Source organism: Salvelinus alpinus, chromosome 6, assembly GCF_045679555.1.
Source record: "Salvelinus alpinus chromosome 6, SLU_Salpinus.1, whole genome shotgun sequence".
Classification (NCBI taxonomy): domain Eukaryota; kingdom Metazoa; phylum Chordata; class Actinopteri; order Salmoniformes; family Salmonidae; genus Salvelinus; species Salvelinus alpinus.
This window is the reverse complement of record NC_092091.1, coordinates 55,370,762-55,514,940: the sequence shown is the minus strand read 5'-3', so window position 1 is coordinate 55,514,940 and position 144,179 is coordinate 55,370,762. Positions and strand designations below refer to the sequence as shown.

Below are 144,179 nucleotides of genomic sequence, written 5' to 3'. Positions count from 1 at the left end.
CTGAATGCCAACCGTCACGTCTGGAGGAAAACTTGCACCATCCCCACGGTGAAGCATGGTGGTGGCAGCATCATGCTGTGGGGATGTTTTTCAGTGGTAGGGACTGGGAGACTAGTCAGGATCAGGAGAAAAATGAACGTAGCAAAGTACAGAGAGATCCTTGATGAAGTCCTGATCACTCTGGAGCAGGTTCTCAGACTGGGGCGAAGTTTCACCTTCCAACAGGACAACAACCCTAAGCACACAGCCAAGACAATGCAGGGTTGGCTTCGTCATCAAGTTTCTTAATGTCCTTGAGTGGCCCAGCCAGAGCCGGGACTTGAACCCGATCGAACATCTCTGGAGAAACCTGAAAATAGCTTAGCAGTGACAGAGCTTGAGAGGATCTGCAGAGAAGAATGGAAGAAACATCCTAAATACAGGTGTGCCAAGCTTGTAGCGTCATACTCAAGAAGACTTGATGTTGTAATCGATGCTAAAGGTGCTTCAACAAAGTACTAAGTAAAGTATTTTTTTTAAATAAATTTGCACAAATTTCTAAATACCTGTTTTTGCTTTGTCATTATGGGGTATTGCATTTAGATTGATGAGGAAGTAAAACAAATTAATCAATTTTCAATTAAGGCTGTAATGTAACAAAATGTGGAAAAAGTCAAAGGGAATACTGAATACTTTCCAAATGCACTCTATGTGTGTGTATGTGTGGGTGTGGGTGTGTATGTGTATGTGTATATTAATATAATGGTGTGTGTAGACAGTATGGACAGTATATGAATAGAAAAGGTGTGTACAGCAGTATATTTATAGGATGATCCTTGACTAGAATACAGTATATACATATGAAGTGGGTAAAACAGTATGTAAACATTATTAAAGTGACCAGTGTTCAATGACTATGTACATAGGGCAGCAGTCTCTAAGGTGCAGTGTAGAGTACAGGGTGATAGCCAGCTAGTAACAGTGACCAAGTATGACTCCAAACACCCAGAAATGGCTACTCTCCTTGATGTTATCCTCACAAATAATCCTGATAGGTATCAGTCTGATGTTTTCTGTAATGACCTTAGTGATCACTGTTTTACAGCCTGTTTTCGTAATGGCTGCTCAGTGAACCGACCTCTCCTGATTTGTCATAGATGCTTGCTAAAAAACTTTAATGAGTAAACCTTCCTTCATGACCTGGCCTCTGTAAAATGGTATAGAATCAGCTTGATCCTCTCTGTCGAAGACGCTTGGACCTTCTTTTTTTGATATTTTCAGTGGTATTGTTAACAAACACGCCCCCATAAAGAAAATAAGAATTAAAAACAGGTTCTGCCCCCTGGTTCGACCGTGATCTTGCAGAGTTACCCCACCTCAAGAATTCCATTTGGCGAAAGGCTCGGCACACGCTCACTCAGGCCCTCGTTCAAGTAAATGAGAAATAAGTGCACTCAGGCTATCTCGAAGGCCAAAGTTAGTTACTTTAAGGAACAGTTCTCTCTCTGTGGATCTAACCCCAACAAGTTCTGGAAAATGGTTAAAGACCTGGAGAATAAACCCTTCTCCTCACAGCTGCCCATGTCCCTTAATGTTGATGATGTGGTTGTTACTGACAAGGAGCACATGGCTGAGCTCTTTGGTCACCACTTCCTTAAGTCAGGATTCCTATTTGACTCAGCCATGCCTCCTTGCCCGTCCAACATTTCCTCATCTCCCACACCTTCTAATGCGACTCCCTCTTTTTCCCCTGTCCCACTACAAAGTTTCTCCCTGCAGGCAGTCACTGAATCCGAGGTGCTAAAGGAGCTCCTTAAACTTGACCCACAAAAAACCATCTGTGTCAGATGGTTTAGACCCTTTCTTCTTTAAGCTTGCCGCCCCTATCATCGCCAAGCCTTTCTATGAGCTTTTTAACCTGTCTCTCCTCTCTGGGGAGGTTCCCATTGCTTGGAAGGCAGCCACGGTGCGTCCTTTATTTAAAGGGGGAGATCAAGCTGATCCTAATTGTTATAGGCCCATTTCTATTTTGCCCTGTTTGTCAAAAGTGTTGGAAAATAATCAATAATCAACTGACTGGCTTTCTTGATGTCTATAGTATTCTCTCGGGTATGCAATCTGGTTTCCGCTCAGGTTATGGATGTGTCACTGCAACCTTAAAGGTCCTCAATGATGTTACCATTGCCCTTGATTCTAAGCTGCTTTTTTTATTGACTTGGCCAACGTTTGATACGGTAGACCGGTTCTGCCCCCTAGTTCGACCGTGATCTTGCAGAGTTACGCCACCTCAAGAATTGCATTCTTGTCGGCCGGCTAAGGAGTATTGGTGTCTCTGAGGGGTCTTTGGCCTGGTTTGCTAACTACCTCTCTCAAAGAGTGCAGTGTATAAAGTCAGAACATCTGCTATCTCAGCCACTGCCTGTCACCAAGGGAGTACTCCAATGTTCAATCCTAGGCCCCACGCTCTTCTCAATTTACATCAACAACATAGCTCAGGCAGTAGGAAGCTCTCTCATCCATTTATATGCAGATGATACAGTCATCTGGCCCCTCCCCGGATTTTGTGCTAAACGCTCTGCAACAAAGCTTTCTTAGTGTCCAACAAGCTTTCTCCGCTCTTAACCTTGTTCCGAACACCTCCAAAACAAAGGTCATGTGGTTTGGTAAGAAGAATGCCCCTCTCTCCACAGGTGTGATTACTACCTCTGAGGGTTTAGAGCTTGAGGTAGTCACCTCATACAAGTACTTGGGAGTATGGCTAGATGGTACACTCTCCTTCTCAGCACATATCCAAGATGCAGTCTAAGGTTAAATCTAGACATGGTTTCCTCTATTGTAATCGCTCCTCTTTCACCCCAGCTGCCAAACTTAACCTGATTCAGGACCATCTTACCCATGCTAGATTACGGAGACGTAATTTATAGATCGGCAGGTAAGGGCGCTCTCAAGCAACTAGATGTTCTTTAACTTTCAGCCATCAGATTTGCCACCAATGCTCTTTATAGGACACGTCACTGCACTCTATACTCCTCTATTAACTGGTCATCTCTGTATACCCGTCACAAGACCCACTGGTTGATGCTTATTTATAAAAACCCTCTTTGGCCTCACTCCCCCCTATCTGAGATATCTACTGCAGCCCTCATCCTCCACATACAACACCCGTTCTGCCAGTCACATTCTGTTAAAGGTCCCCAAAGCACACACATCCCTGGGTCGCTCCTCTTTTCAGTTCACTGCAGCTAGCGACTGGAACGAGCTGCAACAAACACTCAAACTGGACAGATTTATCTCCATCGCTTCATTCAAAGACTCAATCATGGACACTCTTACTGACAGTTGTGGCTGCTTCGCGTGATGTATTGCTGTCTCTACCGTCTTGCCCGTTGTGCTGTTGTGTTGCTGCCATGCTGTGTTGTTGTCTTAGGTCTCTCTTTATGTAGTGTCTCTCATGTCGTGATGTGTGTTTTGTCCTATATTTTGATACAATTTTTAGTTTTAATCCCAGCCCACTGTCCTCGCAAGAGGCCTTTTGCCTTTTGGTAGGCCGTCATTGTAAATAAGAATTTGTTTTTAACTGACTTGCCTAGTTAAATAAAGTTTTTTTTTTTAAGAAAAGAAAAACGTCTACATTTCAAGGCAGGGTACAGGGTGGATGCACCTGTACAGTCTTCGCCTTCTAGATGGTAGCAGGGTGAACAGGCCGTGGCTCGGATGGCTGAGGTCCTTGAGGATCTTCTTGGGCTTCCTGTGACACCAGGTGATGTAGATGTCCTGGAGGGCAGGCAGTGTTCCCCTGGTGAGGTACTGCGCTGACGGCACCAGTACCACCCTCTGGAGAGCCCTGCGGCTGGTTGCGGACGGTGCAATTGCCGTACCAGACGGTGATACAGCCCGACAGGATGCTCTCAATTGTGAATTTGTAGAATTTCTTGAGGGTCTTATTTTTGTTGACCATCTTATCTCATCTCGTCTTACCTCATTGTTAAAGGGATGATGTCATTGAATTTCCCACTAGCTTCCGTAGTGAGGAATCTTCCCAGACTATAATAAGAGGATTTGAATGAGTTACCAACGGATACAGGAAGCAGCCATCACCACCCTATCACAAGCCTGTATCCCTCATTTCCCTTATCCTGTGAGAGGCGTCAAGGAGCGCGCCCGTTCCAGACGAACACCACGGCTTTTGCATGCCAACGAGGCGCCCGTGACAGGGGCACATTGTGAGACGGAGCACGGCAGGCTGGGAGTGGGCGTGCGATGTGACCACCCTGAATGGACAGCGGGGGTTGGTCAGGAGGGAAGGATGACAGTGTCCACAAAGGACCATTGAGTGTGGCACACTGGGTGCTAGACTGGCACCAGTACCCCAGCCACCCTGACATACCCGGGCATGAGTGGGGTGGGCGAGGAGGAAGCCTGCTGCCTGGTACAGGCTGAATAGAAGGATTCTTCCAGCTAGAATAGGAGAGTATTTTGAACTTCATCATTCCGGGCTAATGTTAGCTATTATGTCCCGTTTTGTACACAGAAGTGTATTATTGACATCGACTCAGAGCATTTTCCCCATATGGCCTTTATGTGAGAAGATTGCTCATACAAGGCCCAAACATGATAAAATGGCAATAAAACAATAAAACAGACTATATCAGTGTTTTACTCCCCAAAATGCAGAGAGGTGAAAAAGACATTTGGCTCATTTATGAGGCATGACACACGCATGCACACACGTACACACACACCCAGAGGAAGGACACGTACACACCCACACACACTTAGCTCAAAATAGGTTTGTTCTAGATAAACACGCATATCTGGTCATGTTCACATGATACTCATTCCTAGGACTACTTGACCATGAAGTACACACAAAGACGAGTATAGGATGAGTCAACAACATTATCTGGGTATGAGTCAACAGAACATTCACTTTTAAAAGTGAGATTTTCACTTTCCAGGTACTTTAAGAAAGAATGTGTGACAACGCTCACTGGGTTGATTGACGTGTACAAAGCAATGTGTACTAGATTCCAAGTAAGTAAGTCATTCTATACAGGTTTGTTTTGAGTAAGCACTGATCACCATAGGGTTGGAACAAATATGGCTTGTGTCCAAAGGATAAATTGGAGAAGAAAATAAAAAAAAACACTTCAAAAACCCCGCCTCAAAAATGCCTGCTATTTGCTCCTGAGAAGGGATGCTGGCTCATGTTGACTCCAATGCTTCCTACAGTTGTGTCAAGCTGGCTGGATGTCCTTTGGGTGGTGGACCATTCTTGACACACAGGAAACAGTTGAGCGTGAAAACCCAGAAGCGTTGCAATTCTTGACACAGACCGGTGCGCCTGGCACTTAATACCATACCCCGTTCAAAGGCACTTCAATCTTTTGTCTTGCCCATTCACTCTCTAAATGGCACACATACACAATCCATGTCTCACTTATGCCAATGCTTAAAAATCCTTCTTTAACCTGTCTCCTCCCCTTCATCTACACTGATTGAAGTGGATTTAACAGGTGACATCAATAATGGATCATACCTTTCACCTGGATTCACCTGGTCAGTCTGTGTCATGGAAAGAGTTCTTAATGTTTTGTATTCTCAGTGTAACTCCCTATTGGCTCGGACGATCAATTAGATAACAAAGTCCAGTCGACATTGCTCTGCATCACATTCACAGCCAGGCTACAGAACGCTACAGAACACGGTCTAGAGAACAGAACACACATAACTAATGGATTTCACAATGAACGTCAAATGACTTGTACCCTATGAGCAAAATACGTTGACAATCATTATTTTTAGTTGAAAAGATGCTGAAAATGAACATCGTGCTCCCTGAGTAGGCGACTTGGTATCTCCAAGACAGTCTTTGTTATTCCTCAAGGGTTCGTGTGCAATTTTCGGGGCAGTAATCCATAAGGTGATGGGTTAGGGTCAGGTCATAGGTTAGGCTTAAATTATATAAAGTCAATCTCAATGTGACTTGGATTTAAAGGAATGGCGCAGAGAAGGAAACTCTCTCTCACCCATGTTTACACCAGTCTAAAGCTTTTTAATATGTAAGAAAAATCAAGTTAGCTACTTAGCGTTTTTTCCCCCTTTTAGCTAGTGATAGCTTGGGGTTGTGATGCACAAGCTAATTATAATTAATTATTTTGTTTTAGTTTACTCAAATCGTTTTTTCATGATTAGTTTTAGTTTTAGTTTACTATAATAACCTCGTACATGTTTTGTTCCAGCTCAGCACAATCGCATCTGATCTAACTAAACATGCATACACATCAGCCCTCCAGAGAGTCAAAAGGTCACAGAAGACCCAACTTCTGCTATGGAGCTGATGACTGACAATGATTCATATAATTGATTTAGAAACCAACATACCTGTGAATTTCACAAGTGTATGTCCCTAAGCCATAAAATGTATTTCATATGAATTACATTTTTTTTTTATTAAGGTCAGTGGCGACTCAAATATCAGTCATTCTATGTCTATTTTTCTCTCCGTTTACTTACTTTGCTGTAACCTTGGTGCTCTTTTGGAATGTGTGCTCAGTTGTTCCCTTCTAGAGAAGCATTTCTTGTCTCGTATAGGGAGCTTACCGCCAACTTTTACAACGCATTCCATCAAATACATGTGTGGATATTTAGTGTTGAGTTATGTTTCGACAGTCTGTCCCTTGTCTTGAGAGGCAGCGGAAGAGTTGACTAGTGAGCTGTTTCCACAATATATGCATCTCTAATGCCCTCTACTGTTGAAAACCGTACCTCACAGGTCAGGTGGTAATGTAATGGTAATTCCGCTAATGTGGCATAAATTATACAGTAGTATACTCTAATCAGCATTTTCAAAAAATAATCGGGGAAAACAAAAACAAACCCACAACAGAAAGATGATATAGCAAAGCACATATTAGGAGAAATAGTATTCACAGCTATAGTATTATACAGCTCATTTATGTACGCACGATTCAAATATGAATGCATCTCCCGTTCTGCTTCCTGTAAATTGTAAAAGACGAAAGGGATGTATTTTCTAAGAGACAGTAGTCAGCCTGTCGGCCTGTCATGTGCATACCAACTCCTCATTGTCCTTCGCTCTGAAAGGGACAGGGCCTCAGTGTTACGTAACTTATGCCCCCCCACTGTGCAGCTTGCACACCAGTGCAATGTACAGACCTTTCAAGGGGCAGGTGCTCAAAATGTTTTTTTTATATATATATATTTCTTTACATAGAATAGGTCTATTTATTTCTGCAACAACACACTCACTCAGCATCACAAATTGTAAGCAAGCTAGTTACAGTGCCTCCTAAAGACAGGATTTGCATTGGGAAAATAGGGTGGGCTATCAGCTCATCATGGATGTTGATGATTTATGTAAATCTGCTAGTTAGCTAGCGCATATTTTTTTTGGACTGATTATGATTTATCTTCAATGCTCTTAAACAATAGCTTCATAATATACGTCTGGCTGGCTAATGGCTTATGTGGATATTTTAGTATATGGTGATTCGACAGGGCAGACCAGCATGCGCAACCAACCAACGGATGTGGGTAGTGGGGTGGCGAGTCACAACGACTTGGGTCCAGTGGGTTCAGAACAACAACGACGAAAACTGTATAAACTAAATATATACATACCAGAGGAGGCTGGTGTGATGAGCTATAGGAGGACTGACTCGTTGTAATGGCTGGAATGGAACAAATGGAACGGAGTCAAACGTTGTGTCCATATGTTTGATGTGTTTGATAACGTTCCATTTATTACCCCTATCTGTGCACGTGCCTGCTGCACACGCTCAGTGAACCAGGAGGAAAGCTGCAGTGCTCTCACCAGGGGCAAGAAAGGAGTGATCACTGGGGTAGCGGTAAATGTGAAAGCTGACCAACTAAAGGAAAAGATTCCCGGTGTTTGTGATGCTCGTCGTTTGGTATGACGCAGACAGGGTGGCGTGAGTGGAGAAACAGAAGAGTCATTGTCTGTTCTTTTGAGTATTGATGTTGAGCCTTTGCCCGACAAAGTGATGTACGAGCTTTTGTGCCGAATACATTCCATTGTTACAGGTGTCAAGCTTATGGGCATGTGGCAGCAGTGTGTAGGAGGGAGGTTTCTAGGTGTGAGAAGTGTGCAGAAGGTCATGAGACAAAGGAATGTGTAGCATTGGGGAAAGTAGTGGTATGTGGTAATTGTAAGGGTGCCCATGAGGCCGGGAATCAGAAATGTCCCGTGCGAGAGAGGCAGGTTAAGGTTTCCAGGGTTAGAGAAGTGCAGAAGTTGTCATATGCTGAGGCAGTGAAGAAAGTAGAGGAAGATGGGACCTGCTAAACATTTGACTAAATGTAATACAAATGGATGTATTACATTTACATTACAAGAACATGTTGTTCTAGAGTTTGGGACAATAAGGTTCTATCTTTCAGAAATGTTTATCTTCTATTCTTTTAACTTAACAACATGAATTGGGGAATTTAGAGTACTATATAGGTAGAGAACATTGAACAGAACAAGACTATGTCAATATAATTTGGACAAAAATGCAGATAGAACCTTATAGTTCCAAACTCTAGATTTGTCCAAATACTTATGGCACCTTCAAATGGGGACTATAGTAGATACATAAAGTGCCTTCATTTCTAAATGGTAAAACAGATATGAAAATACCCTATTGCTGGGGACAAATAAAGGACACTCTAAAATGTGCAGTTTTGTCACACAACACAATGCCACAGATGTCTCAAGTTTTGAGGGAGCGTGCCATTGGCATGCTGACTGCAGGAATGTCTACCAGAATTGAAGGTTCATTTCTCTACCAGAAGCCGCCTCCAACGTCATTTTAGAGAATTTGGCAGTACGTCCAATAGCCTCACAACTGCAGACCACGTGTAACCACGCCAGCCCAGGACCTCCACATCCGGCTTATTCACCTGCGGGATCGCCTGAGACCAGCCACCTGGACAGCTGAAGAAACTGTGGGTTTGCACAATCGAAGAATTTCTGCACAAAACTGCCAGAAACCGTCTCAGGGAAGCTCATCTGCGTGCTCGTTGTTCTCATCAGGGTCTTAACCTGACAGCAGTTTGAAGTCGGTGGGCAAATTTGTGTGCAAACACGTTCAACTTAATAAAAAACATGTTTTACCATCTCAAAAGATAAAGTAAAAAAATTACTATTGTAAGTGCCTATTAAGTGCCAAATAAAGTAACAGGGTTGACCGTAACAGGGGCATGCATGTTGGTATTTGTTGTCATGAACGCCCTGAAGGCATCTCTGCAGAGTTGTCACCCCGGTAGCTGGCACAGCAACAAAGTCATAAAATCTGTTTGTTTTTTTACTACTTTTTCTCCCCAATTGGTAGTTACAGTCTTGTCCCATCGCTGCAACTCCCGTACGGACTCAGGAGAGGCGATGGTCAAAAGCCGTGCATCCTCCGAAACACAACCCAACCAAGCTGCACTGCTTCTTGACACAATGCCCACTTAACCCAGAAGCACCAATGTGTCAGAGGAAACACCGTAAACCTGGCAACCGTGTCAGCATGCACTGCACCCGGCCCGCCACAGGAGTCGCTAGTGCACGATGGGACAAGGACATCCCTGCCGGCCAAACCCTCCCCTAACCCGGACGGCGCTGGGCCATTGGTCTCCCAGTCAAGACCAGATGCAACAGAGCCTGGACTCGAACCCAGAATCTCCGGTCGCACAGCTAGCACTGCGATGCAGTGTCGTAGACCACTGCGACACTCGGGAGGCGTGATTTTAAACCTAACCATAACCCATAACCTTTTGTTTTCATTAATTTGTACAATAATGATAACCAATTTTTACTTTGCAGCTGGCCTAGCTAGCAGAAATTGCTCAGTTCTGCCTCCAGGGGAAGATTCATGACAATAAACGTCAACCTGTGTAACAGGGTTGACGAATTCATCTTAAAACATCCATAAATCCACCTGTGACAAGCTTGTTGTGTGCAACATGGAGGGGCAATTTTAAACAAACTAAACAAAAACATGTCATTGTTAAAAACATTCTAGCCTGTCTATCCATGGGTAACAGGGTTGACGTGTTATGTTCGAACCGCTCAGTTTTCCACCACTAAATGGCCACAAAGAGTAGAACCAACTCGCCGATTATACACTATGATTTGACTACTAGATGTTAGATCTTTCTTTTGAAAAAAATATTTAAAAAGGAATAGTTTCACCATATTAAAACGAGAGTTCAGTTCACTTAACTGGGTTGACCTCAAAGTGAATCACTAATCACATTAAGTAAATAATAATGTTCAGAAATGACATTGTCAAAGCAACAAAATAACTAGGGCTTTACAATGATGTTGGGGTTAAGTGTGTTAAAATCTTCTTAGAAGTCACAGAGGATGCACAGAGGGATGGCTGGAATGGATGTCAAAATGTCTTTATTCATATAAAAATCAGATTGATTGAATTTTCCATGTGGTCTATATTAAAGGGCACTCAATTTATTATATCAGGCTTTGAAAATGTCATATTTGTGCACAATTTCTACAAAAAATATCAAAGGGACACAAAAAGCAATCATTTCGTGGAACGACCAAGGGAAGTTTAGTATTTTTTGGGGGGGGTATGATCTTTGTTCCTCTGTAATTTTCTCACTCATCATTATTCATGATTCAGTTATGATTATCTATAATCATAGTAGCATCCACATTAATGTAGATGTTTTCAGAAACTTTTTCTATTCTTATTTACAATAAAAGTGACTCCAAAAGGACATAATACATTATTACTCATTCAGTTCCTGTTGGGCAAAACATAATCCAAAATACAACCAAAACAAACTGCAAATGCATCCAACAAGTTTGTAGAGCAACAATCTTGATGTAATCATTGTGTGCTAGGACTATGAGACTAAATACTAAACTTTTGACTACTTTAATACACAAAGTGAATTTGTCCAAATACTTGTGGAAAAAAAACATTCAAATGGGAGGTCAAGATCCATAAAGTGCTTTCATTTCTAAAAGGTAAAACAGATATGCATGTAAATACCCTCAAATATAAGGTGACTCTGTACTGTCACTTCATATGAAACATTTGGTCTCAAATCCAAATAAATACGTAGGGAAGTGTATATACAATACTACACCCTATATAAAAGGAGAGGTTCACAAAATAACCAAGTTCCTTGACCTTTAAAAGGATGACTCTTCTCTCCCAGGAATGTAACTCCTCCATTAACCATTGTGTGCGCCTTGTTGTGTTACCTTGAAACAGAATCAATCTTCTATCCAGAATGAGATATACAGTAAAGGACTCAAAAGAACAGACAACAGCATACATATTCTCTCTGTTATCAACTTTGCCAAGCTGTGAACTGTAAGGTAAATACACTGCTCAAAAAAATAAAGGGAACACTAAAATAACACATCCTAGATCTGAATGAATGAAACATTCTTATTAAATACTTTTTTCTTTACATAGTTGAATGTGCTGACAACAAAATCACACAAAAATGATCAATGGAAATCAAATTTATCAACCCATGGAGGTCTGGATTTGGAGTCACACTCACAATTAAAGTGGAAAACCACACTACAGGCTGATCCAACTTTGATGTAATGTCCTTAAAACAAGTCAAAATGAGGCTCAGTAGTGTGTGTGGCCTCCACGTGCCTGTATGACCTCCCTACAACGCCTGGGCATGCTCCTGATGAGGTGGCGGATGGTCTCCTGAGGGATCTCCTCCCAGACCTGGACTAAAGCATCCGCCAACTCCTGGACAGTCTGTGGTGTAACGTGGCGTTGGTGGATGGAGCGAGACATGATGTCCCAGATGTGCTCAATTGGATTCAGGTCTGGGGAACGGGCGGGCCAGTCCATAGCATCAATGCCTTCCTCTTGCAGCACCTGCTGACACACTCCAGCCACATGAGGTCTAGCATTGTCTTGCATTAGGAGGAACCCAGGGCCAACCGCACCAGCATATGGTCTCACAAGGGGTCTGAGGATCTCATCTCGGTACCTAATGGCAGTCAGGCTACCTCTGGCGAGCACATGGAGGGCTGTGCGGCCCCCAAAGAAATGCCACCCCACACCATGACTGACCCACCGCCAAACCGGTCATGCTGGAGGATGTTGCAGGCAGCAGAACGTTCTCCACGGCGTCTCCAGACTCTGTCACGTCTGTCACATGTGCTCATGTGCTCAGTGTGAACCTTCTTTCATCTGTGAAGAGCACAGGGCGCCAGTGGCGAATTTGCCAATCTTGGTGTTCTCTGGCAAATGCCAAACGTCCTGCACGGTGTTGGGCTGTAAGCACAACCCCCACCTGTGGACGTCGGGCCCTCATACCACCCTCATGGAGTCTGTTTCTGACGTTTGAGCAGACACATGCACATTTGTGGCCTGCTGGAGGTCATTTTGCAGGGCTCTGGCAGTGCTCCTCCTGCTACTCATTGCACAAAGGCGGAGCTAGCGGTCCTGCTGCTGGGTTGTTGCCCTCCTACGGCCTCCTCCACGTCTCCTGATGTACTGGCCTGTCTCCTGGTAGTGCCTCCATGCTCTGGACACTACGCTGACAGACACAGCAAACCTTCTTTCCACAGCTCGCATTGATGTGCCATCCTGGATGAGCTGCACTACCTGAGCCACTTGTGTGGGTTGTAGACTCCGTCTCATGCTACCACTAGAGTGAAAGCACCGGCAGCATTCAAAAGTGACCAAAACATCAGCCAGGAAGCATAGGAACTGAGAAGTGGTCTGTGGTCACCACCTGCAGAACCACTCCTTTATTGGGGGTGTCTTGCTAATTGCCTATAATTTCCACCTTTTGTCTAATCCATTTGCACAACAGCATGTGAAATTTATTGTCAATCAGTGTTGCTTTGATTTCACAGAAGTGTGATTGACTTGGAGTTACATTGTGTTGTTTAAGTGTTCCCTTTATTTTTTTGAGCAGTGTATAACAACTGTAATGTCAGCATACAACCTCAAGATGGCAGCAAACACAACCATACATCAAAAATCCCCCCAACAAAGCTGCAAGTAAATACCAAGTCATCCCTTACAATTCAGTTGATAATTCATGATAAAGGATGCAATTTAAGGGAGAGAGTATGAGTTCTTGGAAACACTTTGAATCACAATCTGTACATAATATGTGATGTCGTTTTCCAGGAAGTAGCCTTGTCGTTTTTGAACTTTTGTAGTCTTTTTGAACCGGGTTCAATGGGCAAAAACGTAGTGCAATGGTCTTTAATGCAAAAACTTCATAAAAGGCATCTGGCAGAAGTAAATTCACCCACAATCACAAATATAATTATATATATATATATATATATATATATATATCTTCAATGACTGTGTTTTCACGAATTTGATGATATAATTGTCAAAGAAAGATTAGGGGACAAAGTAAAGTGAAAGCAGTTACTTTCACTGGGTATTGAACTCAGAAAGCTGCTGAGATTTCTCACGCACAGTTGCTTCTCTCTGTGATTTCCAAGTGAATTTTAAACAATGCACTTTCTGGATATCTTGATGCAGCTTGGCCTCAAAGACTATAGGTATCATAGTAAACGTAAATGTTCCATCCTTCCAATTAGTATGATATGTTACATTTGTTAGGGTTACAAAAGATAGCTGGTCAATTAACCCAAAAATAAAAGGAGGGAGATTGGTTGGGGAGGATGGGTGGGCATGTAACATGAACATCTAGCAACCTAAAGGTCCCCTGTTCAAATCACCTCATGGACAACTTTATTATTCTAGCTAATTAGCAACTACTTACTACCTTTTAGCGACTTTGCAACTACTTAAGAATGCCAGCTAACCCTTCCCATAATGCAAATCTTAACCCTAAACATACACTTTAACCTCACCCCTAGCTTAGCTAATGTTAGACACCTAACCAACGTTAGCCACAACAAATTGGAATTCATAACATAATGCATATTGCAAAAAAAATATTTAAAAAACCTAGAGCAGTAGCAGTACTTCTTCCTCAGTACATTTACATTTACATTTAAGTCATTTAGCAGACGCTCTTATCCAGAGCGACTTAGTACACTATGTCAAGATATACTGTTCAAAAACAATAAGGTGTACAGTATTTGACAGAAGCGGAAAGAGCGGTGTTTATATAACATATTGTACACATCGGAATTCATAACGAATCACACAAATTAGAATTCGTAATATATCGTACAAATTTGAGAATGTAACATATCATATAAAAATGGATGATGGACATACAGAAATTAATACATACCATACGAAACATAACATTTCTTACTAACTGGAGGTAGAAAAATGTCGGTCTATCTGCACCCTCGGACTATCTGCACTGCCTCTGTGCATATTCACATGACTTTCTCAAACACTCACACACATTTTACTATGTTACGTCGACCCCTGAGTCCAGGTTGATTGATTTCCACAGCATCGTTACACTTGTTGTGAGTGTACTAATTGTAGCAAGTGTATTATGTGTGTCATGTTGTATTGCTTTTGCACACATGCATCCTCAATCACATGTTCCTACACGAGTTGCCAGTGCCACCAGATGTGACTGGTGTACAATGCCTTTGGAAAGCATTTCAGACCTCTTGACATTTTTCACATTGTTTTACGTTACAGCCTTATTCTAAAAACAAATGCAATTTTTTCCCCCCTAATCAATCTACACACAATACCCCATAATAACAAAGCAAAAACATGTTTTAGAAATGTTTGCACATTTATTACAAATAAATCTAATCTAATTTACATAAGTATTCAGACCCTTTACTCAGTACTTTGTTGAAGCACTTTTGGCAGTGATTACAGCCTTGAATCTTCTTGCGTATGATGCTACAAGCTTGGCTCACCTGTATTTTGGGAGTTTCTCCCATTGTTCTTTGCAGATCCTTTCAAGCTCTGCCAGGTTGGATGGGGAGCGTCGCTGCACAGCTATTTTCAGGTCTCTCCAGAGATGTTCGATCGGGTTCAAGTCCGGGCTCTGGTAAACACCACCATGCTTCACCGTAGGGATGGTGCCAGGTTTCCTCCAGACGTGACGCTTGTCATTCAGGCCAAAGAATTCAATCTTGGTTTCATCAGCCCAGATAATCTTGTTTCCCATGGTCTGAGAATCTTTAGGTGCCTTTTGGTAAACTCCAAGCTGGCTGTCATGTGCCTTTTACTGAGGAGTGGCTTCCGTTTGGCCACTCTACCATAAAGGCCTGATTAGTGGAGTGCTGCAGAGACTGTTGTCCTTCTGGAAGGTTCTCCCATCTCCAAGAGGAACTCTGGAGCGCTGTCAGAGTGACCAACAGGTTCTTGGTCACTTTCCTGACCAACGCCCTTCTCCCCCTGATTGCTCAGTTTGGCCTCGACACAATCATGTCTTGGAGCTCTACGGACAATTCCTTCGACCTCATGGCTTCGTTTTTGCTCTGACATGCACTGTAAACTGTGGGACCTTATATAGACAGGTGTGTGCCTTTCCAAATCATGTCCAATCAATTGAATTTACCACAGGTGTACTCCAATCAAGTTGTAGAAACTTCTCAAGGATGATCAATGGGAACAGTATGCACCTGAGCTCAATTTCAAATCTCATAGAAAATGGTCTGAATACTTATGTTAATAAGGTATGTCTGTTTTTTTTGTTTTAATACATTTGCAAATATCTCCAAAAAACTGTTTTTGCTTTGTCATTATGGGGTATTGTGTGTAGATTGATGTGTAAAATAAATAAAAAATACATTTTAGGATAAGGCTGTAACGTAACAAAATGTGGACAAAGTCAAGGGGTCTGAATACTTTCCGAATGCACCGTACTTGAGCAGGGATTTTCCCTGCCCATCCAGTCCCGCTCACTCCCTACCTTCCTCCCTCTCTTCGCTACCTTTTCAGGTGACGTGAGACAGGGGCTGTGCTCCAAATGGCACCCTATTCACTGCGTAGAGCACTACATTTGACCTGAAAAAAAAAGTAGTGCGCTGCTTAAGGAACAGGGTACTATTCGGGACTCAAGACACACTAAGAAGAGGACGATCAGAAGCCCAGCTGGGGCACGAGGGGTTGGGGACAAACACACACAGAGTCAACGTATTTAAATATAAAGGGGTCATATGACATCAGAAGGAAATATTCTCATCCCCTGAGACACTGACACAGGAGTACATTGTGTCTTCGTTCTTTGCTTTGATATCAAGAAACTACGAACAAAACCATATCACCATTGAGTATGCGTCATTGCGTCTCACAGTGGCAGTGCCGTGGCAGATATCTTCTGCAAGCTCTCATTGCGTGCCATTGAAAATGAGGGTAAACAGAATGCTTTCTATGTAACCTATTAGATTGACCACATTACACCGCTTTATATCCACAGAAGACATTGACTTGTTTTACACGTTCATAGAACATTAACAGAGGAACTATAAAATACCAAAGTATGTGCTTTGATTATCGATGTGGAACCAGTAATGGTTTGACCAATATGCTACCCTTTTCCGTAGTATTACTTTAACCACTGCAGTGTTTCATAATCATAACGCATTAACTCAACGTGCAGCCGATCCCCTTATTTTAATAATAGATGTCTCTGACCTCAAACTGATGACATGAAGGCAAAAAAACATCATTTTCCATCTGTCCATTCAAAGCCCCCTCAAAAAGTAATCACTCCCCCCGCTCTATCCCCCCCCCTCTCTCTTTCACGCACAGATCTTGGCCACAGCCTTTCCCCCCCACGACAACATATTAAGCTCTGTTCCCCAATCCCCCGGCCTGGCTGTTGGGGACTTACATAAGCCGCTTACTGTGCCTGCTTCCGCCCTACAACTCCAGCTGCGGACCTTTGCTCATGTGTGTGCCTGTGTGTGTGTGTGTGTGTGCCTGTGCCTGTGTCTCTGTGTGGTCTGTGTGTGGATGTGGTGATGGCATTTCTGTATAAGTGTGTGTGTGTGTGTGTGTGTGGGGGGGGGGGGGGGATCTTCAGAACTATGCATTACTCCCATGTGATGACACTTTTACAGGGTTGATTACAGGGTTGACTGTAATCAAAACTTAAATTGAACAAAACATATTCTGTCACGTATATATACATCACACCTTTCTCTGATGGTTATGGTGGTAACCTTAGCTAAGAAGACAGAGACTCTGTCTACTGTAGATGCCATAAATACTGAACTGTGCCATCTACTGTAACAGAGCCATGTCATGTATGCACATGGCACCGATAATATTACGAACCCAGCGTAGGTGTCTAACCACTCGAAACATGCCTTTTGTAAGGGGTGCGTAACTGGTGGCAGGGAAGTCAGACGCAGGAGAGCAGAACTGGGTAATAACCGGAGCAGTTTAATTATCAAAACCAACGGCATCCAGAATAACAAAATATGGGTACAAAACCCGTCGCGCACCAGTCAAAATGTGCACTTACAAAAAACAACTTCACACACAGACATGGGGGGAACAGAGGGTTAAATACACGACAAGTAATGAGGGAAATGAAAACCAGGTGTGTGGGAAAACAAGACAAAACAAATGGAAAATGAAAGGTGGATCGGCGATGGCTAGTAGACCGCCGAACGCCGCCCGAACAAGGAGAGGAACCGACTTCGGCGGAAGTCGTGACACCTTTGTTAAGTGGTGGGTGAATTTTAATGTCAGTGTACCGGAAACGTAGTTTAAAGACACAAACACACGCCACGATGGTTGGTGGAAAATTCTCCTTCGATCCCACTTTAAGAACAAGATATGGTATGCATATCTTGTTCTAAAACTTAAGACCGCTAGTATATATATATATATATATATACAGTACCAGTCAAAAGTTTGGACACACCTACTCATTCAAGGTTTTTTCTTTATTTGTACTATTTTCTACATTGTAGAATAATAGTGAATATGAAATAACATGTATGGAATCATGTAATAACCAAAAAAGTGTTAAACAAATCAACATGTCTTTAATATTTTAGATTCTTCAAAGTAGCCACCCTTTGCCTTGATGACAGCTTTGCACACTCTTGGCATTCTCTCAACCAGCTTCATGAGGAATGCATTTCCAACAGTCTTGAAGGAGTTCCCACATTGCTGAGCACCTGTTGGCTGCTTTTCTTTCACTCTGCGGTCCAACTCATCCCAAACCATCTCAATTGGGTTGAGGTCGAGTGATTGTGGAGGCCAGGTAATCTGACGCAACACTCCATCACTCTCCTTGGTCAAATAGCCCTTACTCAGCCTGGAGGTGTGTTTTGGGTATTTGTCCTATTGAAAAAGAAATGATAGTACCACTAAGAACCAGATGGGATGGCGTATCGCTGCAAAATTCTATGGTAGTCATGTTGGTTAAGTGTGCCCTGAATTCTAAATAAATCACTGAAAGTGTCACCAGCAAAGCACCCCCACACCATCACACCTCCTCCTCCATGCTTCACGGTGGGAACCACACATGCGGAGATCATCCGTTCACCTACTTTGCGTCTCACAAAGACACGGAAGTTGCAACCAAAAATCTCAAATTTGGACTCACCAGACCAAAGTACAGATTTCTACTGGTCTATTGTCCATTACTTGTGTTTCTTTGCCCAAGCAAGTCTCTTCTTCTTATTGTTGTTCTTTAGTAGTGGTTTCTTTGCAGAAATTCAACCATGAAGGCCTGATTCACGCAGTCTCCTCTGAACCGTTGATGTTGAGATGTGTCTGTTACTTGAACTCTGTGAAGCATTTATTTGGGCTGCAATTTCTGAGGTTGGTAACTCTAATGAACTTATCCTCTGCAACAGAGGTAACTCTGGGTCTTCCTTTCCTGTGGTGGTCCTCATGAGAGCCAGTCATCATAGCGCTTGATGGTTTTTGCGACTGCACTTGAAGAAACTTTCAAAGTTCCTGAAATGTTCCGTATTGACCGACTCTCATGTCTTAAAGTAATGATGGACTGTCGTTTCTCTTTACTTATTTGAGCTGTTCTTGCCATAATATGGACTTAGTCTTTTACCAAATAGGGCTATCTTCTGTATACCACCCCTACCTTGTAGTAGTAAAAAAGAAAGAAAAACCCTGGAATGTTCTAAAACGTTTGACTGGCACTGAATATACACACACATACAGCCCCCCCACCCCCCTCCTTGGGTTGTTACCATTTGCTGCGCTGTAAGGAACACAAAAGAACACACTGAACCACGGAGGGGATTTAAACAGATTTATTTATAGTAAATCATGTGTTAACAATATTTTCTCTGGAAGGAATTTTCTTGTTGAGTCCACCGTGGATTATGCAAGCCCAGCAAGAGTGTGTGTGTGTGTGTTTGTGTGAGTGAGTGCCCATACTAGTGTACTACATACTTAAACTGCATACTACACTGAGTATGCAAAACATTAAGCAAGTGCAACTCAATATTAGGAAGGTGTTCCTAATGTTTTGTACACTCAGAGTCATTTAAATAGATTTGCCTGAAAAAATATATAATAAAATATATAAAAAAGCAGCTTTTTTGTTGTTGAAATGGTGTGGGTGTACCTCAACAGCAGAAGGGTGTGGGTATATACCTTCATCCTGGTTGAGGCTGTTCTAAGGGCAAAAAAAGGGGGCGGGGGGGGGGGGGGGGGTGCAACTCAATATTAGGAAGGTGTTCCTAATGTTTGGTGTACTCAGTGTATGTACTAATTGCCCGCATACTATTTAGCACGTACCGTTCATTAAAAAGTATGCAGTGTGCCACGGCAGCAACCTAGTAGCGACTTCTGACTAGCTGAGTAGGTGGGGCGGGGCCGATTGCAGGTGGATTTTTCCAAATTCAACAGACACGCAGTGCATTAACCAGCCTGATAATAAGCTCATTTCCAATTTGATTGATTTCTCTAAACTCTGAATAGAATAGGAATGCAGCCTACTCAGGCTGGTTATAGGCAGACGATTACATTCAACCTATACCGTAACCAATATCGCCCATCTATCCTAAAAAGGGTTGAAGACAGAAACATATAATTTGGTTCCATTTCAACATATTAGTGAAACCAAAGTGCTCTAACATAGGTCTATATAAATTAAATCAAATAGTTTATACACACACCAAAACGAATCAAATGTTCAAATCAAAAGGCTATTGGACAGAAAAACGTGGACAGTCAGGTACAGTACATCGCAAATTCAGAACCGCCCCACAGCAACATAATGAACTAAAGTGATAATTGGTATTGAGATCAGAATGACTGCTAAGGCTTGATCCATAAATGAAATAATTAAATAGGTAGCCTACAAAACTAAAACAATCCATCTGTTCAAATCAAAATGACCGATAAACATGACATAAAAAATGCAGCCGAGTCCCCGGAGCCAACACATTCAGAAATAAAAAGATGGTTTAGCATTTTGTCTGACTAAGGCCAAGAGAACAAGAAACACTTGTCAATGAGAAAACAGAAATCCACTTTGGGTAATAAAAAAAAGTACTTCGGTTTTCAAAGATGTAGCATAACGATGCAATACTTGTGATCATTTTAAGGAGAACAAGAACTACTCAGCCTACATTTGAACACCACCTCAGAAGCTTCTCTATGTGGCATCTTCCCAATTGAGTTGCCGAGTTTTGTTGTTTGGCTACTTGAAGAGAACTAGGGCCTATCACTCGCAGCCCACCTCGTCCGATGCATTGTGGGAAAGTATGCATCGAATTCTAGTAGATGGAGAGCCGAAATGAGCATAACATCCTGGCATTTAAACGATACTCGATTTTCGCATGTGTCATGCGCGATTGGGTTGTTTCCTGTTATTCATTGATTTCAGTAGCTCATTCCTATATCTAATTGTTCAGCTGTTGTCAAAGCCAAAAGGAGTATGACATTTAGGCATTTAAAGTATACTCGATTTTCGAAATGTCGCATACTATTTTATTTTTTCCCATACTCAAACCGCCTACTATTTAGGACGCACATATGGATATTCGGACACGACCAGTGAGTGCGAGTGAGTGACTGACAGACAGACATACTTTTTCTGTGCAAGAGAGAAAGAGAGCGAGAGACGAGTTAACCCCATTGGATTTATTCAGAGAGATAGTTACCCATTGGATTTATTCAGAGAGATAGTTACGTTACTTACATTACTCAGGTTAAGGTCAAGAAAAATACGAGGTGGCATTTTGACCTTTTTCAGTCTCACCTGGCTTGTGTTTTAGATTCATATCTAATGTTACTGGATGTGTGCGGTAGCATAATACCAAGCGTCCAGGCCAAACCTATTTTTCTATCCGACTTGGAATGTGTGGCCAATCCAAGAGTTTGATGTTATACTACAATCCTTCACACTCACAAAGTGTGTGTGTGCTTTGTGTGTTTTTATACTGAGTGTGTGAGCCCACATGTGTGATATGTGGCATGTGTGTACACATTTCTAATAAATGTATGTGAGTAAGATTGTGAGAGCATGTGTGTGTGTTTGTGTGTGCGTATGTGTGCGTATGTGTGTTTCCCAGTAACCTGATCAGTATTTTCATATTGTAATGGTGTTTGGCCGGCTGGGGGTCTGGCTGGCTATATACTCCACTCACTGACCTAGATGATCGGCTGTGTGTTTACTTTATGGTATCAGTTTCCAACCAGACCTGGGTTCAAATACCATTTGAAATGATTTCAAATACTTTATCTGTCGTTGATTGAGCCTCCCTGTTGCAATGGAACTAACAGGGAATGTCCAAAAATGTAAACCCTGTACACCTGGCACTCCAGGCAGGCTACAGCAAACATAAATATTTCAAATAGTAATTGAATCCAGGTATTTTTACAACATGCCTCTCTTTGATTGGTGTGAAGTTGAATACTGATTAGTGTTTTTAATATTTCCAGTCAACAGAAAAACTGTCATCATGTTGATTCATTATCGATAATATTGTTTTGTTCAGCATCCGTATTAGATTTAGTTCTGATCACAAGCTGATTGAGGAAAAGGAAGCCACAGCTACGGTGTCCATATTAGGAGCGCTTCTGTCTCAGCAGGACTTGCATCAGTCTTATCATGTGAGACTTAGACTGTTCTAATATGGACCACATTAGTGCATAATCTGGTTCTCCAGGTTATGATAAGTCAAAAATGATACAGTCATTATCATGCTAGGTTGAACTTGTCAAAGTGCAGTAATGGCATGATGTGGACTTCAACCCTCACCTATCAATAATCTGGTCAGGCCTTTACTCCATGGAGGGATTGTGATACTGACCTTTCCATTTAACACATTTACAACCTGGAGTGTGGGTGTGTGTGTGTGTGTTTGCGTGTGTGTGTTTGTGCGTGTGTGAACAGCCGCCCTCAAAGGTGACATTTGTTCTCAAATGTGAAGGCTTTGGGAAGGTCATATGGAAATCATTTGTACACCGAGTCGACTTCATATGAAGCAACAACAGAACACAGTGCACTGTGCCCTACTGAAACAGTACAGTGTGTGTGGATGCATCTATTTATGTGTTTACCAGGGAGCACGTGAAATTTCGCACCAGATTCTGCATTAGTTACAGAGAGTCCGTCCCTGATTACCTTTATCATGTTAGTCTGACATCATCAGGCTTGTTTTTGCATCAAACCAGCTCCTGAGGCAACAATTAATGAGATTGTGTCCTGTCTACCATAGTCCTGCGGGATGCTCTGTTGACTTGTGCATCATTACACACACGGAGACCCAGAGGTGAGGTCGCAGCAAGGGCCATTGCTCTATATGTTCAATTCTCAGTTATGCTGTAGCTAGTGACCTACCAACCACAACCAATCCGTCAAACACTGCCTCCAGGTCATACTATGCCTTTAGGTCAAAGGTTAGACATCAATGAGGTGGAAGGTCTCGCAAATCTCCCTTTAAGTCCTTTTCGGTGGCAGTGGCTGAGTCTGCACAGCTGAGTAACTTGGCGTACCCGCTTGTCCCTTCTGTGACATTTTGAATCAGCGGTGCTGCGCTAGTCTACACTTTGTTTTGTCACCCGATAGGTCCACAGCCACAAGACCCCCTAGTCCGACTGCATATAGCATTACGTGGCCCTGTGGCAAGGCTTAGTCTCAGATGACAAACACAGAAGCAGACACTGTACATGGAGCAGACCTGGGTTTGAATACTATTTGAAATCTTTCAAATACTGTGAGTGTTTGCTCTAGCCTGCCTAGAGTGCCAGTAGGCAGGGTTTACAGTTCTGGTATGATCATCACTGTTTGACGAAAACCCCTTACAGGTATCTCCAAAACAGAAACGTTTTAGGAAATTGAAAAAATGAAAATATTTTCCCATGAATGAACATACAATTACGAAATTTCAGAAGCTATTTTGAATACATGTTCTTGATCCTAGAGTCATGAAATGTACTGAGTACATTGAGGGGAGTTACTGCTTTCAATAAATGTAAAAACTATTTTTTTTTGCTTCAAGATTTTTATCAAACAGCAACGCTATTCTATTGGTGTATTAAGCCAGGCAAGCTTAATCAAGCACAGATAAAGTAAATGATTTCAAATAGTATTTGAACCCTGGTCTGGTGATAAGGGTGGGTCTCAGATGACAAACAAACAGATGCTGGTACTGTAGGCTATGTGGAGCCAGACAGCCAGACAGGAGAGAGCCTAGGCTATACACAAACCAGATGGAGCCTTGGATGTACTGTACATGCAATGTAAAGTGGAATGGTTGTTTTTCTCCAACTGCTCTCAGTTGAAATTCAAAACCATCATGATTTTGGATGCCATTAAGAATTCCCTCTTTTATGATTCGCAATCCCAGAATCCCGTCTAGGCTTCTGCAAACTCCTTCCTCTCTTCTTATGGAATATTGGCTTGCTTGCTTTGTTGTTCGTGTACAAACAGTTCCAAGCCGACTTTCATGTTCTCAGTGATGAAGTATTCTGACTGATGATCAGGTCTGTTCATTTGCAGTGGAATGGCGTTTCCCCATCTTTCCATTTGAAAATCGAATTTACGACAACAGCTTCGAAAACCCTCCGGATCAAAGCTGTGCAGTAGGTTATTATTTCACTCACCTTGGAGACCTCAATAGCAGCTTTGATTTAATATAGAGCTCTATAAAAAAGTGACTTGAAAATGAATGTGGAAAGCCAACCCACCGAGAGCATGTTCAGTAGGCAGACGTTGTGAAACGTTGCTTATAGACATGCACGAATAGAGGCTGACATGATTCCTTGAATCTACATGTCAGACAGAGATGTTTGGTCTGCATAATATGTCTATCTGCTAAACACTAATCCCCAGAAACCCCCAATAGATCCCTGTTGGTTGATGTAATGGAATGATGGGGTAATAAAGTGGGGTGTGTATGTGTGTGAACGTGCTCAGGGACAGGGAAGCAGGGAAACAGGGAAGCAGGGAAGCAGGGATCCTGGACAGCTGGGAGTGGACCACCATGCCGTCAGGGCGTCACTCGCGCATCCACTTCCTGGATGACAAACAAAAATGAACCTCAGTGGGTCATCCCCCCTTCACCCTCAGTCACCTCTTCACCATGGGATCACCGGACGAACGACAGGAGGGAATGTTTGGAATGGGAAGGTCCTCCTGATGTTTTGGTCGTTTGAGGTTTTTCTTCCCCTTCCCAGGCCACTGACAGGACATGAACCCGGGTTTGTTATTACCAGTCCCTCCCTCCCTTTCACCCTGCCTCTCTCCCCCCTCCCCAACTCCCTCACATTGGGGTCCAGCGGGGCAGAAGCCTTTCGTTTCATTTTTCATTGGACAGAGGGCAGGGGTAAGGGGACAGGGAGAGGGGCGGTGGGCTGCATAACTCCCAGACCAGGGCGGGGACAGAGAGACACACCCAGTGTAGCAGCCAGACGCAGACTATAGACGCCCCCAGAGACACAACAGGGACTGCTGTAATTTAAAGGGCTCTGACAGCGGCAGATAACCTTTACCCCTGTGGAAAATCTAGATCAGGAACTACAAGAGCTCACTTTTATTTTTTTAATTTTACTAGGCAAGTCAGTTCAGAATAAATTCTTATTTTCAATGACAGCCTAGGAACAGTGGGTTAACTGCCTTGTTCAGGGGCAGAACAACAGATTTTTACCATGTCAGCTCGGGGTTTCAATCTTGCAACCTTTTGGTTACTAGTCCAACGCTCTAACCACTAGGCTACCTGCCTGAGAACAAAATGAGAATGGGGAGAATCACACTAGATCCAGTGTCTTTATTTTTACATTACTGATATGGCCTAAATTACCACTGTACCATTTTTGTGCCTTAGTGACATTATGCCGGTTTTGTCCAATTTCCTGTCCAAACTAATGGACGGGCTAACCTTTCTAATGGAGATGAAAAGCTTCCTCGCTTTTCTGTAGAAGGTAATGTTCTCTATTTGTCCAGTCTCAATGTATTAATCCCACCATTATCAATTAGTGTGTTCTCTCTGTTGAAATGACCAAAACAAAACAAAACATTGACATAATGACATTACGCATACAGAATCACGGAATTCAGGCAATTACATTTACGTCATTTAGCAGACGCTCTTATCCAGAGCGACTTACAAATTGGTGCATTCACCTTATGATATCCAGTGGAACAACCACTTTACAATAGTGCATCTAACTCTTTTAAGGGGGGGGGGGTTAGAAGGATTACTTTATCCTATCCTAGGTATTCCTTAAAGAGGTGGGGTTTCAGGTGTCTCCGGAAGGTGGTGATTGACTCCGCTGACCTGGCGTCGTGAGGGAGTTTGTTCCACCATTGGGGTGCCAGAGCAGCGAACAGTTTTGACTGGGCTAAGCGGGAACTGTACTTCCTCAGAGGTAGGGAGGCGAGCAGGCCAGAGGTGGATGAACGCAGTGCCCTTGTTTGGGTGTAGGGCCTGAGCAATGAAACGGAATTGAACAACATCAGGAATGTATTGAACTGAGTAGGGAATCAACTAAATGTATTGAAAGTTTATCATAAGACGTGGACAGAATGCACAAGCCGTTAGCCATGATGCTAATGAAAAATCTTCTGGTAGGTGGAAAAGCTTTCCCAAAAACCTTCTCAATGAAATGTTAACAAAGTAGCCTATGCTTACTTGGCAGAATGACATCATGATTATATTCATCAATCCAGTGGGTATTTGTTTTGCCAATTCCACCATCACACGTGCGCTATACAAACCTTGCTAAACAACAGCCTTTTGCTTTGTGCACACTGGAATTAAAGGGTCACTACACCCCAAAATTGAAATTTCTCTGATTTTTCCCAGACCTCAAAAGTGGTCTCCTGATGTGGTTTAAGCAATGTTGTGGAATTAGAACATCCACTTGAGTTGTTTTTCTATTAAAAACGTGTGATTTAGAGAGCAGGGGAAAACGGAAACCTAGAAGAACTAAATATATGAAAATATATGAAATTAGGCAAGAAATACAGTTGATTTCATTCGAGGATATCGAAAGGAGAAGTGTAGTCTAGTAGGGCAAAGCAGGCTGAAAGTGCTGAGTGGACAAAGAGACAAAGACAGCGAGACATACATGTGATTTTACAGGCAGATCAAGTTGGATTTTGTATATACCTCAGGGTGAGAAAGTTTCATTGCTTCATGGAGTGCTGTAACGTCAGCTGGATACTGAGCAAACAAAACACATTCTCCTCACACTTGTGTTGCATAAGATCACGTGTCTCAGAGGCCGAGAGTCCCAGAGGTAGCTAAAAAGCCTTTTGGTCTCAATGTAATCAGTACGTTTTTAAATATTCCTTTTCAGTATGCCTGCTACACATCATTGAAGTCTTATGGAACTTAAGGAACGTCCAAATCTAACAAGTTAAAGCACTAAAGATGAAACACTCTTTTATGACCGCATTCATAGCCTGCCACTAGATATTTATCTAATGATAAGCGCCTCCCACGGAAATGTATCCCAAATTGCACCCTATTCCCTATATAGTGCACTGCTTTTGACCGGAGCCTTTGGGCCCTGGTCAAAAGTAGTACACAATATAGGGAATAGGGTGCCATTTGGGGACACACACAAAGCCTCCCACAGCTATCTTTCCCCTGATCTTCTGTACAATCCAATCAGAATTAGTTTTTCCACACAAAAGGGCTTTATTACAGACATAAATACCCCTCACCCCCCCTCTGACGATCCAGGTGAAGAAGCCAGATGTGGTGGTCCTGGGCTGGCGAGGTTACACATGGTCTGCGGTTGTGAAGCCGGTTGGACGTACTGCCAAATTCTCTAAAATGACGTTGGAGGCAGTTTATGGTAGAGAAATGAACATTCAATTCTCTGGCAACAGCTCCGTTGGACATTCTTGCACGCCAATTGCATGCTCATTCAAAACTTGAGACATCTGTGGCATTGTGTTGTGACAAAAGTGCACATTTTAAATGGACCTTTTATTGTCCCCAGCACAAAGTGCACCTGTGTAATGACCATGCTGTTTAATCAGCTTCTTGATATGCCACACCTGATGGATTATTTTGGCAAAGGAGAAATTCTCACTAATAGGGATGTAAACAAATTTGAGACAAATAAGCTTTTTGTTCAGTGTGTTTAAGGAGATTGAGATTGTACTTTAGGACTAGAGTTTGGGAAACATCATCTGTGTGTAGATGGAGAGAAAGGTTAAGTTCCAAATGGCACCATATTCCACAGGGCTCTGGTCAAAAGTAGTGTATTATATAAGGAAAAGGGAAGCATACAAAGTCTGGTAATTGGCCCTTTTGATGTGATGGAGGAAGACAGCGATCTTTCATTGAGGAAAGCACTGCTATTACAATTCAACCCTATTACTGGGATATCTTGTTCAAGTGTTCCTCTCTCTCTCTCTCTCTCTCTTTCTCTCTCTCTCTCTCTCTCGTTCTCTCTCTTTTTCTCTTTCTGTCTTTCTCTCTGTTATTATTTCTGTCTTGATATGAATATATGGATGTCTTTATCACACTTGAAGCTATGCACACACGCACAACCTAATTCTCTCTCTCTCTCTCTCTCTCTCTCTCTCTCTCTCTCTCTCTCTCTCTCTCACGCTTTCTCATTTGACCCCTCAAGATTCACACAGTCGACTTCCTGTGAGACAAGTTGTTTGTAAAAATGTTAGAATTTTTAAAAATTCAACCTTTATTTAACTAGGCAAGTCAGTTAAGAACAAATTCTTATTTACAATGACGGCCTACCCCGGGATGCTGGGCCAATTGTGCGCCGCCCTTTGGGACTTCCAGTCACGGCCAGATGTGATGCAGCTCATTAGAACATACTAAAAACCAGTAGAACTTAGCAGAACGCAGCAGGAACACCTTAATGACCTCATACTTTGATATTAATCCGTAGTAATCCAGATCCAAATGAATTCCCCTAGACATGGTGAAAACATTGCGGTGTAATACAGTGTTGTGGGATTTTTGTGTACTGGCATTACCATAATACAGGGATCATCAACTAGATTCAGCCACAGGCCATTTTTTTGGGAGCGGATGGTTGGGGGGCCGGGACATAATTACAAATAATATAAAAATAGACCGCCAGAAGATATAATATTTGACTAAAACATAATCATTTCAAACCTTGCTTACATTTGTATACGATCACATATATTATTTGTGGGAATACTTTGGAACAGATTTCCAAAATTGGGGAACCCTACCATAATACATTCAGCCATTATAGGACGCGTTCCAAATGGCACCCTATTCCTTATATAGTGCACAAATTTCAACCAGGGCCCATAGGGCTCTGATCACAAGTAGTGCACTTGACCTCGATGCACTCTTAAGCAATAACAACATTATTCAAATGTATGCGCACGAGGCCTATACAGAGGCGATTTTAGCATGTCAATCTTGGTGGGGCAAACTCCCCCACAATATTTTTTAGATGCATGGCAGAAAAGCCACAACACAACACTAAACAATACATTAATTGCACTATAACAGTGACAAGTGGTGCCCACAAACTGTTAGGGCCTACGTAAAGCTGTTTCAACAGCAGAGCTTTCTTTTCAGCACCATGGAATGAATCCTTACCACTGCTACACCTGGCTATCAGCGGAGCCTTGTCTGGCAGCGAAACAGTTTATTCAGCCTCATTTACTGCCTATGTAAAAAACATAGCTGCTATGGCTGACAATATCTTCCTCGCAGGTTACATAATTTATGCAGACTCAAATAAAACATTTTTGGACTCACCTTGCTGTGCGCACGGTCCTTCGGGATTTCCAACTTGTTGTGTAATGTTTATGTCCAATGGCCGATACGTTTTATCTATAATTTCTCTTTATTATTTATCTTCATATGACAAGGATTAAAATGGATTTGCCAGTAGATTGTCGACTTGATTCATGATGATGACTGCTAGCTAAGATTTTGAAAGTAAGATGTTGACATGATCAGTCCAATCAAAGCTTCTATAGATATAACGTGATTTGACTAATTTTATCAGTGGCCGATGACCTTGAGCCTTCTTAGAAGGGCACATCTAATCTAAGTCTACAGCAGGACCCAAAGGGCTCACATTCTTGATGTCTACCCTCACTAAAGGCGGGTGACGTAGTGTCCCCATGAGTAACAGAACACCGAGCCAATCAGGGTGCAATGCTGAGCCAATCACGGTGCAATGCTCCTATTTTCTGCTGGCCTGCTCCACCACCAGAGAAAGCACTGAGCTAGGCTGAAACACCTGCATTTTGGAGCTGCCTGTTTGTACGTGGCTTTATTAACTGAATAATATATATATATTTTACATTGTCTGCACATGTGATATGTGACACGTATTAATGGCAAATAGCATGCAAAACAGGCAAGCCTCCCCGCCTAATTTAAATAAATAAATACAATTTGTTGTTTTCTTTGCAAAAAATGTGGGGCTCAAAACAGGTGGGGCTCTGTTTGCGCTCCAAATGGCACTCTCTTCCCTACATAGAGCACTACTTTTGACCTGAGCCATGTGGGCCCTATTCCCTATAGTTCAACATTAGTACACTTAGAGTTGCAAAATTCCCGTAACATGAAAAGAATCCTGGTTGGAAGAATCGTGGAATCAGGAGGGAATCAATAGGATATCTAGGATACCGCTAACCTTTCTGAAAAACGTGGAAAATTTGGGAAAATTACTGGAATTTTGCAACCCTAAGTGCGCTATAGGGAATAGAGTGTGATTTGGGGCGCAATCTGTATTGTGGGGAGAGGATTACGCATTATACGGGTGTCATGGCATTCTGTGTACCCCACCACAACAACAGAGAGAGAGTGACTTCTGGCCAAGAGAATTGCGCAATTGGTGGTGTGACTGAGTGTAGACAAAGAGTGAGGGAGAGCATGGAAACAATAGTCTAGGGTTAGGTTGCCGATTGTACTTCAGACAACATGATAGCTATGACTAATCTGTGCCCGTTTGTATGGGCTGAAGTGTCCTCACATCTAACCTGTAATAAGAGTCTATGGCAGCCATTTAAAGGCAATCTGGTTGGCACCAATTCAGGAGCGGTCGAAATGTACACAATTGTTACCCTGGGGAAAATGGAGGAGTGTCATGCTTTTTCACTTCAGTTAGGTGGTGGGTTTAGTATTTTTCAATTTCGTCCAGGTGAGTGTCGTGTAATTTGTATGAAATGTCATATTGCTCTGGGTTTCAGAATTAGTTGCTTAATATAGTATCTTGATGTGTGCCCGATGATGCCTGTCATATCTGATTCTCTGCAGGGCGCACAATATCAAGTGCGCCTAGTGTGGTTTCAATAAAACAATTAACAGCCAATACTATAGGACTAAGCCATATGAAGAGCATGCTCAGAGAAGCACAGGGCAAATTTCTAAGAAAATGTACTTCCTTCCCAGGTTTTTGCCCTGCTGGGATGGTGTATATAAAACGAAACTACGCTGGGGCCAAGCTACACACAATGGATAGCCATTAAATGGACCTGATTTTATAAAGTGATCTATAACGACGCTTTGGTCTGCAATGCTTTACGCTAGAAACGAGCTGTAAAATTCCGGAGAAAGACGTGACTCCGATGCACATGGGATATATTTGATTTGTCTCTATGACATTCAGAGGCTGCGCTACAACCTTCTATAGCCGAGGAGCCATTTTTTAAAAACAACTTTGGTTGGGAAGTAATGTGTGATTCCGTCACTATCAATTGATGTTCGACATATCGACAGGCTATTAAACAACATACTAACTCTAAATCAGTCAGCAGAAAGCCAGGTGGCCTAGGAAGGAACGAAAATGAATTATTTAAGAAATCAATTGTGATGCATTTGTGACACGCTACGGGCTGGCAGGAGCGCTCGGCATTTCAACAACACATCAACAACGGCACTTCAACAACATGCCTATAAATTTTGCATTTAAGCTGTATAAAATCATGACTTTGAGTTAAATAATAATGAAATGAAAAATGCCTTATTATACTATACCGTGCCTTTGAAATCACTTTTAGAAAACATGATTTTGGCCAGTCTTTGGTTTGAGGATCATGCGGTGAGCTATGCTTGCCTAGTTTGTTAATTTAGCCTAGCAGATGCCCTGATCACAGTCACAACAAATTAGAAAATGATAGTTTTCCCAAATGAAAATAAGTTACAAGTGCTTATAGGCATACCTAATGATATGCGGCTGATCAGATACTTCAGTTGTAACTGGTTCTGTTGTGCTTCATTTTTACAGTTGATAGACAACTTTAGCACTGTTACAAACTTAGACTCACCCCTTTTTTTTAAACATTTAGCCTTTATAGAAATCAAAATGTCTCCGGTGCAGTATGTGCTCATTCGTTGTCATGCTCTGTTGTGGTATTTAAAAAGATTCTGCTTCCAGTCATGTAGAATTGCATGAAATGCATGTTGCTAATTTGTTAGCTTCTCTCTTTTCAAGAATAACTTTCAACAGGAAGTTACGTTTCAAATTATCATCCTCCGGTGAGTGGAACTGGGTTTTTTATTGCAGAGTACTTGACTTGCTGTTGTTAGTCATCTCTTTGAAAATAACTTACAGTTGAAGTCGGAAGTTTACATACACCTTAGCCAAATACATTTAAACTCAGTTTTTCACAATTCCTGACATTTAATCCTAGTAAAAATTCCCTGTCTTAGGTCAGTTAGGATCACCACTTTATTTTAAGAATGTGAAATGTCAGAATAATAGTAGAGAGAATGATTTATTTCAGCTTTTATTTCTTTCATCACATTCCCAGTGGGTCAGAAGTTTACATACACTCAATTAGTATTTGGTAGCATTGCCTTTAAATAGTTGAACTTGGGTCAAATGTGTTTTGACAGTGATGGTGTAACTGAGTCAGGTTTGTAGGTCTCCTTGCTCGCACACGCTTTTCAGTTCTGCACACACATTTTCTATGGGATTGAGGTCAGGGCTTTATGATGGCCACTCCAATACCTTGACTTTGTTGTCCTTAAGCCGTTTTGCCACAACTTTGGAAGTATGCTTGGGGTCATTGTCCATTTGGAAGACCCATTTGCGACCAAGCTTTAACTTCCTGACTGATGCCTTGAGATGTTGCTTCAATATATCCACATAATTTTCCATCCAAACGATGCCATCTATTTTGTGAAGTGCACCAGTCCCTCCTGCAGCAAAGCACCCCCACAACATGATGCTGCCACCCCCGTGCTTCACGGTTGGGATGGTGTTCTTCGGCATGCAAGCCTCCCCCTTTTTCCTCCAAACATAACAATGGTCATTATGGCCAAACAGTTCTATTTTTGTTTCATCAGACCAGAGGACATTTCTCCAAAAGTACGATCTTTGTACCAATGTGGAGTTGCAAACTGTAGTCTGGCTTTTTTATGGCGGTTTTGGAGCAGTGGCTTCTTCCTTGCTGAGCGGCCTTTCAGGTTATGTTGATACAGGACTCGTTTTACTCCAGCATCTTCACAAGGTCCGTTGCTGTTGTTCAAGGATTGATGTGCACTTTTCGCACCAAAGTACGTTCATCTCTAGGAGACAGAACGCGTCACCTTCCTGAGCGGAATGATCGCTGCGTGGTCCCATGGTGTTTATACTTGCATACTATTGTTTGTACAGATGAACGTGGTACCTCCAGGCATTTGGAAATTGCTCCCAAGAATGAACCAGACTTGTGGAGGTCTAAACATTTTTTCTGAGGTCTTGGTTGATTTCATTTGATTTTCCCATGATGTCAAGCAAAGAGGCACTGTTTGAAGGGAGACCTTGAAATACTTCCACAGGTACACCTCCAATTGACTCAAATTATGTCAATTAGCCTATCAGAAGCTTCTAAAGCCATGACATCATTTTCTGTAATTTTTCAAGCTGTTTAAAGGCACAGTCAACTTAGTGTATGTAAACTTCTGACCCACTGGAATTGTGATACAGTGAATTATAAGTGAAATAATCTGTTTGTAAACAATTGTTGGAAAAATGACTTATGTCATGCACAAAGTAGATGTTCTAACCGACTTGCCAAAACTATAGTTTGTTATCAAGACATTTGTGGAGTGGTTGAAAAACGGGTTTAAATGACTTCCACTTAGATGTATGTAAACTTCCGACTTCAACTGTATGTGTATGAAACATTGTTGCATTTAAAGTGGAACTGACAGCATTTTAGCAGCATGAAATCTTGTTAAAATCTGTTAATATACACCCCGAAGAGGAATATGACACTTTAAAAAATAATTCTGTCAAGCGACCACTTAGATATGGTAATTTTAATGTTTTCGTAAATTCTTAGAATGTTTGGGAATTACCTATACTAAGGCATTTGTGAAAATTTTATAGCAATATAGAGTGGGAAAGTGGCCATGCGTTTCGACAATTTATAGACACTGCAGTAAATAAAACCAAATAATAACATCTATCTTTTTTCAGGACCGGAGTCAACACAGACTGGTGCTCTATAGCCAATCTGTAACGCTCGTCTTCCTCCTCGTCTGAGGATGAGCAAGGATTGGACCAAAATGCAGCGTGGTTTGAATACATGCTTTTAATAATATCAACGAAGACGGAAAAAACACTTGATAAACTACAAAACAATGTGAACAGACCTGAACCTGAGAACATAAAACATGAACGCACGAACAGGAACAAACGAACGAATGAAACGAAACAGTACCGTGTGGTGAACAAACACAGACACAGCAACAATCACCCACAAACAAACAGTGAGAAACAGTCTACCTTAATATGGTTCTCAATCAGAGGAAACGTAAAACACCTGCCCCTGATTGAGAACCATATCAGGCTAGTTGAATGAACCTAACATAGAAACACATAACATAGAATGCCCACCCAGCTCACGTCCTGACCAACTAAACAAGACTAAACAAAGGAAATAAGGTCAGGAACGTGACACAATCAGAGCTACAGTAGACCTTTATACCTTTATACAAACATGCTATTTGCCACACGGGCCTGCCATCATTCACCCCTACCATTGTCTGCGGTGGTCTGCGAATCCGCAGCCTTCTGGCTACCTTGCTTACAAAACGAAGAACAGTTTCTAAAACTGCATATCTAAAGCTCTGGTCTGTCCTAGGAGTGAAGGTAAATGTAGGCATGTTCTCTGCTATCCATTTTTATGTTTTAATTATTATTTTGGGTATAGGAGAGGTTCAATTGTTTTTTTTCAAGTGTTCAGGGAGGGTCGGGTAAAAATATATTTTGTTGCCTCCTGAGTGGCGCAGCGGTCTAAGGCCCTTCATGGTGGTGTTATGGCGTCACTACAGCCTGGGGTTTGATCCCGCCATAGGGTGGCGGACAATTGGCTGGCTCAGTGTTGTCCAGGCTGGCTTCCGGGTTAAGCAAGTGAGGGATAAGAGTGCGGTTTGGCGGGTCATGTTTTGGAGGACGCATGACTTGACCTTCGCCTCTCCTGAGCCCGTTGTGGAGTTGCCGCGATGAGACAAGATCGTAATAAGGAAATTGGGTAGAAAAAGGGGGTTAAAATATATATATATATATATACACAGTACCAGTCAAAGTTTGGACACACCTACTCATTCATCGTTTTTTTTGTTTTGTTTTTACTATTTTCTACATTGTAGAATAGTAGTGAAGACATCATAACTATGAAATAACACATATTGAATCATGTAGTAACCAAAAAAGTGTTAAACAAATCAAAATATATTTTAGATTTTAGATTCTTCAAAGTAGCCACCCTTTGCCTTGATGACAGCCTTGCACACTCTTGGTATTCTCTCACCCAGCTTCATGAGGAATGCATTTTCACATGTCTTGAAGTAGTTCCCACATATGCTGAGCACTTCTTGGCTGCTTTTCCTTCACTCTGCGGTCCAACTCATCCCAAACCATCTCAATTGGGTTGAGGTCGAGTGATTGTGGAGACCAGGTAATCTGACGCAACACTCCATCACTTCCTTGGTCAAATAGATCTTACACAGCCTGGAGGTGTGTTTTGGGTCATTGTCCTATTGAAAAACAAATGATAGTACCACTAAGCGCAACCAGATGGGATGGCGTATAGCTGCAGAATGCTGTGGTAGCCATGCTGGTTAAGTGTGCCTTGAATTCTAAATACATCACTAAAAGTGTCACCATAAAGCACCCCCACACCATCACACCTCCTCCTCCATGCTTCACGGTGGGAACCACACATGTGGAGATCATCCGTTCACCTACTCTGCGTCTCACAAAGCCATGGCGGTTGGAACCAAAAATCTCAAGTTTGGACTCATCAGACCAAAGGACAGACTTCCACTGGTCTATTGTCCATTGCTCGTGTTTTTTTTAGCCCAAGCGAGTCTCTTCTTCTTATTGGTGTCCTTTAGTAGTGGTTTCTTTGCAGCAATTCGACCGTTAAGGCCTAATTCATGCAGTCTCCTCTGAACAGTTGATGTTGTGATGTGTCTGTTACATGAACTTTGTGAAGCATTTATTTGGGCTTATCCTCTGCAGCAGAGGTCATCATAGCGCTTGATGGTTTTTGCGACTGCACTTGAAGAAACTTTAGAAGTTCTTGACATTTGCTGTAAAGTAATGTTACTGATGGACTGTCATTTCTCTTTGCTCATTTGAGCTGTTCTTGCCATAATATGGACTTGGTCTTTTACCAAATAAGGCTATCTTCTGTATACCACCCCTACCCTGTCACAACACAACTGATTGGCTCAAACGCATTAAGAAGGAAATAAAATACATAAATTAACTTTTATCAAGGCACACCTGTTAATTGAAATGCAGTCCAGGTGACTACCTCATGAAGCTGGATGAGAGAATGCTACTTTGAAGAATCTCAAATATAAAATGTATTTTGATTTGTTTAACACTTTTTTGGTTACTACATGATTTAATATGTGTTATTTCATAGTTTTGATGTCTTCACCATTATTCTACAATGTAGATGTGTCCAAGCTTTTGACTGGTACTGTATATTTTACTGAAGCGAGGTCCCGCCATTTTCATTTCAGAGGGGTCAGATTTTCTCCAGTTATCCCTCATTATAAATAATGTATAGTACCTTACTGCTGAACTACTGTAGGTCTATTGGAAGTGATTGTCTCTTGCCTCACCAATCTGTAGCAGCTTGGCACAGCTGTGTGTGTGTTACAGCTGTGCCTGAATTGTCTGGGCTTCCTTTATTTGTTCTCGTTTTAATCCAAGTTAAAGCCAACTCCACACGCACACACACACACACACACACACACACACACACACACACACACACACACACACACAGTGGATGGTTTTGAATTTGTATTTGTATTTATTATGGATCCCCATTAGCTGTTGCCAAGGCAGCAGCTTCTCTTCCTGGGGTCCAGCGAAATTAAGGCTGTTTATATAATTTCAAAAACATTACAATACATTCACAGATTTCACAACATATTGTGTGCCCTCAGGCCCCTACTCCACCACTACAACATATCTACAATACTAAATCCATGTGTGTGTGTGTGTGTGTGTCTGTGTCTGTGCCTATGTTTGTTTTGCTTCACAGTCCCTGCTGTTCCATAAGATGTTTTTTTAAATCTATTTTTTAAATAGAATTTTACTGCTTGCATCAGTTACTTGATGTGGAATAGAGTTCCATGTAGTCATGGCTCAATGTAGTACTGTGCACCTCCCATAGTCTGTTCTGGACTTGGGGACTGTGAAGAGACTTCTTGTGGCATGTCATGTTGTAATGAACAGGGGAGACAGAGAGCTGGTTTCAAGCGCAGGGTGCAACAGGTGTTTACAGCAAAGGACCACAGGAGGAGGCAGGTAGCTGGGTCCAGGGGCAGGCAGGTCATACACAGGGGGTCCAAAAGGGCAACAGTACAGGCAGGGAAAAGGCTAGTAACGTAGTCCGGAAGATCAGGCAGATAACAGGAAATCCGATAGGCTAAAGTACAGACAGGGAATAGGCAAAAAGGTGTCGTTAGTGAGGCAGGCACAACTATCATACACAGAAGGAGTAAATCACGGGAAAACCAGCGCTCTGAAAGGCGTGTGTCACAAACCAAACAATACCTCACAGTGATGGGATGCAAAGAACTGAACTAAATAGTGTGTGATAATGACATACAGGTGTGTAAACAGGTGATTAGAATTCAGGTGATTGGGATCTGGAGAGTGAGCTGCGTTCAGGGGATCTTGGTGTTTGAGGGTGTGAGTTGGAAGCAGACGTTACACTTGTGGGGTATGCATGGGTGTCCGAGCTGTGTGCCAGTAGTTAAGACAGACAGCTCGTGCATTCAACATGCCAATACCTCTCATAAATACGAGTAGTGATGAAGTCAATCTCTCCTCCACTTTGAGCCAGGAGAGATTGACATGCAAATTATTAATATTTGCTCTCTGTGTACATCCAAGGGCCAGCTGTGCTGCCCTGTTCTGAGCCAATTGTAATTTTTCTAAGTCCCTCTTTGTGGCACCTGACCACACAACTGAACAGTAGTCCAAGTGAGACAAAACTAAGGCCTGTAAGACCTGCCTTGTTGATAGTGTTGTTAGGAAGGCAGAGCATCGCTTTATTATGGACAGACTTCTCCCCGTATTAGCTACTACTGTAACAATATGTTTTGAACATGACAGTTTACAATCTAGGGTTAATCCAAGCAGTTTAGTCATCTCAACTCAATTTCCACATAATTTATTACAAGATTGAGTTGAGGTTTAGGGTTAAGTGAATGTTTTGTCCCAAATACAATGCTTTTAGTTTTAGAAATATTTAGGGCTAACTTATTCCTTGCCACCACTCTGAAACTAACTGCAGCTCTTTGTTAAGTGTTGCAGTCATTTCAGTCGCTGTAGTAGCTGATGTGTATAGTGTCGAGTCATCCGCATACATAGACACACTGGCCTTACTCAAAGCCAGTTGCATGTCGTTAGTAAAAATTGAAAAAAGCAAGGGGCTTTAACAGCTACTCGGGGGAATTCCTGATTCTACCTGGATTATGTTTGAGAGGCTTCCATTAAATAACACCCTCTGCGTTCTGTTAGACAAGTAACTCTGTATCCACATTATAGCAGGGGGTGTAAAGCCATAACACATATGTTTTTCCAGCAGCAGACTATGATCGATAATGTCAAAAGCTGCACTGAAGTCTAACAAGACAGCACCCACAATCATTTGATCATCAATTTCTCTCAGCCAATCATCAGTTGTTTGGTAAGTGCTGTGCTTGTTAAGTGTCCTTCCTTATAAGCGTGCTGAAAGTCTGTTGTCAGTTTGTTTACTGTGAAATAGCATTGTATCTGGTCAAACACCATTTTTTCCAGAAGATTACAAAGGGTTGGTAACAGCCGTCAAGGTCCTTGTTTCTTAGGCTACGTATGTTCATATGGGCTATTTTTAGCACTTTTCTGGGATGCTTGATTGTTTTTAATCCTTTACTGGGAAGCTTATCGGAAGTAGACTTACTCATGTTATTTACATTGGAGCTGATAATGCAGGGTGAGCTGCACAAAGTGGTCTTCCTACTAGGGCTCTGGAACTCTGGTTCATAGGCTCATGATTACTGCATACAATAGCTGTAGGATTAACATAAGTATTCGGTGCAATTAGGAGTACATACATTAAATGACTTACAAAAATGTATTGTTAGAACTCTACAGTGGATGGTTAGCGATGTTGTGGATGGTTTGAGAAGTGAGAATTTACCACATCTTACCACAATAGAAATGTAAAGTTGGCTGGGTTTTCTCTGTTTTGTCCTCTTCTTTGATGACATTTTAGTAATTCATTTAACATCTGAAAAATTACTAATAATAAAACAATGATTATTACAAAAAACGTATTTTTAATTTTTAAAAACAATCTTTGTTAAAAGCTGACATTTTATTGTGAGGAACACTTGTTTATCAGACATTTTTTCGGTTTGGTCCTTCTGTTATGTGACACACACACACACGCACGCACAAGCACACACGCACACGCACACGCGCACACGCACACGCACACGCACACGCACACACACACACACACACACACACACACACACACACACACACACACACACACACACACACACACACACACACACACACACACAGACACACAATTTGTTTACATGGAAGTGAACTTTACCTTCGGTCTGTCTTATGTTGGCAATGACCTGACCGTCGACATCACAGGGTTTTGTGTCCCAAATGGCACTATTCCCTATGTAGTGTAATACGTTTGACCAGGGTCAATAGGGTCCTGGTCAAAAGAAGTGCACTACTGGGAAATAGTGTGCCATTTGGGATGCAGACAGTGTCAATTTGTGGCCGTTGCATTTCTGTCTCCTAGAGATGAACGTACTTTGGTGCGAAAACTCAGCCAACTTCAGCAAATGATGGCTTGGAATTCAGTGGAATGAAATCTTATATCCAAGTTGTTGTAATAGAGAATGGAGAATATTAACTGTATCCTCTTCCTCATGACATAATGTAACACAAACTCAATTATTCTCCATAAAATACTAGAATGTTTAAACCTCCTCATGTTTGTTAGAATAATTCCAGTGGGCAGAACAGTTGAAATTACATTATTATAACCATATTACAACTGGTTATACAACTGGTTGTAATGTCATTTCAACCAGCTTTGCTCACTGCATTTAAGAGACAATTGAATTTGAGACTGAACTAGAATAGCTTTGGTTTGCACTTTTCTACTCGAGTTGGAATTTTGAGATACGTCAGCCTGCTTGTTCGTCGTCAATGGGAGATTTGCGCAACAAATTGTATTACGCAAGCAGATCCAAAGTAAGTCTTTGTTCCTCTGTTATTATCTGTCATTCATGTTGACCTACTTTTGGTGTTCTTACTGTATTCTACTGCCTTTTGATTGCTTTCCATCAAGGCCTATAGAATAGTCAATGATGACTGCCCTCACCAGTGTCTGGATCATTTTTGAATTGCGGTGACTTTTGTGTGCTTCACCTTTGCGACCATGAAAAACACTTTATAATGACAAATAGTTACACATCATACATATTTTTTTTGTTTATATTGAATTGTTCATCAACGATAAACCATAATAAAAACGTTATTTTGCAGTATAAAGGACCCGTATGGTCAAAAGTAGTGCACTATGGAGTGAATAGAGTGCCATTTGGGACATACATTGAGACTCCCTGGCACTCTAAAAAGGTCCTCCCTGCATGTAAACCAATGTTGATTACACAATAGCAAACAGCCATCAAACACTGGCCCGTCGTCCGGTCCATTTCCATCCTTCCATGCGCCCTGATGGAGCTGGTAAAATGCCCAGGATTCACATCGGTTGGTGCTGGAGAATCGCTCGATGGGGCGTGCAAAAGCCAGTTGCAGCCGGCTGACTAACTCGTCTTCCACCAAGTTCCTGTGCATGTTCCCACCACCCCCCCCTCCCTCCACCCATCCATGAAAAGGCACTTTCTTTCACTCTTTTGTGTGTTGCATGAGCATTTGAAAAGGGGAGAGGGAGGGATGGAGAGAATACAGTGTGTGTATCCAAACCGGGCCAGACTCACAATGTGTCATCTATATACCCCACTGGAGACACAAACAGAGAGGCCATTATACTGAATCAACGGCTCGACCAATCCCAAGCTAACAATCCACTCTCTCTGTTCCTATTTATTCAGTGAACGCATGCAAATTCAAGTGCCAATCACGTAACACCGGCTAGCCCCGCTTCCATGGACCGGACCTGCATCCTGTGTACAATAATGAAGATAACAAGGAAGCATTTGGTGCAAGAGGATGGAAATAGGAAAGAGAAAAGACGAAGGAGATGTGTCGCCAGTTAATTGCATAACTGCTTCAATAAAATAATAGGCACAGGTTGTTTCTAATGGTGTGAATATTGCTGTGGGAATACTACAAAGCTCTATACGAAGTCCCTCACTATTTTAGCTGGGAATCCCCCAAGGCTCTGCACTGGGTCCCTTCCTATTTTAGCTGATCTTAAATGAGACTAGGATACCCAGGCTTCATCTCATGTCAAACAGCTGATTACATTAATAGTGCTTCTCTACTTATGTATTACTGTGTATTACATCCTGCCCTAAGGCCCCTTTGATTAACTCAAAGGCTGTGTCAGTCATGCAAATGGTTGTACAAGCAGTTAGAAGACAGGCTTCAAGCTGACATGTTTGACAAAATAAGACCATCCACACACCATGGCATTATATGATGGATCAAGTGTAGGACAGTCAGTCCCCCTCAGCAATCAAATAGTTGTAACACTCATGACTGGACATTACGACAGTGTACTACAGAGCTTGGGTATTATAGCGTGATAGAGCCTTCATTAAAACCTTATCTTTCAATCATACTACAGTATAATGTTGTTGGCATTATGTTTCCCAATAAATATCTCCTTGGAATTCCAATGCAATTTCAGACATTTGCCATGAGGTAAAATGATGTCGATTTCAAATCAAATCAAATCAAATGTTATTTGTCACATACACATGGTTAGCAGATGCTAATGCAAGTGTAGCGAAATGCTTGTGCTTCTAGTTCCGACAATGCAGTAATTAATATCCAACGAGTAATCTAACCTAACAATTCCACAACAATTTCCTTAAACACACACGTGTAAAGGAATGAATAAGAATATGTACATAAAAAAATATATGAATGAGTGATGGTATAGAACGGCATAGGCAAGATGCAGTGGATGGTATAGAGTACAGTATATACATATGAGATGAGTAATCTAGGGTATGTAAACATTATATGAAGTGGCATTGTTTAAAGTGGCAAGTGATACATTTATTACATCAATTTCCAGTGGCTGGAGTCGAGTCAGTATGTTGGCAGCAGCCACTCAATGTTAGTGATGGCTGTTTAACAGTCTGATGGCCTTGAGATAGAAGCTGTTTTTCAGTCTCTCGGTCCCTGCTTTGATGCACCTGTACTGACCTTGCCTTCTGGATGATAGTGGGGTGAACAGGCAGTGGCTCGGGTGGTTGTTGTCCTTGATGATCTTTTTGGCCTTCCTGTGACGTAGGGTGGTGTAGGTGTCCTGGAGTGCAGGTAGTTTGCCCCCGGTGATGTGTTGTGCAGACCTCACTACCCTCTGGAGAACCTTACAGTTATGGGCGGAGCAGTTGCCGTACCAGGCGGTGATACAGCCCGACAGGATGCTCTCGATTGTGCATCTGTAAAAGTTGTTTTTGGTGTTTTTGGTGACAAGCCGAATTTCTTCAGCCTCCTGAGGTTGAAGAGGCGCTGTTGCGCCTTCTTCACCACGCTGTCTGTGTGGTTGGACCATTTCAGTTTGTCCGTGATGTGTAAGCCGAGGAACTTAAAACGTTCTACCCTCTCCACTACTGTCCCGTCGATGTGGATAAGGGGGTGCTCCCTCTGCTGTTTCCTGAAGTACACGATCATCTCCTTTGTTTTGTTGACGTTGAGTGTGAGGTTATTTTCCTGACACCACACTCCGAGGGCCCTCACCTCCTCCCTGTAGGCCGTCTCGTCGTTGTTGGTAATCAAGCTCGTTACCAAGCTTGGGACCCTGGGACTGAACACCTCCCTCTGTAATTGGATTCTGGACTTCCTGACTGCCCCAGGTGGTAAGAGTATGCAACAACACATCCGCCAACACGGGAGCCCCCCAGGGGTGTGTACTCTGCCCCTCCCTGTACTCCCTGTACTTCCACGACTGTGTGGCCACGCACGACGCCAACTCCATCATCAATTTTGCTGACGACACAACAGTGGTAGGCCTGATCACCAACGGCGATGAGCCTACAGGGAGGAGGTCAGAGACCTGGCAGTGTGGTGCCAAGACAACAACCTCTCCCTCAACATCAGCAATACCAAGGAGTTGATCATGGTCTACAGGAAACAGGGGTGAGTGCAAACCCCTATCCACATAGACAGGGCTGCAGTGGAGAGGGTCAAGATCTTCAAGTTCCTCAGTGTCCACACGGTCCTCTCAACCAGCACAGTAGTGAAGAAGGCACGGCAGTGCATCTTCTCCCTCAGGAGGCTGAAACGAATTGGCATGGCCCCTCATCCTTCAGAACTTTTACAGCTGCACCATCGAGAGCATCCTGACTGGTTGCATCACTGTCTGTTATGGCAACTGCACCACTTTCGACTGGAAGACCCTACAGAGGGTGGTGCGGACGGCGCAGCACATCACTGGGTGTGAGCTCCCAGCCATCCAGGATGAACACGCCAGGCAGTGTCTGAGAAAAGCCCCAAAAATTGGACTCCAGCCACCGAGACATGGACTGTTCTCTATGCCGGCAGGTGGTACCGGTGCATCAAGGCTCAGATCAACAGACTCCTAAACAGCTTCCATCCCCTGGCCATAAGACTGTTGAATGGCGAACAACTACTGCTCCCCCTCACACCTACTCTGCTGCTAAAATTATTATTGATTAGATTTATTTCTACCACTATGCTGCTGTTCATTGACACTGAGACTATTGCACACACGCACACACACACACACACACGCACACGCACACGCACACACACACACACACACACACACACACACACACACACACACACACACACACACACACACACACACACACACACACACACACACACACACACACACACACACACACACACACACACACACACTAGCTTCTATCTCAAGGCCATCAGACTGTTAAATAGACATCACTAGCACATTAGAGGCTACTGCCCTATATACGTAGACTTGAAATCACTGGCCATTTTAATAATGGAACACTAGTCACTTTAATAATGTTTACATATTTTGCATTACTCATCTCATATGTATATACTGTATTCTATAACATTCTACTGTATCTTAGTCTATGCCTCTCCGACATTGCTTGTCCAAATATTTATATATTCTTAATCCCATTCCTTTACTTTAGATTTGTGTGTATTGCGTGTATTGTTGTGAAATTGTTAGATATTACTTGTTAGATATTACTGCACTGTTGGAGCTAGAAACACAAGCATTTCGCTACACCTGCAATAACATCTGCTAAACACGTGTATGTGGTAAATAACATTTGATTTTATTTAACACACACACACCCACTCACCACCATGCACACACCCACCCACCACTTATGCTGCTGCCATACTATTTACTAGTATTATTATTGTTATTACTATTATTATTTATCCTGCTACTTTCTCCTAATCTATGCCTACATATCTACCTCAATACTCCAGTATCCCTGCACATTGTACATTTGGTGCTGGTACTGACCCTGTATATACTGTAGCTTCCTTTCTTATTTCTTATTACTCGTGTTTTCTTATTTATTTTTTCTTATTAGTTATACTTTTTAGATATTGAATACTGAATTGTTGGGTAGGACTTGCAATTTAAACATTTCACTGTACTTGTGCAGTGACAAATAAAACGTGAACTATAGACTGTATATAAATAGGAAGCCACTGGTTTGGTGCTGGAGGTAATGAGGTTAAAAAGTGATGAAGTGTCCCTTTAAACAGACCAAGGAAAAATGTAGATATGACAATGTGCTCTCCTGCTGATGTGGCGTGATGGAACAGCAACGTTTTCCTTCGCTGTCCTTCACTATTTGAAAGCAGGAACATGATGTCCTGGTTACTCACATGCCGTTATCCTCATATCTTCCTATTCTGCCATAATCTACAAGAACTGTATCTACAAGAGATAAGCAACAGCTCCATATGTTTTTTTCCTAGACTTGGAACTCCAGTTCCAAATGTGAACCAGAGTCACATTAGAGTCAAAAGACTATCTGGCGTTTCACTTAAAGTGGCCTTCTGTAGTTCAAACAATAACAAAGCGGCCACCCCACCACTGATTTGGTGAACATATGAGTGGAAATGTAACCTCTCTCAAATTCATGGAGCTATGGATGCAAGGACTGACCATCCATGAGATGAAATGTATAGTTTTAACCATGTTTTGAGGCTACACAGGGTTTGTTTACAATTGCTTATAAACATTGGAGTAAAAAAGCTTATATTTTAGGTTCTGATGGGGTATGACAGTTGGACTAAGCTCATGAAGCATTCGTAAGTTATATTCTTCAAGAGTCCCTGTTATATACTGTAACATTAATATTAAAAAAAATATGGACTTGCAATCGCAGATTGACTCCTTAACAGAAAGTTTTACCACAGAAAAGGGAAGAGTTTCAATGGTTCTTTGTAGCTCAGTTGATAGAGCATGGTGCTTGTAACACCAGGGTAGTATGTTCGACCCACCCATACGTAAAATGTATGGTTGCTTTTGGATAAAAGCGTCTGCTAAGTGGCATATATTATATTTTTACTTAGATGCTGTGAGGATTTCAATAATTTCAGTGGAATGAAACACTTATTTCAGGATATCTTTGGCTCCTAAAATGGCATTTAAGTCAATTATACTGGTTAAAGGAATGGCAACTTAAGTGTGGTTAAGTTCCTAACTACTAATTTTAGCAACATTATAGCACAAGGGTGGGTAATATAGAAATCGGTCTAGTTTTGCTGATGTGAAACAAGAATATTTTAAAACTGGCATGGTTTATGGCTATAAATATGACACTATGTTTGGGGCAGAAGTACAGGCATGAAAATGAAAGCTGTGTGAATGTCCTCGATGTCTGGAATATCCAAGTAAATCCTCTTGTCTTTCCTCCTAAAGCCTGACCAGAGAGTCTGCTTTCATCACATGACCTTGAATAAACCAAATCATTTAGATTTCCCCTTTATCTTTGTGTGTGTGTGTGTGTGTGTGTGTGTGTGTGTGTGTGTGTGTGTGTGTGTGTGTGTGTGTGTGTGTGTGTGTGTGTGTGTGTGTGTGTGTGTGTGTGTGTGTGTGTGTGTGTGTGTGTGTGTGTGTGTGTGTGTGTGTGCGTGTGCGTGTGCGTGTTAAAAACCGCAGCTTTTGCACTCTCCTCTGTCAGCCTTGTTTGACAATCTGGGCCCCCTGTTACCACTGCCCACTTCCTCTTTCTTCCTCCAGATCTACAGGAGACTTGTCATGTGGTCGTCATGTTGTTACCTTTCCTCCTATACTACCCCATGAAACACACTTGACCTTTACAAAACCCAGTGCATGTACACACTCTTTTAAGGAAACTCAGTGGTGGACCACTCAAGTGGAGCCATATATGGGGCTAAGTGTTCCGACACAGGGCTTGAGACAGAGTGAACCTACAATACCTGTGCAGACTTTGTTCAAGAAACAGCATCTGTCATTTCTGACCACATTGTGTGAATGTGATTTCTCGTTAATTTCTTTTGGTCTATTGGTACACAGACAAGGGGATAGTACAGTCCACCTTCAGCCCCTTAGACACACCAATAGAAATAAAATGGCATCCGCCAACCAACATTGTGCCAATTTTCAATAATATAATTTATTATTGAAGCCTTTGTTAAAGAAAATGTCATCAATCCAATTGCTTTCTTTCTTCAGAAACGAATCGGTTCGTTTGATAATAGCACACTTGGCTGTCACATTACATTTGAAGAAGTATTAAATTGTCACAGATTGTACCCTTTTGAAATTGAATTGTCCCTCTGAATGCATCCAGCGTTCTGACGAATGTCATCTGAGAAGAACAGAACAGGTTCAAATCATTAATTTTCATCCCAGACATTTCAATGTTCTTGTCTAATAGTGATCCCTGTTTGTTACAAGCTGTACAAATTGACTTCAACAAACACAATTGCATATTGTGGATCTTCTAGATCTGCTTATTTGGCTCATAAGAGCTATTTCTGTGGGTGATGGTTGACTGTTTCAACGCCAACGTTCGGATCTCTGCTGTTTGCGCAGGCAGACAAACAGATGAACACAGAATGACAATAGATCACAAGTAACAAGACAAAAAGCTGTAGGAGATGAGTAGTTAGCTTCTGCTCTGAGGCTGAAACATCTTCATAATCAGAGGCATGATGAGAGAGAAGTCAACAGTGGGAAAAATATTGAAGAAGAGGAAGAAAGAGGAAAAGAAAGGAAGAAAGAGGAAAAGACAGCAAGAAAGAGGAAAAGAGAGTGATATGGCACGTGAACGACTGTGACACTTTCCAAGTCACGTTATAGTTTTCAATGTTCAAAATCTTTTTTCCAGAACGAAAAACTTTTTTTTTTTTTTAAACCTCTGGCATGTGCTTCTTTTCAATATGAACACAAAGGAGCTCAACTGTCATACCTGTGATGAATACTACCCCTTTAAATAAAAATGGCTCCATTCTATGATAAAAAAGAAAAACAATCGGTTTACTATTGATGTGGGGACTTCTGGTTCACACACACACACACACACACACACACACACACACACACACACACACACACACACACACACACACACACACACACACACACACACACACACACACACACACACACACACACACACACACACACACACACACAGTACACACACACACACACACAGTACACACGTACACACACACACACACGCACGCACGCACACACACACGCACGCACACACACATACACACACACACACACACACACACACACACACACACACACACACACACACACACACACACACACACACACACACACACACACACACACACACACACACACACACACACACACACACACACACACAGTACACACACACACAGTACACACACACACAGTACACACAGTACACTATGCTGCAATAGTTGTCGTTTTAGGAAATCTTCAAAAGCATTGGGTTATTATTATCAGGGATTAGCGTTGTGGACAATTCCTTTTTAATTGAGTAAATTCAAGAAGTAATCAGAAAATCAAATTCCACATTTTATACAATGCTTCTCTATAACAAAACAGTGGAATAGGAATGTCAGGTTTAATCCCGAATTGACTATATTGAAATCAAAATATGTAATTCATTGGTTTAATATGTTGGTAATCCGTTTTATAAAAGCAACACGGCACCTTGAGGGTTTGTGGTATGTGGCCAATATACCACAGCTAAGGGCTGTTTCCAGGAACCTACAGAGAAAACAACTGGTCTTTAGAGATGTTAAAGGGTCAGTATGCACAGGGCACACCAAAACAAACATCTCCCCCTACTGCCTGAGGGGTTTCCGTGGAAAGTTGTGTACACAAAATGACTGGTTTCCAGTGATGCTCATGTAGAAGACCCTGTAACACATAGGCCGCTCATTTTAAACAGGTGTTGGACCACTAAAAAAGCAGGCAGATATGTACACTCCCCCTATGTACTGAATTTATTTGGACAATGAGGCGAGAACGTTTTGGATTTGAGAGAAAATGCTTTATATGAGGCGACAGTACAGAATGTCACCTTTATTCAAGGGTATTTGAGGATACCCTTTATTTTAGAGTATTTTCATACATATCTGTTTTACCGTTTAGAAATGAAAGCACTTTGTCCTCCCAATTGAATGTGTCATAAGTATTTTGGAGTCATTTTTATTGTAAATATGAATAGAATATGTTTCGGAACACTTTTACCTGAATGTGAAGGCTAACATAATTACATGTAGTGTAATCATGAATGAATCGTGAATAATGATGAGTGAGAAAGTTACAGAGGAACAAAGACCATACCCCCAAAACATGGGGGAGGTAAGCATTTTTTTGGGGGGTATGATCTTTGTTCCTCTGTAACTTTCTCACTCTTATTCAGGATTAATTCATGATTATCCATAATTAATGTAGAAGTGTTCAGAAAAATAATCTACTCTTATTTACAATAAAAGTGACTCCAAAATGACACAGTACATTATTCACCATTCAGTTACTACTGGGCAAAACATAATTTGAAACACAACCAAAACAAACTACAAATGCATCATATAGTCCATACGCTTGATGTAATCATTGCGTACTAGGAGTATGGGACCCATACTACTTCATGAATTTGTCCAAATAGTTATGGAAAAAATGAGTCCTTCAAATGGGAGGACTAGATACATAAAGTTTCTTTAAATGGTAAAACAGATATGTGTGAAAAAACCCTCAAATAAAAGGTGACATTGAAACATTCATATGAAACATTCAATCTAAAATCCAAAATGCTGGATTTTAGAGCCAAATCTACACATTTTTGCTTCACCAAATAGATACGTAGGGGAGTGAAGCTGTCCTCACACCCCCTCTATCTTTTAGTCTAGTACTCTCTGATGGGAGGGTTGAAGATACTCTTTAATCAACTAATACTAAAAGGTTTAACTGATTGCAGGACTGTCCATGGGCTATTATTGTCCCTCTGGAAACAAAAGGCAGATTAGTTCCCGGCCCCCTGGAACACACAATGATGGATAGGCACTGAAAGGGCTTTGCTTTTGCCAACTGCACACTCTTATCCTCAGACAAACTCTGACAAAGACCTCTTTGTAGGGACAGACTGTTTATAGTTTGGCCATGATGAATGCTGAACACACTGAGAACACATATTTCAACAGAACACCGTGTTACAATGGTTGTCGTTTTTGGATATCTACAAAGGCATTTGGTTATTATCAATTCCTTTTCAATGCAGTTCAAAAATCCAATTCCAATATTTCACAATGTTTCTCTATAAGAAAAACATGGAATAGGAATTTCAGTTTTCCTCCTGAATTGACTGAATTGAAAATGAATTACAACTAGGGTTGAAAAATTCCAGTAACTTTCCCCAAATTCCCAGGTTTCCTGAAATCCTGGTTGGATTCTGGATTTCCTGTTTACACACACAGGATGGCGTCGGCAGACATGGCCACCCTGTTTCTAGCTCCTAGCCAACTTTGCATTATTTATTATGAAATTGTTTATTTTTTGTGTTATTTCTTACATTATTTGCTCAGAATGTTTCTTGCATTATTACCTACAGCCGAAAAAAAACTTTTGGATATTAGATCGGCGGTCACTCACCAGCATTTCGACCAGAAATTTGTTTGAACTCCAAGGCAGTTCCATTCCATTCCTGAACCAAAAAGCAGATGCTCGGGGCGAAGATCTCCTTCCAGCGAGACATCAGGGACTGTGACACACTTTGTTTTATGGAATCATGGCTCTCTCCGGATATATTGTCCCCTTCAATTCAGCCAGCGGTGTACTCCGTCCATCGCACGGACAGGAAGAAAGAACTCTCTAGGAAAAGAAAGTTGGAGGTGTCTGTTTCATGATTAACTACACACGGTGTGATTTTGGTAACACACAGAAACTCAAGTCCTTTTGTTCTACCAATCTGGAATACCTCACCATCAAATGCTGACTGCATTACCTCCCGAGAGGATTTTCTTCGGTCACTGCTGTGTATATTCCCTCCTAAGCTGACACCGTGCCAGCTCTCAAGGAACCACACTGGACTTTGTGCAAACTGGAAATTGCATATCCTGAGACAACATTTATTGTAGCTCAGGACGTTAATAAAGGAAATCTGAGGAAAACGCTTCTGAAATTCTATCAACACATCTCATCTGTGCTACTCGCGCATCGAACACTCATTGGATCATTGCTACTCCCCCTTCCGGGATGACTACAAGGCCCTCCCCCGCCAACCCCTCGGCAAATCAGATCACGCTTCCATTTTGCTCCTCCACTCTTAAACAGGAAGTGGTAAGGACTGTTCAACCTTGGTCTGACCAATTGGAATCTATGCTTCAAGATTGTTTTGATCACACAGACTGCGAAATGTTCTGGGTTGCCTCTGAGAAAAACATTGACGTATACACTGACATGGTGACTGAGTTCATCAAGAAGTGCATAGAGGATGTTGTTCCCACTGTGGCGATTATAACTTACTCAAACCAAAAACTATGAATAGAGAGCAGCATTCCTGCCAACCACTGTATTTACCCACAGCAAGGTGACTGGCAACATGGAAGTGTACAAACAGTCCAGCTATGAGCTCCGTAAGGCAATACAAGAGGCAAAACTACAGTACAGGGACAAAGTGGAGTCACAATTCAACGGCTCAGACAGAAGATGTATGTGGCAGGGATTCCAGACGATCACAGATTATAAAGGGAAACCCAGCCACGTTGCGGACACAAATGCCTCGTTCCTGGACAAGCTAAACACCCTCTTCACCCGCTTTGAGAAAAACACAGAGCCGCTGACGTGGGCCACCAACGCTCACAAGGACTGTGAGCTCTCATTCTCCGTGGTCGTTCAAGCATGTTAACTCTCACAAGGCTGCTTGCCCAGACGGTTTCCCAATCCATGTCTTCAGAGCATGTGCATTCCGGGGGATCTAAAAAAGAAGTGGGAGGGCCAGAGGTGGCAGAATGTAGTGGGAGGGTTATGGTGTAGGGTTTGAGCATAGCCTGAAAGTAAGGAGGGGCAGTTCCTCTTGTTGCTCCGTAGGCAATTACCATGGTCTTGTAGGGAATGCAAGCTTCAACTGGAAGCCAGTGGAGTGTGTGGAGGAGTGGGATGACATGGGAGAAATTGAACAACAGGTGGCCTGTTTGATGGTCAAGTGGGTAGCCCAAGTGGGTAGCCCAGCCAACAGCGAGTTGCAGTAGTCCAGACGGGAGATGACAAGGGCCTAGATTAGGACCTGAGGCGCTTCCTGTGTGAGATAGGGTCATACTCTACGGATGTTGTAGAGCATGAACCTGCAGGAGTGAGTCACTGCTTTGATGTTTGTAGAAAATGACCGGGTGTTGTCCAGGGTCACACCAAGGTTCATTACACTCTGGGAGGGGACACTTTGGAGTTGTCAACCGTGATGGAGAGGTCTTGGAGTGGGCAGGCCTTTCCCAGGAGGATGAGCTTGAGGTAGTGGGCCGACATCCAAGCTGAGATATCTGCCAGGCACGTAGAGATGTGTGTCGCCACCTGGGTGTCAGAAGGGGGATGGAGAAAAGGTATCATCCACATAGAAATGATAGGAGAGACCATGTGAAGTAATGACGGAGTCGGGTGATTGGTCTATAGAGAGAAGAGGAGAGGGCCTAGAACCGAGCCCAGGGGGACACCAGTAGTAAGATTACGTGGTGCAGACACATTCCTCTCCACATCACCTGGTAGGAGCGGCCTGCCAGGTAGGATGCAATCGAAGAGAATGCCCAGCCCTGAGAGGGTGGAGAGGAGGATCTGATGGTTCACGGTGTCGAAGGCAGCGGATATATCTAGAAGAATGAGAACAGTGGAAAGAGAGTCAGCTTTGGCAGTCAGAGTGCCTCTGTGACACAGAGAAAGCAGTCTCGGTTGAGTGACCCGTCTTGACCCTGTTTAGGGTCAAGAAGATTGTTTTGAGAGAGATAGCGAGAGCGTTGGTCAGAGACAGCATGCTCAAGAAAAAAAAGAAGGGATACCGTTCTATAATTTGGACGTCAGAGGAGTCGAGCAGAGAAACGCCAACTGTCATCCTCCTCTCTTTCATGTTGACGGAATGGTATATGACTATCATACAGTAGACACTTTTATTTTTTGTTGTCCTAGGCTACCTGGCTAACATTCTTGCTCGCTAGCCTAACTTCCTTTCATGGGCAGCGTTAGCTAGTTAACATTAACCTTCTACACCCTTCCTTGAAACTTAGTCACTGTTACTAGCTGGGTACCATCCAGTACTCGACACTTCACCTTAGAGACTGCTGCCATATGCACATAGTCATTGAACACTGGTCACATTAATAATGTTTACATACTGTTTTACCCACTTCATATGTATATACTGTATTCTAGTCATGGCTCATCCTATATAATTATTTTAAAAAGTAAAAAAATATTGAACCTTTATTTAACTAGGCAAGTCAGCTAAGAACAAATTCTTATTTTACAATGACGGCCTACACCGGCCAAACCCGGACGACGCTGGGCCAATTGAGCGCCCCCCTATGGGACTCCCAGTCACGACCAGTTGTGATACAGCTTGGATCGTGACTTAACTTGAACTGACTTGACTGTAACTACTGCTATACAAAATGGTTCTATTCATATACTGTCCATACTGACTATACACACCATTACATATATATACAGTTGAAGTCGGAAGTTTACATACACCTTAGCCAAATACATTTAAACCCAGTTTTTCACAATTCCTGACATTTAATCCTAGTTAAAATTCCCTGTCTTAGGTCAAATAGGATCACCACTTTATTTTAAGAATGTGAAATGTCAGAAGAATAGTAGAGCGAATTATTTATTTCAGCTTTTATTTATTTGATCACATTCCCAGTGGGTCATGTGATCACTCAATTAGTATTTGGTAGCATTGCCTTTAAATTTCTTAACTTGGGTCAAACGTTTCGGGTAGCCTTCCACAAGCTTCCCACAATAAGTTGGGTGAATTTTGGCCCATTCCTCCTGACAGAGCTGGTGTAACTGAGTCAGGTTTGTAGGCCTCCTTGCTCGCACACACTTTTTCAGTTCTGCCCACAAATTCTCTGTAGGATTGAGGTCAGGGCTTTGTGATGGCCACTCCAATACCTTGACTTTGTTGTCCTTAAGCCATTTTGCCACAACTTTGGAAGTATGCTTGGGGTCATTGTCCATTTGGAAGACTCAGTTGCGACCAAACTTTAACTTCCTGACTGATGTCTGGAGATGTTTCTTCAATATATCCACATAATTTTCCTTCCTCATGATGCCATCTATTTTGTGAAGTACACCAGTCATTCCTGCAGCAAAGCACCCCCACAACATGATGCTGCCACCCCCGTGCTTCACGGTTGGGATGGTGTTCTTCGGCTTGCAAACATCACCCTTTTTCCTCCAAACATAACGATGGTTGTTATGGCCAAACAGTTCTATTTTTGTTTCATCAGACCAGAGGACATTTCTCCAAAAAGTGTGATCTTTGTCCCCATGTGCAGTTGCAAACCGTAGTCTGGCTTTTTTATGGCGGTTTTGGAGCAGTGGCTTCTTCCTTGCTGAGCGGCCTTTCAGGTTATGTCGATATAGGACTCGTTTTACTGTGGCTATAGATACTTTTGTTCCTGTTTCCTCCAGTATCTTCACAAGGTCCTTTGCTGTTTTTCTGGGATTGATTTGCACTTTTCGCACCAAAGTACATTAATCTTTAGGAGACAGAATGCCTCTCCTTCCTGAGCGGTATGCGTGGTCCCATGGTGTTTATACTTACTTTCTATTGTTTGTACAGATGAATGTGGTACCTTCAGGCGTTTCGAAATTGCTCCCAAGGATGAACCAGACAATTTTGAGACCTGAGGTCTTGGTTGATTTCTTTTGGTTTTACCATGATGTCAAGCAGAGAGGCACTCAGTTTGAAGGTAGGCCTTGAAATACATCCACAGGTACACCTCCAATTGACTCAACTATTGTCAATTCGCCTATCAGAAGCTTCTAAAGCCATGACATAATCTTCTGGAATTTTCCAAGCTGTTTAAGGCACAATCAACTTAGTGTATGTAAACTTCTGACCCACTGAAATTGTGATACAGTGAATGATAAGTGAAATAATCTGTCTGTAAACAATTGTTGGAAAAATTACTTGTGTCATGCACAAGGTAGATGTCCTAACCGACTTGCCAAAACTATAGTTTGTTATCAAGAAATTTGTGGAGTGGTTGAAAAATGAGTTTTAATGACTCCAACCTAAGTGCATGTAAACTTCTGACTTCAACTGTATATAAACTCGACATGGCCAAAAGTATGTGGACCCGCCTTCAAATTAGTGGATTTGTCTATTTCAGCTACACACGTTGCTGACAGGTGTATAAAATCGAGCAGACAGCCATGCAATCTCCATAGACAAACAGTGGCAGTAGAATGGCCCGTACTAAAGAGCTCAGTGACTTTCAACCAGGCACCGTCATAGGATATTACTTTTCCAACAAGTCAGTTCGTCAAATTTCTGCCTTGCTAGAGCTTCCCTGGTCAACTGTAAGTGCTGTTTTTGTGAAGTGGAAACATCTATGAGCAACAACATTAGCGCATTGGGCCAGCGCATTACTGGTGCATTGGGCCAGTAACCGAAAGGTTGCTAGATCAAATCCATGAGCTGACAAGGTAAAAATCTGTCGTTCTGCCCCTGAACAAGCAGTTAACTCCTAGGCCGTCATTGTAAATAGGAATCTTTTCTTAACTGACTTGCCTAGTTAAATACATTTTGGTGGAGGAGGAATAATGGTCTGGGGCTGTTTTTCATGGTTCGGGCTAGGCCCCTTAGTTCCAGTGAAGGGAAATCTTAACATTACAATATACAATGACTTTCTAGACGATTCTGTGCTTCCAACTTTGTGGTAACAGTTTGGGGAATGTCCTTTCCATTTTCAGCATGACAATGACCCCATGCACAAAGCGAGGTTCATACAGAAATTATTTGTCGAATTCAGGCTTTTCTGGAGACAAAGGGGGGTCCGACCCAGTTCCTAATAAACTGGCAGGTATATATACACTGAGTATACCAAACATTAGGAACACCTTCCTAATATTGTGTTGCACCCCCCAAGGCATAACAATCTTTCTTTAACCTATCTCATTCCCTTCGTCTACACTGATTGAAGTGGATTTAACATTAATAAGGAATCCTAGCTTTCACCTAGATTCACCTGGTCAGTCTATGTCAAGAAAAGAGGTGTCCTTAAAAAAAAAAATGGGGGGGGATTTTTGTGTTGTTTCGTAATGCTAGGTATAACTGCACTGTTGGAGCTAGAAACACAAGCATTTCGCTGCGCCAACATCTGCAAATATCTGTATGCGACTAATAAAATGTGATTTGATTTTGATTTGATTCCTTCCTTATTCCAGGATTCTTCCAACCGGGATTTAAAAACGGGTAATTTTAGGGACGTTTAGAATCTTGGAACTCCAGCCCTTGCTGTTTGAGTGACACACTTCAGTTGAGCATCTTCACATCGTAAAACCATCACCTGCACGGTTAATTTACTGTCGTCCTTCTATAAAACTATAATTTCTCCTGTCTTTTTTGTCATTTTCTCTCGAACACTTTTTCCTAGAGTCTGACACATGAATAGCTCCGCTGTTGGCCAATATACATTTACAGTTTGTGGTGTCTACAAATGATCCTTTCTCGGTTAGCCATTATGGGCAATCACCTCAGGCAGTGCTGGTTGGGCTGGTCTTCTATGGACAAGTCAGGGTTGCTCATATTAATTAAGCCCCAATGCAGTCTTTTTTTATTCGATTTTTTAAATCATCACTGTATGTCTAATAAATCACTGTGTGTGTTTATTTGAATGAAAAATAACTCCAAATATATTTCAATTGCTGTTGAAATGCTCAGTCTGATCGTGTGGTTGTTTTGGGGTGAGCCAGTAACCCGAAAGGTTGCTAGATTGCATCCCCGAGCTGACCAGGTAAAAGTCTGTCGTTCTGCCCCTGAACAAGGCAGATAACCCACTGTTCCTAGGCCGTCATTGTAAATAAGAATTTGTTCTTAACTGACTCGCCTAGTTAAAGAAATGTTAAACAAACAAAAATGTAAAATACAGTTGCAAATATATTAACATACACAGCCCTGATTGGTGGACAGGATTGTCTAGACTGTCTAGACTAGAGCATACCCGCATACAACTTCAAAGTAAGAGGATACATATTATGCAAATAACAGATGACTGGCGATTGGTCAGAATAATCAGATTGTGATGTCATGGTGTAGGCAAAAAAAAAACATGATCAGTGCTATTCTGAATCCTTGGGACATCCGTACCCTAACCTTAACCTTAACCCATACCTTAACCATAACCCTTACCCAACCCTAATCTTATCCCTTACAGTAACCATTGGGGAAGCGAAGTCCCAAGGATCCCGAATAGTAAGAACCAAAACTCCATCCCACATGAACAGACTGAAATTCTAGGCGTTTTTTTCTCTCCAAAAGCTCTTAAACTAAAAGTGCATTTTCATAATTTCCCCAATTTCAGAATGTTATTTCGATCTCATATCGTGGAAATATTGGGTATATCACGTTTTTGATTGTACTGCTCCTTTAAGCGGGGAGGCGGCGGCAACAGGGAACTGGCTGCTTCTGGTTTCAAGGCACATATAAATACAAAGCGGAGCCGGGTACGAGGAAAAACACAAAGGAGAAGAGGAGAATTCTCACGTTTAAAACTGAAGACTAACGGAGTCAGGTAATGAGCGCCTCCTGAAATCAAGCTTGTTTCCTAGAAGGTAAAACATGTAAAACGCCATTCGTCGCAGTCCAGTCTTGGTTATAATATTCATCAACATTGTGGATAGCAAAGAAGTAAACAGCTGAGCTGCAGCTGTCACAGTAGGGTACGGTGTGTACTTGTTGTAGGCAAGTGTATTTATGCCTAGTGTTGAATTATGTGCCGTATTAGGCTACAAAAAATAGGTAAGCAATAAAATATAAAGCAAATGATCCTCATTCGATTGTTTACCTCGCTTTGTAAAATTATGCTGTTGGATGTTCAAAACATTATTGTAATAGCCTAAGTTTAATTCTGTGTAAAATGTGTATTCTGTTGTATTTTCTATTCCGTTTTGACTAGATATTTCTCCCCATTGAATGGTTTCAGTGAATCAGGATATCTCACAGAAGAAGAACTAGTCGTTCTTTGTTTCAAACTGTGGTCTGGTGGTCTGTGTTGCTACTTTGACTATTACGTGGCAGAGGATGAGATACACACAGCCGTGCGTAGCCTGTCTGGAACTCAACGCTACTTTCTCTGTGGTCAGCAAAATAAACTTGAGAACCTCAATTACATTTTCTCCCTCTTTCCGTCTCTATCTTGCCTGTATTCATTCATCCCTCTCTTAATTTCATATTATATGAATAGGATATGAATGGGATGGAATATAATTTTATTCAATTAACTTGTTTTGCGATGTTATTGTAATTGATTCAGTCCCTTATCTGTAACCCAATGAATAAGAAAATTGATGGAAAAAAATCATTACAGCTGTTCTTGCGAAATTCCACTAGTTTATGCATGAATAATTACAAGCATATGCACATTGCCTGAAGGTGTAATACCCTTGTTCTACAAAATAAGTCAAGGTTTATCGTTACGTAAAGTAAAGAATATGATCTGTCTGGACTCAATGCTGTCAGGGGGTATCCACATATCTTCACCATTCATAATCATCGCTCTTTGTTTTCAACCTTTTCAAAAGGCACTACTGTTCATTGTGCACCACCTGACCGCATTCCAACCTGTTCCCCTTGCTGGCAGTACCATTTTAACTGCGGCTTACCTTTGGCATTACCACTCTAGTCCTAGGGGCCCCGGACTCATGTTTATACAGCTCCAGGATGGATGACACCCAAGCATCAGTTCTAGCACTGCCAGCCAGAGGCCCTCCCCTAGCCCTAGCATCCCAGCTCTGGAACACCGGAGCTTGGAGAGAGGTGTGGAATTTCTGGGGCCTGTCTGGCACAGGGCCCGGGCCCCCAAGGCTAGAGCGCTCCTGTCCTTTTTGATGTTTGCGGTCTTGAGGAAGCGAGACGTCATGTTGCCACACTAGCAAGCACTGCAGTGCGCACTAGGGGTTTGATCCAGACCAGAGATGTTCCAGGGTTGTCGGATATGGCATGAAAGCAGCTGTGGAGTGGATGGAAGTGCAGACGGTGAGGAGTTGGATGGAGGAAGGGTGTGTGTGTGTTTTAGGAAGGCCGGTATTTGGAAGGAAATGAGAGGGGGTGGCCTTACAACTCAATAAATAACAGGCAGACTTCTTTTTAACCTTACAGTCCTTTTTTATGCCCTGGCCTGCCCCTGGAAAGAGCAACCTCAAGCAATGTCAGTCAAATGTAGGCTAGGTTGCTCGTTTCTAGGTCACACGCTGTAGAGTTCCCCATCCCGGGTCCAGCCCCCGTTAATCTGCATGCTGTGGCATGACTGGGGAGAGAGGAGTGGTGACATGTGGCGAGTGCGTTAACCAGCCAGGGATAATGGAATCACAGTGGCTCTATGTCTTGGTCCAGGGAGAGAGAGGTGTGTGTGTGTGTGTACATGCACACGTGTGTGTGACAGAGAGTGTATGTGACCTGGGAAACAGCAGCCCAATTCTGTGATCCTTTCTCTGCAAATCTTATTGCTGTTTTGTAGTAAAACCATAGTATTACTGTAATAGTACTAGGCAGCTTTACTGTATATGCAATACACTAAATACACCATCCTGGGACATTCAATACCTTTTTACTCCTGTGATTCAGAAAGTAAGGCTGAATGTGCGTATTATGTCATTTTACCCAGTGATTTATAGTAGTGCTTGCATACAAATCCCATATTGCTTCACAAGTAAATGTGGATGCAGGATTAAAGCTTTGGAGAAGCATGTATCACGAGCAGGCTTTTCTGTTATTACAATCAGAAAGGAAGGCCGTCTTCCTTCAGAATCCCTGAAGGAATCCAGGGCCCACTAACAGTTTGTCCCAAATGGCACCCAATTTCCAATACACTGCACAACTTTTGACCAGGGCCCTAAGTAGTGCACTATTTGGAACCCTCTGTGCCACATGTATTACATAGTTACAGGCCCTTCTAGCCTCTGGGAAAGGGGATACCTAGCCAGTTGCACACTGAATGCGTTCAACCGAAATGTGTCTTCCATATTTAACCCAACCTCTGACTCAGAGAGGTGCGGGGTGCTGGCCCAACACTCTTAACCGGTAGGCTAGATGCCTCCATAGAGTGACTGTGGTCTTACGGATGAGAAGGGGTATTTTTCCAGTTTAGATGTGTCACCTTGTGTTGTGGGGATGGGGAAGGAACAAAGGGAAACGTGTTTGCTTTATCTTTTTCCCTGGATTTCCACTTGATGAGAAGCATCCCTAACACAGATTGAGGACTCTGCCTTGGAACACTAATAACAAAAAAGATACAAACTCTTCCGAACTGTTTCGGCTGGGACGCCTTTACTTTATCGGCCTGTAACTGTGGTGCTGCTCTGCTGTGGGCCCCATGGGCTCCTTGAGCGAGCTCCACTGTGGGTCCTTCAACAGGAAATGTCTCGGTGACCTACAAAAAGGATGTGCTGACATCACACCCCGCTGTGTATCCTCACGGATGCTCAGTGTGCTCGTGGCTTATCTTACATGTGTCTGCCTGAACTTAGCAAGAGGTCCAATTCATCCCCCATTACCTCTCAATTCAATTACATTAAAACAACTTTCGTTTTTTTCCCTTTTGGTCCATGAAACAAGCTGCACCACAAATGAGAAAAGCATAAGTGTGTGTGTTGGTGTGTGTTAACATTTCACCTCTAAAGCTCTGTATAAAACCCATAAATTATTATTAATATAACACACAATTAATAGGTTAATATGTGACAGAAGGAAGGATTGAAAAATACCAAATCATGAGCAGTAAAAATACATTTGAATTGTTCCTCAGCCCGCAGGCACTTAGTCAGCCGACTCTTAACTCCACCATCGTTTCAGTTGTGAGGTGACCCGGGGATGCCTATTAGCCCCCAAAAATGTATGAATGTTGTCATAATTAGGATCGTCATTATCGGGAGTATTATTGCTGTGTGTGTGTGTGTGTGTGTGTGTGTGTGTGTGTGTGTGTGTGTGTGTGTGTGTGTGTGTGTGTGTGTGTGTGTGTGTGTGTGTGTGTGTGTGAGAGATTGATTGTGTGTATGCACCAGTGGAGGCTTCTCAGAGGAGGAAGGGAGGACCATCCTCCTCAGTGAATTCATAAAATAAAAATAGTGAAACATTTAAAACGTTATCCTTTTTAGATAAAACTAAACTAAACATATACACGTCACCAAGTAATTTATTAAAAAACTGTTTTGCAATGAAGGTCTATAGTAGGCTCAACAGCACTCTGTAGGGTAGCACCATGGTGTAGCCGGAGGACAGCTAGCTTCTGTCCTCCTCTGGGTACATTACCTTCAATACAAAACCTAGGAGGCTCATGGTTTTCACCCTCTCCAATAGACTTAAACAGTATTTATGACAACTTCCGGGGAGGACGTCCTCCAACCTATCAGAGCTCTTGCAGCATGTTCTGACATGTCCACCCAATCAAAGGATCAAATAATGAATCTACTACTGAAAGCATAAGCTACATCTAGCTAGCACTGCAGTGCATACAATGTGGTGAGTAGTTGACTCAAAGAGAGAGAAAGACAATTAATTTATTCCAAAATGGAAAGGGAGGGTAGGGGGGAGGGAGGGTAGAGAGAGGTAAGGAGAGAGGGGGAGAGAGAGATTCACTTACTTAGCTAGCTAGTTTTGCCTGCTCAAACAGAGGGATGTTACAGTATGTGTGTGTAGCCACTCTATTCTTGCTGATGAGGGTTTTCTCCCCTTGCTGCTCAGTTCTATGCCTCAAGGCCACAAGGCTATTCTTCTGTTCCTAGAATCTTATTAATTTGGAGACTGTGTAGTGGCCTTGTTAGTGTACCACTGTGTATGACTAGGTCCCTGGCCTCGGTATTCTGTCCACAACGCTGGTCCTGTTCGCTGGATAAAATCAGGCAATAAACATGGTCTATATACGTACAAACCGTCATTGCTATTTCAAATGGGAATCCATTCTGAAATAATAAGTCATTTCACAGGATTATGTTTTTTTAAATATTAGACGTTCGGCATCTGTGACGAATACCACAACTCTGTTGATAGTTTATTGAGGTATGATTAGCACTTTTCAGGATCGTGTGAACATTCCAGTCAAGGCATCACCGACAAATGAATGTGAAGAAATAGATGCAGACAGAGATTTGTACTACTTTTGACCATTGAGGGCTATGAAACGGATGCAGAAAGAGGAAACATCCCAAATGAAACCCTATTCAGACTCATTGAACGGTCTAGCCAGCTAGGACTTGTCCAGACATGTTTTGCTTCCTTCTCAGCCCGCTACTATTATAATTTCCCACTACTCAACACTCTTAGTCTTGTGATGCAGACAGCTGTGAGGTCAAAGGTGAACACAGCTGGGAAGAAGGTTCTGAACTTCAAGTGTTGCAATCACTGCTGTTTGTGCTTGAAATGTATCTAACCTTTCTGCAATATACTGTGAACTATATTAGTTCCCATAGTCTGTACAGCATTTTCAGTTGGTGCCTGAAATGTTGGTGTCTAACTTTCCTGAGCTATCTAGGCTGCGTTTACACAGGCAGCCCGATTCTGATCTTTTTTCCACTAATTGGTCTTTTCACCAATCCCATCAGATCTTTTTCAGCAGATCATTTTCAGAGCTGATCTGATTAGTCAAAGACCAATTAGTGAAAAACAGATCAGAACTGGGCTGCCTGTGTAAACACAGCCACTGTGTACTGTATTCGAGCCTTATGAAACACAACTAGTTTAAAACCAGTTTCGAAGAGACATCTTTCCCACGGTACATAGTGTGAAGAGAGTTAGTTCCCATAGTCTCTAAACAGCATGTGATATAATTAAGTGATATAATTAAGCAATAAGGACCGAGGGGGTGTGGTATATGGCCATTATACCATGGCAACGCGGAGTGCCTGGATAAAGCCATTAGCCGTGGTATATTGGCAATATACCACAAACACCCGACGTGCCTTATTGCTATTATAAACTGGTTACCAACGTAATTAGAGCAGTACATTTTTTTGTTTGTTGTCATACCCGTTGTATACGGTCTGACATACTACGTCTTTCAGCCAATCAGCATTCAGGGCTGAAACCACCCAGTTTATAATCCACATTTTGGTCTGGGTGGTAGTAAGTGTACTCAAATTGGTTTGTTTTGGCTCCGTCCTCTTGCACTTTGTGTACCAATTTGGTGTCGTCTGAAACAGTAAACAGCAAACCTTCGGGAAGCTCAGATGAGCAGCATACCCCAGACGCAGCTGCAGTTCTAAATAGACGGTAATGGATTCACTGAACCGGTTTGACCGCGTGACCCTGGTTCGGGAGAAACCGCCTTTTTCTTGTGTGCGCGAGACGGTTTCTCAGTATGGTACCGCAGCATTGCCATGTGCAGCAGCGTTGCCGTGGTGACAGAGCGGGGAGGTTTTGTGGGGGAGAGGGGAGTGGAGTGCGTCACATGTAGGAACTGGAGGTAGCATATGGTCTCACCTCTCAGAGGAAGAGGAGGGGTGGGGGGGGTGCGCTCAGGGATGAAAAAAATTGAAAAATGAGGATAATGGAACACGTTACTGCTCTGTTTAGTCTGCTTCCTAATGCATTTTCCTCCTTGATCCTTCCATCCCCTCTTCATCTTTCACACACAGACGTACTTTTTTCTCTTTTGTCTCTCTTGCTTTTCCTGTTTTTTTCTTACCGTCTCCCCCTCTTTCTTTCTCTCTCTTCTCCTGTGTCCTTTCTTCCACTGCCTGCTTTCTGTCAAATGGGCCTATTTTCCATTTGGCAAGGCCCCCGTGGTACAGCACTTCAGCTCACTTGCGTACACACACGCTACTCCAGTGAGAGTGGTGGAAGGAAGTCCGTGAGAAAAGAATAAAATAAAGCGTCTTTCACCTCAACAATTGACGATGCCGTCGCCCCACAACAGCCAATTAAGGACCCGCATGAGTCTCGTTCATTTGGTGTTGCTTGGTGTTTTGTTTTGAGACTACATTAGATTAGTATAATGGGATCAGGGAGATGCGCTTTAAATACGCTCCCTTTTGCATTTGTTTCCTCAGACACAGTTGTCTACATGTTATTATAAACTGAGTGGTCGAGCCCTGGATGCTGATTGGCTGACAGCCGTCATTGTAAATAAGAATTTGTTCTTAACTGACTTGCCTAGTTAAAGGTAAAAAAATGGGTATGACAAAACATTTATTTTTACTGCTATAATTACGTAACCAGTTTATTATAAAGGCAATAAGGCACCTCGGGGGCTTGTGGTATGGCCATTATACCAAGGCTAAGGGCTCTGTCCAGGCACTCCGCGTTACGTTGTTGTCACGGTTGTCGTAAGAACGGGACCAAGGCGCAGCGGATGTTGAGTTCCACATATTTATTTCCAAGTGAAACTTCAGCAAAACAAAAATATACCAATAAACGAACAACTAAACGTGACTACGTGGTGCACATGCACAAACACAAAACAATATCCCACAAACACAGGTGGAGAAAATAGCTACTTAAATATGATCCCCAATTAGAGACAACGATTACCAGCTGCCTCTAATTGGGAATCATACACAACACCAACATAGAAAATATAAACTAGACCACAACATAGAAATTATACACTAGAATATCCCCTAGTCACGCCCTGACCTACTACACCATAGAGAAACAAGGGCTCTCTATGGTCAGGGCGTGACAGTACCCCCCCCAAAGGTGCGGACTCTGGCCGCAAAACCTGAAACCAAATGGGGAGGGTAGGGGGGGTGAGTAGTGTCGGTGTCGGCTCCGGTGTAGGTCGTAGCCCCCGCCCAGACCCCGGATCCTGCCATCACGCCGGGCTGAACGCCGTGCCTGGACTGGGCATCGTCACAAGGGAGGACTCCGGCCATGGAGCTGGGTTGGACGCCGTGCCTGGACTGGGCACCGGCGCAAAGGAGGACTTCGGCCATGGAGCTGAGTTGGACGCCGTGCCTGGACTGGGCACCGGCGCAGTAGAAGGCTCCGGCCATGGAGCAGGACTGGCCGCCGTGCCTGAACTGGGTACTGGCACAGAGGAAGGCTCCGGCCTTGGAGCGGGACTGAACGCCATGCTTGGACTGGGCACCGGCGCAGAGGAAGGCTCCGGCCTTGGAGCGGGACTGGACACCGTGCCTGGACCGGGCCCCGGCGCAGAGGAAGGCTCCTGGAGCGGGACTGGACGCCGTGCCTGGACTCTCAGGACCGTTGACCCTCGCTGGAGGTTCCGGACCGTGGACCGTCGCTGGAGGTTCCGGACCGTTGCTGGAGGTTCCGCACTGTGGAACGTCGCAGGAGGTTCCGGACTGTGGACAGTCGCAGGAGGTTCCGGACTGTGGACAGTCGCAGGAGGTTCCGGACTGTGGACCGTCGCCGGAAGTTCTGGACTGTGAACCGTCGCCGGAAGCTCTGGACTGTGAATGCGCACTGGAGGCCTAGTGCGTGGAGCCGGTACAGGTGGCACCAGACTGGTGACACACACTTCAGGGCGAGTGCGGGGAGCAGGCACAGGACGCACCGGACTGGGGAGGCGCACCGGAGGCCTGGTGCGTGGTGCCGGCACAGGTGGCACCGGACTGGTGACACGCACTTCAGGGCGGGTGCGGGGAGCCGGCACCGGACGTACCGGGCTGGGGAGGCGCACTGGAGGCCTGGTGCGTGGATCCGGCACAGGTGGCACCGGACTGGTGACACGCACTTCAGGGCGAGTGCGAGGAGGAGGCACAGGACGTACCGGACTGGGAAGGGTCTCCTGTCCTTCCATGATTTCTTCCCAGGTCCAACTTATTTTTCCCATCGTTGCACGCTGCTTGGTTCTTGTTTGGTGGGATATTCTGTCACGGTTGTCGTAAGAACGCAGGCGCAGCGGATGTTGAGTTCCACATATTTATTTCCAAGTGAAACTTCAGCAAAACAAAAATATACCAATAAACGAACAACTAAAAGTGACTACATGGTGCACATGCACAAACACAAAACAATATCCCACAAACACAGGTGGGGAAAATAGCTACTTAAATATGATCCCCAATTAGAGACAACGATTACCAGCTGCCTCTAATTGGGAATCATACACAACACCAACATAGAAAATATAAACTAGAACACAACATAGAAATTATAAACTAGAATACCCCCAAGTCACGCCCTGACCTACTACACCATAGAGAAACAAGGGCTCTCTGTGGTCAGGGCGTGACAGTTGTGCATAAGAACAGCCCTTAGCCGTGGTATATTGGCCATGTACCACACCTCCTCGGGCATTATTGCTTAAATATAATAAGCCCCCACTACACAGCACAGCTACTTCTTAGCCATGCAACGGTAAGGTGTTTTAACAAGGATAGGTATGTTATCCAGAGACAGTGGCTTAGACAGCTAGACCACACTAGGCCACAAAATAGCAAGACCTCTTTGAAATAGTGACTGTTTTAATAACACGATGAACCCGTTCCCCTTTCACACTCAAAGTATGCATACTTAGGAAAGCGCGATGAAATTCTATTTCCAGAATAGATTTGATGTCATAACGGGTATTTGATCTGAAAGAGGGTTTGTGTACAGTACTGTGTACAGAGGACTTTACTTTGAACTGAGTACTCAATGGAGTACCTGATGCTGATGCAATCTCCCCCTGTGTGTAAAGATACTTTCTGTCCTCATCTTGCCTGAGGGAAATTGACTTGCTTTGTTTTTTGTGTGTAGTTCCATTCATGTTTATTAGACAGGATAGTGAGGAAGAATGAGAGAGCAAGGAGTCGGATTTGAACCCGTGCTGGCGGCGGTATGGGTTCCAAAGTCAGCGCTTTAGACCGCTGGACCACACAAGGCTCGCCTTGTTGTTAACTAATGGCTTGTTTCTCTGTTTCTGTTTCTGTTTCACCCTCAGACCCCCTAGAAGAGGAGCTTGGACGGCATGCAAAGTTGTGAAATATCTTCAGACAGCACTGATGACCCCCTTAGTAGAGACCTACGCACTCGTCGACAGCCTCGAATAGTAGTGATCGGCGCGGGCTTGGCCGGTCTCGCAGCTACCAAGAGCCTCCTGGAAAGCGGCTTCACGGATGTCACAGTCCTAGAGGCGTCAGACCGCGTCGGAGGGAGAGTTCAAAGCATTCAGCACGGTAAGAAATGATGCTATGAACTTCATGCAGTACAAACACACGAAGCGCGAGTAAGAAACAATACATGGAGGAAATGACGCTAAACCAGACCCTGGAATTTCATGGGTTATGACTCTGTGGGTGTTTTGTTTCTTAAATAGTTCACATTTTCGGTAAGCTGAAAGGTCCGAACCTCACTCACTGAGACATTCGACATGTCTGTGTGAGTGTGTAATCATCAGGTTGTTTCCCCCGCACTCACATCTAGCTGTCAAAAGGTGCCCCCGTCTATTCTCCATGGGGCTACGCTATCAGTGCTAATGCTAAAAGCCTTCCCGAAATAACACTGGATCAGAATGTGTGCTTTGCAAAGCCCAATTAAGCTTTCTCAATTCAAAATGTGAAATGCGATTGGGGAATTTGTCTCTCGGATGGATGTGCGGTTAGTCCTGCGGAATCCCCTTTGAGCTGAACAAGTTCGATTACTCCCGTTGCCACACATGGCTTCAATTCAAGATAAAAAAAACCCCACATATTTATCCCTATTCCTAATTCTCTATGAAGCCCTTTCAATAACAAGTATCTCTCGAGTAGGCGGTTGTGGCCTCCTCAAAATGTCCAGTAGGCTGCAGTCACATTCATTGAGTTGACACCCTCTAACTGTAGTTCCTTTCACGCCCATTCACTTAAAACAACTTCCTGTTCTCATTTCTCTGCTTATTTAATTGAATTCAAGTTCCATTCCATTCCACTTATTCCCAAATAAACGGACACAAACAATCAAGTTCTTGGGGTGGGTAAACAACGTTTGTAAGTGTGACCCCAGAGGTGCATCTGATATGACACATTATTCCCTATATATTGCACTACTTTTGACCGGAGCCTAAACCTGTCCCAATATCCTCACTACTTGCATGGCCAAAACATTACTTCATATTGGGACAGAGACTGAGTGTATTACGTATTTATATGCCATTTAGGAGATGCTTTTATCCAAAACTTACATTTTGTATATATGGTCCCGGGAATCGAACCCACTATCCTAGCATTGCAAGCGCCAACTGAGCTACAGTGAGGACTACATTCTTCTTCATCTTCTCCTCCTCCATCTATTCCAGGACAAACGACTTTGGAGCTCGGAGCCACCTGGATCCATGGCGCTAACGGGAACCCGGTGTACCACCTGGCGGAGGACAACGGGCTGCTGGAGCACACCACGGACGGCGAGCGCAGCGTGGGCCGCATCAGCCTGTACACCAAGAACGGCGTGGCCCACTACCAGACCAACAGTGGTACCAGGATCCCCAAGGACCTGGTCGAGGAGTTCAGTGACCTCTACAATGAGGTGAGGGGTGTGTGGGAGGTGTGTGTTTGTGTGTGTCCAGATTACCACTGATGTGTGCACAGGGAGCCACCCATGACTGAATGTAGATATTGTACATACACAGGGGCACGTATGCACAGTTGTGTATAGTACAGGTGTGTATAGTACAGGTGTGCCGGGAAACTCATGCGCACACACACACAATCTGTTTACAGTGGTCCAGTGAAGCGTGTCATGCCCTGTTCAGCTACTTCAGAGCGTTGTTATTCACACAACATTGGCTTGCCCCCACTACCCTTCAGATCCGAGTAAATAGACACTGTGCAGAGGAAAGGGGGACGCTTTCTACACACTTCCCTTTCTCTATGTCCCTGAGTAATTCTCACAATAGTTATGTTCCATAAGTGTTGCAAGCAGCAAAGTTACCAATAAAGAACACACATACCAGAGTCAATTTTTATAGGATTCACATAGGGTGGGCCAGAAAGCGGTGTATCAAGCTTGTGGTGGATTGTTCGCAACGCTTACGGAACTGGAACTATTTCAAGGCACTTGAATACAGAAGAACTTTCTCTATTATCCACCTTAATAACACAGCATTCTCCACAGCAGCACCCATTCCTTTAAGAACACACTGTACGAACAGGAATAACTACACAGTAATAACAGAGTTTCTAAACCCAGAGGCGCAACATTGCGAGACGTCCGAGAACGCTTGCGAAGCACTCGGCAGACCAGGGTTTGGGGTTTGAGAAGTTACTGAGAAATTGTGAAAATTGTTTAAAAAAAAGTAAAATATTCTTCCGTAGTTGTTAATTTTCTTGTAATCTGAAGGAACAACTTAGATTCGAGCCAATAAGTAACTGAACATGTTATTACTCCAACATGGTGAAAGTGACAAACTGTCACAATTTGATTTTCGTCAACAACGACTTCATGTCTAAGGGGTGCCTTTGATTTGACGGCCTGCACATGCAGAGTTCGGCGCGAGACGACCGTTAGACCCGATAACGTGTTTCTGCGCATGAGCTTAGCTAGCCAAAGTCTCCATGACATTTCTATTGGAGAAGCAGTTTCTACATACACTACCGGTCAAAAGTTTTAGAACACCTACTCATTCAAGGATTTTTCTTTCTTTTTTACAATTTTCAACATTGTAGAATAATAGTGAAGACATCAAAACTATGACATAACACATATGGAATCAAGTAGTATATTTGAGATTCTTCAAATAGCCACCCTTTGCCTTGATGACCGCTTTGCACACTCTTGGTTTTCTCTCAATCAGCTTCATGAGGTAGTCACCTGGAATGCATTTCAATTAACAGGTGTGCCTTCTTTAAAGTACATTTCTGTAATTTCTTTCCTTCTTAATGCGTTTGAGCCAATCATTTGTGTTGTGACACAGTAAAGGGGTATACAGAAGATAGCCCTATTTGGTAAAAGACCAAGTCTATATTATGGCAAGAACCGCTCAAATAAGCAAAGAGAGACGACAGTCCATCATTACTTTAAGACATGAAGGTCAGTCAATCCTGAAAATGTCAAGAACTTTGAAGATTTCTTCAAGTGCAGTCGCAAAAACCATCAAGCGCTATGATGAAACTGGCTCTCACGAGGACCTCCACAGGAATGGAAGACCCAGAGTTACCTCTGTTACAGAGGATAAGTTCATTAGAGTTACCAGCCTCAGAAATTGCAGCCCAAATAAATACTTCACAGAGTTCAAGTAACAGACACATCTCAACATCAACGGTTCAGAGGAGACTGTGTGAATCAGGCCTTCAAGATCTAATTGTTGCAAAGAAACCACTACTAAAGGACACCAATAAGATGAAGAGATTTGCTTGGGCCAAGAAACATTAGCAATGGACAATAGACCAGTGGAATTTTGTCCTTTGGTCTGGAGTCCAAATTTGAGATTTTTGGTGCCAACCGGCATGTCTTTGTGAGACGGGGTGTGGGTAAACGGATGATCTCCGCATGTGTATTTCCCACCATAAAGCATGGAGGAGGAGGTGTTATGGTGTCGGGGTGCTTTGCTGGTGACACTGTCTGTGATTTATTTAGGATTCAAGGCACACTTAACCAGCATGGCTACCACATCCCATCTGGTCTGGGCTTAGTGGGACTCATTTGTTTTTCAACAGGACAATGACCCAACACACCTCCAGGCTCTTTAAGGGCTATTTTACCAAGAAGGTGAGTGATGGAGTGCTGCATCAGATGACCTGGCCTCCACAATCCCCCAACCTGAACCAAATTGAGATGGTTTGGGATGAGTTGGACCGCGGATTGAAGGAAAAGGAGCCAACAACTGCTCAGCATATGTGGGAACTCTTTCAAGACTGTTGGAAAAGCATTCCTGGTGAAGCTGGTTGAGAGAATGCCAAGAGTGTGCAAAGCTGTCATCAATGCAAAGGGTGGCTACTTTGAAGAATCTCAAATATAAAATATAATTTGATTTGTTTAACACTTTTTTTTGGTTACTACATGATTCCATATGTGTTATTTCGTAGTTTAGATGTCTTCACTATTATTCTACAATGTAGAAAATAGTAAAAAATAAAGAAAAACCCTTGAATGAGTAGGTGTTCTAAAACTTTTGACCGGTAGTGTATCTTCATACTAAACCATCTTTGGTAATAATTAGGGAGCTGCAACATACAGTGTGAACAACGCTTTTATCCTGATTTCATGTGTGTCAGTCTGCATACCTCTATGTCGTAAACTCTTGTATAATCAATTTCCAAGATGCCAATCACTTTGCAGTGTAGCAGCAGCATCAACACAGCAGAGGTACGCTATGCATTAGGCTAACCCCCACCGTGCATCATTACAGCAGCACGAAACGCTTATCCCTTCCCATGTATCATTACATCTGCGCTAAGCACTAATCGCCACCGTGCCTCTGCCTGGAAAGCAGCATAATTAACTAAGCAGTAGGATTAGCATTCCGAAGCTGACTTGGTTGTTTTGTTTCACATCAGGATTTGAGGTACATAGAAATCCTCTCTGTTTAGATCTAATGTTTCATGGACAAGAAATCGCTTTACAATTATGTGTCTTTGAAAATGTGTTTCTTGAGGATCCCATTTCAACCGGAGGCTATTTTATATTGTCAACAAAGGTGTGGTGCATCCTGGGTCGCTTTCATTAGGGCACGCAACGGAAATGTCTTTTAAAGTTTTGCGAAGGAATTTTAAAATGTAGTTTTCAGATTGGCCCTCCCTGTTTCAGTGTTTTCTTCGGTTTGCTGCCTAATGAACACACGCCTGGTCTTTGTATGCAACAACGTTCCACCAGGGAGGTAAGACGAGATGATAAGGTTATGTAATTGAATATCATGTCATATTATCACATGACCTTTGTGGTTACAATGTAACTTAGTGCAGCAATGGTAAACATAAACATTCTGATTCCATGGAAAAAGAATGTGAGCATCACTCTGGGACAGCTAAAACAGTCATTTGAACTGCTCATTAATAAATATATATTTTTTTAAAGTCATGCCCCCCTCCTTCCTTGACTTTTCCTAAATAAGTCTATATAACACACTAACATACAGTGGTTTGCAAAAGTATTCACCCCCTTGACATTTTTACTATTTTGTTGCCTTACAACCTGGAATTAAAATAGATTTTTTGGGGGGTTTGTATCATTTGATTTACACAACATGCCTACCACTTTGAAGATGCAAAATATTTTTTCTTGTGAAACAAACAACAACTAATACAAAAAAATATCCATCGTTCCTTCAATGCTGCCACCACTATGCTTCACTGTGGGATGGTGTTCTCGGGGTGATGAGAGGTGTTGGGTTTGCGCCAGACATAGCATTTTCCTTGATGGCCAAAAAGCTCAATTTTAGTCTCATCTGACCAGAGTACCTTCTTCCATATATCTCCCACATGCCTTTTGGCGAACTCCAAACGTGTTTGCTTATTTTGTTCTATAAGCAATGGCTTTTTTCTTGCCACTCTTCCGTAAAGCCAAGCTCTGTGCAGTGTACGGCTTAAAGTGGTCCTATGGACAGATTCTCCAATCTCCGCTGTGGAGCTTTGCAGCTCCTTCAGGGTTATCTTTGGTCTCTTTGTTGCCTCTCTGATTAATGCCCTCCTTGCCTGGTCCATGAGTTTTGGTGGGTGGCCCTCTCTTGGCAGGTTTGTTGGGGTGCCATATTCTTTCCATTTTTAATAATGGATTTATTGGTGCTCCTTGATGTTCAAAATTTCTGATAGTTTTTATAACCCAACCCTGATCTTTACTTTTCCACAACTTTGTCCCTGACCTGTTTGGAGAGCTCCTGGGTCTTCATGGTGCCGTTTGCTTGGTGGTGCTCATTGCTTAATTTTGTTGCAGACTCTGGGGCCTTTCAGAACAGGTGTGTACAGTCGTGGCCAAAAGTTTTGAGAATGACACAAATATTAATTTTCACAAAGTCTGCTGCCTCAGTTTGTATGATGGCAATTTGCATATACTCTAGAATGTTATGAAGAGTGATCAGATGAATTGCAATTAATTGCAAAGTCCCTCTTTGCCATGCAAATGAACTGAATCCCCCCAAAACATTTCCACTGCATTTCAGCCCTGCCACAAAAGGACCAGCTGACATCATGTCAGTGACTCTCTCATTAACACAGGTGTGAGTGTTGACGAGGACAAGGCTGGATATCACTCTGTCATGTTGATTGAGTTCGAATAACAGACTGGAAGCTTCAAAAGGAGGGTGGTGCTTGGAATCATTGTTCTTCCTTGGCTATGTCACGTTCTGACCTTAGTTCTTTTGTTATTTCTTTGTTTTAGTATGGTCAGGGCGTGAGTTGGGTGGGTTATCTATGTTTGTTTTTCTATGTTGGGTTTTTGATTTGGCCTGATATGGTTCTCAATCAGAGGCAGGTGTTAGTCGTTGTCTCTGATTGGGAACCATGTTTAGGGAGCCTGTTTTCTATTGTGTTTTGTGGGTGGTTATTTTCTGTGTCTGTGTGTTCCACACTTAACTGTTTCGGTTTTCGTTCGTTCACTTTATTGTTTTGTATTTCAGTGTTCAGTTTGATCCATTAAATATTCATCATGAACACTTACCACGGTGCGCATTGGTCCTCCTCTCTTTCTCCCAACGAAGATTGTTACAGGTTACCTGCAAGGAAACACGTGCCATCATCATTGCTTTGCACAAAAAGGGCTTCACAGGCAAGGATATTGCTGCCAGTAAGATTGCACCTAAATCAACCATTTATCGGATCATCAAGAACTTCAAGGAGAGCGGTTCAATTGTTGTGAAGAAGGCTTCAGGGTGCCCAAGAAAGTCCAGCAAGCGCCAGGACTGTCTCCTAAAGTTGATTCAGCTGTGGGGTCGGGGCACCACCAGTACAGAGCTTGCTCAGGAATGGCAGCAGGCAGGTGTGAGTGCATCTCACGCACAGTGAGGCGAAGACTTTTGGAGGATGGCCTGGTGTCAAGAAGAGCAGCAAAGAAGCCACTTCTCTCCAGGAAAAACATCAGGGACAGACTGATATTCTGCAAAAGGTATAGGGATTGGACTGCTGAGGACTAGGGTAAAGTCATTTTCTCTGATGAATCCCCTTTCCTATTGTTTGGGGCATCCGGAAAAAAGCTTGTCCTGAGAAGACAAGGTGAGCACTACCATCAGTCCTGTGTCATGCCAACAGTAAAGCATTCTGAGACCATTCATGTGTGGGGTTGCTTCTCAGCCAAGGGAGTGGGCTCACTCACAATTTTGCCTAAGAACACAGCCATGAATAAAGAATGGTACCAACACATCCTCCGAGAGCAACTTCTCCCAACCATCCAGGAACAGTTTGGTGACGAACAATGCCTTTTCCAGCATGATGGAGCACCTTGCCATAAGGCAAAAATGATAACTAAGTGGCTCGGGGAACAAAACATAGATAATTTGGGTCCATGGCCAGGAAACTCCCCAGACCTTTTTTAAATTTAAATGTAACTTTTATTTATACAGTTTATTTCTCATTGAGATAATATCTCTTTTCCAAGAGAGACCTGGTCAAACACACCTTAATCCCATTGAGAACTTGTGGTCAACCTCAAGAGGCGGGTGGACAAAACAAAACCCCACAAATTCTGACAAACTCCAAGTATTGATTATGCAAGAATGGTCTGCCATCAGTCAGGATGTGGCCCAGAAGTTAATTGACAGTATGCCAGGGCGGATTGCAGAGGTCTTGAAAAAGAAGGATCAACACTGCAAATATTGACTCTTTGCATCAACTTCATGTAATTGTCAATAAAAGCCTTTGGCACGTATGAAATGCTTGTAATTATACTTCAGTATTCCATAGTAACATCTGACAAAAATATCTAAAGACACTGAAGCAGCAAACATTGTGGAAATTAATATTTGTGTCATTCTCAAAACTTTTGGACACGACTGTGTATGTATATATATATATTTAAACATTCACCCCCCTACATGACACATATGTATTTATACTGTATCAACCGTGACTTTGCGTCCTTGAAAAGCGACCTCGAAAAACACTATCATTATTATTATTATTGCACACAGTTTTGTGGTTACAACACTCTCATACCTTGGTAGAATCTCATCGCCCACACAGACTACGGAATAGGTGGATGGCTTTGGCTTCAAGACATGGCATGACTCATGTCACATATGTTTGGTCCTGTATCAACCAAAGATATTCTGTGGTAGCCTACCCCCCGTCACCCTCATACATGGGCAGAAAACCCCCAGGCTATTGAATGAATAGGCGGACTCCTTTCGGCTACTTTACTGGTTGCCTACCATAGATCTTATTTCCCAGTGCCAGTGGTGTTTACCTGTTGTAACCCGGCACTCCCTTGGAATGGTCCCCGGGCAATCACCAGTCTCGTGACTAACGGCTCAGCTCCAGTTCCCTCCACCCTCTTTGTTCAGCTCACCGTCTCACTTCATTAGATAAGACACCTTCACGGTTGCATCGTTTTTGACGGCACAGACATGCCAAATGGAACCATATTGCCTATACTGTAGGGCTTTTGACCAGAGCCCTATGGGTCAAAAGCAGTGCACTAAATAGGGAATAGGGTGCCATTTGGCGTCATCCCAGGTATTTACTGAGAAATGATATGTGAAATGGTGCGCAGTAATAATCGATGAATTACTTGTTTGTTTTTAAAACAGGCCCCATTTGGTACCAGGCCATTACCAATTGTGTTAAATTGTTGTAACTAAGTACCAGAAATTCTGAATTAAAACAACATAGTTTCCTAGTAAATTCCATGTAAATACCAATGGAAATAGTGCTACCAACCTTCACTGTGTGACCTGTACAATGAGTGGGCAGTTCCTTCTAAAAGAGGTGTGTGCTTTGGATAAAGAGTTCTGTCATTGCTATATATCCTGTATTGTAGAAGTCACAGGCCTCAGAAGAAAGTGTGGAAAAATGTAAAACAATCCGTTGTTGAATAATGTACTAAGTTCCACCCTCTCATGCAGCCATGCCACGGTGTTAAAGGATGTCATACATTCTCACCTGGCTGCACCCTTTAGAGGGCAAATTTGGCATTCAAACAACAACAAAGTGACCACCTTACAGATTACCCCTTTAAAGTTTTAGAAGCACCCCAGTAGATTCTGAATGTTCAGACTCTGTTATAGCCACAGTAGCAGGAACACTCTATGCTATTTTGGATTGCTTGGCTGTTGGATAAGGTAGTAGCAAAATACTGCCTATCTATACCAATGAAACTCTGGGTTGTCCAGTGTAGAACCAGAATGAAAACAGACTGGTACCCAGTCAAACCCTGGCTACGTCCCAAATGGCACCCTATTCCCTATATAGTGCACTACTTTTGACCAGTGCCCTAATTGCCATGGTCAAAAGTAGTGCACTATAAAGGGAAAATGGTGCCATTTGGGATGCAGACCCTCTGCACATTTCATTACTGCTTATACCATGGCCGTCAAACTCACATTTCTCTCCCCTCTTGTCATCTGCTCTACCCCTCTCCTCTCCTCCCCAGGTATACGAGCTGACTCAGGAGTTTTTCCAGAATGGGAAGCCTGTGTGTGCTGAAAGCCAGAACAGCGTTGGGGTGTTCACGAGGGACGTGGTGCGCAAGAAGATCACGCTGGACCCCGACGACTCGGAAAGCACCAAGAGACTCAAGCTGTCCATGCTCCAGCAGTACCTCAAGGTGTGTGTGTGTGTGTGTGTGTGTGTGTGTGTGTGTGTGTGTGTGTGTGGAAGGTGGGTAGAGATGGGTGTGTGTGTGTGAATGTGTAAGGGGGAGGGGGTCCTTCTGAGAGACTATAAAAGATGCTAGAGCTCTAGTTAATGATTGGAATACATTAACTACGCAAACATTATGCAAATCAAATAACGTTTCCTTCTAGGTATGTAAGATTGCTCTATGTGTTCCAAGAAAACCAGTTTTAAAAGTCGTTGCGGAAGGCATTACTTTCTATTTTTCCATATTAAGTCGACAGTGCTGTGTTCTGAATCACTCATCTCTGGAGAGGATTGGTGCACCTCTATGGCCTCGCGCACAGTTCTGGTTCAAGCCAGTTCTTTATACGCAGATAAATGACTGAAGTAGCGCATGTGATGCTCCTGCTAGGTTTAGACTTGCACTCTCACGCAAGTCTCACACAATACAAGAGTTTATGGCATGCTTTATGACTCAACTGAACCAGCAGGTCAGGAAATCAAGTGTAAATATTGGCGGCAGGTGGCCTAGTGGTTACAGCTTTGGGCCAGTAATCGAAAGGTTGCTGGATCGAATCCCCGACCTGACAAGGTACAAATCTGTCATTCTGCCCCTGAACAAGGCAGTTTTTTAAAATATATTTTTTTATTTCACCTTTATTTAACCAGGTAAGCTAGTTGAGAACAAGTTCTCATTTACAACTGCGACCTGGCCAAGATAAAGCAAAGCAGTGCGACACAACCACAACACAGAGTTACACATAGAATAAACAAGCTTACAGTCAATAACACGATGGAGAAAAAAAAGAAAGTCTATATACAGTGTCTGCAAATGGCGTGAGTTAACCCCCGGGCACTGTCGATTATGGCAGTCCCCCGCACCTTAAATGCGGAAGAGACATTTCAGTTGAATGCATTCAGTTGTACAACTACATTATCTTGTTTATGTTAGCAATAGCTTAATTTAGCGTGGTAATGTTATTGCTCCATCGGTGATCCTTGCTCCTTGTAATTATACCCAATAACTCATTGGATTCAAATGAGTGTTGATCACTTGAAACAAAGTAGATACATTTGACCAGAATTGAACAGACTTATTTGTCTGTGTTTCTATACGATACAGCCATCGTCTGGTTCCTCTTTAGGTTTCTTCCATCCACTGTTCCGTTACTTACTTGCTCTCTGGGCTTCTAGGCTGGGTTATTAAAAAGAGCTTAAATACATTTGACTGATTGATTGATGAGTTGATTGATTGATTGGAAAGAGGTGGAGAGTTGTGAGATCAGCTGATAAAGGAGCTCAATTTGATCTGAGTCAAACTGACTTTGTTTGTTTGTATGTGTGTTGTCCTTCAGGTGGAGAGTTGTGAGAGCTCGTCCCCCAGCATGGACGAGGTCTCGCTGAGTGAGTTCGGCGAGTGGACGGAGATCCCAGGGGCCCACCACGTCATCCCGGGAGGCTTCATGAAGATCGTGGACCTCTTGGCGCAGGACATTCCGTCCCGCATGATGCGCCTGGGGAAACCCGTCCGCCGCGTCCACTGGAACTACTCCGCCCAGCAACAGGAGGAGATCGCCCACGGCGACAACAACAATCGGCACGACGACGGCGACCATAACGACGACCAACGTTGCCATGGTGAGCCCAACCCCAATCCTGGTCACGCGTACCCCATCAGCGTAGAGTGCGAGGACCTCGAGTCGCTCCCCGCCGACCACGTGATCGTAACCGCCTCGCTCGGCGTCCTCAAGAACCGCCATGAGGCGCTCTTCTCACCCTCGCTGCCCGAGGACAAAGTCCTCGCCATCGAGAAGCTCGGCATCAGCACCACTGACAAGATTTTCCTGGAGTTCTCCGATCCCTTCTGGAGCGCCGAGTGCAACAGCATCCAGTTTGTGTGGGAGGACGAGGCGCAGCTGGAGCAGCCGGTCTACCCCGAGGAGCTGTGGTACCGTAAGATCTGCTCATTTGACGTGCTGTACCCGCCCGAGCGCTACGGCCACATGCTGAGCGGCTGGATCTGTGGCCAGGAGGCGCTGCTCATGGAGCGCTGCGACGACGAGACAGTGGCCGAGACCTGCACCAAGCTGCTGCGACGCTTCACAGGTCAGTGTGCATGTCTGTGTTTGTCATTGTGACGTTGACATGCGTCCGTTGACAGTGTGTCTGTGAGTGAGTGATATACAGTAACAATGGGAGTTTTCTGAACCGACCCGCAGCTTTTATACATTCTAGCGCAAACACTAGATTTCAGCTACTCAAGGTCTCCGTTGATGAATCAAATCATGTGTTCTTGATGGAGGGAGGACCACTGACCTAAATAACTCACTGAGATAGGCCATCATCAGCATTCCCATCATCAGAACTGTACCATTTACAAGGAATTTATTCCGTCACACAGTAATTTGGGGGAAAAGGGGCTGGACGGAACCAAGGTAAATATCAAAGCCCCCTCTCCTACCTTACCTGCCTACCCACTACTTACCTAACTTAGCATCACCTGGTGCGCTAACCAAAATACAGGGGGTGGTCTGCCCAGGTCTTTCCTAGTGGGCCTAGACAGTGAATATACTACGGGTATATGTATGCCCGCGGGCCTCTTGCCTAAGCACTCCCTAGGTGCCTTCCCCTTCCCGCCCTGGGAACAAATGAAACAGAAATATCCAAATGTAATTAAACAATTTCAAGAATCAAAAACACAGTTCTATTAGCACACACATACCTCAAATCAGCGGCTACAAAAATACTTAACAAAACCTGTCTCTGAGCCACAACCAAGACAGGACATCAAATCAGCTCTCTCTCAGCAACAACCACAGACCATAACCATCGCTGTTAGCAACAACCAACATAATGACCCTCAGCCATCAACCTTCTCTCTCAGCAATGATCTCTCTTCTGAACAATAGAACACTGGTTTTTATATAGCTTCAGAAGGCATTGGTAATTGGAGACAGCTGCATCCTGACGAGGGGGCGGGGTCAGCTCTCCAATTATCCATGGAGTCGACCAATCAGCTGCTTGGGGGGAATTTCAGGAAGCCATCCCGAAACACACACCTAACAAACCACAACACAGAAACTGGGGAACGTAACACTCATCAGTATAGGGCAGGAATACTTTTACACACACACCACACACACTGTTATTAGCACACTGTAACCTTGAGGGCTGAATGAGTGCAACAATACTGTGCTCCCAGTGAGTCACGGTGACTCATTGAAGAGTCATTCCACTTATTCAGCCCTAGTGGGCCTCTAGGTATACATTAGATACAGGAAATGACATCATCATGTGACATCATCATTCCGAGCCTTGAGGTGTATGGCCTTTCCCAGAAGGGGGTTTGGGGGGCTGATGCTGAATGACTCACATAGATGTCTGGCAGAGTGGTGGTGTTGAATACATGTGCATCCCATAACAACTGGCCCAGGGTCAGTTTTAGTCACTGTGCTCTTAATAGGTGGAGTAAGGATTGGATGAAGAAATGCTGATCCCACAAAGTTGTTAAAGGAGTTGCCTGTGTGTCTGCATCCCAGACATACAGGCAATATTCTCACAGAAGAGATGAGTGAGTCACTGCCATAGCTGCTCGACTGTATCAAGTTGTCTTTCACCCATGAACAGCCCCCTATTAAGAGTAATGGTGACGAAAAGAAACACAGCAAATTGAAAATGGCTGCAACTGTGGTCGAGACTCAGGGGTCTTTTTTAAGAGAGAACCTGACAGAAAATCAATTGTTTGATTCGACATGAGACGGGAAAAATTGCTCTCTTACTTTAAGGCCATATTAAGGTTCCCGCTCCCTGGAAAACACTGTAAATGATAGTGTAGACAAGACACACACAGTTGTCTTTGGGCTGCCCTACACCGTGAAGCAAATAATTACTATTGATAGAGATTAGAGGTCGACCGATTTATGATTTTTCAACGCCGATACCGATTATTGGAGGACCAAAAAAAGCCGATACTGATTAATCAGCCGATTTAAAAAATAAAATATAAAAAATTAATAAATATATATTTTAAAAAATATATATATTTATTCATTTATTTGTAATAATGACAATTACAACAATACTGAATGAACACTTTTATTTATACTTGTAACGGCGGTCCTCCTCCTCTTCATCCGAAGAGGAGGAGCAGGGATTGAACCAAGGTGCAGCGCGTTGAAATGACATGAATGATTTATTAAATAAACAAAACGAACAAACACGAAAACGAACTATACTTGAAAATGATACAAAATAACAAAACGAAAGTAGACAGACCTGAACAACGAACTTACATACAACGTGAAGAACGAAATGAACAGGAACAGACTACATGAAATGAACAAACCGTAAACAGTCCCGTATGGTGCAAACATCGACACAGACACAGGAGACAACCACCCACAAACAAACACTGTGAACAGCCTACCTAAATATGACTCTCAATTAGAGGAACGCCAAACACCTGCCTCCAATTGAGAGCCATACCAGGCAACCCTAAACCAACATAGAAACAGAAAACATAGAATGCCCACCCAAACTCACGTCCTGACCAACTAACACACAAAACTAAACAGAAAACAGGTCAGGAACGTGACAATACTTAATATAATACATCAATCAAATCAATTTAGCCTCAAATAAATAATGAAACATGTTCAATTTGGTTTAAATAAGGCAAAAACAAAGTGTTGGAGAAGAGAGTAAAAGTGCAATATGTGCCATGTACAAAAGCTAATGTTTAAGTTCCTTGCTCAGAACATGAGAACATATGAAAGCTGGTGGTTCCTTTTAACATGAGTCTTCAATATTCCAAGGTAAGATGTTTTAGGTTGTAGTTAATATAGGATTTATAGGACTATTTGTCTCTACACAATTTGTATTTCATATACCTTTGACTATTGGATGTTCTTATAGGCACTTTAGTATTGCCAGTGTAACAGTATAGCTTCCGTCCCTCTCCTCTCCCCTACCTTGGCCCTCGAAGCATCGTTACCCATCGCTCCACAAAAGCAGAGCAAGGGGAACAACTACTCCAAGTCTCAGAGCGAGTGACGTTTGAAACGTTATTAGCGCGCACCCCGCTAACTAGCTAGCCATTTCACATCGGTTACACCAGCCTAATCTCGGGAGTTGATAGGCTTGAAGTCATAAACAGCGCAATGCTTGAAGCATTGCGTAGAGCTGCTGGCAAACGCACTAAAGTGCTGTTTGAACCACCGCTCAGTCAAACTGCTCTATCAAATATCAAATCATAGACTTAATTATAACATAATAACACACAGAAATATGAGCCTTAGGTCATTAATATGGTCAAATTCGGAAACTATCATTTCGACAATAAAATATTTATTCTTTCAGTGAAATACGGAACCGTTCCGTATTTTATCTAACGGGTGGCATCCATAAGTCTAAATATTCCTGTTACATTTCACAACCTTCAATGTTATGTCATAATTACGTAAAATTCTGGCAAATTAGTTCGCAACAAGCCAGGCATATACCCTGACTCTACGTGCAATGAACGCAAGAGAAGTGACACAATTTCCCTAGTTTAATATTGCCTGCTAACATGAATTTCTTTTAACTAAATATGCAGGTTTAAAAATATATACTTCTGTGTATTGATTTTAAGAAAGGCGTTGATGTTTTTGTTTCGGTACACATTGGTGCATAGACAGTGCTTTTTTCGCGAATGCTCTTGTTAAATCACCCGTTTGACGAAGTAGCCTATGATTCAATGATAAATTAACAGGCACCGCATCAATTATATGCAACGCAGGACAAGCTAGATAAACTAGTAATATCATCAACCATGTGTAGTTAACTAGTGATTATGTTAAGATTGATTGTTTTTTATAAGATACGTTTAATGCTAGCTAGCAACTTACCTTGGCTCCTTGCTGCACTCGCATAACAGGTGGTCAGCCTGCCACGCAGTCTCCTCGTGGAGTGCAATGTAATCGGCCATGATCGGTGTCTAAAAATGCCGATTACCGATTATGGAAACTTGTTAATCGGCCATTCCGATTTAATCGGTCGACCTCTAATCGAGATTAGCCTTGTGGCTCTGTATAGCTTCAGTCTTTTTCATATTGACAGAGAAAATAGGTTAAGGGATATAAGAACTCTGTCCTGGTTTAGATAAAGGTGTGTGTGGAATTTGGTGTATTGCATGTGTGATTTCATGAAAGTTTAATATTTATAGTATTTAATTTGAATTTGGCGCTCTGCCATTTCACCGGATGTTGTCGAGAGGTTCCGCTAGCCATAACAGTTTTTAAGGGATATAAGAACGCTGTCCTGGTTTAGATAAAGGTGTGTGTGGAATGAACATGAAAGACTTTTGACAGGGTCACCATCACGCTATAGACGGGTTGGTTGTTTAGCAGCAAAACCGACTCGCGTGCAACTATGGAGCAAAACGGACAGGGTTGGCTTTGAATGTTGACAACATGTCATCTATATTTTGTCTCCAATGTTTATTGAAAACATAAATACATTTTCACAATGAGCACTTGTTGTCTCTTAAATACATTGTTACAGTTGCTGGTTAGCCAGCAAGCGAATTTGAGCCACATTAGCGTTGACATGTAATCAGTCTCAAAACAAGACAAGGTATCAAGAACAAGATAAAACTAGCTGAAATTAGCCACTTTCTATTCCCCACATGGGAGTTTCTTGTCATTGTTGCCATCTAGAATCACAACAACTCCAATTAAAGCATGCACATTGCTTTCGTGACGCTGTCAGCTAACTCATCTATGGCTGCGTCCCAAATGGCACCCTAGTCCCTACAGAGTACACTTTTTTGGGGGATCAGAGTCCTATGGGCCTTGTTCAAAAGTAGTGCACTATATAGGGAATAGGTTGCCATTTGGGATGCAACCCGTCTCATGGGTGGACAAAGCTCAGTATTGTGGCTGACAGTAAGTGACTGTTGTCCTCCTTCAAGGACCAAGTTATCCTCTGGTCAAGCCAGTTAGCTGACAAACAGGTCATAGGAGAGTCAAGTCTAAGCTTAGCATATGTCACCGACCCGGGTTGCCATCACTTGATGATGACGTCATAGGCTTTCCTGGACACACACACGCACACCTCACTAGGGCTTTACAGTTACTCCTCCCTATACAGCCAAGCCAACGGACACAATAAACCCTGTCTTCCGCTCTGAGCAATATTCGCTGCCTGCCCTCACATTGTTTACTTCGATAGGGAGTACCCCCTGACGGAAACTCATTAACCCGCACACTGACACACTCCCCTGATGTAGGTCACTTCGATTTAATCCCCTACGAAGCAGATTCATTACAGAAGGACTAGAGTGTGTATGGCCTCTAAGAGGGACCTTAGCTGATTAGAACCGATACAGAAGATTGGATTGGATGTGTTGGAGGATCACTTTTGGGAGATGGGTAGAGGATCACTCACCATGCATCGCCATTACCTTAGGAAACTTTCAATGGCTTATTTCCACCTGCGGAAGAGTTGTGTGTGTGTATTTGCGCACGCGTGTCTGTGTGTGTGAGAGAGAGAGTGTGCTGGTGTGTGTTGATGTTTCAGTGTCCATCCAAAGGGTTTATATTGGACTGACCGTCATCACCATCCACCTCACTGGTCCTCCCTCTTCCTCCTTCTCTCCCTCGTTCAGGAAACCCCAACATTCCTAAGCCGAGGCGGATCCTGCGCTCGTCGTGGGGCAGTAACCCTTACATCCGGGGCTCCTACTCCTTCACCCGGGTGGGCTCCAGTGGGGGTGACGTGGAGAAGCTAGCCATGCCCCTGCCTTACACCAAGAGCACCAAGGCACCGGTAAGAACTGCATCTGGATGCAGTCTTGGGTTCAAATACTATTTAGGGTATTTCAATTACTTTGAAAGAAATGTCAAAGTAATTATTTTGACATTTTTTCTTTCGAAATGCAAGAAGTTGAATATTGGAATGCATTTGGAAATACACTTGGGAAGTATTGGCTTGTATTTGAAAATACTCTTTAAGTATACAAATATTTAAATACTCCATGCTGTCAATGGCGTGCGTACTGGGAGCGGAGTCAGGTGCAGGAGAGCAGAGAGTTGTGAACAGGCGCACACTTTATTTAGGCAGGGGAAACCAACAGACGGATGCCACTGCATCGAAACCTCCATCCAATACGCCAAAGTGCAAAAACGCACAAACAGTCACAAAAATAAAGTACAAACAAATAAACATACCGCGTGAATATACAACACGGAATAATAGCTAGAAACACTAGAAATAGCGCGTCAAAAATGACACAATCACACACAAGGACATGAGGGGAATAGAGGAATAAATACATGTAGTGTGATTGGGTAATGAAAACCAGGTGTGCAGGGAACAAGACAAAACAAATGGATAAATTAAAAATGATAGCTAGAAAGCCGGTGACGTCGACCGCCGAACGCCGCCCGAACAAGGAGAGGAGCCGACTTCGGCGGAAGTCGTGACACATGGATTTTAACCCAGGCCTGTTTGGTCCTAGGGCTATTTGAAAAATAGTTGTGTATATTTATAGGAAGTTATTTGCAAATACTTGGCCACAAAATTTGGCCACATTATTTGAAAACACTCCAACAGAAAATAAGTATTTAAATAACACGTACTTAAATATGCATGTATTTCAACCCAGACTGAATGTAGTGTATCAGCTGGGCCGTGAAAAGCCTTCCCCAATGACTAAGTGGTGTTTGTGGTATAGTATGTTAATGACAGCGTAATGAGAATGTATTTACTTTCAATGGTCTCTGTAGGCGTGATGCTTGTTTCCAGCCACGAGAGGAACTAGTAGCATGTTGTCAATGTGCCTGTGTCATCACTATGCCACCTAATAAGGCAGTAAGGAATGTGACAGTCACAGTGTTGGATCGATTATGAATCTTGGGTCTTGGCCAGCACCTGACGCACCTCCTTATCTTAGTGTGTGTGTGTGTGTGGTTCTGTCTATATGTGTGCGTGTGCGTGTCTACTGTGTGTGTGTGTGGCCACTTAAAGACTGCTAAAGGAGCAGCGTGACCTTCGAGAAATCCCCCTCTCGTCAAAAGAGTGACAGATCGTCACAAGCAGCCTTCTTACATATAGACAGAGCCTAGAATAGCTCCCCATGGCTGCATCTAAATGGCTCACTATTCCCTATATAGTGCACTACTTTTGCCCAGGGACCATAGTGCACTTCCTTTGACTAGAGCCCCATGTAGAGTATAGGGGGCCATTTGGGATGCAGCCCCATGGCTCGGAGGCAGTAATAGAGTTTGCATAACACACGTTGGGTCATGCCGACATTCACTGGTTTGTTAAGGTCTTGTCTTTTTTTCTCTCGCCCCTCTTCTCTATCTCTGCCCCCTCCTCTATCCACCGATCTCCTTCTCTATTGTATTCTTCTGTATGTCTCTTTTATCCTCTCCTTTTTCCAACCTCTCTCCTCGCCCTTCCCCTCCTCTCCTCTTTACCCTCTCAGCCTCTACAGGTGTTATTCGCCGGGGAAGCCACCCACCGGAAATACTATTCCACTACCCATGGTGCATTGCTGTCGGGACAGCGAGAGGCCACTCGTCTTACAGAGCTGTACCAGGACTTGCACAAAGAAACCACAAAGCCTAACATGTAAAACTGACTAATGAACCACTGACTAGTGACAAAAAATAAACAACTTGTGTTTTATGCTTTCTATATTTCAAGTTTTTTTAGATTAAGTCATGCATGTAAAAGCATAGTAGGGGCATTAACAATTATAATGATGATAATGATGAATTCAGTTTTTACTGTATTGTAGATATATATAGAGGGAGAGCGTGGTAGATTTGACCACTTATATGAGATGTACTGTAAAAAGGCTGCAAAGGGTGCCGTCATCTCTTGTTCATCAATCTGTTGTTTAAAAAAATAAAATATGGATAAGTTAATGTTTATATAATAACACGTCTATAATTTAACTGTTTGTTTTTTTGTAAGTGCCTTCTTTATTTAATGTCATGTTATTGAAAACAAACAAAAAATGATGGCAAGAATTAATAAACTTGTATATTAATGTGAGAAACGGTCATGTTTTAATTGTAATACCATTTGAATGTGTCCCAGACGGTTCCAGTCGAGGACAGACATTGGCAGACGCTGACACTGTGTTCCTTAACTCGACCAATCATAGACGAAGACACTGACGCACACTGTGTAACTGTGCCAAGGTAGCAGATGGCAGTGGAGCCTCAGTCAAGTCTTCACACCTCTCAGATGTGTTAATATGTGTGTTTGTTCTTTCCTTGTGTGCGAAATTCTTTCCTTGTGCGGGCTACATCAGGTTTTTACCGTTGCAAAGAAATATTGGCTCAGTTAGCAGAACTAGATCTGAGGGATGCAATGCAACAAAACTGCTTCAGTTCCAATAGCATATTTACAATGTGCCGGGATACTGGAGTGATGGAGGTAGATATGTATAGGCAACAGGATATTAGATCAACCAGAGTAGCAGCATCTTACATGTGAGTGGGTGTGTAGAGTCAGTATAAATGTATGTGCATATTATGTGTGAGTGAGCAAATGATGGAGTGAGTGTTTGTGTGTGTGTGTTGGGGTGACAGTGTGAGTGTGTAGGGCCCTGCATAGAGACAGTGAAAATACTGAAATAAAAGGTCTGTGTAGCTATTTTGTTAGCTATTTATCAGTCGTATTGTTTGGGGATAGAAGCTGTTCAAGAGCCTGTTGGTGTTAGACATAATGCACCGGTACCTCTTGCTATGCGGCAACAGAGAAAATAGTCTATGGCTTGGGTGGTTGTGGTCTTTGATGATTTTCTGGGCCTTCTTTTCACACCGCCTGATATAGAGGACCTGGATGGCAGGCAGCTCGGCCCCAGTGATGTACTGGGCTGTCCGCAGCACCCTCTGTAACGCCATGTGATCGAGGGCGGTGCTGTTGCCATACCAAGCAGTGATGCAGCCAGTCAATATGCTCTCACTGGTACAGCTGTAGAACCTTTTCAGGATTTGAGTGCCCATGACACATTTTTTCAACCTCCTGAGGGGGAAGAGGCGCTGCCGGGACTTCACGACTGTGCGTGTGTGTTTGGACAATTTTAAGTGATTTGGACTTGAAGCTGGCTACCTGCTTCACTGCCGCCCCGTCGATGTGGATGGGAGGGTGCTCGCGTCCCTGTTTCCTGTAGTGCACGATCAGCACCTTGGCCTTGCTGACGTTGAGGGAGAGGTTGTTGCTCCGGTACCACACTGCCAGGTCACTGACCTCCTCTCTGTAGGCTGATTCATCGTCGCCGGTGATCAGGCCTACCACCGTTATGTCGTCAGCGAACTTGGTAATGGTGTTGGAGCCGTGCGTGGCCACACAGTCGTGGGGTGAACAGGGAATACATGAGGGGACTAAGCACACACCTTTGTGGTGCCCCTGTGTTAAGGGTCAGTGTGTTGGAGGGGATGTTGCCTACCCTCACCACCTGGGGTCGGCCTGTCAGGAAGTCCAGGTTCCAGTTGCAGAGGGAGATGTTCAGACCCAGAGTCCTAAGCTTGGTGACGAGGATAGGGCTGCTGATTTAGGATCAGTTTTGCCTTTAAGATCACAAACAATATTACACGGACAGAGCGACCTGATGATCCTAGATCAGCACTCCTACTGTGAGACACTTTATGAATACAGGCCCAGTGTTTGATTGTATTTGTCTATAGAGTTTACAAAGGATATGACTGCCATCTACAGGATAATATGATGTACTGTATATGGGACTCTAGTGTATGGTGGTCCCAGCAGTTTTTCCATCTGTTGTCTCTAGTTACTTGATATACTCCATGTAACAGTTAATCACCAGCGTAGACTATGACCAGTGGTAGAAATGGGAAAGGGAACCCCCAAATGTAAAATCCTTGAATTCAATGTAAAAATGCACATTTTCCATGTCAAAACGATTACAATCCAGGAACCAGGTTCCCCCTGGAATGCCGAATATGAACCTAACAAGTCAGGACATGTTATGTCATGCTATGCTATGACATTGGTAAAAAAAAATTAAATCCATCTCCACCATTTAGCTCAGCAGCAACCGGCACTAATGCGTGTCATCATCTTGTTGACAATAAATCACTGCCGCAAAGCAACAGTCCATGACCTGATAGTAATGGAAGGTCGCCGAGAACCTCATCAACACCTCTCTATGGCAGGCCTGCTGACACATGACTCTCTCTCACGCTTTCTCTCTCGCTTTCGCCCTCACTCACGCAGTCGCAGGCACAAATGCAACATCAACAGGAACGGAGAGTAAATGGCTGACCGACATCTGACTAATGACCAACTAGTGCCAGGGGTCAGGGGGGGAGATGGTCATTAATGAGTCAGAGGTCAAAGGTGAGACTGAAAGGGGATGGAAGGTTGGAGTCTAACCGAACCTACTGTGGTGACAGATGGAACTTTTGGATGGGAGAAAACTCAAGTGTGTGTGTGGGATAGAAGGGGAAACTTCCCACAGGGCCTTATTGTGTGATCATTATTTTTATGGATAAGATTCAAGTATAACCCAACTTTAAGTATAACCCCACTTTAAACCCAATCTGGGTTTAACTGACCCAGATTGTGTGCTCGGTGCTTTTTGGTCCAGGACTAGGTTTAATCCGGGTCAGGGACGCTGACTCTTATACTTTAATTTTATCTACTCAATGTGACAATTCAATATTTTGACGTTGATTAATCCACCGTTTCTCACTGGAATTTCGCCACCATGAATTACGTGCACAAAGTCAGAAAGTGCTATCCTGTGTTTTAACATTGACTTCTGAATAATTGCTACGACACTGACTTGGGCCCAGTCCTCAATATAAACATAACTGTTTTTCGAAGAGGAGGCTACTCTTTTCTTAAACCATCCATCTTCCGGCTGAGCAGATATCGTTTGTCTTTATTTGTCATACGGACTGGTGGTGTTGAGTCTATTTGCAGTAGTGATTGGCCTCCTTTGGCTCTCAGCCTGGCTGGAGCTTCAAGCCATTTCCCACGATCCTGTTTTCTCACAGTTCATAGATACGGGGACTTTTGTCAATTTTAATCCAATTTAAAAATGACGTTGTTGTTTTATATCAACCTTTTGGCTATTTTACTTCCCCAATCCCCTGTAAAATAAGACAAATGAAAACAACCATTCCTAAAAAGGGAATTGTTTGGAACTGCACTTGGAGAAATCTATTAAATTCAATTTAAAATCCCAGTTGGGACTGCTACACTGTAGCCCCAAGTAGGAAGTGAACCTGAACAACTTAATTTATTAAACACTTAACAATCTCAGGGTTGGGTAGGTTACTTTCTAAATGTAATCCATTACAGTTACTAGTTACCTGGCCAAAAATGTAATCAATTACGTAACTTTTGGATTACCCGAAACTCTGTAACATAATTCGATTACATTCTGTTACTTTTGGATTGCTTTCCACTTAAAAGGCATTAGAAGAAAACAAAAATGATCTATTAAACACATTTGGTGTGTCATCATAGTGGTCTCTGATTTATAGTCAGACTCACTCAGGTGGAACAAACTTAAACTTGCACCTTTTTTTCAATTCTGAATTGAATGTCATTGATGAAACAGAAAAGTGTCAATGTATTTTTTTTCCCAAACCAATAATCATGTAGTTTTTCAAAGTATCTGTAATCTGATTACAATATTTTAACTAATTAAAAAAAAAAATGTAATCAGATTACATGTAACTAATTACTCCCCAATCCTAATTATCATTGACAATTGATATCTACTAAATTCCCATGTATTTATTCCATGACAACAGGAAGTATTACTACCAATATAAACAATCCAGCACTCAAGTGCTTCCATAATTGTCCACGTCAACTGTTTACTTGTGCAGTCGTTAAGTTAAACAAATTCATGGTGGGTTGTATCTTCCCAGGGTTTAGCGAACATGTTGTAAGATTAATTTGAGAACCACAAGATGTATCATAGGCAATTAGGGAGCATGCTTGTATTCTCTGGCCAGTAGTTGATGCACTTGCGAGGGATATGTATTTGAATACGTTTCACGGATGCATGCTCATCACAACGGAGGCTTTGATATACTAACCAGGCTAACTGATGGACAACAGGTGGAGCTAAATTGTAATTTACTGTAGTGGGGCCTCGGAGAACATCATTTCGAAATATGCCACGTTTTTATATTTAACTGAATGACTGGTAAGTGAATTTCATATTGAAATGTATATTGAACTGTTACAAACCATGTTTGTACTGTCTATGTCTGCATTTTTTTGTGTGAATAGGCCTATATTACTTTATTTTGTGTAAGGTGTCATGTCGAGATTCTTCTAAACAACGTTGTTGAATGCTGCACATTCAACCCCGGGGCCATTTACATCGCTACACTCAAACAGTCTACATTCAACAGCATTTCTTTGAATGGTTTTCCAAATCTTACACATTTTGGATTTTGGAGTCAAAAAAAGTGAGTTTTGGAAACATATTACTGTATAATGAGCCTATCATATGCCTTAGCTAATGCATATTCAGAGCACATCCAGACACAAACCATACAGGCTTCACTGAAGGCTTTGTCCTTTTACGGAGCCTCCTCCACAGCGAGTTATTAACCAGGGTCCATTCTTCCATTCCTTTATCTCCCAAAGTGATGGCGTTCCTGCTTAAGGCTCTAGTGCTACCTGTCTTCCTGTCCTCGGTGCCCTGGGTGGCAGGGTCAACGTTCACCCTGCTGCTGTCCTTGCCCAACACCTCCAAGCCCTTCAGTGTTGGCAGGATCGGGGCGGGCGCCCTCATCGCCATCGACGCCGTGAACCGGAGTCCCGATCTGTTGGCAGGTCAGTACACAGAGACATTGTATAGTATATATGTGATATATCATATTTATAACACAGCTCCGTTGTTTGCTATAACAAATGGACAAGGAAGTTGTATTGTAGTATTGCAACGTGTCGTATTGCATGCAACTGCTGTGAGTCCCTGAAGCACAGAAACACTGGCCGCGAGGACATCCGAAGTCGTACTCATTCGATGGCCACTGTAAGCTACTGTGTCGTGTGTCCTCAGGTCATTGGCTGGAGCATGAATACGTGGATGATGAGTGTAGCGATGTGAACGGCCCGGGGAAGATAGTGGAGCTACTGCACAGACGGAACTACAGCGCTTTCATCGGCCCCGCCTGCTCCGAGGTAAGGCCCCCGCCTTCACCTGCACGAATAAACAAATCGCACCTCATATTGCACTGACTACATTACCTACGTTACAATCCAATGATGATAGAACGCCCTCTTTAGGTGTGTGCGATCACTGCCAAGCTGGCAGCTTTCTGGAACATTCCCGTGGTCAGTCCCACCTGCGCAGATCAGCAATTTCTCATCAAAAAGGTCCAATATCACTTTAATATAACTCATATGCCAACAACTATCTGTAGCTAAATTAACGTCCCTCAGAATCTGGAGTGCACCGTCGCAACATTGTCACATGCTATGTTCCGTGGCGGTGACAGGCTTACCCCACTCTTACCAGAGTGTTTGGCCCCTTCACCAAGATGGGCTCGTTCTTTGTGAAGATCTGTGAGAAGTTTGGCTGGAGACGTGTAAGCATTATCTACGAACACACACCTGCCTGGATCATCCCTGCTGAGGGAATCAGGTACGGTACGACGCAGCACGATACAATACATTAGGATACAATACAATAGATACACTTCAAATAGACACTGGAATGTGATGTACTTCTACATAGGGAGGAACCTGATGAAATGACCGACCATTTATATTTCTATAAGGTACCAAGCTGAGGTCAATAACATCACTGTGGCTAAATACCTGGCATTTCAAACACCTCTCGGGCAAGACAGCACTCACACAGCCCTCACACAAGCGCGTATGCTACAGGAGGTTGCCGAGGTGTCTCGCAGTAAGTTTTCTGCGTTCCAATGTCCACACCAGCATACTATTTACATTGGAAGTAATTGGCCATGCGTGCTAACTGGTATGCTAATAGGGTTATTTTAATGTAGCCTATGTTTGGTGTTTGTGTCTTGTCCTGTAGTCATAGTGATCTCAGCGCATGGGGAGGTGGTCAGGGACTTCCTGGTCGAGGCCCACAGGAGAGGCCTCACCACAGGGGATTACGTCTTCTTCTGCTTCGAGCCCTACAGGCTGGAGGAGATGTTTGGCAACTTTGACTGGAAAAGAGGTAGGGTGTGTCCCAATTGGCACCCTACGATACAATACAATACTACATGGGAATTATGGGATTGCTACTGGAATTTTATAACCTCAGGACGAAACAATGAATTGTGTTGATGTGCTGCAGGAGATGAGGATGACTCCGTGGCTAAGCAGGCCTACCAGGCTCTGTTTCTACTCTCCCTGTACAAACCCAACGACCAGAGGTACTGGAACTTCTCTAATGACGTCATCCGCAGATCCAGAGAGGACTTTGGCTATGTCTACGCACCCAACGAAAAGGTGTGCTATGAAACACACACACACACCTGTCGCTTGACCCTGTCTGGAGTGTCAGATGGGGTGGGCTTTGTTCTTTTGGGACTATTTCATTGGTTCCATTGCGCCAGGCTAGCTCAATTGAGCGCAGCTAAAAGATTTGACCGATTTCCAAATATTATTTTGATCCCGGGTCTGGTACTTAGCTACTATGTATAACTGTATATATACTGTACACTCTTAGAAAAAAAGGTGCAATCTAGAACTTAAAAGAGTTTGAACAACCTAGAACCTTTCCCTTTGAATAACCTTTTTTGGTTCCAGTTAGAAGTCTTTTGGGTTCCATGTAGAACCCTTTCTACAGAGCGTTCTACCTGGAACCTAAAAGGTTTCTACCTGGAACCAAAATGGGTTTCTCCTATTGGGACAGCCGAAGAATCCTTTTGGAACCCTTTTTTCTAAGAGTGTATATACAGTATATGTAACTCTCTGTTTCTGACTGTTTGTCCAATGGCAGGTGTCGGTGCTGGCAGCCATAGCCCATGACTCTGTATGGCTGTATGCTCAGGCTCTGAATGAAACCCTGGCGGAACGCGGGGACCCATACGACGGCTTCACCATAACCCACAAGATGTGGAACCGAACCATCACAGGTCAGCCCTTTTGTATTATTCATTTCACCTGCATGATATCAGGTAGGCAGGTATAACTTTAATCTTTAAAGGGTTGCAGTTAAAGGTCATTGATATTATTTACAGTTATTTACAAGAGTAATTATATTTCATTTCTATCATACAATTATTTCATTTTATTTTTTATGTTTTGCACAGCAGACCCATTGAGGTCAAAATACCTATTTTTCAAGGGAGACCTGGCCAAGAAGGCAGCTTCATTGCCTCACAGAGAGATGTACAGGTAACTGCAAAAACAAAGAGTAAATGAGGAATACAAAGTATATTGAACGGAGGTGCTTCAACACAGGAGTTAATTAAGCAATTTACATCCGATCATGCTTTGGGTCTTGTATAAAAAATAACCAGTAGCCCATTAATTTGGCCCAATGCCTTATTAAGACACTATGTTGGTGTTTCCTTTATTTTGGCAGTTACCTGTATATGACTGTGTTTACAACATAATGACACATGAGGTGTGGATAGCCCATATGTTTGTTTTCTGGACTCTATCCGTTAGGTATCCAGGGTGACGTTACCATGGATGCCAATGGAGACAGGGAGTCTGCCTATATGATGAAGCACATCCAGGGCGGAGAGAACGACAGGGAGTTCAAAGTCAGACGCTAATACCCTATCACATTTTCTCTTTACCTCTGCCACTCGCTCTCTTTTCTTTCTATCACTCCAACACTTCCTTTCTGTCTATTTCTATCACTTTGTCACTCTCTGTCTTTCAGTCCTTCTATCTCCTGCATCGCACTCTCTGTCTCTCTGTCACTCTCTATTTCTTCATCTTTAACTTGCCCTACCACTGTCTCTCTGTCTCTCTTTCCGTATTGAAAAAAGAGTACACCTCTCTCTCTCTCTCTCTCTATATATATATATATATATATAGATATATATATATACAGTGGGGAGAACAAGTATTTGATACACTGCCGATTTTGCAGGTTTTCCTACTTACAAAGCATGTAGAGGTCTGTAATTTTTATCATAGGTACACTTCAACTATGAGAGACGGAATCTAAAACAAAAATCCAGAAAATCACATTGTATGATTTTTAAGTAATTAATTTGCATTTTATTGCATGACATAAGTATTTGATACATCAGAAAAGCAGAACTTAATATTTGGTACAGAAACCTTTGTTTGCAATTACAGAGATCATACGTTTCCTGTAGTTCTTGACTAGGTTTGCACACACTGCAGCAGGGATTTTGGCCCACTCCTCCCTACAGATCTTCTCCAGATCCTTCAGGTTTCGGGGCTGTCGCTGGGCAATACGGACGTTCAGCTCCCTCCAAAGATTTTCTATTGGGTTCAGGTCTGGAGACTGGCTAGGCCACTCCAGGACCTTGAGATGCTTCTTACGGAGCCACTCCTTAGTTGCCATGGCTGTGTGCTTCGTGTCGTTGTCATGCTGGAAGAACCAGCCACGACCCATCTTCAATGCTCTTACTGAGGGAAGGAGGTTGTTGGCCAAGATCTCGCGATACATGGCCCCATCCATCCTCCCCTCAATACGGTGCAGTCGTCCTGTCCCCTTTGCAGAAAAGCATCCCCAAAGAATGATCTTTCCACCTTCATGCTTCACGGTTGGGATGGTGTTCTTGGGGTTGTACTCATACTTCTTCTTCCTCCAAACACGGTGAGTGGAGTTACACCAAAAAGCTCTATTTTTGTCTCATCAGACCACATGACCTTCTCCCATTCCTCCTCTGGATCATCCAGATGGTCATTGGCAAACTTCAGACAGGCCTGGACATGCACTGGCTTAAGCAGGGGGACCTTGCGTGCGCTGCAGGATTTTAATCCATGACGGCGTAGTGTGTTACTAATGGTTTTCTTTGAGACTGTGGTCCCAGCTCTCTTCAGGTCATTGACCAGGTCCTGCCGTGTAGTTCTGGGCTGATCCCTCACCTTCCTCATGATCATTGATGCCCCACGAGGTGAAATCTTGCATGGAGCCCCAGACCGAGGGTGATTGACCGTCATCTTGAACTTCTTCAATTTTCTAATAATTGCGCCAACAGTTGTTTCCTTCTCACCAAGCTGCTTGCCTATTGTCCTGTAGCCCATCCCAGCCTTGTGCAGGTCTACAATTTTATCCCTGATGTCCTTACACAGCTCTCTGGTCTTGGCCATTGTGGAGAGGTTGGAATCTGTTTGATTGAGTGTGTGGACAGGTGTCTTTTATACAGGTAACGAGTTCAAACAGGTGCAGTTAATACAGGTAATGAGTGGAGAACAGGAGGGCTTCTTAAAGAAAAACTAACAGGTCTGTGAGAGCCGGAATTCTTACTGGTTGGTAGGTGATCAAATACTTATGTCATGCAATAAAATGCAAATTAATTATTTAAAAATCATACAATGTGATTTTCTGGATTTTTGTTTTAGATTCCGTCTCTCACAGTTGAAGTGTACCTATGATAAAAATTACAGACCTCTACATGCTTTGTAAGTAGGAAAACCTGCAAAATCGGCAGTGTATCAAATACTTGTTCTCCCCACTGTATATATATAAATATATATATATATACAGTATATATATATATATTTTTTGTTGCTCTCTCTCTCTTTCCAACCCTCTGTTTTCCCCTTATTTTCTGCTAACGTCTACAGTTTTCACATCTTAAGCCATCACATCTTAAGCCACTTTTATCACCGCCTGTCAAAAAGTAAAACACCCATGTTGACACTCTTCCGAACATTTACAGTGCTGATTTAGTTCTTTGCCACTGAATTTATTGTCGTTTTGCCTTTCAACCTGAATCTATCTCCTCGGCCCACATTTCAGATGTCTGATTTCAGTGAATTTCTGAACATGCAACACACACACACACACGCACAGGCACACGCACACGCAAACGCACAGGCACACGCACACGCACACACACACACACACACACACACACACACACACACACACACACACACACACACACACACACACACACACACACACACACACACACACACACACACACACACACACACACACACACACTACCCTTCTATCAAGTACCTACCTAGGACCAGCTTGGTCATTAGGGCCACAACTAAAAGCTCTGGAGAGTGCAGTCTCTTAATTATCGCCTTGAAATGGCTTCGAAGATTGGATCTTAATGTTGTTTCAAATGACAGTTATTTATCATAAACGTATTTTGTTGCAACATTCTGTTGGCCCCTCGCTGCTGGTTTCAAAACAAAACGAAATGTTATTTTGGTTTCTGTCAACGTGGTTTCATCTGACCATGCATCTCATCACCTTTCAAGTCTCATGTCTTCTCAGCAAATGAGTGATGTTGGCAACATAATGAGTACATATAAAAAAAGATTGAAGGGAAATGTAAACCGATCAGCCGGTAGGTTTTGAGCTTCACAATAGTGAGAGCATGCATACCGGGAAAACAATAATGATCATTTGCATGCACTGTGAGACATTCAGCATTACAGTAGATCTGGCTTGTATTTTGGATAGCATTTGGATGCTATACTATGGCAAGTTAAGATCATGCCAGCATCTACTGGTATCTGACATCCATAGATCATTTCTAAAAGGAAAATGACTCGTAAACTTTAACTTCCTGTCCCTCCTTCCTGTGATTGACATCCTTGAAATGGGCTGCATTCAACACACAGCCTTTAATGTGCCAAAAAATGTTAAGTAATCATAGGTCATGCTATCTTCTCCCCTGGTAGGTAATCGCCAATTACTTTGGTACGAATAAGGCTTATGAGCCAGTGGAGGGGGTCCAAGTCTACTGGCCAGGAGGGAGGAAGACTCCACCGAAGGACACACCCCACTTTGGCTTCAAAGATGAGCTCTTCATCAATATCGGTACTGTGTGTTTGTTACATCAGTGGACCTTTTCTAGTCTTCTCTAGTCTCTGCAGTACTCACATGATCATTTTGTGTTGAGTTGATAGCTGACCCTTAACAGACCTGCTTGGGTTAGGTAGATATGATCAAAAATAATGCAGCGGCTGGTGAAATGTTGCCCCATGCTTTCTGGTAATACTCATTATAAGTCTAATGCAATGAGGTAGATATACCCTGAATTGCTGATGATTTGCGCCATTGAGAGGCTTTGAAGCCATCGGTCGGCCATATTGGCACGCCCCAGTAGGTACAGTCATCCATAGGAATGAATGGAACTCTACAGTGTTTTAATTAAATGTTTCAAGGACAAAATGTATATTAGTATTTTGATGATGAAGTGGGGACAGTACCATTAGTAATAAAAAAAAAAAACTTTAAATAAGGAAAATGTTGTACATATGTTTCTATTTTTATGTTTAGCTCACGTAATATCATTTAAAAGTATGCATTAAGGTGTCTGTAATATAATACATTTTGCAAAAACGAATGTAGACATAAATGCGTTTCTATAGCTTCCAAAACTATTTGGTGCCAAGATGTGCCAAAATGGAGGCAAAGTGACTTCAACCCAGCGCTTCCTGTTAGCCATCTGGTGTATATACAGTGGGGAGAACAAGTATTTGATACACTGCCGATTTTGCAGGTTTTCCTACTTACAAAGCATGTAGAGGTCTGTAATTTTTATCATAGGTACACTTCAACTGTGAGAGACGGAATCTAAAACAAAAATCCAGAAAATCACATTGTATGATTTTTAACTAATTCCTTTGCATTTTATTGCATGACATAAGTATTTGATACATCAGAAAAGCAGAACTTAATATTTGGTACAGAAACCTTTGTTTGCAATTACAGAGATCATACGTTTCCTGTAGTTCTTGACCAGGTTTGCACACACTGCAGCAGGGATTTTGGCCCACTCCTCCATACAGACCTTCTCCAGATCCTTCAGGTTTCGGGGCTGTCGCTGGGCAATACGGAATTTCAGCTCCCTCCAAAGATTTTCTATTGGATTCAGGTCTGGAGACTGGCTAGACCACTCCAGGAACTTGAGATGCTTCTTACGGAGCCACTCCTTAGTTGCCCTGGCTGTGTGTTTCGGGTCGTTGTCATGCTGGAAGACCCAGCCACGACCCATCTTCAATGCTCTTACTGAGGGAAGGAGGTTGTTGGCCAAGATCTCGCGATACATGGCCCCATCCATCCTCCCCTCAATACGGTGCAGTCGTCCTGTCCCCTTTGCAGAAAAGCAGCCCCAAAGAATGATGTTTCCACCTCCATGCTTCACGTTTGGGATGGGTTCTTGGGGTTGTACTCATCCTTCTTCTTCCTCCAAACACAGCGAGTGGAGTTTAGACCAAAAAGTTATATTTTTGTCTCATCAGACCACATGACCTTCTCCCATTCCTCCTCTGGATCATCCAGATGGTCATTGGCAAACTTCAGACGGGCCTGGACATGCGCTGGCTTGAGCAGGGGGACCTTGCGTGCGCTGCAGGATTTTAATCCATGACGGCGTAGTGTGTTACTAATGGTTTTCTTTGAGACTGTGGTCCCAGCTCTCTTCAGGTCATTGACCAGGTCCTGCCGTGTAGTTCTGGGCTGATCCCTCACCTTCCTCATGATCATTGATGCCCCACGAGGTGATATCTTGCATGGAGCCCCAGACCGAGGGTGATTGACCGTCATCTGAACTTCTTCCATTTTCTAATAATTGCGCCAACAGTTGTTGCCTTCTCACCAAGCTGCTTGCCTATTGTCCTGTAGCCCATCCCAGCCTTGTGCAGGTCTACAATTTTATCCCTGATGTCCTTACACAGCTCTCTGGTCTTGGCCATTGTGGAGAGGTTGGAGTCTGTTTGATTGAGCGTGTGGACAGGTGTCTTTTATACAGGTAACGAGTTCAAACAGGTGCAGTTAATACAGGTAACGAGTGGAGAACAGGAGGGCTTCTTAAAGAAAAACTAACAGGTCTGTGAGAGCCGGAATTCTTACTGGTTGGTAGGTGATCAAATACTTATGTCATGCAATAAAATGCAAATTAATTACTTAAAAATCATACAATGTGATTTTCTGGATTTTTGTTTTAGATTCCGTCTCTCACAGTTGAAGTGTACCTATGATAAAAATTACAGACCTCTACATGCTTTGTAAGTAGGAAAACCTGCAAAATCGGCAGTGTATCAAATACTTGTTCTCCCCACTGTATAAACCATTGGTCTCATGATATAAATGTATCATTTATTTAGTCATTTATTTCCGATCTTTATTAATTTATCAAAGTACATTCGTTTGATTAGTTCATTTGTTTACTTGATGAAAAACAGCAGGCAGCAGGCATTGTGGTCTGTCCTCTCCAGGCTTGTACGTCCTAATATGTCATGTAAGTATTGTCACTTGACAGTACTTGCAGTGTGCTACCACACCAAATGGGGGGGCCAGAGCCCCATATATCCTCTAAAGAACCAGAGAGAATGAGAATTGACTCCCAAAAATAGTTACACATTAAATTATTCACTTATGCCTGCTGGACGAAAGGAAATCTTTATTTGATTTTCCACTGAAATATGGACTTATTTTAATACCCTTTAATGAAAGTCCCCTCAGCTACCTAGGTAGTCTACCTCATAACGGTCTAGCCAGGGTTATGTAACAGGGGTTGCGTTACAAATGGCACCCTATTCCCTACACAGTCCTGGTCAAAAGTAGTGCACTGTGAAGGGAATAGGGTGCTAGTTGAGAAGTAACCAGGGTTTTATTCTTTGTTGTCAATTGTTTTCTATCTGGAATTCTCTATCTGGATGTGATATGGTCCGAAAATGTTTTCTTTGCCGTTGCTTCCAGCTTGCTTTGGCAGACTGGGACTTGTACATATGGCCCCTAGAAGAATGTGTGGAACTTATTGATGTTTGGGCTTTATTATATATATATTTATTTAAAATTAGTGTTAAGAAGGGATTAATGTGGGAGAGATGCAAGAATGCAAGTGAGGAAGTTTTATTTGACCACCTGTTTATGAAAATAAGACTTTTGTGCATTTATTGATAAGTTAATCCCCTTAAAACGATGATAAATTTGTATTTTGATGATAATTTGTAATTTGTATTTTGATGATAGATGATAAATTTGTATTTTGTAATTTGTAATCTAATACAATTAGACACACTACGCATTATTGATTTATTTCCCCTTTATTTATTCAGGAGTTTATATGGAGATGAGAAAATCTATTTTCCACACGAGTCATGAAAAGCAATAAAATCAATGTTTAATAAAAGGTTTGTTTGAAAACAGTCTATGCTACCACATATTTCGGGCGTGACCATTTGGCATTGTTGACCTGTCATCGAAGCTTATGCTACAGTGTATGTGTGTATTTGTGTTGCAGAGAAGAGGTTTGCCATAGCTGTGGGGACCATTGCTGTTTTCCTGGCCACCGGGACACTTATCGTTTGTCTTCTCTACAGGTACACACACACACACAGTATTGTCCTTTTTCCATCTAGCGGTAGTCCAGCCGTGCAAATGTACAACGTACAGCGCTGTTTCCCGGTAAGTCATGTGGATAGTCCATAATGTGGAGCTCTCTCTCGCTTTATCGCTCTCTGTCTCCCACGTAATTAAAGGAGTTTGGCAGCCAATGCAGGGATTCATTTTTGAATATCCCAGCATTATTCAGGAAAGTGGGGAGAGGGCATCATAAGGCTCTCATTGCTTTCACACAAAAGATGGATTAATGAAGAATGAATCTGTACCCACTTGCGTATCTTTTTCTCGTCATGAACTCACCCAAAGCCCCATGTGTGTGTGCATGTAATTTGTGTGTGTGTGTGTGTGTGATTGCGGTGTGTGTGAACCCACTCCAACCTTAGGAATAAGTCATTAGCTCGAATATCTCGGTGGCTCAGCCTCTAGTTTAAACTACATGACCCTTTCATGTGATGCATTTTCCTTTCCAAATGATTACTATTATTATTAATAATGGAGAGAGAGAGAGAGAGAGAGAGAGAGAGAGAGAGAGAGAGAGAGAGAGAGAGAGAGAGAGAGAGAGAGAGAGAGAGAGAGAGAGAGAGAGAGAGAGAGAGAGAGAGAGAGAGAGAGAGAGAGAGAGAGAGAGAGAGAGAGAGAGAGAGAGAGAGAGAGAGAATGGTACACTGTACTACTGTGAAGGCCCTATCTGCAGCCGACGTGGAGGCATTGTGTTCACGACACATGAAACACGTTCTGCCATTGTTTATTAGGTCGAGCAAGTTAGTCGATTTTAAATTGTGTGCAAGTTCCATATAATAGGTATGCAGTATTGTTGCGGACACTAAAATGATCTAAATGCATGAAACAAGAATTTGACAATTGTGTTCCCCTACCTGTAAATTAAGTAGATGAAATATATTTGACATTGTGTATAAAAAGCCCGTTGAACAGGTGCCAGTGTTGTGACCCAGGCACAAACACATGCATGTGGAAATCCCAACAGTTGCATATGCACTGCACCCCCAATGGAACAGGCTTTGACGTTGCTTGGGACTGTTATACGGGGGTTTTACATACAATAGAAAACCTGCACAGTTTCTCAGGAGAAACACAATTCGACGTCGTTGCCCATGTAGTGTTAAGTGCAGTAGGCCATCGTGATGTTTTTTGACCCAGGAAGTACTTCTCTTGTGACACAGGAAGCACGTCATCCAGAAGAAGGTGTCTGTGGTCCTATGGAGGATTAGCCCCGGCGATGTCACCATGATGGGGCACAGCTCGTCCTCGGCAGGAAAGGTGAGTCACTGGCCACGTTCCAGGCTGACTACGCTGCAGACGCCTGCCAGATCTCTCAAGCCTGGATAGGTGTTTCAACGTATCAGCGAACATCGGATGCCTGACTGCACAGTTGATGATGTTGCACATTATCTTTGGTTGATGCCAAACCCCCCCAAAGCCTGTATTCCCTACAGTACCACCTTACTCTCCTTTCCCGAGTACTGCAGCGTTACGACCGTACTGAAGCAAGCACTTTTTTCTATTCCTCTACTTTCTTTTAGAGCATTATCATTTTTTCAATGACCATACTACAGTACCTTTACTATTATGAATTGGTACTCAACTTTGCCCAATTAACTACTCCTCTCGGTTACTATGCCCTGTTTTGTTGTTTAATGAAAACCACAACTAAGGAGAAACAACAAATGATTCAGTGTCATGACTTTGACAAGGATCAACTAATTAATGCAGGTTTTCCACTAACATATGTCATTTATCAGACACTTTTATCCAGAGGAACTTACAGTCATGGATGCATACATTTTAAGTATGGGTGGTCCCAGGGGTCAAACCAGCTGTCCTGGAATTGCAAACACCATGCACTACCAACTAAGGACCACAGAGAATCTCACACTCGCACGCACGCACACTCGCACGCACGCACACACACACACACACACACACACACACACACACACACACACACACACACACACACACACACACACACACACACACACACACACACACACACACACACACACACACACACACACACACACACACACACACACACACACACACACACACACGTTCATAATAAAGTACATAATAAAGTACATGATAAAGTGGATTGCTGTGTGTTTACAGGTACCGTACCTCAACTCCGAGTCCATCCATGCTTCTCTGGAGTCCATCCTGGGAAATATGAAGGACAGTCCATCCTCCCACAGAACGGCCGTCTATAAAGTGAGAATTGCTTGTCCTCATTGCTAACTTTTACAATGTTGCATTTAGGGCCTTGTGTTTTTCCTATAAGTGCGAATCAATTGCTTGTCCATATTGGCAACACTTTACTTATACAATGTTGCATTTAGGACCATGAGTTTTTCTCATAACTTACTTGACTGGAGGGGGAGAGAGAGGTAGAGAGAGGTGGGGGGGGAATATAACTTTGGCCCAGAGTTTTTCCGGGCTAGGCGTTATTTATATTCCATCCCCACCATGCCCCAGAAGCGGAATAACTACACTATAACTACTATTTTTCATCATCATCAACGTGGGGATTTGGGTTATTTTTAGTCTGCCATTTTGGCTCTTTCGTTCCCCCTGGTGCTTTCAGGAGAACATCTGTTCAGTGCGACTGCTGAATGTGAAGAGTGTGTGTCAGAACAGAGAGATGCTCACTGAACTGAAGCAGGTGAGGCCCTCCTCGTTGTGGTGTTTGTGTCTGTTATCGAGCATTAGTAGAGAGAGGAGTGCTTAACGTGCATGTTATGAATTCTGTAAGTTTATAATTTTGTCATATCTGTTTTATATGGACTCCACTTTCTCTCTCTCTCTCTCTCTCTCTCTCTCTCTCTCTCTCTCTCTCTCTCTCTCTCTCTCTCTCTCTCTCTCTCTCTCTCTCTCTCGCTCTCTCTCTCTCTCGCTCTCGCTCTCGCTCTCTCTCTCGCTCTCGCTCTCTCACACACACACATGTGCGTGCATGTGTGCAGTGTAGGGATTTGAGCCACCCAAACATCTGCAGCTTCATTGGTGCTTGTCTGGAACCTCCACAGCTCTTTCTGCTGACTGAGTACTGTCCTAAAGGGAGCCTGCAGGTAACACGCACGCACGCACGCACGCACGCACGCACGCACGCACGCGCGCACGCACGCACACACACACACACACACACACACACACACACACACACACACACACACACACACACACACACACACACACACACACACACACACACACACACACACATACACACACACACACACACACACACACCACTGCTTTAAATGCACATAACCCTCCCTTCACTGCTTCTTCGATACATCACAAGAGCATAAAGTCCAATTGCACCTCCCAAACTCCAGGACATTTTGAAGAATGGTTCCATTAAGCTTCACTGGAGCTTCAAGTTCTCCCTGATGCTGGACATTGTCAAGGTACATTTTCTCAAAACTCTCGATTTTTTTCATGCCGTATAAGTTACATAATGTTTATGGCTGTCTCAATGGGCGTGATACAAGGCAGATAAAACTGAAGTGGAAGTTGATATCTGTGTAATTCCAGTCTGTGGGGGAATTGGTCCTATCAATCTGAAAAGTGTGTGTGCGCGTGTCTGCTTCAGGGGATGGACTACCTGCACCGCAGCCCCCTGCGCTCCCATGGTCACCTGTCGTCATCTAACTGCGTGGTGGATAGTCGCTTCGTCCTAAAGGTGACCGACCATGGCCTCAGTCTCAGAAGACCCCCCGGCCAGGACGAGGAGGGCTGGTCTAAAGAACACTGGACATGTGAGTGTAGGGTCGCAACATTCCGGGTAACATTCCCCAAATTCTCAGCTTTCCCAGAAATCCCAGTTTCTCTGAATCAGGAAGGAATAAGCAGCATATCCAGAATCTTACAACCAGGATTTCTGGAAGACCTTGGAATTTTGTAAAGTTACAATAAAGCGAAAGGGGCGAGAAAGAAGAAATGAGAAGAGGGAGAAAGAGAGACAGAGAGAAAGAGATTACAGATACACAGCTGTAAACAGTATAACTAACAACATGAGCTTCTCATACATTAAGCCCCTCTCTCTTCCCAGCCTTGCTGTGGAGGGCCCCGGAACTGCTGAGGGACAGCATGCCCTCCTCTGGCACCCAGAAGGGGGATGTCTACAGTTTTGGCATTATTGTTCAGGAGGTGGTGTACCGCAGGGGCCCTTTCCATATCCCCAACAACAACCTCGAGGCAAGAGGTACGTAGAGAGAGACCCCCATACCTTGCTGATCTGGGGTGTGTTCTCTCCTCCTCGCTGTCTTATTCAACAGTCTCTCTCCCCCCCCCCCCCCAGACATAGTGGAGGGGGTCAAGGCCGGGGTGTGTGTGGGGGGCGGAGGTAGCCCCCTCAGGCCCCACACGGACAGTTCAGAGTGTCCAGAAGGTGTGGAGGCTCTGCTGGGGGCGTGCTGGAGTGAGAGGCCCAGTGACCGACCAGACTTCTCCTCCCTCAGAGTGACCGTAAAGAGACTCTGCCCCAGCGGGTGAGACACCACAGTGCACAATCACATATACACTGAGTTACAGAAGATTACGAACACCTTCCTAATATTGAGTTGCACCCCCCTTTGCCCTCAGGAAAGTCTCAATTTGTTGGGGCATGGACTCTACAAAGTGTCGAAAGCGTTCCACAGGGATTCCACAGGGATGCAGGCCAATGTTGACTCCAATGCATAGATGATAACAACAGAGAGTAGCAGCGGTGTAAAAGAGAGGGGGGGGGGGGTCAATGCAAATAGTCTGGGTAGCCACTTGATTAGATGTTCAGGAGTCTTATGGCTTGGTGGTAGAAGCTGTTTAGAAGCCTCTTGTACCTAGACTTGGCGCTCCGGTACTGCTTGCCGTGCGGTAGCAGAGAGAACAGTTCATGACTAGGGTGGCTGGAGTCTTTGACGATTTTTAGGGCTTTTCTCTGACACCGCCTGGTATAGAGGTCCTGGATGGCAGGAAGCTGGCCCCGGTCATGTACTGGGCCGTACACACCACCCTTTGTAGTGCCTTGCGGTTGGAGGCCGAGCAATTGCCATACCAGGCAGTGATGCAACCCGTCAGGATGCTCTCGATGGTGCAGCTGTAAAATCTTTTGAGGATCTGAGGACCCATGCAGAAATCTTTTCAGTCTCCTGAGGGTAATAGGTTTTGTCGTTCCCTCTTGTCTTGGTGTGCTTGGCCCATGTTAGTCCCACAGTTGTGTCAAGTTGGCTGGATGTCCATTGGGTGGTGGGCAGTGCTGCAGTTCTGACACACTCAAACCGGTGTGCCTGGCACCTACTGTACAACCGTACACCGTTCAAAGGCACTGAAAGCTGCAATATGTGACTTTTTGAGCGACCTGACCAAATTCACATAGAAATGCTAGTCATAGATCTGTCATTCTCATTTAAAGCAAGTCTAAGAAGCGGTAGATATATTCTATGTGCGCTATGTCTATGGTTCCCATTCTTGAGTTTCGTTTTTGCGTCTTTTACTTTCGGTTTTGTATATCAGCTTTAAACAGCTGAAAATACAATCATTTTGATTATAGGAAAGATACAGTATTTCACAGCGGTTTAGATGGTACAATGATTCTCTACACTATATATACTTGCTTGTTTTGTCACATAAATTGAAATAAGGCGAACTACTTGAATTTTAGCAACCAGGAAATGGCAGAGCGATTTCTGCGTAGTGCATCTTCAAATCTTTTGTCTTGCCCATTCACCCTCTTAATGGCACACACAATCCATGTCTCAAATGTCTCAAGGCTTAAAAATCCTTCTTTAACCTGTCTCCTCCCTTTTCATCTACACTGGTTGAAGTGAATTTAACAAGTTGAGTTGATTCACCTGGTGAGCCTGTCACGGAATGAGCAGGTGTTCCTAATGTTTTGTACACTCAGTGTATATCAAAGATGTCCGAACAAGAACACAGTGAGACAGTATTGTCACAAGATGTCTGAAGATCTTGTCGGTTCAACCCCACCACTCCGACCGTAAGATAGGATGTTTCTTTTTTATTGTTGCAGTTCCAGTTCAGTTTGACAACTCTACTTGTGTGTTAAGTACCCTGTGCTCCCTCTAAATGTTGTAGTGTTAAGGGCAATAAAGGCTCTGTTGGGACTAAAGATCTCTGAGAGGGCCGTTGGGCACATTACACACAGACTGGGTTCAAATAATATTTGTTTTCTTTCAGACACTTTATCCGTGCATGCCTGGCACAATAGAACCAATACAATTGTCCCAAAATGTTCAACCATGCCCAACTGGTGCTGCAGGCAGGCTGAAGCAAACGCTCAGCGTATTTGAATAGTAAACAAATACTACTTGAACCCAGGTGCTGCACTAGGAAAGAACAACAGAGAGTTGCGGAGTGGCGGAGGCTCCATTATACAGGTTAGGGATAAAACAGGGCAGATTCCTGGGAAAGAGAGAGGGGAAGAGAGAGAGAGACATGCAGTGCAGCACACACACACAACACACAAACACACACACACACACACACACACACACACACACACACACACACACACACACACACACACACACACACACACACACACACACACACACACACACACACACACACACACACACACACACACACACACACACACAGTCTCTAGAGACAGGCACTGTCAGCATGCATCACGACATTAATCCTGCTCAGAGATAGAGGGAGGGAGAGAAAAAGAAAGGAGGAGAAGGTAGCATGGGGAGCAACAGATAAGGAGAGGAGAGGTGCAGAGGAAGTACACACGCATATCCATGTGACAACCAACCAAACTTCCTTTGAGCATCCAACTAATACCCTTTCCCGTAGTGTGTGCGCCTTCATCTGTGCATGTGTGCATGTGCCATTGTCTGTGTTTGTTTGTGTGTGTGTGTTTCTGAGTGCATACTGTATGTGTGTATGTTTTTGTGTGTGCATGCATGTATAGTGCATTAAGGAAGTATTCAGACCCGTTCCCTTTTCCTACATTTTGTTACGTTACAGCCTTGTTCTAAAATGGATCAAATAAATAAACATCTCATCAATCTACAAACAATACCCCATAATGACAAAGTGAACACAGGTTTTTAGATTTTTATGCAAATGTATTAAACATAACAGAAACAGAAATACCTTATTTCCATAAGTATTAAGACCCTTTGCTATGAGACTCGAAATTGAACTCAGGTGCATCCTGTTTCCATTGATCATCTTTGAGATGTTTCTTAAACTTGATTGGAGTCCACCTGTGGTAAATTCAATTGATTGGACATGATTTGGAAAGGCACACACCTGTCTATAAGGTCCCACAGTTGACTGTGCATGTCAGAGCAAAAACCAAGACATGAGGTCGAAGGAATTGTCCATAAAGCTCCGAGACAGGATTGTGTCGAGGCACAGATCTGGGGAAGGGTACCAAAAAAATTATGCAGCATTGAAGGTCCCCAAGAACACAGCGGCCTCCATCATTCTTAAATGAAAGAAGTTTTAACCACCAAGACTCTTGCTAGAGCTGGCCACCCGGCCAAACTGAGCAATCGGTGGAAACAAGCCTCTATGATCTGATGAACCAAGATTGAACTCTTTGGCCTGAAGGCCAAGCGTCACGTCTGGAGGAAACCTTGCACCATCCCTACGGTGAAGTGTGGTGGTGGCAGAATCATGCTGTGGGGATGGTTTTCAGAGGCAGCGACTGGGAGACTAGTCAGGACCGAGGGAAAGATTAACGGAGCAAAGTACAGAGAGATCCTTGATGAAAACCTGCTCCAGAGCACTCAGGACCTCAGACTGGTGCGAAAGTTCACCTTCCAACAGGACAATGACCAACTGTACACAGCCAAGACAACGCAGGAGTGGCTTCGGGATGAGTCTCTGAATGTCCTTGAGTGGCCTAGCCAGAACCCGGACTTGAACCCGATCGAACATCTCTGGAGATACCTGAAAATAGCTGTTCAGCGACGTTCCCCATCCAACCTGACAGAGCTTGAGAGGATCTGCAGAGAAGAATGGGAAAAACTCCCCAAATACAGGTGTGCCAAGCTTGTAGCGTCATACCCAAGAAGACTCGAAGCTGTAATCACTGCCAAAGGTGCTTCAACAAAGTGCTGAGTAAAGGGTCTGAATACTTATGTTAATGTGATATTTAATGTGATATTTTTTATTCTTTAGAAACTAGAAATAAATTATACAAACCTGTTTTTGCTTTGTCATTTGGGGTATTGTGTGTAGATTGATTGAAAAGAATAAGGCTGTAATGTAACAAAATGTGGAAAAAGTCAAGGGGTCTGAATACTTTCCGAATGCACTGTATACGTTTGTGCTGCACATGTCTGTGTTATCTGCTCATGTATATGTGTGTCACCCACCAGCGTGGGCGAGAACATTCTGGATGACCTGCTGTCCCGCATGGAGCAGTATGCCACCAACCTGGAGGAGGTGGTCAGCGAGCGCACCGCCCAGCTCCTGGAGGAGAAGAGGAGGGCCGAGGGCCTCCTCACTCAGATGTTGCCACGGTAACACACTCCCACACACACTTGTCTCCTTTCGGTTTCGATGCAGATGAGGAAAGAAGGTTTGTTGACGAGCAACCTTTTTTTATATCTCCTGTCTATATTTCTCTCTTTGTGTCTGTCTTTCTTTTTTGCCGTGTTCATGTCTGCCTCTCATTTGGCTAGCAGCCTGTCTTGTGGACACCTGGGTGGGGGTGGATGACAACATGACCTTGTGTATATGGAACACCAGAGTATCACTGTCCATTTTTAGAAGCAGTGCAAAGTTCATGCGATCCCTCCATGTTTGTGTGTGTGTGTGTGTGTGAGTGCTTCTGTCTGTCTGTGTGTGTCTGTTTATATTTGGTGTCTGTATTTATAGATCGGTGGCTGTCCAGCTGATTGCTGGGAAGACGGTGCGGGCGGAAACCTACGACTCTGTCACCATCTATTTCAGTGACATCGAAGGATTCACCGCCATGTCGGCCAGTCTCACGCCAATGCAGGTAGTCAGATGACCTTGAACTTCCTGTCTCCGCACACTGAAAGGGGAACTCGATTTTGAGGGTGCATGTGTCTAAAATGGGGTTATAGGGCTCTGGTCAATGTAGTGCACTATATAGGGCAGTGGTATTCAAACTATTCGAATAGCGGAGACCTGGGAACCCAGATCTCATGACACAACCTTCAAATCGATACATTTTGATTTTTACATCAACAAATAACCTTCAATTCAATGCATTCTCAAACATTTTTGTATATTGCCCCGTACAATAATATGTACTCTTGTTACTTTCCCCCTAAATTATATATTTTTTATTTGGCGACCGCACTGCAGTTCTCCCGCGACCCCATGAGGGGACCCCAACTTAAGGTGCCATTTGGGACACAGACTTTATGAATTTTTATGAATTAATATGGAAAGATGAGAAGAACTACAATGGCTTCAGAAAGTATTCATACCCCTTGACTTTTCCACATTTTGTTGTGTTACAACCTGAATTTTAAATTGATTAAATTGAGATTTTGTGTCACTAATCTACACACAGTACCCCATCGTTACTAAGTAGAATTATGTTTTTTGAAATGTTTACAAATAAATTCTAAATTAAAAGCTGAAATGTCTTAAAGAAACGTCTTATGGCTGCGATCCCGTTAACGGGATCGATATGACAACAGCCAGTGAAAGTGCAGGGCGCCAAATTCAAACAACAGAAATCTCATAATTAAAATTCCTCAAACATACAAGTATCTTATACCATTTTAAAGGTAATCTTGTTGTTCATCCCACCACAGTGTCCGATTTCAAAAAGGCTTTACAGCGAAAGCACCACAAACGATTATGTTAGGTCACCGCCAAATCACATAAAAACACAGCCATTTTCCCAGCCAAAGACAGGAGTCACAAAAAGCAGAAATAGAGAAAAAATGTATCACTAACCTTTGATGATCTTCATCAGATGACACTCATAGGACTTCATGTTACACAATACATGTATGTTTTGTTCGGTAAAGTTCATATTTATATAAAAAAATCTCAGTATACATTGGCACGTTATGTTCAGTAGTTCCAAAAACATCCGGTGATTTTGCAGAGAGGCACATCAATTTCCAGAAATACTCATAATAAACATTGATCAAAGATACAAGTGTTATACATGGAATTTTAGATCCACTTCTCCTTAAAACTTCTTAAGACTAGGGGGCGCAGTTTTCGCTTTTGGCTAAAAAGGCGTACCCATTTGAAACTGCCTATTTCTCAGCCCCCGAAACTAGAATATGCATGTAATAGTCGGATTAGGATAGAAAACACTCTGAAGTTTCGAAAACTGTAATTTTTTTGTCTGTGAGTTAAACAGAACTGATATTGCAGGCTAAAACCTGAGGAAAATCCAACCAGGAAGTGGCCCTGTTTTTGAGACCTCTCTGTTCCCATGCATCCCTATTGCCCATATAAAGGGATATCAACCAGACTTCTTTTTCTATGTCTTCCCTAAGGTGTCAACAGCCTTTAGACATAGTTTCAGGCTTTTATTTTGAAGGATGAGCGTGAACGACCACATTGCGTAAGTGGATAGGTGGGGGCTCTCCGAGTGATTTTTGCGCAAAAGTGAAAGGCAGCCATTGTTTCTCTCGGTCCTAGTGAAAAGCCAACTGTCCCGGTTGATATATTATCGAATAGATATTTGAAAAACACCCTGAAGATGGATTATAAACAACGTTGGACATGTTTCTGTGGACATTATGGATATAATTTGGAAATTTTTCCGGCGTTGTCGCGAACGCTCTTTCCGGTGGATTCCTGGGCATAACGCAGCAAACAAACGGAGGTATTTGTATATAAAAAATATCTTTATGGAACAAAAGGAACATTTGCTGTCTAACTGGGAGTCTCGTGAGTGAAACCATCCGAAGATCATCAAAGGTAAACGATTAATTTGATTGCTTTTCTGATTTTCGTGACCAAGTTACCTGACGCTAGGTGTTCTTATTGTTTTGTCGAGCGATCGATAAATTTACACAAATGCAAGTATTGCTTGCGCTGTAAAGCATAATTTCAAAATCTGAGACGACAGATGGATTAACAAAAGGCTAAGCTGTGTTTTGCAATATTGCACTTGTGATTTCATGAAATTATATTTTATTATGTACCGTTCGTGCTAGGCTAGGCTATGCTAGTCAGCGTTTCTGATGACATTTATCCCGGATCCGGAATGGGTGGTCCAGAAAGGTTAATGCAACCGTTGTGTCAGATTTCAAAAAAGCTTTACGGAAAAAGCAAACCATGCAATAATCTGAGGACGCCGCTCAGATCCCAATCAAGACAAAAAGATATCCGCCATATTGTGCAGTCAACAGAAGTCAGAAATAACATTATAAATATTCACTTACCTTTGATGATCTTCATCAGAATGCACTCCCAGGAATCGCAGTTCCACAATAAATGTTTGATTTGTTCGATAATGTCCATCATTTATGTCCAAATAGCTACTTTTGTTAGCGCGTTTGGTAAACAAATCAAAACTCACGAAGCGCGTTCACTAGTTGCAGACGAAATGTCAAAAAGTTCCGTTACAGTCCCTAGAAACATGTCAAACGATGTATAGAATCAATCTTTAGGATGTTTTTAACATAAATCTTCAATAATGTTCCAACCGGAGAATTCCTTTGTCTTCAGAAAAAGCAAATGGAACGGGAGCTACCTCTCATGTGAATGCGCGTGACCAGCTCCTGGCACTCTGCCAGACCTCTGACTCAAACCCCTCTCATTCAGCCCCCCTTTACAGTAGAAGCCTCAAACAAGTTTCTAAAGATGGTTGACATCTAGTGGAAGCCTTAGGAAGTGCAACATTACCAATATCCCACTGTATCTTCAATAAGGACTGAGTTGAAAATCGACCAACCTCAGATTTCCCACTTCCTGGTTGGATTTTTTCTCAGGTTTTTGCCTGCCATATGAGTTCTGTTATACTCACAGACATCATTCAAACAGTTTAGAAACTTCAGAGTGTTTTCTATCCAAATATACTAATAATATGCATATATTAGCAACTGGGACTGAGGAGCAGGCAGTTTACTCTGGGCACCTCTGGGCACCTTATTCATCCAAGCTACTCAATACTGCCCCCAGTCATAAGAAGTTAAGTGTCAGTAAGTGTTCAACCCAAAGTCCAAGTACTCAAAAGTGGAGCTGCAGTTTTTGTGGCAAGCGTGTGTCTTTCGCATTGGAGAGAGGTCTGGGAGGGAGCGTATTCTGAAACGGACATCAAAACACATCATAAGACATTCATAATACATTAAAAACACATTCATAGGGCATTCATAGCACATTGTAAGACGTTCATAACATTAAAATGCATTCGTAACACATTTATACGACATCAAAAGAGATTCGTAACACATCGAAGACATTGCAGAAACACTGTTCTCTTTTATTTGAACAGCAGCTGGAACAGGATACATCCTTCCTCACATTAAGCTAGTTTTTCTGTAGCTTTCTGCATGAAAGATTAGTACCCTTTTCACACTATTGACCGACCCGAATGGTACTGTGCTGACTGGGACATTTTCTTCTCACAATGTCCTTTCCCACACAGTTCCGAATCCGGCATCTATGCTTAGCTCTTCTCAGTAGTGTCTGCATAGATGCACATACTGTCTGCATCTCAAACATCCCATCTATTGCCATACTTTTGACCAGAACCCTATGGACACTCGTCAAAAGTAGTACACTCACTAGAGAATATGGTGCCATTTGGGACGCAGGCATTGGCTGTAGTTAAACGATACTGTAGCATACTATGGTAAAAGGGATACAGACAGACAGTGTATTGATATGTCCCCTGGGGGCTGGTGCTATTACTGGGTCAGTCACTTGTAACCTAAGGTGTCCGACTCAAACACAGAGTGGAACTGACGCGTAGACGCATGCTATTTCTGGATGTAACACACACAGCTGCATCTCAGCGGAAAATGTTTGTCACCTCCGTGTATATTTGTGTGTGTGTGTGCAGTAGCGGTGCTGAGGTAAAATCTATGGGGAAGCCAAGCCAGTAAAAAAAAGCCATATTACAACCTATGTTGTGGTATTTGTGCCGTTTGCTCTATAACCCATTTAGTTCATATGCCACCGTGATATACAATAAGGCCGTGACAACAAAAAGAGAACGGTCACACAGTGGAGGAATAAATTCAACTGCAGATAGGTCACAAAACTGGAGAGCAACATCTGTCCGGTGAAGTCCACCAAGCAAATATTGCATGTAACGAACAGTTATATGACCTGTAACATGGCCAAGCAAGTTCATGTTTTCGACAGTTTACTAAACAACTACTGATTTACAGTGCCTTTGTTATGTTACAGGCGTATTCTAAAATGGATTAAAAAAATATATACATGTCAGCAATCTACACACAATACCCCATAATGACAAAGCAATTTTTTAAATTTATTTTTTAACAGAAATACATTATTTACATAAATATTAAGAGCCTTTGCTATGCGACTCGAAATTGAGCTCAGGTGCAACCTGTTTCCATCGATCATCCTTGAGATGTTCCTACAAGTTGATTGGAGTCCACCTGTGTTAAATTCAATTGATTAGAGATGATTTGGAAAGGAGCACAACTGTCTATAAAAGGTACCACAGTTGTCAGTGCATATCACAGCAAAAACCAAGCCATGAAGTCGAAGGAATTGTGGGTAGAGCTCCGAGACAGGAGCTCCGAGACAGGAGCTTCCCTATGAACAATCGAGGAAGAAGGGCTTTGGTCAGGGAGGTGACTAAGAACCCGATGGAGCTCTAGAGTTCCTCTGTGGAGATGGGAAAACCTTCCAGAAGGACAACCATCTCTGCACCATTCCACCAATCAGGCCTTTATGGTAGAGTGGCCAGACGGAAGCCACTCCTCAGTAAAAGGCACCTGACAGCCCACTTGGAGTTTGCCAAAAGGCACCTAAAAACATGATTCTCTGGTCTGATGAAACCAAGATTGAACTCTTTGGCCTGAATGCCAAGCATCAAGTCTGTTACTACGGTGAAGCATGGTGGTGACAGCATCATGCTATGTGGATATTTTTCAGCGGCAGGGACTGGGAGACTAGTCAGGATCAAGGGAAAGATGTATGGAGCAAAGTACAGAGAGATCATTGATGAAAACCTGTTCCTGAGTGCTCAGGACCTCAGACTGGGGCGAAGGTTCACCTTCCAACAGGAAAACGACCCTAAGCACACAGCCAAGACAACGCAGGAGTGGCTTCGGGACAAGTCTCTGAATGTCCTTGAGTGGCCCAGCCAGAGCCCGGACTTGAACCCGATCGAACATCTCTGGAGAGACCTGGAAATAGCTGTGCAGCAACTCTCCCAATCCAACCTGACAGAGCTTGAGAGGATCCATAGAGAAGAATGGGAGAAACTCCACAAATACAGGTGTGCCAAGCTTGTAGCATCATACCCAAGAAGACTCAAGGCTGTAGTCGCTGCCAAAGGTGCTTCAAAGTGCTGAGGAAAGAGTTTGAATTATAAATTAGCAAACATTTCTAAAAACCTGTTTGCTTTTTTTTCATAATGGGGTGTTATGTGTAGATTGATGATGGGAAAAAACTATTCAATCTATTTTAGAATAAGGCTATAACATAACAAAATGTAGAAAAGTCTAGGGGTCTGAATACTTTCTGAAAGGCACTGTATGCCTGCTGGAGTTACCGCAAGTCAGCACAAAGACAACAGGAGCACTGCCTCTGCTATTCCAGCACTATTCACACTTAAACATTTAAACATCATCAAATCGACAAGGCTATATATGCTTAGTTTAATATGTTGAAAACAAAACTTAATGATCCCAAAAACAATTTAGTCCAATTAGTGTTGCTAAATATCACTTGGCTGTCCATGGTACTGATTTCTCTCTCTCTCTGTGTGTGTGTGTGTGTGTGTGTGTGCTGGCGTGCGCAAGTAAAACCATTTTTATTGACTCACCTACCTGTAGACTAGTTGAACGCCAATGCCATCCTCCTTTCTTTAATGTTGGCAAAACGGTCTATGGTTCTGTCGTACAGTATGATTTTACTTTTAGTTTTCATAGGCTACCTAGATAAAATGCCTGCTAGCCTAACTTACTCGCATGGGCAACAATCAACCAGCTAAGTTAACTAGCTAGTGACCCTACTAGGCAGTCTGCTTGAACTAATAACACACAAACAATAGTTTTTTTTGTCTTTATTGAACACAAGGTGTAAACATTCACAGTGCAGTGTGGAAAAAGTATGTGAACCCTTGGATTTAATAACTGGTTAACCTCAACCAAACGTTTTCTGTAGTTGCGGATCAGACCTGCACAACGGTCAGAAGGAATTTTGGACCATTCCTCTTTACAAAACTGTTTCAGTTCAGCAATATTCTTGGGATGTCTGGTGTGAACTGCTCTCTTGAGGTCATGACACATAATCTCAATCGGGTTGAGGTCAGGACTCTGACTGGGCCACTCCAGAAGGTGTATTTTCTTCTATTGAAGCCATTCTGTTGTTGATTTACTTCTGTGTTTTGGGACGTTGTCTTGTTGCATCACCCAACTTCTGTTGGGCTTTAATTGGCGGACAGATAGCCTAACATCCTCCTGCAAAACGTCTTGCTAAACTTGGGAATTCATTTTTCCGTCGATGATAGCAAGCTGTCCAGGCCCTGAGGCAGTAAAGCAGCCCCAAACCATGATGCTCCCTCCACCATACTTTACAGTTGGGATGAGGTTTTGATGTTGGTGTGCTGTGCCTTTTTTTCTCTCCACACAGTGTTGTGTGTTCCTTCTAAACAACTCAACTGTAGTTTCATCTGTCCACAGAATATGTTGCCAGTAGCAATGTTTCTTTTGGACAGCAGTGGCTTCTTCCATGGTGTCCTCCCATGAACCCCGTTCTTTTTTAATGTTTTACGTATCGTGGACCCATCAACAGAGATGTTAGCATGTTCCAGAGATTTCTGTAAGTCTTTAGCTGACACTCTAGGATTCTTCTTAACCTCATTGAGCATTCTGCGCTGTGCTCAGTGCTGAACAGTGCTGAACAGTGCTGAACTTTCTCCATTTATAGACAATTCGTCTTACCGTGGACTGATGAACATCAAGGCTTTTAAAGATAATTTTGTAACACTTTTCAGCTTTATGCAAGTCAACAATTCCTAATCTTAGGTCTTCTAAGATCTCTTTTGTTCGAGGCATGATTCACATCAGGCAATGCTTCTTGTGAATAGCAAACTCAAATTTTGTGAGTTTTTTATGGAGCAAGGTAGCTCTAACCAACATCTCCAATCTCGTCTCATTGATTGGACTCCAGGTTAGCTGACTCCTGACTCCAATTAGCTTTTGGAGAAGTCCTTAGCCTAGGTTTTCACATACTTTTCCCAACCTACACTGTGAATGTTTAAATGATGTATTCAATATAGAAAAGAAAAATACAATAATTTGTGTGTTATTAGTTTAAACACACTATGTTTGTATTTTGTTGTGACTTAGATGAAGATCAGATCAAATATGATGACCAATGTATACAGAAATACAGGTAATTTCAAAGGGTTCACATACTTTTTCTTGCCACTGTACATATTTAACTTCAATAATCTCAGGCCAGTGGCACAATATATGAATTTATGGTTAGATCAGAATCTCTGTCATAATCATTGGCCTGGACAGAGAATGAAGTCAAAACCACAAGGCCAAATCCACATCTCAATCCATGGCTTAGGAATAGGCCGATTTAGCAAGCTAGCTACTGCAGGACATCAACACAAGCAGACCAGAAACAGACAAGTTTTTCTGACAATTATGATGTTTTGCTTCGGATGTGATTTGATTGGTGTGAAGCCAAATCCAAACTGACCTCTCTTGGGGGGCGATTTGCTGTGCCAGGACAACCCACAGTTGAGCTCAGCTCAATGCTGATTGGCTAATTATTTTATATATTTTTTTCTCAAGGGAGGCCAAATGAAAATTATGAAAACACAGAGAGATGAAAGAGAAATTATTATTAATACATTTTTATTGATACATTTTTTGAGGAAGCATGGCTTCCCTTGGCAACCATGAATACACGCCGCTGTGTGTGTGTGTGTGTGTGTGTATGCATATATAGGATCTTAATTTGATCACCCTGTTGCGGAAGAACAGGAAATGTAAAACTTGTAGTGTATTTGAGGTTTAAAAAGGCTACTGAAGTATGTAATCAACCCCTACAATTATGTCTATTAATTATAATACGCATAATAATTCACATTTCTGGTTGCTGTGGGATTATTTTCCTGCTGTAGCGAACTGGCTCAAATTAAGATCTTACGTCTGTGTCCATGCATGTGGGATGAGACCGAAAAATTCCTCAATGCTGAAAGTTTCTTTCCCTTTAGGTGGTGAATGTGCTGAATGACCTGTACACGTACTTTGACAATATCATCGACCACCACGATGTTTACAAGGTAGACCAACAATCTACAGATGTAGGATCTTAATTTGATCACTATTTTGTTGCTGAGAATGTTCCAGCAAAGCAGGAAATGCAAACTTGTTGTGTATTTGAAAGGGCTTCTAAAGTTTGCATTTCCACTTTGAAATTTCAGACTTGATTTCCCCTAATGAAAAATGTATCAACCCCTACAAAAATGTCCATTAATTATAATCCACATATTAATTCACATTTGCTCAAATTAAGATCCTACATCTATATTGCTTGTTATATGGTTTCCATGTGTTTGATGCCATTCCATAGCTCCGTTCCGGCCATTATTGGGAGCCGTTCTCCCCTCATCAGCCTCCTGTGCTGTATAGATTGTAAATGTACTGTTCAATGTGTGTAATGTTGTATGCATGTAATATGTCTGTTTTAACCCTTTTACCCTGTACGCCAGAGCGCTGATGTCTAATTGTCATTTTGTGACAATAAAATGATCTTATCTCCTTGATCTGAGTGGGATCAACATGGACTACTGTACCAACAAAATGGATGACCTTTACCATCCCCTTTTTCAGGTGGAGACCATTGGCGACGCGTACATGGTGGTATCTGGCCTGCCCATTAGAAACGGGGACGACCATGCGAAGGAGATCGCCCGCATGTCTCTGGCAGTGGTGCGGGGCATGAGACAGTACAACAGTCCACACGTGCCCCAGCAGCAACTCAAAGTCCGCATTGGACTCCACTCAGGTACAAAGCCTATCCTAAACTAAGATAAACTGTAGTCTTAAGGACAAGAAACACCTTAACGGCCATCCGCAGTAGATCATCTGCTGGGTTTCGATGAAGTGTGCCGATTCGTCATGTAGAATCGTTGGGAAATGAACAGGAAACGGCGGCTGATGTCTTGTGGTCAGAGGCGATAGGACGGCCAACCGCTTCTAACTGTTCGTCGTCAGCACACCCTGTTTTGGCTTTTAAAATCTGTCTCTCAGGTCCATGTGTGGCTGGTGTAGTGGGACTGAAGATGCCCCGGTTCTGTTTGTTCGGAGACACAGTTAACACGGCCTCGCGGATGGAGTCGCACGGCTCACGTAAGCTCACGTCACTACTTTCTATACCGTCCAAAATGTCTCCCTTCCTTCAAAATGTCTACAAGAAAAATATGCAAATCACATACAAATAAAGGCTTTTAGGAGTTAAAGCTGGAGTGCCTTCACTGCCTCGAATGAAATATATACTGTATATTTTATTGCCAAAAAGGAATATCATTTTTATTTTATTGCCTTTCATCCAAAGTGCACCCTTCCTAATACTCTGATAATGAACCCTCCATGCTACAGTAAGTAGCACTCCTCCTACCACCAACCATTCTCTTCAGTATTCATTATGGCTCTGCGGTTCTCAAAGGTTCTTGAAACCACTGCATTCCGAATCGGTGCGTTTACCAAAATCAAAACCTAAGATTCCGTGTAGAGGGTCGGCACTCCAAAAAGAGAGTGGATATTTGATGCTATTTATTAATTTCAGAGGCAACAAGAGTAAAAGAAACATTATGGCTGTAAGGTCATCGTCAGTGTTTGTGTTTACTGTCCTCTTCAGCATTGAAGATCCATGTGAGCAGCTCCACTAAAGCTCTCCTGGACACATTTAGGACGTTCCGCTGTGAGCTGAGAGGAGACATCCACATGAAGGTACAGGAGCTCTTTACACACATAAATATCATAGAGGGACACTCTTCACTTACACACCCACAGCATCCTGCACTTAGGCCTACCTCTAAACCACCATCTCTGACATCAGCTAAATGAAATCATGGTTTCAAAAAGAAGGGGTTGTCTTTTTAGGTTGTGACTTACTTGTGAGCATAAAGACACATTTCCTGTGAGTTAATGGACATTAAAGTACATCTTATCATACCTTATCTTATATCATTAGTGATATAACCTGGGGATGTGTCCAAGTGAGAGGAGACAATTCTAAAAACTCTGATGTAGTAACCTGATGCAAATATGTTTCCCTTATAGCTTGGTGAGATGGCTTTAGGTATGTGCACTGGTTCAGGCTAACAAAGCATATACAAGTAGACCAATTCCGCCAGGACTTTGCAGATCATTCTGTAGATGGAGAAGAAGATAAATCAAAATGAAACAAATGGGTTACTGCTTTTTGTATGACCCCTATCTCCACTCATTTGTATCTATTAAGGAGGATACACAAAAGCATACCAAGTATGCAACATTTTTGTAAAGTTGCGGCCATTTTAGTTGATTGGCCACAGCTGGGGCATGGGATAAAAATACGTTTGGCTGCTTTTGACAGCTTTTTATATTGAAGGCAATTTCTAAGTTTGTCCACTAAAAATGTTCCCTCTCTTTGTTTTATTGCAGGGGAAGGGGCTTGTGAGGACATTCTGGCTTTTGGGAGAAGACCAATGAAAATGTTATGTTTTCTGTAATTTGATTTAGTCCGTCTCTCAGAAGTAAAGATCAAATCTTAAAAAATAAAATCTGATATACAGTTGATGTCGGAAGTTTACATACACTTAGGTTGGAGTCATTAAAACTTGTTTTTCAACCACTCCACAAAGGTCTTGTTAACAAACTATAGTTTTGGCAAGTTGGTTAGGACATCTACTTTGTGCATGACACAAGTCATTTTTCCAACAATTGTTCACAGACAGATTATTTCACTTATAATTCACTGTATCGCAATTCCAGTGGGTCAGAAGTTTACATACACTAAGTTGACTGTGCCTTTAAACAGCTTGGAAAATTCAAGAAAATTATGTCATGGCTTTAGAAGCTTCGGATAGGCTAATTTACATAATTTGAGTCAATTGGAGGTGTACTTGTGGATGTATTTCAAGGCCTTCCTTCAAACTCAGTGCCTCTGCTTGACATCATGGTAAAACCAAAAGAAATCAGCCAAGACCTCAGAGAAAAATTGTAGACCTCCACAAGTCTGGTTCATCCTTGGGAGCAATTTCCAAACGCCTGAAGGTACCACGTTCATCTGTACAAACAATAGTACTCAAGTATAAACACCATGGGACCAAGCAGCCATCATACTGATCAGGAAGGAGACGTGTTCTGTCTCCTAGAAATGAACGTACTTTGGTGCGAAAAGTGCAAATCAATCCCAGAACAACAGCAAAGGACCTTGTGAAGATGCTGGAGGAAACAGATACAAAAGTATCTATTTCCACAGTTAAACAAGTCCTATATCGACCTAACCTGAAAGGCCGCTCAGCAAGGATGAAGCCTATGCTCCAAAACCACCATAAAAAAGCCAGACTACGGTTTGCAACTGCACATGGGGACAAAGATCACACTTTTTGGAGAAATGTCCTCTGGTCTGATGAAACAAAAATCTAATTGTTTGGCCATAATGAGCATCGTCATGTTTGGAGGAAAAAGAGGGAGCCTTGCAAGCCGAAGAACACCATCCCAACCGTGAAGCACGGGGGTGGCAGCATCATGTTGTGGGGGTGCTTTGCTGCAGGAGGGACTGGTGCAGTTCACAAAATAGATGGCATATGACGAAGAAAAATGATGTGGATATATTGAAGCAACATCTCAAGACATCAGTCAGGAAGTTAAAGGTTGGTCGCAAATGGGTCTTACAAATGGACAATGACCCCAAGCATACTTCCAAAGTTGTGGCAAAATGGCTTAAGGACAACAAAGTCAAGGTATTGGAGTGGCCATCACAAAGCCCTGACCTCAATCCTATAGAAAATGTGTGGGTAGAACTGAAAAAGCGTGTGCGAGCAGAGGCCTACAAACCTGACTCAGTTACACCAGCTCTGTTAGGAGGAATGGGACAAAATTCACCCAACTTATTGTGGGAAGCTTGTGGAAGGCTACCCAAAACATTTGACCCAAGTTAAACAATTTAAAGGCAATGCTACCAAATACGAATTGAGTGTATGTAAACTTCTGACCCACTGGGAATGTGATGAAAGAAATGAAAGCTGAAATAAATCATTCTCTCTACTATTATTCTGACATTTCACATTCTTAAAATAAAATGGTGATCCTAAACAGGGAATTTTTACTAGGATTAAATGTCAGGAATTGTGAAAAACTGAGTTTAAATGTATTTGGCTAAGGTGTATGTAAACTTCCGACTTCAACTGTATTTGTATGTACTGTAGCTTATTTCCATAATTTTTGTGTGGTTGCAATTTTAGTTTGAGTGCAATGTCAAGGATCACTGAGCAAATGCTTATTCTTTGAAAAACCGATGTAATATCAAAATATCAAAGCTATCACCATTCTGATTCTTGGATGTTGTGTAATGTACAGCATTTTCTCTACCTTTAGGTTTTTTTTATGGCTTCTTATTTATTGGTTCACCTTTAAAGAGCCAACTCTATTCACTAGAGGTGTTATATATTTCTACATTTTTTTTAGATATACAGTATATCTTTTTTAAATCTTATGTAATCACAAAAAAATACAATCACGCTCATTGCTTTGTGTGTTCACAATACTTTCCAAGGGCATGATCATTAATTTAAATATACTGTATATATATATATATATTGTTTCACAAATGATTGATGTGTGAGACTCTAGTAGAGTGGAACATATCTGTTATATTATGTGATCCACTACATTTCTCACAACATTTCTTTGTTAAGAACCAATTTGGATAGATTACGCAACTAATGGAGCTTTTCTATTGAGCAGTGATAATGGTAATTTCACTCTGTGCCAGAGAGATAAGCTAGTTCAGCTTAGTTCACTTCCTAAACGGGTGCAGCCTGTGTCAGCACATTTTAACGGAAAACATTGTTTATCATTGTTTTGACTCAGTGGCAGATCGTTAAGGAGAGATCAATCGTTAGGACTAAATTAGACTTGACAATAACAGGCCATTCAGGCCATTGACCGAAAGCGCACACACACACACACACACACACACACACACACACACACACACACACACACACACACACACACACACACACACACACACACACACACACACACACACACACACACACACACACACACACACACACACACACACACACACACACACACAGTCTTGTACAGCTAACCTTGTGGGGACATACAATTCAGTCCCATTCAAAATCCTATTTTCCCTAACCCCTAACCCTAACCCAAAAACCTAAACTTTATCCTAACCCTAACCCTAACCCTAGCTCCTAACCCTAACCCTACAACTAACCCTAGCTCCTAACCTTAATATTTAACTTAATTCTAACCCTAACACTAATTCTAACCTTAACCCTAAACCCCCTAGAAATAGCATTTGACCTTGTGGGGACTAACAAAATGTCCTAAGCTGGTCAACTTTTTGTTCGTTTACTATTCTTGTAGGGAATTCTGGTCCCCACAAGAATAGTTAAACACGTCCACACACACACACACACACACACACACACACACACACACACACACACACACACACACACACACACACACACACACACACACACACACACACACACACACACACACACACACACACACACACACACACACGCTCACTCCCCTACTCTTCTATCAAGTATCTACCTAGGACCAGCTTGGTCATTAGGGCCACAACTAAAAGCTCTGGAGAGTGCAGTCTCTTAATTATCGCCTTGAAATGGCTTCAAAGATTGGATCTTAATGTTGTTTCCAATTACAGTTATTGAAATGAACTTCTTTTGATGCAGCATTCTTCTCTCTTGGCCTTCGCTGCTGGTTTCTATGCGGCAAAACAAAATCAAGGACTTTGGGCCTGTCCCATGTTATTTTGGTTTCTGTCAACGTGGTTTCATCTGACCATGCATCACCTTTCAAGACTCGTGATTTCCCAGGAAACGGGTGACTGACAACAAAATTCGTCAATTTATTAAAGAAGATCAAGGAGAAATGTAAACAGATCAGCCAGGAGGTTTTGAGCTTGCCAATAGTTAGAGAGTGCATACCGGGAAAACAACAATTAGAAATGGCATGCACTGTGAAACGTTCAGTTTTACACTAGATTTGGCTTGCGTTTGGATAGCAGCTGGATGCTACATTGATTAATATAGCAAGTTAAGATCATGAAAGCTGCTATGTGACGTCCATAGACCATTTCTAAAGGGAAAATGACTCGTAAACTTTTACTTCCTGGTCTTCCTTCCTGTGATTGCCTTCCCTGAAATGGGCCGCTTTCCAAATGGCACCCTATTACCTCAGCCTATAAATTGTAAGCACTATATAAGGAATCAAAAGTAGTGCATTATATAGGGAATATAGTGCCATTTGGAACGCAGACATAGTCCTACTGATGCAACTAAACTCCTAAGTCAGCGTTTCCCAAACTCGGTCCTGGGTACCCCAAAGGGTGCACCTTTTAGTGAGGGAGGAGGGACAAAGAGAGACAGATAAAGGTTAAAACCCTTACAAAAATGACTCATAACAGATGGCTTTAAAGGTTGCTCTGCATGCTTGAAGATTGTCCATTGAAAAGGTGATCCTAGTGTGTCATAGTCTAAGGTTCTTTTATTGATCTAAAATGCCAGGCTTTGTATTTCTTAAAGCAATACGTTCACACTCAGTGTGACTATTTAAAGGTGGCTCACTTGGACAGTTTTCTGTTATGGTCTGGTCAGGTCTCAAACCTTTATTTAACAGTTCCCCAAAAATATTTTTGATAAATGTTTTATTGAACATGAACCTTTATTAAACATTTACCCCCTTTAATGTGTGTTCTTTGATGTGTGTTCTTAAGAATATATACAGTATGTTAATAGGGAACATTATTGCACCAACTATTGTTGTTTAGAGACGAGGACCAGTCTTCTGCTATCCTTGATTCAATACAGGTTTTTAGTCTGTGGAGTTGACATTTCATATGCATTAGGTGTCGGGTGGTACAGTACATCTAGTGTCCTTCCGAAATGGCACATTATTCCCTACATATCCATAGGGCTATGGTCAAAAGTGCACCATGTAGTGAATAGGGTGCCATTTGGGACACAGTCCTAATAAAACTATTAATAATTAAGTACATGGAAGACCTTTAGCAGTTAGGAAATGTGTCACATTTTATATGATTGGATATTATGGAAGTGTGTCAAAGGAACGACTGCGGCTTAGTCTGCATGCAGCACTGTATTAAAAGATTGCGTTTTAATACACACAAATGTCTATTTGAAAGCATCCCGACTTCATTAAAGGAACGCAGATGAGGATGAATTGATCCTCAATATACAAACTCATGAATATTGAATGGGTCTCCATAGCAATAGCAGTGAAATAGGATATGAAAGTATAATTATGCACAGGGCTGAGATGGGTTTGACAAGCCTCACAAGACTCGTATGAAGTCGGTGCAGCCTCTTCTGCCAACTTCTGTCCGAACGGTTTGGGCTACACACTAATATGACCCCTCTGTCGGAGTCAGTCTGAGACGCTCACGAACATGATGGTGTTCTCCACAACCCTCACAAGACACGTCTGAAGGTCCCAATACCAGTAAAAAAAAATATGAACGCATGCATGGAGATAGTTTAGTGCCTAAAATAATGAGATAAATAATCCTGATATTTCTTATATCTCGCAGATATAGGACAGACACTCCAGAACAAACTTCATTTCGATTTTTTGGGGGGATTATCTGTTGTTCCATGTAGTTGTTGTGATGTGATTAATGTGACGATGGCTATTTTATCAAATCAATTAACTATGTATAATTATTACATGTATCAATTCATAATGTAACACTTAACTCGGGGCACCGCAGAAAAAGTTTGTTTAATGAGTTACCGTTTCTCGAATGAACTCAAGAATATATCGATATCGTTATCATACCTGTCATCCATTAATCGTTATTACCTCATAGCAGTCTCATTCTGAACGTCGCAAAATTCTTCGAGACCTGCAAGAACCCTAGTCTAAATGATGATTCAGCTATACACAAATTGGCTTAATTATTTATTTTTTAACTAAGTAAATAATCAGACAGAAATGCATAAACACACACACACACATACACACACACGGTATACGTTGAATTGACTACTAACATAATGCAATGAAAAGTCCCTAGTGGACTACCTTGATATGACGGCTTTTTACACAATGGAAGGGGAGGGGTAAGATAAAGAGAGTGGGAGAGACAAAGAGAGTGGGCTGGTACATACATGTGGAAGCTATGCTCATGAAAAATGAACATGAACGACTGCTCATTCGAAAAGAAATGCAACACATATTTACGTGTGTATTCCTTTGCCATCTCTCTGTTGAAACCACTCGTCCGTCAATGGTGAGTAGTTCGATGTAAGTCTCTGGTTGTCCACCAGAGGTCACAATGTCCTCAGTTGTAGTAGTTCATTACACTAGATCCTTCAAAGGTACACACGCGGTAAACAGCTGCAGACTGAAGGTTCTGATGTAGTCTTTATCTTCGTCACTCGAGAGTTTGAGTCTTACCATTTTCTGGTCTGGTAGTTTTAAACCATTTCAATGTATTCAGCTCACGCTGCACATATAACTGGTCTTTATGTTTTAAACAATTTCAACGTGTAGCCACCACTCCACGCTTTCTGGCCTTGTAGTTTTAAACCATTTCAACGTGTAGCCACCGCTCCATGCTTTCTGGTCTAATGAAAATTTCGTTAGCAGTCATTTTATGCACTCACCTTGAAGGGCGGTTCCATCACGTTGTCACAATGCCTCACGTGGGCGTGGTCACTGACTCGGCAAAAGCTTACATGAAAAACAATTCTCCTCTAGAAGGCTAAAATCACATTTAATGTTCACACAAATTGTTTCATATTTAATCACATAAGTTTTACAACATTTAGATGTGAATCATATATCTGGGACGTATACAGTTGTAGAGTTACAGTTATTTAGTTATACCGTCGTAATGATATCACAAAACAATACACTTTTGACAGGATGTATTGTTTGGAATCCTGCTGGGGATCCAGACGTTTGGATTTGAAAACTAATGTTCCCATGTCCAATCTTTTGAGGTTTGAGGTTTTGGCAAGAGTCTCTCTCTACACACAAATGATTTTTGACTTCTCTATACTGCAGTGCAAGAGAGAGAAAGTTTACGACCGGTCGTTGAAGTCAAAGAACCGGCCCCACTCCCCCTCTTCCTCCCTGGTGGGAGAGAGAGAGGGAGGGGGCTATCTTTGATCCTCACCCAGGAGCGAGAGTCATGACATAGTGAAACAGAAATGCCAAATTAAATTTTTCATCCAATCATTTTTAAATATATTTTTGATACCTTAATTCAAAATCAAATATCTAAATGATCCTTGGTATGACCATCTTAAAACAATTCCATATGTTAGTCTGAGTCACGGTGCCCTGGCCCTGCCCAGAGTAACAGTCAGAGACAATTAGACCTGGATTCAAATCATACTTGTTTTCCTTCATGAGAGTTTGATTGAAAGTCCTTTCCCATCCTGCACTCTAGGCAGTTTCAATCAAATATTCAAAGTGTTTGGAAGAAAACAGATACTATTTGATCCCAGGTCTGGAGCGAGCCATCCGACTCCACTGTAAGCCATCAATCTCTTGTGGCAGACAACTGATAGCCCTTTAACAATTAGAGGTCATTTTGGGGCAGTTTTTTGGGGATAAGGGTTGAGAGGATTTTGTGATTGGCCGTGAGTGTTTCTTCTGGGACTCACAGAAACAATTAGGTGCCATTGTTGTGAGAAAGGCCCCATCTTGAGGGACACAACTAATCAGTAGAGCATATAAGCCTTTTAGCCAAAGCAAGATAAGGTTACTTTAGCATGGTTTACTCCACCGACTCGCCTCTGTTACATCAGTTGCACATTGACAACATTAAAACATATTCTTCCCCACCATAACCCTCATGCTGCCTCTTCCTGTAATAATATGCGTGATCATGTTCTCGATTAAACAGCCAGGCCAATTAAACCCCCTTGAGTGAACATAACAAATCGCCTAAGAATCCAACCACGTCCTTCCTTTTCAAAAGCAACAGATGTGCCCGCCGACCGTTGCTCCTCTCTTCCTCACCTTTCCTCCCCTCTCCGCTGCAGAGGGAAACACTCTCATTACACATATGAATGACTGGTCTGAAAAAACACTAGTTGGGCAAGCGAACAAGGCCTTTTATCCCAGCTTAATTAAAAAACTCCCAGCATGGTTAATTCATTCAAATACATCCACCATGCTACACTTGAGACAGAAAGCGGTCCCCATCCCTGGCTGAGCTAGAGAACCCAGGTATGTTGAATAGGGGTGGGGAAATTGGCTCCACTTTAATGCGTTACTGGGGAGATGAAAGAAGAGCATGAGATCCAGGCTGCGTACCAAAGGCACCCTGTTGCCTAAATAGTGCACTGTTTTTGACCCGGGCCATAGTCAAAGGTAGTGCACTATATAGGTATTATGGTGCTATTTGGAACACAGCCCTTGTCTAGTGGTGGGAGGACAGCAGGGATGGTAGGTACCTATCAGATACTCAGGTAGTCACCCACTATGCACTTATGCACATGTAACAGGGTGGTTTGGAACCACACTCAAGTGAAGAGTAACCTTGCCTGAGACCTGAAGACTTGCATTGGCTCCCAGAGCTAATGCCTTGGCTTTATCTCTGCGGGCTAATATAGTCTTGTGGGTAGTAGTCTTGCACAGTATGTGAGTCGTTCCCATCCTCTGGTAGAATCAAGCTGATAGAGTCAGGGATGTAGCAAAGGTGTCTTTAACAGAGGGATGAAAGTGAGAGACAAGTGTCAGTATTAGCATCACAATGCCCAACCCTGCCTTTCCCCCCGACCACCTCCCTTTTGTTACCCATCCACCCTTTTGTGTATGATGACAGGGGACTGTCTTAGTTTACCTTGATTGGTGCCTTTCATTAGAGCGATACACACCTCCGCGTCTCCTCGTCCCTTCATCATGACGAGAGATGAGAGATAAGAAAGGAACCAGACTCCTGTTGTCCTGTGATGTGCAGTATGGTGAAATGAGGACGGACGACCAACCGTCTCAATCACAGGTGAGTACTCTCTTTCCTTCATGTGCTTTCACGCTTTTCCAAAAAGGTGTTTGTGCCAGGCATTCTTTTGTGGATAAAATGTTTTCAAATCAAGAGTTGGATGAATTGGAATTCATCTCTATTGACTACAGATGGTATCTTGAATATTTTTACTCAATTAGGAGTGCGGATGGAAATTAGTCGACTGGTTAAATCAGGCAAATTCAAACAAATTTGGATGAATGTGCAAAGTTACAGTTGACAGCTTTATTATACATTCGATAACAATATCACTAGCTTTTTTGTACACAATTTTTCACATTGGTTAAACCATGTCACATTGGGTAGACATGTTGTGTTATATGTGCTTTGCCATTGTCTTGCTTAGGTTCACTGTCTTTATCTCACTGTGGCATAACATGCAGTTTTTGAGCAGTGACAATATTTTTTTCTATATTGTAAATTTAGTCCAGTCCCAGTTTATATCAATATCAGTTTCCACATTTCCACAATTAATTACACAATCCACAGCCATCCATGTGAATTGACCCCTGGTGAACATCTATCATTTTTAATCTGTGATAATTCTGTCAGCACTGAATGTAATAAAACTCATATAAACCGGCCAGGAGTCAAATAATGATTCATTTGAATGAATCATTTGCAATTATTACTAAACTCACATGCTACCCTTCTGACAAAGATATCAAGAGATACTCTCAAAATAATAAATGATGGATTTACAGTAATGATAAATATACCGCTAGACAATTTGGAACAGCCCCTCACTTCCAATAGAAAGTGAAGTGAATCTGCTTACTTTAGATAATGCCATAGGAGTGCTCGTACAAAACTAACATGACTCAAAAGTGCAATAATAGGCTGAAATGGGAAGATCCGTTTTCCGTTGCACAATCTTTTGAAACGCTGCACCCTAATGAACAATCCCAACATACAATCCCTCTGCTTTTGAATGTGTGGAGAGATTAAAAGCGATGAGCAGGAAACGATCAGTGTCAGTCCTTAGTAATGATTAGATAAGAGGTAGAAGCTAAACAAATAGAGGACATCCAAAGTCGGCTTCTCACCCCGGAGGGATTAGAGTGGGGAGCTATGTGCTGTCCACTCCAATGGATTTTAATGAGCTTCAGGCTATTATGGGTTTTATATAGACTAACTGTTGCACTCCTCTGATCATGGAAACTAAACGTTTAATGTTGGTTGTTAGCAACATTGCATCAAATCCTCTCTGCAGTGTTTCTCAAAGGATGCAGATATAGGGACACAACACTCGATAGACAGGAAGACCAGCCCGATCGCCACAAATAGACAGCGATTTTGGAGTCTGGAAAGGTCCTGAGAACGTCGATATATGCCTTCTTCAGCACAAAAAAAATAAAGATTACCCAGCACTGGGCACCAACTCGTGATGTTGGGAGCCGAAGAGCGTTGCTTACCACCGCAGTTCACAATGCTCTAGCAAGCCGCGAGAATACTTGCTACTAATAGCCCTAGCCTTTTAACCACTCAGAATTAATACCTACTGTCAACTTAACTCTTTGAGTTGTTTAGAATCAAGACAAATCTAAGTTTATTGGCCGCGCGCAGAGATGTGCAGAGGTTGTCGCAGGTGCAGTGAAATGCTCGTGTTTCTCGCTCCAACAGTTCAGTAATAAAATAAAACAATTAAAAAACTATACACATAAATCCCCCCCCAAAAGAAAGACATATCAGATTGAGCAATGTAAGAGTGCAGAATATATATATATATTTGTTTGTGTATATGTATATGTATATAATGGTGTGTATAGACAGTATGGACAGTATATGAATAGAAAAGGTGTACAGCAGTAGTTATATAGGATGAGCCATGACTAGAATACAGTATATACATATAAAGTGTGTAAAACAGTGGGTAAACATTATTAAAGTGACCAGTGTTCAATGACTCAGTTTCTGTTCTTATCCTGTAACCACACAAAATGAACGAGTCAAAAATAGATGTTCATCTATAATACATCGAAACGATGAGATCGAGTTGAGGATGACAGGCTCTCTCTCTCTCAAACACACACGTTCTTCCAACCTCAGAAAGACTCGCACAAACACCCACACACATTCCCTGCTCCTGTTCTGATGTGTTCCGCCCTCCTCTCTTGACCACTCAGTAGTGGGCGCCGTGTTCTGTCTGTCTGTGTCAGTTCACACGCCCCCTTCTTAGAAGACCAGAAGCAACAAGCAACCCTATGTGCACTGGGTAGAGTTATTATTTTAGTTTGTACTCATACTTTGTTTTGAAGGTGTTTGTGTGTGGGGTGATGTGTGTGTGTGTGTGTGTGTGTGTGTTTGTGCGCACTGTGTGGAGTCTGTCTGTCTGTGAAGTTGGGAGAACATAACATATTTCTGTAATCACATCGACCGAGATCCATCGTGGCCCTTGATCCATTGAACCAACTTCCAAAGCTCCCAAAACCATCATGCACTGGAAAGAGACAACATATCGAGTTTAGTGGAGATTCTTTTCAGAGAAGCCTAGTTGATTTGACCCACTGATTTACTGATTGAGATAGAACTTTCTGTAAATGTGGAGTCTGGGACATTCCAAATCGAACTCCTTGTCCCATTAATGGTCCCACAGACATTCTCTGTCTGCGTACTCTTTATAGTGTTGTGGGGCCCTAGTAAAATGTATGCACTATATAGGGAATATGGTAACATTTCAGACGAGACATTCTGTGTCAGGCCGAGAACTTTGATTCGATTCTGTTTCATTGCAGGGCTGATATAAGTAGGTTATGTGGAGTTGCTTGATTTACAAATGCAGTATTGGTTTAAGTATAAATAAGGAAAGGTGAGAACTATCTGATAGAATCCGGTCAACTGTCATAAGATGAGAGGAATGGTGTTCCTTCTTGCTATTTGGTCTCTCGTAAAAGCGTGAATTCTGCTCCTGAGAATGATGACAACGATGACGACTAAGAATGACCAGAATAGGAATGACAGCGCTGTTGATGATAATGATGATAGTAGTGGCAACAATATTCACAAGTACCGTGACCGTGATAAAGATGATGATGATGATGATGATGAAGGCTTTTGTTTTGGCATGTCAGTATGACTGACAGGAGCAGGGGATATTGCTTCACTCGGCCCCCTTCCCTTTCCCCTCACTACAGCACGACAGTCCCTTTGGTGTTAATTAAAAAGCAATTCTTACTGAACCAGAACCGTTTCGCTCTGCTTTAGTCTCCCAAACAATGAACACCTCCTGCTGCTGCTTTCCTACCGCAGTCACTCGATGAGTTGCGTACCAAACGCCCATCTGAGTAATATTACGTTCACTGTGCATGATAATGCCTAACAGATTAGACATTATCACTGCAACAGCAAAGCAGTGCTAACCCTGCTTTCAATCAGCCCTTCTCAGGAGTATAGTGGACATATTAGGACAGTTTGTGGACAGATGCTATTCTAATATGGACACTGTACTTGACCACGAACAACCTACTCTACCAACCTGCCAGATAGGAAATCACCAGAACACCCTGCAAGCATCAGTTACGTTCAGGAGAGAAAGGAGTATACTGCTTTGTGCCACGGTTAAATGGGTCACCCAAAGGGTTCAGTTGAATGGTGTAAAACGTTATGCCTGACTATCTGTCACAGTGTGTGATTATGTTTCCTGCTGGACAGTTCCATTCCAACAGAACTGATGACAGCTGTATCCACAGGGGAATATTCTTGAAGGTTCCACTGGGGAAAAGAGAGCCCAGGGAAGGTCAAACAAAGTGCTTTCTTTTGCATTGTGCTTGACAGTTTTCCAAAATTGCCGCCTCCGAGTCCCACATAGGCATCATCCCAGCAAACATGACCCCATTGGCCCCATGTGGGTAGTTGAGCAAGGTGAGCACGGGCTAGCACACACCAGCCCACACCAGCCCAACAGGTGCCAGCCCACACCAGCCCACACCAGCCCAACAGGGGCTAGCACACACCAGCCCACACCAGCCCAACAGGGGCCAGCCCACACCAGCACAACAGGGGCTAGCCCACACCAGCCCAACAGGTGCCAGCCCACACCAGCCCAACAGGGGCCAGCCCACACCAGCCCAACAGGGGCTAGCCCACACCAGCCCAACAGGTGCCAGCCCACACCAGCCCAACAGGGGCCAGCCCACACCAGCCCAACAGGGGCTAGCCCACACCAGCCCAACAGGGGCCAGCCCACACCAGCCCAACAGGGGCTAGCCCACACCAGCCCAACAGGGGCTAGCCCACACCAGCCCAACAGGGGCTAGCCCACACCAGCCCAACAGGGGCTAGCCCACACCAGCCCAACAGGTGCCAGCCCACACCAGCCCAACAGGGGCCAGCCCACACCAGCCCAACAGGGGCCAGCCCACACCAGCCCAACAGGGGCCAGCCCACACCAGCCCAACAGGGGCTAGCCCACACCAAGCCCAACAGGGGCTAGCCCACACCAAGCCCAACAGGGGCCAGCCCACACCAGCCCAACAGGGGCTAGCCCACACCAAGCCCAACAGGGGCTAGCCCACACCAAGCCCAACAGGGGCCAGCCCACACCAGCCCAACAGGGGCCAGCCCACACCAAGCCCAACAGGGGCTAGCCCACACCAGCCCAACAGGGGCTAGCCCACACCAAGCCCAACAGGGGCTAGCCCACACCAAGCCCAACAGGGGCTAGCCCACACCAGCCCAACAGGGGCTAGCCCACACCAAGCCCAACAGGGGCTAGCCCACACCAGCCCAACAGGTGCCAGCCCACACCAGCCCAACAGGGGCCAGCCCACACCAGCCCAACAGGGGCCAGCCCACACCAAGCCCAACAGGGGCTAGCCCACACCAGCCCAACAGGGGCTAGCCCACACCAAGCCCAGCTAAAGGCGGGGGCTCTTTAGAATATTTAGGGTCGTGGTTTGCACACAGTTCTTTTTGGGAGTGTCATTCCAGTTTAAGTGTTCTGTTGTGTGATGGATACATAAAGAAAAATATTGTACACTGCCCATGAGGAAGTCATCTCACTTAAAAAAACTTAAGTGCATATGTTATATGAGAAACTTAAAGGTAGACTCAGCAAAATGACTTTGCCATGAGCAGCACTGCAGATATTGAGATGAGTGAGATGCAAGACTTCGCTCTCTGTGTGTGACTGTTCACACACAGTATCTGTCCATGTGCATGGGCTCGCTTCATACTGTTCACACCGTGGTAGCCAGGGCACCAAAACAGAAGAGACGATGTGCCTCGCGCTTTGACGCTCTTAGTTGTTTTGCGGAAAATGACCCACTGAATTGATGCATTTAATTAAGTTGTATAATTTTTTTTAATGAAAAAATCTAATAAATTCCTGTTAAATAGCAAAGGCGCATTGGCCAAATGTTGGCAGCATACATGGGGCTAATCATGCCAGTGTGAGCATGTTTACTGGGAGGTGTCTCGCTGTTTGATTGTTTCTGATAAGATTTGCCAACATTGTTCACTTGTCATTTCCTTTGTGCTGGCGAGGCTTGTAGATAAACGAGAGAGAGAGAGAGAGAGAGAGAGAGAGAGAGAGAGAGAGAGAGAGAGAGAGAGAGAGAGAGAGAGAGAGAGAGAGAGAGAGAGAGAGAGAGAGAGAGAGAGAGAGAGAGAGAGAGAGAGAGAGAGAGAGAGAGAGAAAGAGAGAGAGAGAGAGCGTCTGGTTTTCCTCAGATAGAGCACCAAGGAGATTGCAGTCTAGATAGGAACCCGAACCCAAACCCGGCACCAGAACTATCAGCTTCTTCTGCCAGGCTAAAAACACAATTTAAGGTTTAACTAACGATAAAGTGCCTCGGAGAGGGATGGATTAAGCAGAACCAACATAATTCTGGGTGGTTTGTTTGTATTGGTAAGATTGTTTGAGCACACAGAATGCTCACAGGGGCAATATGTTCTGTTTTGGAAATGTCTCACCCTACTGCTATATCATGCCAAAACGTTCACATCATGGATGTTGTGTGTATTTTGACAGAACAAGACCAAGCCATGGATAATACCAGTTTGGGGTGGCCCGAGGATCTGGATGGTGATGCCAACCTTTCTTCTCTCCATGGCGACCTGGAGGACTTCTGCGCTACGTCGTCGAGGCACCAGGCATCTCGGGTGATCCTGTACGCCTTCTTTACGGCGGGCATCTTGTGCACAGTGGTGGGCAACTTCCTGGTGGTCTTGGCCATCGCTTACTACAAGCAGCTGCAGTCGCCCACCAACTCGTTCGTCATGTCCTTGGCGGTGGCCGACTGCCTGGTGGGGTTGGTGGTCATGCCCTACAGCATGGTGCGCACCGTGGAGGGCTGCTGGCTCTTCGGCGCCCTCTTCTGCCGGGTCCACTCCAGCCTGGACGTCATGCTGTGCACCGCATCCATATTCCACCTCAGCTCCATTGCCTTCGACCGCTACTATGCCGTGTGTAACCCCTTGGTCTACCACCTGAAAATGTCCCAGGGCCGGGTAGCCTTCCTGATCGTGGTCTGTTGGGCCGTCCCGTTACTCATCTCCTTCGGCCCCATCATGCTGGGCCTCCACAAGGCCGGGGTGAACATGGTGCCCATGCCGCCCGAGGACGCCTGCGTCTTCCTGGTCAACCGCGTCTACGCCGTCATGGCCTCCCTGGTGGCCTTCTACCTGCCCATGGGCGTCATGCTGGCAGCCTACTGGAAGATCTACAAGGCGGCCAAGCGGCAGGCCATGCAGATCAGCGCCATGGAGAGCCAGTTTTCGGCCGGGGTGGGCAAGGACTCCAGCAAGAAGCAGAGGCACCGCAACGCCATGAGGAGGGAGAGGAAGGCAGCTAAGACCCTGGGGATCATCATGGGGGTCTTTCTACTCTTCTGGCTTCCCTTCTTCACCGTCAACATCGTGGATCCCTTCATCGACTACAGCACAGCGGTGGAGGTGTGGGAGTTTTTCCTGTGGCTGGGGTATGTTAACTCGTCGCTTAACCCGTTCTTGTATGGGTTCTTCAATAGATCCTTCCGTAGGGCGTTTATGATGATTATGGGATGTCGGATATGTCTGTCGAGCTCCTCGCCGGGTATGGACTTATCAAAAGAGAGCAACGAACGCAAGGTCAACCAATAGGAGACTAGAATTGCAACACACACACACCTGGACGTGGCATCGACCTATCACACGCCAAGAAAGAGGGCAACGGGACACACAGACAACCAATAGGAGACTGGAGACTTGACTGGAGACTTGACTGGAGGCTAATTGTGTACAGGTAGAGGACAATTTAAGGGATTAAGTTGTTATTGTTATATTAGAGAGAATTAAGCCACTGACTGATGAAGGAATTGACATTTAAAACAATCTGTGCATTTCTGAGGGACAAAACTGAAATAAACACAAGATTGAACTGCAAAACACTCAAATGACAGGCCAATAAACATTGTATTTTGGTAGCAGTTATACATACAAAAAGAGAGAAAGAAAATACATTTAAGAAAGAAAGAAGTGAATACTCTTCAGCAAATGTTGTTCTAGTTTGTAAATAAATACAATGTCTGGTTGTTCTTTTGCCTTTCTGAAAACCTTAACAATCCAAAATAAATTGTCATGTCTGCTTGTCTGAATTGGTCACTCAATTAAGTGTTTGGGTGATTTCTATGATGATTGACGTCATTATTAATATATGGTGTATAATGATGTACACAACCAAGGTTATTGTAGTTTTTTATATTTTTCTTTTATTTCTATTTGTTTTTTAATTTTTAATTTTTAATTCAGTTTAGTTTCAGTTAGCTGAGGTGATTTGGTCAAGCGTGAAATGCTCTATCTAGAAACAATTGATCCTTGATTGAACGCTCAACTTGATTATCATCCCAAAATAACTTTACAAATTAAAAAGATACACTTAGTTTTACCACAGATTTCCACAGTAGTTTTTTTTTGTGTAACACAGCTTTGGGCCGACAGTTTTTTTTGGTTCCCTCCCAAGTTTCCATTAGCTCAAAAAACCTCAGTGGGAATCTGTGTTAAAATGTATTTGTAAAATAATTTTGGGCTGATATGAAAGTCGAATTTCTGAAGTTTCCGTATTGAACGCAGTGATTATCAACTTGTAGGCACAGAGTCTGTACAGTTGTACATGTAGGCCTCTCTGTGGTCCATTGTTCAAATTAGAACCCTATGGGTGTATGTCCTTGGGTTCTTGAGTGCTAAGGTTAGGCTAAGTTTAAATTATAAAGTCAATCTTAATGTAACCTTGTCCCCAGGCTATTGCTCACAGCGCATATAAGCCTGGTACATCAACGATTCAAAGTTAGCCTTAGTGGGGCTGACCATAGAATTCTATGGGATTGACCTTGAGTAAAGTATTTGTCATCATCAAATCACACGACTGTGAGGCATGGCTTTGTGCTTGTGCTAGCGTACCGGGGATGGCTAGGGGGAAAGTGTTGTGGGAGAAGATTGGTTGGCAGATTCAGCTGATTAAGCCAATGCGCCGGGAGTTTCTATATTGGCTAACGAAGGCCAAATTTGACATGTTGGTTCACCAGACTCTTCGCACATTTGGGATTCATCTTAATGTGACTTGGATTTGAAAGGAATAGCGCCGAGACTGGTGCAAAAAAATATGGTGGTTTTCATATAAGAATAATTAAAGTTAGCCACCTAGATGTTTTTTGATCTTTTAGCAAGTGATCGCTAGTGACAGTGATGCACAAGCTAGGCCTTTTTGAAACATCGCCATCTCCTGGCCACATTAACCTGCCAGATTCAGTTGCTTGAAAATTCCCCAAAAGCTTGAAAACCCCATTCGATTTTTGGCCATAGTTTAATGACACTAAAACTAAACATAATTCATGCAGGGTTTTATTTTATTTTAAATCAAATGGGCTAGACAATCTGGACCCTCTCTTTCAAAAATTATCCGCCGCCATTATTGCAACCCCTATTACCAGTCTGTTCAATCTCTCTTTTGTATCGTCTGACATCCCTAAAGATTGGAAAGCTGCCGCGGTTATCCCCCTCTTCAAAGGAGGTGACACTCGAGACCCAAACTGTTACAGATCTATATACATCCTGCCCTGCCTTTCTAAAGTATTCGAAAGCCAAGTTAATAAACAGATCACTGACCATTTCGAATCCCACCGTACCTTCTCCGCTGTGCAATCCGGTTTCCGAGCTGGTCACGGGTGCACCTCAGCCATGCTCAAGGTATTAAACGATATCATAACCGCCATCGATAACAGACAGTACTGTGCAGCCGTCTTCATCGACCTGGCAAAGGCTTTCGACTCTGTCAATCACCGTATTCTTATCGGCAGACTCAACAGCCTTGGTTTCTCAAATTACTGCCTCGCCTGGTTCACTAACTACTTCTCAAATAGAGTTCAGCGTGTCAAATTGGAGGGCCTGTTGTCCGGACCTCTGGCAGTCTCTATGGGGTACCACAGGGTTTAAATTTCGGGCCGACCCTTTTCTCTGTATATATCAACAATGTTGCTCTTGCTGCGGGTGAATCACTGATCCACCTCTACGCAGACGACACCATTCGGTATACATCTGTCCCTTCTTTGGACACTGTGTTAACAAACCTCCAAACGAGCTTCAATGCCATACAACACTCCTTCCGTGGCCTCCAACTGCTCTTAAACGCTAGTAAAACTAAATGCATGCTTTTCAACCAATCGCTGCCCACACCCGTCCGCCCTTCTAGCATCACTACTCTGGACGGTTCTGACTTGGAATATGCGGAGAACTACAAATACCTAGGTGTCTGGCTAGACTGTAAACTCTCCTTCCAGACTCATATTAAACATCTCCAATCCAAAATGAAATCTAGAATCGGCTTCCTATTTCGCAAGAAAGCCTCCTTCACTCACACAGCCAAACATATCCTCGTAAAACTGACTATCCTACCGATCCTCGACTTCTGCGATGTCATTTACAAAATAGCCTCCAACACTCTACTCAGTAAACTGGATGTAGTCTATCACAGTGCCATCCATTTTGTCACCAAAGCCCCATATACCACCCACCACTGCGACCTGTATGCTCTCGTCGGCTGGCCCTCGCTACATATTCGTCGCCAGACCCACTGGCTCCTGGTCATCTATAAGTCTTTGCTAGGTAAAGCTCCGCCTTATCTCAGCTCACTGGTCACGATAACAACACCCACCCGTAGCACGCGCTCCAGCAGGTATATCTCACAGGTCAAGCCAACATCCCCTTTGGCCACCTTTCCTTCCAGTTCTCTGCTGCCAATGACTGGAACGAATTGCAAAAATTGCTTAAGTTGGAGACTTATATCTCCCTCACTAACTTTAAACATCAGCTATCTGAGCAGCTAACCGATCGCTGCAGCTGTACACAGCTCATCTGTAAATAGCCCATCCAATCTACCTACCTCATCCCCATATTTTTATTTTTATTTTTTTTGCTATTTTGCACACCAGTATTTCTACTTGCACATCATCATCTGCACATCTATCACTCCAGTGTTGCTTTTCTGAATTGTAATTACTTCGCTACTATGGCGTATTTATTGCCTTACCTCCTTACGCCATTTGCACACACTGTATATAGACTTTTTTTCTATTGTGTTATTGACTGTACGCTTGTTTATTCCATGTCACTCTGTGTTGTTGTTTTTGTCGCACTGCTTTGCTTTATCTTGGGCAGGCTGCAGTTGTAAATAAGAACTTGTTCTCAATTGGCTTACCTGGTTAAATAAAGGTGAAATAAAAAATAAAATAAAAAAAGTTTATTTTGGAGTCAAAGATAATAGTTTCAGTATAGTTTTAGTTTTTCAAACACGTCGGTTAATTATTTTATTTCAGTTTACAATTTTTTTTTTCATGATTGGTTTTCGTTTCAGTTTTCGTTTACTATAATAACATTGTACACAACTCTGATGAAAGTTTTTATAATCTTATATAGTCACCTTATAATGAGGATACTGTCCACACTCTGTTTGCAGAGAGTTCTTCTCACTACCGACTATCGTGTTGATTAGAGAAGAGGGAAGCACACAGAAGTAATTTGGCTCAACTCGTTTATAATAAGAGGATGGTCTCTATATGACTTGGCCATGAATGTGTGATGTGTCCCCTGCCAAGTGGAGACCCATTACTAACTAGTTTCAAATTGATTGCCTTAATAAAGCAGTATGCGCACACACACACACACACACACACACACACACACACACACACACACACACACACACACACACACACACACACACACACACACACACACACACACACACACACACACACACACACACACACACACACACACACACACACACACACATGCACACACATATGGTATAAACACTTGGGTTTAGATTGCCTCTCAGGACATATTTGTTCGAGGCAATAGCCGGGGCGAAAATAGAATCTGAAATATGGTTATGTTTTGATTAAATGGTGCTTATGAAATGATTACTGCCTGTGACTGGACAGACAGGGTCAAGCACTGGCACCAGCCAGTCTGGCCGTGCCAAATAAGAATAATAAGGGGGAGGGTGGCTTTTAGGTCCATGCCAAGGAGAGAGAAGGAGAGTGGGAGAAGAGGAGAGAGAGAGGACAGGGGACAAGGAGAGAACAAGTAAGAGAAGGAGAGGGTGTAAGTGAAAAACTATGTGAAGAATGAAAAGAGGGAATAGAACGAGATGAGAAAGGAAATTCCACCTGTGTACTTCTATGTACTTTGTCCAAAAACACATCTCCCAAACGTTCTCTCCACTCTCTATTCTAACAAAGTGAGTCTCCACTTTATTTTTGAGACCAGATGAATCACAACTAAATCAGATCCGTCCCAACATTGAAAACAGCCAAGAAAAAATATATCCTTCAAGCAGAATACTGAGTGATATCCTTTTGGGAACATTTAGTTGAATTTGACAAGATATATATTTATGGCAGAACCAGGAGGAGTGGAGAGACAGATAGGATAACAGATTGTGACTTGAAGCATAGCTTTGTCATGCTGAGTGCTTTCTGTTTACGCCCAGAGAGATTCACATCTCACACACACCTCAGGTGGATTAGTCATCTGGAGGTGCAACGGGAAGAACCCATGCACACACACATGCACGCACACAGGCACACCACACACACATATTTCAGATTTGCTTCTCAATCCTTCATCTGTGCCAAAGAGTCTTGAGATCTGGCTTGTGTGAGGGAGACGAGAAGAAGAGGAATACACATTTCCCATGTTTACCTATACAGAATCCATATGGTTTACCTTCTCACTAGAAAATGATCAAACCGTTCCATTATTCGAACGTTTCTTCCTATAAATTGCCCTAAAAAGGACCCTACCCTATTCCATCACAGCGGGAAGCCTTTGAGAGGCGTTAAAACACGTGTCCTCCTGGACTTCCCAATCTGCCCTTGCTTGGATGATTATTGTGATAACAACAGTTCTCCCTGCATGGGATTGGTGATTTGGAAGAGGAAAAGGAAAATTAAACCTCTCCCTGCAAAAGGTTATATAGGCTGTTTGATGAGTCTGGCAGATGTGTTCTCACAGCTCAGAGAGCATTATTTGTTATGGCTGTTTTAGTCTGCAAGAAACATCAAAACAAGCTCTGATGGGGGATGAACCTCAGAGACTGGGTAATAGTTTATGTTATAACAGTAGGTTACCATCCTACAGCTGTGTTGCACCAGTTAAGTTTGTCAGTAAAGTCATGTGTAAATCGTATGTCTCACCTCGTCAACAGCCAGTGAAACTGCAGGGCGCCAAATTCAAAACAACAGAAATCTCATACTAAAAATTTCACAAACATACATGTATTTTACACCATTTTAAAGATATACTTGTTGTAAATCCAGGCACAGTGTCCGATTTCAAAAAGGCTTTACGACGAAAGCACACCAAACGATTATGTTAGGTCAGAGCCAAGTCACAGAAAAACACAGCCATTTTTCCAGCCAAAGAGAGGAGTCACAAAAAGCAGAAATATAGATAAAATGAATCGCTAACCTTTGATGATCTTCATCAGATGACACTCATAGGACTTCATGTTACACAATACATGTAGGTTTTGTTCGGTAAAGTTCATATTTATATCCAAAAATCTGAGTTTACATTGGCGCGTTATGTTCAGTAGTTCCAAAACATCCGGTGATTTTGCAGAGACCCACATCAATTTGCAGAAATACTCATAATAAACATTGATAAAAGATACAACTGTTATGCATGGAATTTTAGATCCACTTCTCCTTAATGCAACCGCTGTGTCAGATTTCAAAAACACTTTACGGAAAAAGCAAACCATGCAATAATCTGAGTACGGCGCTCAGACGACAAATCAACCCAAAGAGATATCCGCCATGTTGGAGTCAACAGAAGTCAGAAATAGCATTATAAATATTCACTTACCTTTGATGATCTTCATCAGAATGCACTCCCAGGAATCCCAGTTCCACAATAAATCTTTGTTTTGTTCGATAATGTCCATCATTTATGTCCAAATTCCTCCTTGTTGTTCGCACGTTCAGTACACAATCTAAACTCACGACGCGTGTGCAAGTCCAGCGGAAAGTACGGACGAAAAGTACAAAAAGTTATATTACAGTCCATAGAAACATGTCAAACGAAGTATAGAATCAATCTTTAGGATGTTTTTAACATAAATCTTCAATAATGTTCCAACCGGAGAATTCCTATGTCTTCAGAAATGCAATGGAACTCAAGCTAACTCTCACATAAATGCGCATGGTCAGCTCGTGGCACTCTTGGAGAGACCTTACTCAATCCCCTCTCATTCGCCCCCACTTCACAGTAGAAGCATCAAACACGGTTCTAAAGACTGTTGACATCTAGTGGAAGCCTTAGGAAGTGCAATATGACCCCATTTCCACTGTATCTTGGATAAGCAAAGAGTTGAAAAACTACAAACCTCAGATGTACCACTTCCTGGTTGGATTTTTTCTCAGGTTTTTGCCTGCCATATGAGTTCTGTTATACTCACAGACATCATTCAAACAGTTTTAGAAACGTCAGAGTGTTTTCTATCCAAATCTACTAATAATATGCATATCCTAGCATCTGGGCCTGCGTAGCAGGCAGTTTAATCTGGGCACACTTTGTAATCCGGACGTGAAAATACTGCACCCTACCCCAAATAAGTTTTAATGTTACTTGCTACTAATAAGCTTTTTGTTTTGATGTTTAAAAGTGGAACTCTAGAGCTTTGACAGAGCTAGGTTTTGTTTTGCTTTGTTCAAAATGTTTGCTAAATCAGGTGGATGTTCAACTTTTTCCAAAGCAGTGGTCCAAAGAACTGCAGACTGTGTAAGGACTATTTGACCAAGAAGGAGAGTGATGGAGTGTTGCATCAGATGACCTGGCCTCCACTATCACCTGACCTCAACCCAATTGAGATGGTTTGGGATGAGTTGGACAGAAAAGTGAAGGAAAAGCAGCCAACAAGTGCTCAGCATATGTGGGAACTTCTTCAAGACTGTTGGAAAAGCATTCTAGGTGAAGCTGGTTGAGAGAATGCCAAGAGTGTGCAAAGCTGTCATCAAGGCAAAGGGTGGCTACTTTGAAGAATCTCAAATCTCAAATATATTTTGCTTTGTTAAACACTTTTTTTGGTTACTACATGATTCCGTATGGGTTATTTTGATGTCTTCACTATTATTCCACAATGTAGAAAATAGTAAAAACAAAGAAAAAACCTTGAATGAGTAGGTGTTCTAAAACTTTTGACTGGTAGTGTGTATATACTGTATATATATATATATATATATGTTTCCTGATCTTTCTTACATCTCTCAGATTTAGGAGAGGCACTTCAGAACACACTTCCTTTTGATATTTTTTGGGACTATCTGTTGTTCCATGTAGTGAATCTGTTATTCAATGCGTTTGTATGGGCTAATAGCAGTAAGGCCAAAAATACTTTTTCATCAAATAATTTGTTGATATTTTTTTTAATACTTCAAGGGGTCTTACATTTCAAAATCAA

General features: G+C 42.9%; 3 protein-coding genes and 2 long non-coding RNA genes across 5 annotated transcripts; 4 read left to right on the top strand and 1 right to left on the bottom strand.

Annotated features, from left to right (window-relative positions):
• Positions 1 to 36,580: 36,580 nt before the first annotated feature.
• On the bottom strand, positions 36,581 to 38,852 carry LOC139578913 (uncharacterized). Its single transcript, XR_011675641.1, has 2 exons — positions 38,743 to 38,852; positions 36,581 to 37,221 (listed from the first exon to the last, which is right to left on the bottom strand). It is a non-coding gene; the product is annotated as an uncharacterized lncRNA (long non-coding RNA).
• Positions 38,853 to 39,982: 1,130 nt separating this feature from the next.
• On the top strand, positions 39,983 to 41,131 carry LOC139578912 (uncharacterized). Its single transcript, XR_011675640.1, has 2 exons — positions 39,983 to 40,070; positions 40,934 to 41,131. It is a non-coding gene; the product is annotated as an uncharacterized lncRNA (long non-coding RNA).
• A 16,027-nt stretch (positions 41,132 to 57,158) lies between these two features.
• LOC139578911 (spermine oxidase-like) lies at positions 57,159 to 86,365 on the top strand. Its single transcript, XM_071407046.1, has 7 exons — positions 57,159 to 57,272; positions 66,582 to 66,816; positions 67,914 to 68,140; positions 76,130 to 76,303; positions 77,670 to 78,420; positions 83,963 to 84,123; positions 85,787 to 86,365. The coding sequence occupies exons 2-7, from the start codon at positions 66,609 to 66,611 to the stop codon at positions 85,934 to 85,936; spliced, it is 1,671 nt and encodes a 556-aa protein (XP_071263147.1). The 5' UTR covers positions 57,159 to 57,272; positions 66,582 to 66,608; the 3' UTR covers positions 85,937 to 86,365.
• Positions 86,366 to 90,228: 3,863 nt separating this feature from the next.
• LOC139578910 (atrial natriuretic peptide receptor 1) lies at positions 90,229 to 124,926 on the top strand. The gene is made up of 28 exons (XM_071407044.1): positions 90,229 to 90,502; positions 90,615 to 90,770; positions 90,952 to 91,140; positions 91,370 to 91,491; positions 91,597 to 91,686; positions 91,809 to 91,954; positions 92,091 to 92,221; positions 92,357 to 92,503; positions 92,624 to 92,778; positions 93,272 to 93,407; positions 93,946 to 94,043; positions 97,132 to 97,270; positions 100,701 to 100,779; positions 101,983 to 102,079; positions 102,932 to 103,030; positions 103,404 to 103,481; positions 103,780 to 103,884; positions 104,155 to 104,226; positions 104,412 to 104,577; positions 104,871 to 105,023; positions 105,120 to 105,309; positions 109,162 to 109,305; positions 109,664 to 109,787; positions 118,173 to 118,241; positions 118,792 to 118,966; positions 119,212 to 119,310; positions 119,819 to 119,910; positions 120,607 to 124,926. The coding sequence occupies exons 2-28, from the start codon at positions 90,725 to 90,727 to the stop codon at positions 120,652 to 120,654; spliced, it is 3,189 nt and encodes a 1,062-aa protein (XP_071263145.1). The 5' UTR covers positions 90,229 to 90,502; positions 90,615 to 90,724; the 3' UTR covers positions 120,655 to 124,926.
• Positions 124,927 to 135,090: 10,164 nt separating this feature from the next.
• LOC139577867 (trace amine-associated receptor 3-like) lies at positions 135,091 to 136,808 on the top strand. The gene has a single exon (XM_071405010.1). The coding sequence runs from the start codon at positions 135,110 to 135,112 to the stop codon at positions 136,316 to 136,318; it is 1,209 nt and encodes a 402-aa protein (XP_071261111.1). The 5' UTR covers positions 135,091 to 135,109; the 3' UTR covers positions 136,319 to 136,808.
• Positions 136,809 to 144,179: the final 7,371 nt, after the last annotated feature.

Coding starts and splice junctions, on each gene's coding strand:
- LOC139578911 (XM_071407046.1), top strand. CDS start 66,609: ATGCAAAGTTGTGAAATATCTTCAGACAGCACTGATGACCCCCTTAGT. Junction 68,141..76,129: donor TCAGTGACCTCTACAATGAG/GTGAGGGGTGTG, acceptor TCTCCTCCCCAG/GTATACGAGCTGACTCAGGA. Junction 76,304..77,669: donor TGCTCCAGCAGTACCTCAAG/GTGTGTGTGTGT, acceptor GTTGTCCTTCAG/GTGGAGAGTTGTGAGAGCTC.
- LOC139578910 (XM_071407044.1), top strand. CDS start 90,725: ATGGTTTTCCAAATCTTACACATTTTGGATTTTGGAGTCAAAAAAA. Junction 91,955..92,090: donor ATCCCTGCTGAGGGAATCAG/GTACGGTACGAC, acceptor TATTTCTATAAG/GTACCAAGCTGAGGTCAATA. Junction 105,310..109,161: donor AAGAGACTCTGCCCCAGCGG/GTGAGACACCAC, acceptor GTCACCCACCAG/CGTGGGCGAGAACATTCTGG.
- LOC139577867 (XM_071405010.1), top strand. CDS start 135,110: ATGCTCACAGGGGCAATATGTTCTGTTTTGGAAATGTCTCACCCTACT.